This window comes from Anastrepha obliqua, chromosome 4 (genome assembly GCF_027943255.1).
Source record: "Anastrepha obliqua isolate idAnaObli1 chromosome 4, idAnaObli1_1.0, whole genome shotgun sequence".
In the NCBI taxonomy this organism is placed as follows: domain Eukaryota; kingdom Metazoa; phylum Arthropoda; class Insecta; order Diptera; family Tephritidae; genus Anastrepha; species Anastrepha obliqua.
Window position 1 is genome coordinate 107,741,126 of NC_072895.1, and position 144,179 is coordinate 107,885,304.

General features: G+C 37.1%; 6 protein-coding genes across 16 annotated transcripts; 2 read left to right on the plus strand and 4 right to left on the minus strand.

Moving 5' to 3' along the window:
• Positions 1 to 32,334: 32,334 nt before the first annotated feature.
• LOC129243926 (nucleolar pre-ribosomal-associated protein 1) lies at positions 32,335 to 39,464 on the minus strand. Its single transcript, XM_054881383.1, has 5 exons — positions 39,364 to 39,464; positions 38,899 to 39,301; positions 37,923 to 38,834; positions 36,856 to 37,862; positions 32,335 to 36,745 (listed from the first exon to the last, which is right to left on the minus strand). The coding sequence occupies exons 2-5, from the start codon at positions 39,296 to 39,298 to the stop codon at positions 32,711 to 32,713; spliced, it is 6,354 nt and encodes a 2,117-aa protein (XP_054737358.1). The 5' UTR covers positions 39,299 to 39,301; positions 39,364 to 39,464; the 3' UTR covers positions 32,335 to 32,710.
• A 4,309-nt stretch (positions 39,465 to 43,773) lies between these two features.
• LOC129244946 (uncharacterized) lies at positions 43,774 to 44,901 on the minus strand. Its single transcript, XM_054882870.1, has one exon. The coding sequence runs from the start codon at positions 44,798 to 44,800 to the stop codon at positions 44,198 to 44,200; it is 603 nt and encodes a 200-aa protein (XP_054738845.1). The 5' UTR covers positions 44,801 to 44,901; the 3' UTR covers positions 43,774 to 44,197.
• Positions 44,902 to 47,237: 2,336 nt separating this feature from the next.
• LOC129243732 (macoilin-1) lies at positions 47,238 to 70,199 on the minus strand. Of its 11 annotated transcripts, none has more exons than XM_054880978.1 (11): positions 70,108 to 70,199; positions 60,056 to 61,077; positions 54,712 to 54,856; positions 53,048 to 53,174; positions 52,728 to 52,854; positions 51,731 to 52,656; positions 49,814 to 50,077; positions 49,615 to 49,743; positions 48,740 to 49,533; positions 48,478 to 48,670; positions 47,238 to 48,413 (listed from the first exon to the last, which is right to left on the minus strand). In XM_054880978.1, the coding sequence occupies exons 2-11, from the start codon at positions 60,133 to 60,135 to the stop codon at positions 47,713 to 47,715; spliced, it is 3,486 nt and encodes a 1,161-aa protein (XP_054736953.1). In that variant the 5' UTR covers positions 60,136 to 61,077; positions 70,108 to 70,199; the 3' UTR covers positions 47,238 to 47,712. The 11 variants fall into 11 exon arrangements, with proteins under 11 accessions (XP_054736953.1, XP_054736957.1, XP_054736952.1 ...); XM_054880982.1 differs by having other exon boundaries at positions 70,040 to 70,169; XM_054880977.1 differs by having other exon boundaries at positions 69,987 to 70,169.
• A 4,319-nt stretch (positions 70,200 to 74,518) lies between these two features.
• On the plus strand, positions 74,519 to 75,494 carry LOC129245855 (probable elongation factor 1-beta). The gene is made up of 2 exons (XM_054884278.1): positions 74,519 to 74,700; positions 74,815 to 75,494. Exons 1-2 carry the CDS (start codon positions 74,621 to 74,623, stop codon positions 75,407 to 75,409), a joined length of 675 nt encoding a protein of 224 aa, XP_054740253.1. The 5' UTR covers positions 74,519 to 74,620; the 3' UTR covers positions 75,410 to 75,494.
• Positions 75,495 to 75,944: 450 nt separating this feature from the next.
• On the plus strand, positions 75,945 to 104,960 carry LOC129245368 (invertebrate-type lysozyme 3-like). The gene is made up of 3 exons (XM_054883480.1): positions 75,945 to 76,201; positions 104,258 to 104,428; positions 104,549 to 104,960. The coding sequence occupies exons 1-3, from the start codon at positions 76,123 to 76,125 to the stop codon at positions 104,758 to 104,760; spliced, it is 462 nt and encodes a 153-aa protein (XP_054739455.1). The 5' UTR covers positions 75,945 to 76,122; the 3' UTR covers positions 104,761 to 104,960.
• Positions 104,961 to 120,623: 15,663 nt separating this feature from the next.
• On the minus strand, positions 120,624 to 134,115 carry LOC129244332 (uncharacterized). The gene is made up of 5 exons (XM_054881952.1): positions 134,101 to 134,115; positions 130,491 to 131,491; positions 129,959 to 130,440; positions 125,292 to 125,623; positions 120,624 to 121,115 (listed from the first exon to the last, which is right to left on the minus strand). Exons 1-5 carry the CDS (start codon positions 134,113 to 134,115, stop codon positions 120,990 to 120,992), a joined length of 1,956 nt encoding a protein of 651 aa, XP_054737927.1. The 3' UTR covers positions 120,624 to 120,989.
• Positions 134,116 to 144,179: the final 10,064 nt, after the last annotated feature.

Consider the following 144,179-nt stretch of genomic DNA (forward strand, 5'->3'; position numbering starts at 1 on the left):
TGCTTTCCTTAAAATTGTCTCAAACATAAGTACTTTACATATCTATAAGGGCACACCCCTATCATTTTCAATATTCTCGCTAGTTCATCGGCCCTAGAGTTACCCTCAATCTCACAATGGCCAGCAACCCATGTTAACTGTAGATAAAATGTCTTATCCATCTCGTTAAAGGATCTGCGGCATTTCATGGCTACCTTGGTGGTCGTTTATATGGCTCAAAATCACCAAGGTTCCGAATTTCAAAATTGGTTTTATGACAAAAAAAATTTCAAGCTATAATGATGACTATTAGTTTATACTGTTGCTTAATTTGTATATTTTTAAGCCTTTACATGGCAACGCACAGAATTCTTTATTTTTTTAGTAATATTGCTTAGTAGTAAATATCTTGCAGAAAACCATCAATTCGGGAACGTTTTCCTAAGTTTCATAAAATCCGCAAAAACCAAAAAAAGCGCATAATTTGAGCTTTGTTTAAAAACATGGGTATATTATGTATCTATATTGAATAAGCAATAATGAAATCAATACATTCAAAATTTTCTACAAGCAAAATACATACGTCAAAAAATTAAAGAAGTTGCTATTATTGCGCATACAATTTAAGAAAATTCAAAATATTTAAAACTCTTATAATCGAATTAACGTAATATGTACAGAACAAAAGTTCTGTAATGCAATAAATATATATATAATATTGAATAACTCCATGTATGCGTATTTTATTGAAATATTGTAATGTTCCCGAAAATGATCAACCGTTGCCGGAATGGCAAAAATGTTCTCGAAGTGATGATATTGATATAATTAGGTAGAAATAAGGAAATATTTAAGTTATAAACAGCGGTTTAAATAACTAAATTGTTTATTTATTTATTTTTTTACAAAACTTATTATTTTTCGAAAACATCAATATCATTATCAAAATAATAATATCGTTGACTTTTTTCTTTTTTTAGCGTTGGTGTTGGAATAATACTGATTACTTGCTCAAAATCAATATATGATATATCCTTAGGTTCCAGCTCAAATTTTCTAATATTGTTACCCACAGATCTCAAAAAGGTTACTAAAATTTCTCGATCATCGTCATCGACACATGCCTGGCAGGTAGCAACATATCTGAAGCAAACGTTTGGCTTCTCAGTAGGAACTTTAACAAGCAAGAATGTTCCAGGGGATACGAGATTTGGATGTATATTTTCTTTGCCATAAGACGTATTTGCTTCAACAATCAATCCGTTTAACTTTAATCTGCTGACGACGAGATATTGTCTCTAAATCTTCATTGTCCGAGGAAGATGACCAGTATACAGATTTATAATTGCTTACTCTATTTTTAAATCTCAAATCGTTATCTGTGATCATGGGCTCTTCGGCAACAGTAGATTCAATTGCAGGCATAAAAAATTCCTCAGGTTCAACTGCACTCATATTACAAAGGCTAGAAAGCTTCGATAGTTTAAGCTCTTTATGAAAATGGTCGTATCGATATAATTGTATTAAAACGTCTAGTCCTTTTTGCCAGTACCCTTTTGTGATGTCCATTATACCTTGAATAGCATCCAGAGACTTTGGAACGCGGTTTTTCTCCTCAATCACGTTGTCTTCTGAGATTACTTTTACTTCGATAGCAGCATTTTTGAACAAATCGGCGAATTCTGAGGCTGTTCTTACATCATTACCCATCAATACATGTCTGTTAGCTGTTCTTTTTAGGTATCCTCCTACACCATCCATTGGGCTTTCACCATGACCAGCCTCGCCTTTTTTGTCTATAATATTCTCTGTCCTTAGCCCGTTTAATTTCTTTCTGCTCTTCAGTCATCTTATCCAAAACTTTCTTCTTCTAGCATCCGCCTTTTCTGTTTGGCGCAAATAAACTGCACTATCCTTTTTAAACTGTTTTTGAAATTTTTTTTATTTTTTTCTTTATCACGAGTTTCCATTATGTTGTAATTATAAAGAAACAAAATTTTAACCCTTAACTACAGACGTCAAATTATATGAACGTTAGTACAGACCACCGGTAATTTTTACCGGTTATATTAAATTTATAAAATTTTTGCAAAGCAATTGAAAAATTAATTTAATATATATCTGATATATATTTCTAGCATATAAATATCTAGGAAAAGTTGTAAAACTGTTTAAAACTTTAATAAAACCGCACAAATTTCTTAAGAAACATATATTTAGTTACCGTTTTTAAAAATTTTTTTAAGGTTGTACAAAAAACGACAATAAAAAACATTTAAACAAAACACGAATTCATATTATTACAGAAACTTAAAATATAACGTATTCAAATACAAAATATAACAATAAAACAGAAAAATATGCATTTAAAAAAAAAACTGCAAGAGGTAAATTTGGTCAAAAATTCCAGTCCCACATTCCTTACAAATTCTATCGGTGCATTGCAAACATATTGGTATGTTACATATTACGCATATATGTGTTTTTTTCCTTTCTTTGCTAGCTGGATATCTCCTGCAGGTTGTTCTTTTCGCATTGCTTGACTGAAATACTTTATGGTGTGGATTTTCCATTTTTAGTATACGTTGCAAGGAAAGTCTTAATTTCACGTGGAAGGTGAATATTTTGAAATCTGCGTTTCATTTCTGTTTGTACCAACCATCATTCATAGCAGCCATCATTGCTAATTGTTTAGAAAAATCATAGCGCTCCATTTTCTTATTATCTCGATAAGATTGATGCGCAATAAATGAGTTCACAGATGCTATATCTAGGTTCCAAACTTCCTCAGGATCTGCAGCATGTGCCGTGTGACTTCTAACGCCTGGGCACTTCACAACAATGTTATGTTGCAATGTTCTGGTATGCTTAGGTACTGCAGGCTCTTTTGACCATTTAAACCGATTTTTACCATAGAAACAGCTAATATTTTCACATACATCAGTAGTTGGATTATCAGTGTCCACATCTTTTGCTTCTATTTCTGATTCAGTGTCATGGCCGCTTTCCACATAATCAGAATCTGAATCTAAATCACTTCTTCTTCTTCTTAATTGGCGCGATAACCGCTTACGCGATTTTGGCCGAGATTAACAAAGCGCGCCAGTCGTTTCTTTCTCGTGCTAACCGGCGCCAATTGGACACACCAAGTGAAGCCAAGTCCTTCTCCACCTGATCTTTCCAACGCAGAGGAGGTCTCCCTCTTCCTCTGCTACCACCAGCTGGTACCGCATCGAATACTTTCAAAGCCGGAGCGTTTGTATCCATTCGAACGACATGACCCAGCCAACGAAGCCGCTGGATCTTTATTCGCTGCGCTATGTCTATGTCGTCGTAAAGCTCATACAGCTCAACGTTCCATCGTCTGCGATATTCGCCGTTGCCAACGTGCAAAGGTCCAAAAATCTTACGCAGAATCTTTCTCTCGAACACTCCAAGCGTCGGGCATGATGAGAGTCTTGTAGAGTGTTAGTTTTGTTCGTCGAGAGAGGACTTTACTGCTCAGTTGCCTACTTAGTCCAAAGTAGCACTTGTTGGCAAGAGAGATTCTACGTTGGATTTCAAGGCTGACATTGTTATCGGTGTTAATGCTTTTTCCTAAATACACAAAGTCTTTTACAACCTCAAAATTATAACTGTCAACAGTGACGTGGGTGCCGATACGCGAGTGCGCCGACTGTTTGTTTGAAGACAGGAGGTACTTCGTTTTGTCCTCGTTCACCACCAAACCCATTCGCTTTGCCTCTTTATCCAATTTGGAGAAGGCAGAACTAATAGCGCGGTTGTTAAGGCCGATGATGTCAATATCATCGGCATACGCCAACAATTGTACGCTCTTATAAAAAATTGTGCCTGAGCGATTAAGTTCTGCGGCTCGTACGATGCTCTCCAACATCAGGTTAAAGAAGTCACACGACAGCGAGTCACCCTGTCTGAAACCTCGTTTGGTATCAAACGGCTCGGAGAGGTCCTTCCCAATTCTGACGGCGCTGCTGGTGTTGAGCAACGTCATCTTACATAGCCGTATTAGTTTTGCGGGGATACCAAATTCAGACATAGCGGCATACAGGTAACTCCTTTCCGTACTGTCGAATGCAGCTTTGAAGTCGACGAAAAGATGGTGTGTGTCGATTCTCCTTTCATGGGTCTTTTCCAAGATTTGGCGTATTGTGAAAAGTTGGTCGATGGTAGACTTTCCAGATCTGAAGCCACACTGATAAGGTCCAATCAGTTGATTGACGGTGGGCTTCAGCCTTTCACACAATACGCTCGCTAGAACCTTATAGGCGATATTTAGAAGACTAATCCCGCGGTAATTGGCACAAATTGCAGGATCGCCCTTCTTATGGATTGGGCAGAGCACACTTAAATTCCAATCGGCAGGCATGCTTTCATCCGACCATATTCTGCTGAGCTGGCACCTTACCAGTTCCTCGCCGCCATGTTTGAATAGCTCAGCCGGCAGTCCGTCGGCGCCCGCGGCTTTGTTGTTCTTTAGCCGTGATATTGCTATTCTCACCTGGTCATGGTCGGGTAACGGAACGACAATTCCGTCGTCAACGATTGGGGTATCGGGATCTTCACATTCTCTATGACATGCGCAGCTGTCACCGTTTGGTTCGAGAAGTGTTCCCTCCATAATTTAAGATTGCTCTGTACGTCAGTCACCAGATCGCCGTCTTTGTTCTTACAGGACAACGCCCCGGTCTTAAAACCTTCTGTGAGCCGCCGAACTTTCTGGTAAAATTTTCGGGCCTTGTTCCTATTGGCCAGCATCTCAAGCTCCTCGCACTCACGTATTTCGGCCTCTCGTTTCTTCTGTCGGATAATACGTCTCTCTTCCTTTTTTAGCTCTCTGTAGCGATCCCACATGGCTCGCGTTGCGCCCGATCGCAGTGTGGCTCTATAGGCGGCATCTTTTCTTTCGACGGCAGCATGACATTCCTCGTCGTACCAATTGTTTTTTCGGGCTCGCCGGAATCCGATTTCTTCTTCGGCGGCGGTACGTAGGGAACGAGAAATGTTGCTCCATTGATCGCGCATGCCGGTGTGTTGGGCAGTGCTCTCCGAGAGCAGGAGTAAGAGTCGAGTGGCGAATCTTCTGGCTGTCTGTTGTGATTGCAGCTTTTCGATGTATGTATGTATAGTTGTACGTTTTTTGCTGCACAGAGGCGTGTGCGCAGTTTGGCTGCAACAAGGTAATGATCCGAGTCGATGTTGGGTCCTCGGATCGTACGTACATCTAATACACTAGAAGCGTGTCTTCCATCTATCACAACATGATCGATCTGGTTTCGCGTTTTTCGATCTGGAGACAGCCAGGTAGCTTGGTGAATCTTCTTATGCTGGAATCTGGTGCTACAGACTACCATGTTTCGGGCCCCGGCGAAGTCGATCAGCCTCTGTCCGTTACCGGATGTTTCGTTGTGCAGGCTGAATTTTCCGACTGTGGGACCAAAAATTCCCTCCTTGCCCACCCTGGCGTTGAAGTCGCCAAGCACGATTTTTATGTCGTGGCGGGGGCAGCGCTCATAGGAACGTTCCAAGCGCTCATAGAAAGAATCCTTGGTCGCATCGTCCTTCTCTTCCGTCGGGGCGTGGGCGCAAATTAGCGAGATGTTAAAAAATCGCGCTTTGATGCGGATTGTTGCGAGACGCTCGTCCACCGGAGTGAACGACAGTACTTGGCGACGAAGTCTCTCTCCCACAACAAATCCGACACCGAATTTGCGCTCCTTTACATGGCAGCTGTAGTAGACGTCGCAAGGTCCTATGTTTTTCTTACCTTGCCCCGTCCATCGCATCTCTTGGATGGCAGTGATGTCAGCCTTTACTCTCACGAGGACATCAACCAGCCGGGCAGAGGCACCTTCCCCATTAAGGGACCGGACATTCCAGGTGCATGCCCTCAAATCGTATTCCTTATTTCGTTTGCAGGGGTCGTCATCAGTGTAGGAAGTTCTCATCCGAGGCTTTGTTGCTGTTTTCATTGGTGGGGGTGCTTTTTAAGTGGCGGGTCCCAAACCCAGCGCACAACCAGCTATGCTGGGATGCATCGCCTTCTCACTTTAGCTCACAACGGGTGTTCGGAAGCTAACCAGAGGATACTTGGGCTAATCCCGGACGTTGTGAGCTGCTTGAACCATATGTAGAAGAATCGTCCTGGCCACTCCCAAGTGAATGGCGATCAGTAACTTTCCCCACTTGCGTGGACTTCTACACATGGAACCATCCTCCTAATCACTTACATCAGAATTAATTTCTTCCAGCCATCTTTCCACAGCTTCTTCAAAATTTTCTTTTCCTATTTTAACCCTCTTTGAAGGGCCTGGACTACTTCTTCTTCTACAACTGATACTTCAGCAAGCAATGTTATACTAAGTCCCGAAAAGGTACATAAACGTATAAATGCGTAACTAAAAGAGATCCCACTAAATTGAAGAATTTAAACTGCTTACCGGTAAAAAATACCGGCCGTCTGTAGTTAAGGGTTAAAATAAATTTATTAAAAAATTGCAAATGATTCGCCCTTAGAAATATTAATCATCATTCCGAGAACGCAACAGTCATTTCGGGAACGTGTCATCATGTGCGGTAACGTTTCCGAAATGACCGTTCACGAAATGACGATTTCAAATAAGCGCGCGCTTTGATTAGACGGCGGCCATCTTAAATGCGATCTGGGTTTGTCAATAGGAAAATATGTGAGTTTACTTTGTTATTTCGTGTCATAAAAAAGAATTTCATCAAGAATTAAATGTAATAATTACGTTCACGAATTGACGGACTATTGATGTACGCTCTACGAATTGAAAGGTACTTACCATTTAGATTTATTTTATTTGTTTTCTTCCTCGACTGACGTTAGACACCGAATGGCTGCATTCACTTAAAATTATGTTTGATCTATTATCGATACGTTCACTGAAATGACTTGTGCGGTATCGGACAAATTATATTGGACATTTTTATAGTTCAAAATAAATAATCTTTTAGTATCCTTTCTAAAATGAAATTTTGTATAAAAAATACGGTGTATTAAGTAATGAAATGTGAAACTTACCTTAAATTTGTATATTAAATTTTGGACTTGTTGCTGAAGATTGTACATTAGGACGCGTTCCCGAAATGATTATCCATGCATGTATATTGATTTTATTTAAAATTTGCTTTATTAATTAGTGATATTGTTTGATGTACACACAAAACAGGTTAGTTGAAGTAATGTATTAATTTTTTTTCTCAAATAAGTCAAGCTTTAAGACTTTAAATTGCTAGCAAAGCTAATTCTGCACCTTGGTGATTTTGAGCCATATACATATATATATAATATATATTTTTTTTTTTTAGAGATTTTAACGCCGTCTAGCTATCAGTGAAAATGTATTTATGTAGATATCATCTCCAATAGTTCTGCCTAAAAGACACTACAGTAATCGTGCAGCCGACTAGGCGTATTGTTTTTTAAATTACTTAAAATTATTTAAAAAACTACATCAAATAAACACTAAAATAAAATGAATCATTCAACTTCTTTGACAATTGTGCATACAATTTGTCCCAAAGGACCTCAGTGGTAACCACTGGCGGCATCTAGAAGTATTAGAAAGTGTTTGTATGTACGCGTATGTGTTTATATAAACGGGAAAGTGAAAGAATTGCCACCTTCATGTCGCAACTAATCAAAAAGTACAAAACTGAAAGTTAACGGGAAAATGAAAATGAAAATGAAAATGAAAATGAAAACCGAAACGCAGGATGTGAGCGCAACAAACTGGAAAGCGTTTCCGACAAACACCCGAGGCGACGAGAAAGAAAAAGTTACAGAATGACAGTCAACAAAAGACGAAGCACAAAGAAAGAGGCATAGAAGTATTTATAAAATGTTGCATATGTGTGTGAACATATGTTTATGAGTATATATGTAGTTGTGTATCATTTGGCAAAATGATGTTTGTTAAGCAAACAAACAAGTGATATAATAACCACGCATACACAGACCTACCATTTCCGCTGGGCTTGATTTGGGTGTTGAGAATATGGTGCTTAATATTTTACAAAATACATACATATTTCTTATATTTATATGTAGTTATACTATATTACTATGCCGAGCTGGTTTGTTTGCCGGGTAAAGTTTCCGTTTTCTTTTTCATATTTCGCTATTTTTTTCTGTTTTTAGTTTTTCTTTTTTTTTTTTTTTTTGTCCAGACGTGCCTGTCATGGCTTATTTTCACCAACCGGAAGATCATTGGCGGTTCCGTCTGGGAAACCGCAATATACTCTCGTATAAAGGTCACCCTTAGGCTAAACGTCCTTTTTAGAAAAGCTATGCGCAAAAAATGAAGGCGCACAGCAAGTAAGCCATATATTATATTTCTTTATTCATTTAATAATCTGAGAAATGTAGATAAATAAAAATAAATATTATATTTGTTGAATATCACAGTGCAACAACCAGCAGAATATCCGAATAAATATCCGACTATAAATCTATACTAATATTATAAAGAGGAAAACTTTGTTTGTTTGTTTGTTACGAATAGGCTCAAAAACTACTGGACCGATTTTAAAAATTCTTTCACCATTCGAAAGCTACATTATCCACGAGTAACATGGATTATATTTTATTTTGGAAATAGGGCTCGAGATATAGGTCAAAACGTGGACCCGGGTAACCTTCGGACGTGTATGTACAATATGGGTATCAAATGAAAGCTGTTGGTGAATGCTTTAGTACAGAGTATTTTTCATGCCGCTCCGTGACTGGGGTCTCGAGATATAGGTCAAAACGTGGACCCGGGTAACCTTCGGATGTGTATGTACAATATGGGTATCAAATTGAAGCTGTTGGTGAATGCTTTAGTACAGAGTATTTTTCATGCCACTCCGTGACTGGGGTCTCGAGATATAGGTCAAAAGGTGGACCCGGGTAACCTTTGGTTGTGTATGTACAATATGGGTATCAAATGAAAGCTGTTGATAAGTGCTTTAATATGGGGTAATTTTCATACCTATTGATGACTAGGGTCTGGAAATATATGCCAAAACGTGGACCCGCCGTCTCTTTGCACCGAATTAAACCAAACTTACACACATTGTTAAGGAGGTATTGAAGATGGTTTCCGTATAGTTTGGATACCTATTGGTAGATAGGGTCTCGAGATATAATAAATATGCTTGCAACAATATATTTCACTTGAAAAAATAGCATTTAGCAGCAGAAATATCGTATTTGAGTAAAGCAAGCAAATTTTAGATTTTTAAGCTAAACAAATTTTAGATTTTTTTTTTAATTTCATTTTTTTAAATAGCTTACTTGTTCAGAAAGTAAATAGTTAGAGCAGCAAGAAACGAAAAGTGTCTGCTAAGGCACTAAAAACAAAAATTACCAACACGCTTAGCAGCTGTGAAAGAAATACTCTCAATAAAAAGTTTTGCATATCTTAAGGGAGCTGTGGAACTATGCATTTGCTATTTTAGTTTCTGTAGACTTTTACTCTCTTTTCATACAGATTTTGTTTGAGAAAGCCACTAGTGAAATTTTCCCAGGAATAATTACCCAGAATATTTTAACCCTCTAATGACCTGCCAAATCGCATTTTATTAAGACTTTCCAAAATAGGGATCTAAAGGGCCTTTTCGTGAGAGAGCTAATGGATTAATATATACCACAAAAATATTCCTTGTGAATTCTACTATATGTGTCTAAACTAGGTATTGCGCTCAGTTAAGTATTTGAACCGTTTTTTATACTTTTTCGAAAAGCGTTGAGGTAAATAACTTAAAAATTAATTGGGCTATAAAACAAACTCTAACTGAGAATGCAAAAAGCTTTGGCCCTATTGATTTTATTCCGCCACCAGACAATAACTCTAAAATTGTTGAAGCATTGCATTTTAGATCGAAAAATGGGTAAGAGCGATATACATTATTATATACAAGCCTCGACATAACGAATTTTTCTTTAAGGGGGGAGCCTGGTTTATGAGGTCTAAAAATTGCATCTCTTTGCGATTTTTTTTTTTTAAGGAAAAAATTAATTAAGCACTGCAAATTTTTTTCTATCTTTTAATGAACATTTAAAAAGTATAAAAAATTTTTGTACTGGTTAAAATAAGTTGAAAAAAATGTTTAACATAGAAATTAGTAGAGCGCTGCAACGCTGGAGTTTCCAACTGGCGTACAAGATACAGCTCGTAATTATTATCTAAAGCAAAAAGTTTAAATGATTTTTTATTCTAGATGAACTAAGAAAACTGAGAGAAATTCCAAAATTTCAACTTTTTGGAGGTTTTAAAGAAAAAAAGAAAAAAAAAATGGTATAAAAATCTTGAAAAATTTTTTTTTATCTACTTTGTTAGTTCAAATAGAAGAGAATTTAATACTCATTTCAAAAGGTTAATTAGTTTTTTTATTCATGTACGCCAATTCAAAGAAATCATAAAAATGAAAAGTCGAGAAAAGAAGATAAAGTTTGTACTAAAGCTGTCCGGTCACAGCGTAACTACCTAACGCTCGCCTACCTTTGGCTTTGTATCTACGGAAATATTGAGAATTAGGCTCTGTACATTTGTGTGAATATTCTGAAATATATTAGGAATCGCTTAAAACGAAAAAAAAAAATTTGTTTTTTGACCTTATAAACCAGACTCCCCCCTTAAGTCCCTTGAAAAAACCTCGCTTTTACGAAGTTTTTCATACAAAAATGCTCTATAGTTATAACGAAGAATTTCTGAGTCTGAAAGCCTCTATATAGCGAAGCAATTTTTCGAACACCTCTATACAACGAAAATAAAATAAGGCAAAATCAAATTTGTGGCAAGCCGTTAAAGTTCCGTTATCCCAAACCTCAGCATAACAAAGTGAGAACAAAGCAAAATAAGCAAAAGTCCCGTAATTACGTTACGTGTACACAAAAATATGTGAAATTGTAGTTACTCGTGCCTTGACTTTTGCCAAAGTGAGTTCATTAAAACTTAATTCAATTTCTATTCGCGAGAAAAAATTAATAATTGATGCCGTTGATCAAGCAGATAAATCGAAGCAAGAAATTGCTAAACAATTTAATATCCGCCGAGCACTCTTTCAACAATTTAAAAAAATAGGGAGATTATTTGCAACACCGAGGCACGAAAGATGAAAAGAATGCGGGCTGCTGAATATGGAGATATTGAGCACTGTTGGTTTAAATAGTTTTCACAATGTCGGACTCAAAACATTCCTTTAGGAGATTCGTTAATTAAAGCCAAGGCTCAAGAATTCGCTGTACGTATGGGGCACAAGGAATTTAAGGCTAGCAGCGGTTGGCTTGAAAATTTTAAAAAGCGCTATGATATCGGATTTCGAAAAGTGAGTGGGGAAAGTGCCAGTGTAAGTGACCAAGTTTGTTCTGACTGGAAAACGTGTATACCATGTCTGTTGGCAGAATATCAGCCCCACAATATTTTTAATGCAGACGAAACTGGGCTATTTTTTAAATGCGCACCAGATCGAACAATGGCACTTAAATCTGAAAAATGGCTCGGCGAAAAACATAGCAAGGAAAGACTCTCAATTTTATTTACGGTAAATAGTTCTGGCACTGAGCAGAGAAAATTGCTTGTAATCGGAAAATCGGCTAATCCAAGATGCTTTAAAAATATTAAAAGCTTACCAGTGGACTACTTTGCGAACAAAAAAGCTTGGATGACTACTGAAATACTACTGTGGGTAAAACGTAAGGTGAATTTATTTGTCAAACTTCGCGGGATTAAAATTTCGTTCTAGTTATTTTTTTCATGAGTTGGCAGCACTGTTAGTAACATCTGGGCCAACTTTCATGTGAATGTCATTATCAGTAATATATTTATGCTTGTGTTTACCAAACGACCAAGAGTGCATTTTTCGATTTTTACAATGTCTGATTTAATTGAGCAGAGAAGTGCCATCAAATTTTGTTTGCGGAATGAAATTTCGGCTGCGGAAACGTTTAGCATGTTGCAGAAGGCATTTGGTGATTCGACCATATCGCAGAAAAATGTTTAAAAGTGGTACAAAGACTTCAAAGAGGGTCGAGAATTTGTTGATGACTTGGAGCGCTCCGGACGACCATCGACGTCAACAGATGACCAACACGTCAATAAAGTGAAGGAGTTGAAGGAGGAATAGTGCTCAAAAATCGTCGGTTGACTGTTAAGGACCTTACTGATATGATCGGAATATCAGAAGGATCTGTGAAAACCATTTTAAAAGACCATTTGGGCCTACGAAAAGTCAAATCTTCTTGGTACCGAAAACTCTCAATTTCTTGGAAAAAAGTCGTCGCGTTGATGTGTATGAAACAATGCTTTCAGACTATCAGGACAAGCTCAAATGCATCACTACGGGAGATGAGACTTGGATTTATGCTCACGACCCTGAAACAACCGACCAATCAAGCGAATATCGTGCTAAAGGCGAGGCCAGACCGAAAAGAGCACGTCAAAGTCGTTCAAAAATAAAGGTCATGATGACAGTTTTTTTCGATTTTCGTGGTGTGGTGCACTATGAATCCCTTCCACCTGGCCAAACTCTTAATAAGGAATATTATTTGAGCGTTATTCGTCGTTTACGTGAAGCAATTCGTCTAAAAAGACCAGAATTATGGGCCAACAACTCTTAGTTTTTGCATCACGATAATGCACCGTCTCACACTGCACTCGTTCTTCGTGACCATTTCGCCAAAAATTCCACGCATATTGTTCCGCAACCACCGTATTCGCCTGATTTGGCTCCGTGTGACTTCTGGCTATTCCCAAAACTCAAGAGACCACTCTGGGGAACGCGTTTCGAGTCGATTGAGGAGATAAAAGCTGAATCGAAGAAGGTGCTGATGGCTATACCGGAAATGGACTATTTGGCATGTTTCGGGGATTGGAAAAAACGTTGGCATAAGTGTATTTCATCGAGAGGGGATGAAGTTGATTTATAAGAATAAATAAAGATTTTTCATTTTACAACCAAATTCCCCTTACTTTTTGCCCACAGTAGTATGGTTGAATTACTTAGAAAAATTTGACAACGAAATGACTAAGGCTAATCGCAAAGTGTTATTGGTCGTTGATAACCGCATGGCTACATCACTGAAATCTATTAAATTACAATTTCTGCCGCCAAACGCAACATCGAAACTACAACCTCTAGATGTGGGAATAATTAAAAATTTCAAGCAATTCTATCGCAAAGAGGTGGTCAAAATTTTTGATAGTGTTTTGAACAGAAATACAGTCGACATTGTTGAGGAGGATGAAGAGGATGAAGAGGTCGAGAAAGTTATCACTGCCAAAGAAGCTAAACAAATGGTTGAAAAGCTCCAAACTTTTCTTGTGGCACAGGAAGCTATACCAAAAAGAACATTCGATAGTTTAGCATCTGTTGAGCGAAGTATTGATTCGAAACTTGTTTATTTTTTATATCCACCCCACTTCAGTGCAGTTTTATCATTATTTTGATATAAACAGGTAAAAACAGTATTCATAACGAATTTTCTTTCAGATTTCTTTAAATTTCGTTTTACCAAGGTTTTACCAATAAGTACCTATAGCGAATAAATAGATAAAACGAAAAATTTTCTGCTTCCCTTCAAATTCGTTATATCGAGGTTTCACTGTAATTCAATAATCAGCAGTTGCCTAGCCACGTTACTGCGTAAGTGAGTGAAAACTTATATTTTTTTGAAAAAATCTAGCAAATTTTTTGTGAAAATATTTATATCCATATCAGGATGAGTAATAAAGTAAGTTTTCTTTTATTTTGTACCCGATCAGTTCCCCAAAATATTTCGTCGATACTCGAACATCATTTAACAGGGCATCACTCCGTGAAAGGCCAAAACAATCAAGCAGAGTTAGGTTTGGAACTTTTATTTTATATCTCTTAAAGTATACCAGGTGCGAGAATTAAGTTCCAGGAACTTGTCATTGAAGGCTCAAATGAAATAAGTAATGCAAGAAATTTCACAATTGACTTTCACAATGGCCTTCCTCTAGCTCTAGCTCTCCTCTCCAAGACTCCTAGAGCAAAGCAATACCATATCCTGCCTCTAGCATACGCTCACCTTCTTCTTATTCTTCTTTAACAAAGCCAGCCGTTTCTTCCTCGTGCTAACCAAGGGAGGTCAAGGCCTTCTTTAACTGATCTTTCCAACACAAAAGAAGTCTTCCTCTTCCTATGCTACCACCAGTTTTTAATCGCATCGAATACTTTCAGAGCTGGAGCATTTGTATGTATTCAGACGACAAACCTAGCCAATGGAGCCGCTGGATCTATTTTCATTAGATCATTGTTCCATCGCCTATAATACTCGCTATCGCCAACGTGCAGATGTCCAAAAATCTTCCACAGAATCTTTATCTCAAACACTCCAAGAGACGCCTCATCGAATATTGCTATCGTCCAAACTTAAGACGGACATTATAAGAGCCTTATAAAATGTTAGTTTTGTTCATCAAGAGACTACTTACCATAGTCCAAAGTAGCAATTTTTGGCAAGAGAGACACTCACCTACCTCACACATTACGGCTAAGGCCTTTGGCAGTTCGATTGAAATTTCTGGAGTATCACTGTCTGTACTCCTCTCAAGTAAGCCCTTACGGTCTCGCGGTTACAGCCTGCTCAACTTCATGTACGCCACTATTATGAGTTTTCTTGAGATTCAATTTAATTTTAGGGAATGAGAAAAAGTCACAGATGACTATATGGATTAAAGTGGTGCACAAGTCGACATATATGTGCTTTCAAGTCATTTGCTAAATGCACACAACAATGCAGTGTTTTGTTCTCAACTAACAGTAACAGGCAATAGCAGCTAGAGAGAAAACCAAATCATGCTTTTGTATGACTTGTTTCTCTCTCAGCATTATCACAACACACATATTTCGGCAAGATAGCAAGAAAAGCAATGACACTGAAAGGCAATGAAAAACAATTCAATTCAATCAAGTGAATTGTGTCAAATGTGGATTATTTACTTACATGAATTCCTGATATTTTAAAATCAAATAGGCAGTTAATGTTTGGTATGATGGTTTTGTAGAATAAAAATTAAATTCTGATTAATATTTGAATGTAACTTACACTTTGCCTGCTAATATACACTACGTACATACATACATATGACACCAATTCACACATTGTACTTGATGTCTTTCGGCAAAGCTTGTATGAGAATGTTTTTCTACCATTGCCATGCAAGCATATAAGCAGCGTCGTGCAATTCGTGCACTGTCGATAGAGCCGAAGTAGTATTGCTTGTTGAAGACAGTTTTTCTTCGTTGCTGTTCAAGTTGTGTGCCTACATTGCTTTTTGTCTTCACAAACAGTGTCACATGCAATGTGTGACTTGTTGCTTTGTAATAAGCAAGTCATTTGTGCACCACTTTAATATGGATGCTTTGTGGCTACAGCAACGTTGGCATACCTTTTTTGGCCCAACAACTTGTGCACAAAAACGAGGAATTAGCCAGCGCATTGTTGGGGTGCAAGAATCAGTCCTCCATGGAAAATGCGTTCCAACAACCGCTAGATGACGCCAACATAGAACTGTTTAGTTCCGTTCTGTCCACGATGGGTGTCATGATGGTTGATTAATAGAACAAAAATCAAATAGAACAAAAATCAATATTCTCTTTAGTCGTGACTTAAACACACTCGCTTAAGTTAACCATTCACTGTCCTCTTCCACTCACTTCTAACTTGCTTTAAGTGCCTCGAAGTCATACTACACAACTCATAGTGACTACAAAATTATCTAATATTTGTCATAGCTGTGAATGCGGTTTCAACAAATACTCGTAGATCGATTTTCGTTTGTGTTTCTGGTCACGGAATGCTCATTATTATGACGCCATTAAAACATTTCTTTGCGAAAAACATTCATAAGCCCCAAACTAAATTTCCTATCGATTTCAGACTTCGATTTGAATTAAAGGAAGGTTCTGTACTTTCAGGAAATGCAGTATCGTTCCGACTATAAGTAAATTATCAGACTTCCATTTATGGAAAACGTCTACATTCATATAGCGCATCTTGCAAACCAAATTTTCAAAGACCGCGCTGAGAGTTCTCAAACAATTCAAGAGAGCTGACACAAATTGAATAGCCGTATGATTTAGAGCTATCATTAAGAAATTGGAATTATGAAATTTCGCTGAGTTATTGTTAGAATAAAACCTGCTTTACTGCTAAATCTGCGTGAAAGTCGGAGCTCCATATTACTCCGAATACATTCGACTCTTGGCGGCCGCATGCCTGAAATCGTATTCAAATATTAAGTCCTTATAATTATTTATCAAATAAAGCCAATTTCTTGGATACTAAGAAATATGCCCATTTAAACTTCTACGCTTCTAAAAAAGCACCCGCATTTCATTATAGAAAATATCATTTGTTCGCATAGACATCCCAAAAATCCATGCCGCGAGCAAGGATTCTGTTTGCAAGGATATCATCACAAGGCAAATGAACAAAAAAGATACTAAACTGCATATACGCGTGGGTGTAAGCTGCCATGTACGAGTATGGATGTGTGTGAGTATAGGAATATCTTAATAAGAATCGTAATTTTCACACCTTAACTTTGGGGCATAAATTGGGCATACACTTCGCGTAACTGAAGTCTAAGAATACATTTGAAAGCTTAACATATTTCTTATATTTTAAAATGTATATACATACGTATGTGTGTATGGATAACTACCTTTGAATGTCTGCAAATACGAACTTTTAAGATCTTTGGTTGAAATTTAGCTTGTATATATTTTGGGTATGTACATTAGGGTGAGCCAATTTGTATGGAAAGATTTTTCTTAACATCTTTTCTAGCAGATGCAGATTCTACGAGAAGTTCTAAGAAAAAATTCGGTAGAGCATTGCACGGAACTCAATTTTGAGCACCACAAAAACTTATTAATACGAAAATTGAGAGGGAGTTATGCAAAAAAGAAGAAGAACTAAGTTAGGGCAATGAAGAAAAAGTAGCAAAAATACACCTACTTTTGAAAGTAAAAAGAATCTAAAAGAAAAATGATTGTAAAAACATTGTTAATTGGAAAAAAAAATTATGATTGGAAACAAATTTTAAAAACTATTTTTTGAATATATAATAAAACTAACTAAACAAAAAATAGAATAGATATGGTTTAGAACAGAAAAGATATGGTTTTCATATTATTTATTTCTTTATTCTTTATTCAAGCGCTTTGGCATAAACAATATTTTTTGTTTTTCTATTTGTTTTTGAGTAAATATAAAATATAAATTGAAAATCAGGAAAAAAGATTGTTTTTAAAGTTCAAATCAACGCAAATGAATAACTAAGAAACAATCGTCTTTTTTCCTGATCATCCATGAATTTTTCGTTTCAATTTATATGTTTTATTAAGCATTGGAGCTTTTTTAACCATTATCCATTTATATTTTTCAAAAACAAAAACGAAAAAAATTTTTTTTCCACGAACACATAATTTCATTTGAACATTCGGATTTCACATTAAATTCTCAAATTTCGTAAGAAATTATTCACTGTTCCAAAATCCCCTCCAAAAAAATTCACAAAAAATGTTTACACTTTGCACTTACGTCTTCTCCTTACGGCATCCAAATCAGAAAGAAATATTGACACATTGTAATTCACACTGTCCATTTAACAGTTCAGTTCCGCCCCAAGCGTTAAAAAAGTAAACGATATTATGGCTGGTTCAAAAGAACGCTGTACGCATTGCCAGTGTTCCGAATTACAACCAAATTTTACGAAACCCATTTTTAATACTTACTTAACAATGTGTGTAAGTTTGGTTTAATTCGGTGCAAAGATACGGCGAGTCCACGTTTTGGCATATACAGGGTGGCTGATGAAAGCCGCTACCAAAAAAAAATTGAATAACTTTTTTTCTTTTTAAGTTATCTGCTCCATTTTTGTTTTAATTTGCAGATTGATCTTTAAAATTTATTAAAATGGATAACTGGGACACGCAAACAAGAATTTGGATAGTCCGCAGCTATCACGCACTGGAGTCCGTAGTTTTGGTACAGAGAGAGTACAGGCGGATGTTTGGCGGCGATCCCCCGAGCAGATGGACCATAATGAGACTGGTGAATAATTTTGCTGAGCAAGGAACAGTCGCAAGAAGGCCTTATCATCGAAACCCACCAGTTCGGACGGAGGAAACGATCGCTGCTGTAGCTGCAGCTATACAAAGCAATCCAAGGGTTTCAACAAGAAGCTTATCTGCTCAACTTGGTGTCAGCCGACAGTCTTTGCAAACAATAATGCACAAAGATTTAGACTTATTTCCCTACAAAATTCAAATGGTTAACAAACTGAATGCAGCAGACTTGCCGATTCGCTTGGAATTTTGCCAGAAGATCCTGCAAATGGTGGAAGAAGACTAAAACATGTTAAACTGCCTTTTCATGTCTGATGAGGCCCATTTCGATTTAAACGGCAATGTGAACAAACAAAATTGTCGAATATGGATACTTCTAACCCACAGATACTCCACGAGACGGAATTGCATCCTCTTCGCGTGACAGTGTGGTGTGCGGTTTCTTCACGCTGTATTGTCGGGCCTTATTTTTTTGAAGAAAATGGTCACACCGTTACGGTTACTGGAGACCGTTATTTGAAAATGCTGAAAGAATTTTTCTATCCAGAACTACGCCGAAAGAGAATTCCTTTCAACTCTGTGTGGTTTCAACAAGATGGGGCAACGTCTCACATAGCCCAGACTGTTATGACAGAGTTGCGACGAAAATTTCCCAATAAACTGATTTCAAGAAACTCCGAATTTCGTTGGCCCCCCAGGTCGCCTGACCTTACTGCACCTGACTTTTTCTTGTGGGGTTTATGTAAACAAGAAGTTTATAAAACAAAGCCAACAAATTTGGATGAACTAAAACAATCCATTTGGGCAACAATTGCGGCTATTCCTGTCGAAACTCTCAAAGCACAATGAACAACTTTTTACTAAGATGCCGCACTTGTGTCAACGAGCATGGGGGACATTTAAATTCAATTATTTTTAAAACTAGTTAAGCTACATTTAATAAAATTTAATGACCTTCAACCTGGAAAAAAATAAATGAATTCCATACACTAAAAAAAAGTTATTTGAGTTTCTTAATTTAGCAAAATTCATCAGCCACCCTGTATTTCGAGACCCCAGTAACGGAGCGGCATGAAAAATACTCTGTACTAAAGCATTCACCAACAGCTTCAATTTGATACCCATATTGTAAATACATATCCGAAGGTTACTCGGGTTCACGTTTTGACCTATATCTCGAACCCTATCCACCAATAGGTATCCAAACTATACGGAAACCATCTTCGAAAATAGAAATCAAAAATAAACCGTATTAATAAAAAATAAAATTCAAAATAAAGGGTGGTTAAATTTTAAAGGCCGATATTGAATGTAAACCACACCTAAACGTCAAGCTCTTTTCTGCATTTCATTTGACATTTTTCAATTTCAGATTAACTCAATTTGAACCATGGAAAGATACACAATCGAGCAACGCGTTAAAATTATTCAGGCTTATTATGAAAACGGTCGTTCAAATCAAAATGCATTTCGCGCACTTCGTGAAGAAAATCATCTTCAGTGATGAGGCACATTTTCACCTTAGTGGAATCGTCAATAAGTAGAATTGCCGCATTTGCGCGAATGATAATCCAAGAGTGAATGCCGAAAAACCAATGCACCCACAACGAATGACTATTTGGTGCGGTTTATGGACCGGCGGCATCATTGGGCCGTATTTTTTCCAAAATGAGGCCGGTCAGGCAGTTACTGTGAATAGTGTTCGCTACCATGATATGATAACGAACTTTTTATGGCCCTAATTGGAAGATATGGCTATTTTGCGCGAAAAATTTGATGGCCGAATAATCTCTTGTCGCGGCGATGTCAATTGGCCACCAAGATCATGTGATTTGACACCGTTGGACTTCTTTCTTTGGGGTTATTTGAAAGAAAAGGTGTATGTCGATAAGCCAGCAACAATTCAAGAGCTAAAAGATGAGATGATTCGGCACATTAACGGCATAGAACCTCAATTATGCCTCACCGTCATCGAAAATTTGGACCATCGGATGGAGGTGTGCCGCCGAGGCCGCGGCGGCTATTTGGCCGATATTTTGTTCCATACGTAATTGAGCCATACGAGTATTATCATAATAAAGAGAAATGAGAATAATTTCCTAAAAAAATTGTATTTTATTCAAAATCAACACCGGCCCTTAAAACTTAACCACCCTTTACTTTGGTCAATACTAATCTTTAAATATTTGCGGCTCGAATTGACTTTGAGCTATCTACCCTTAGTGGACTGCTAGGAACGATATCGAAAAACATCAACCACCCCTAATGTGCACACATACATATGCATATCTTCATGTACTTATTCTCGACATATTTCCAGCTGTGAAATGAGAATTTAATTGTATGGTTTAGGTGTGGTTGTATGTATGGGAAAGATATCACACACTCATAACCTCAACTTCCCACCGCTCTCTACCACGCCGCCTAGCCCACTGAATGTAAATATATTTATATGTATGATACGTACATTTGTATTTCTTCTACGCATAAGCCTCATATCGCGCACTAATTGCGCGCAGATGAGTCGCTAATGACTGTTTAATATCACTTTAATCGCTGACAAATCGGCACCTAACAAGTTTTTGTAAAATATTTAAGGCAGGAGATGATAGGTAAGGGAACTTAAGGAGACTTGCGCATATGTTACGATTCGTTTTAAGCGACTTTAAAAATATAAGTTTTTCGCTTAACGGTTTGGCAGTTAAAGCTATTAGTTGCGGGCGTTGGAAGGCCTCTGGCTATTACCTTGTCCAAGACATGCAAGATAAACCAATCCATATATGATAACCTGGAACACGGATGGCTCAGTAACTGCTAAATGTATCACCACTGGTTTATTTACGTACAGGCTAAGGTACACTGAAACCAGATGGCCATCTTTTGATTCAGAAATATATCCAATAGCTATGAAAAGTGGTGTATGCAACTCGCTCAGAGGGTATTTTTTGGTCGCTGACCTTCAAAATACTTCCACCACTACCAATCCCCTTACGATTGGGATTACGTCAAATAGTCTTACGGCTATAGAAAGATGTTAGGTCTTCAGTAGCAAGCGCAACTACCGCAGTAGAAATATATTACAATCTTGTCCGAGTACCAAGCGATTATTATATTCAGGCTCTCACATCTCATCAGGTAAACTGTGAACTTGTCATTACAAGTCGTAATGAGCTGGACGCACTTGGCACGACCATCCAATTTTCTATTCTCTGCCCAGTGGGATCTCATTAGCATTAAAAGAAAGGAAGCTGCTGACAAAATAATAAAAAAGCAACAAAAAAAAGCAACAACTCTTTTAATAAGTTCAGAGCCTTTGTGTGACGTAGACAAGTTAGAATTATCCATCCTTATAAATAATGGGAATTAAACTCGTAGGAAATTACAGGGTTCGGCACTCAAAGTGTATGATTTGCCAATTAAAAAGGCCATAAATTTAGTTTGGAAAATTACTTTTATTCAATTCAAAGTAAAAAATGAGTGAAAATAATTCAAAATTAAGAATCAATTTACTTTTACTCGATACGACCGTCTTTTGCCTTGACTATGGTCTTGAGATGGTCCAGAAATGAATCGCAAGCTACCCGAATGTGACTTGCAGGTATTTTGGCCCACACGCGGATAAAGGCTTTTTTCAGCACCTCGAGACTGGTGAATCTTTTAGTTCAGGCCTTCCTCTCCAAAACAGCCCAAAGGGAATAATCCATCGGATTCGCGTTTGGTGAATTTGAGAGCCATTGTGTGTACGTTATGAAATTCGCAACGTTGGTTTTTAGCCATTCTGGGTTTACTCGAGCTTTGTGAGACTGTTTTTCTGCCCACGGCTTCAAAGCAATCCCCATAATGCTTTCCCGATAATATTTCTCATTTACGTCAGACTCGATGAAAACGATTGCAGAACGCCCATCTGCGGTTACAGCGGCCCAAACCATTACCTGTGGAGGGTGCAGCCTCCTGGTGGCCAATTGATGACTCAAATTCTCGTATGAACGATAGGGCAAATAAACCCTATCGTTTTGGGAGTTTACGAATTGCTCAGTTTGAAATATTTTCTATTCAGAAAGCACAATGTTCGGAAATTGTTCGCTTTCGGCCAAGCGAAGCAACTCCTTCCCTCTCTCAAGTCTAACTTGTTGCTGCTTTTGTGGATCTTGTAAGGCTTGGCTTTGAGATCATTCTTCAGTATGCGGCGGATGCCACGGCCAGATAGTTTCAGTTCTTCCGCCATTTGATTGACGCTTCGTCGGGGTTTTCGCTCAAGTTGCTTCCTCTCTTTTTGAACCATTTCACGTGACGTTGCAGTCTTTTGTTGACCACCTCCATAAGGTTTCGCGATGCTACCGTTATCATTGTAACGAATCATGGTGCGATAAACAAAATCTTTATTTACTTTAAGGTGCTCGAGCTCACGAACAATCGCTGGTTGTGATTTTCCAGCCAAATACAATGCTATCACACTATTACGTTTGAGATCCATTACTGATGTTCTTTTTTCGCGTTTACTCTCCTCAAAATGATTCCGTGCGCGTGTAACAATACTCTGGACTGTTATTTAGTCCACTAACAGACTGCTGATGCCCGTGCATCAGCTGCGCGAGCGGTCTGAAGTAGGTTACACTTCGAGTGCCAAACCCTGTATATTATATCAACCTAGGTTTAGAGCGCTCCATAGCACCTTTGGCCTAGGATTTAGCTAGAGAGAGTTCGCTGATCAGCCTTCTGAAGAAACGGACTTAGTAGAAGTGAAATAGATCAATCTTTTGTCTTATCATCCACGACAATGTGTTCAAAAATCCTTCAGCCTATTAGTAAAACCCAAATAGAGGTTGTTTTTTAACGAGAGGTAGCATCAAAAGCCTTTACCACGTCAGCTTTGGCTTTCAACCCCAACGAACTCTTCTACCGTCAACTTACAGATCCTCTCCCGATACTACCGTTGAGTAAATCGTCGGGTGGCTTAAAGGCTCTACATCAGTTATTCCTCACATGCAGTCCGTCAAAAACAGTCACAATTCTGTTTGTTTTCGAAACCACCCTAGTTGGGTCTGTCCACCTCCTCCCACCATGCTTGTCTCCCATCGATATAAGAGTACGTTTCTGTGTCAAGTATCGTCTGTTTAGCTGCCGCTGATCTCGTAATCGTCTGCGTGCTTTAATGCATGTTTCATGTCACTGATTACTAACGAAATCTTATCCCACGCATACTTGGAAGTCATCAAGATATCGATTATGTTTTTTGGTACTATCGGATCTTCTGAAATCACGCCTGCTAGTCGCAAATCGTGTGCATACAAAAAACATATGTATGCCTTGCATCTTCGTCTTCATAGCATACTGCGCATAAAGGGGACTCACGTACCTTAAAGCGATATATCTGGTGGTTCTTGTAGCAAACATGAGCTGACAGGAATTGTGCTAGCAGAAAGTTAAGCCCATCATAGGTTCGATGTAACCACCTTACTTTTGTTGAGTTTTCCCATTTACTTTTTCTATAATCGCTGATATGTTAGTGTGGCACTGTTCTTTTTGCACGTACACTTTCGCTCCTTTTTCTGCCAATAAATCAATGGGCGTTTCATGCCTCCGATGACCACTGCAACTGCGTCCGGAGTGGTTTTGTATGCGCTTATCACCCTCAGTGCGCTAAATCTGTAAAAGGTCTCGATGGTATTTTATATGCTTTTACCTCAAAGGATTTCGCCCATACTGGAGCTGCATACAATAGAGTGGACGTGATAACGCAAGTTCGTAGCCAGCATTTGCTGCTTCTCGGCCCACACACATTCGGAAACATTCTAGAGAGCGCACCTGGTATTTATGAGAACTGTTTCCGTTTTCTGCGCTGTAATCTCCGCAATGGATAAGCCTACACTATCTGGACAGTTTTTACGGTTGCAATAACAGTGTTTCCTTTGCATTCAATATCGCACATCAGTTTGGCTTCTATTACCAGATGTATACCAGGTATATACCTATGAAATGGGACTTTCAGCTATTAGTCCATACATGTTGCTAGGAATATTTTTAAACCTTCCCAAATGTCTTGTTTTTTTTGTCTGCTTTCTGTCAACAATATTCATTGTTTTTTACGTTTCATACAACAATGCATTTTTGTCGCTCTTAAAAATATCGAATTTCATGCCTTCAAACTACGATTTGCGGACATTCTTGATTTTCTGTTATCAATTGAAGAAAAATGCGTCTCAAGCTCTCTAAATGCTTATAGAAGGTGTGGTTGACATGCTCTAAGTAAGCACAGTGCTTCAGGTGGTTTGAAAAATTCCGAAGTGGTGATTTTAGTGTGAAGAACGAGGACTGTGGCCGGCCACCGAAAAAGTTTGAGAACGTCGAATTGCAAGCATTGTTGGATGAAAATGATGGTCAAACGCAAGAAATGTTGGCAGAGCAGTTGGGAGTGACCCAAAAAACCATTTCCAAACGTTTGAAAGACATGGCCATGATTTTAAAGGTCGGAAGATGGGTGCCGCGTGAACTGACAATGAGATAGTTCACACTCGCCACATCGAACAAGAGCGACCCGGGAATTGGTGGACACGTACGATTGGGAACCGCTGGTGCATGCGGCTTACTCACTAGACTTGGCGCCTTCCGATTATCATTTGTTTGCATCGATGGGCCACGCGCTTTCCGAGCAGCGCTTCAGATCTCACGAAAAAGCCAAAAAATGGCTCGATGTTTGGTTTGCGGCCAAAGACGGCCAATTTTTTTGGCGCGACATCCACAAATTGCCTGAGAGATGGGGAAAATGTGTCGCTAGCGATGGCTATTATCATCCACAAACCCAATGATGTGTACAAGAGTCAGGAATGAGAGACGAAACACTTCATCGTACATAATTTCCACAACGTGGGGCTTAGCACTAAGCTCTGCGGTAGAAAAAGTAGAAATGTGGCTTGAGAAAATTTGTGTGCAAATTCTACAGGATCTATAGCACTAGCAAATTTGTAGATCGACGTCTGATTATTACTGGACTACTAGTGAACTACCACCTCAAAACAGTCTAGTATCACTAAGTATCAGGTCAGTCCATAAGTTCGTGCGTTTTTTAAAGGTGGTTTTAAAATTAATAAAAAATATGTTTAAAGTATTTATTAATCAATAATATATTTTGCTTCATTATTTACAATGTCTTCCCAAAGGCAACTTTTTAATTCACTGCTCAAAAATTTGTTGTCCTTGGAGTCAAAATACGCTTCAATATCCCTTTTGATAGCTTCTTTTGAAGAGTAGTTCTTGTTACTCATATGGGATCGAAGTCCACGGAAAAGGTGATAATCACAAGGTGCAATATCCGAGAGTATGGTGGATGCGGCAATAGCTCCCATCCGAGCTCGTTCAGCTTGCCTAATGTTTGCCTTGCGGTATGAGGTCTTGCGTTGTCGTGGTGAAACAAAACTTTGCGTCTATTCACTAAAGACGGTCGATTTTGTTTAAGTGCCTCATTCAGGTTTGACAGCTGATGGGAATAATAATCAGCAGTTATTGTCTGGTTTGGTTCCAGAAGTTCATAATAAACAATACCTTCCATATCCCACCAAATGGACAGGAGAATCTTCTTGGGGTGAAGGCCATCTCTAGGGGTCGGTTCTGGTGTTTCATCTTTATCTAACCATTGGCGTTTGCGAACATGATTATTGTAAAGGACCCATTTTTCATCACCAGTAACGATACGGTTCAAAAAACTTTCATTTTCAAGCCGTTGCAGCAGCTGAGAACACACATTCACTCTCTGCTGAAGGGTGGCGACAGAAAGTCTATGCGGAACCCATTTTCCCAGCTTTAAAACCTTTCCTAACTGAACCAGGTGACTGTGAACTGTTCCATGCGATGAATTTAACCTCTGAGCTATCATATCGACTGTCAAATTTGGCTCAGCTTCCACGAGTTCGAGCAAGGCGTTGGAGTTAAAGACTTCAGGACGACCAGCGGGGCATCCTCCACGGCGCAGTTACCACTTTGGAATTTTGAAAACCACTTTTGCGCAGTCCTTACACTCACGGTATTCTCTCCGTGAACAGTGTTTATTTCTGCAGCAGCAGTTGTTGCATTTTTACGTGCTTCTATCCGCGATTAAAATCACTTCTTGAATGCACAATATATCAAAGAAAATATAAATACAGGGTCCGCCATATAACTTAACGGAGTTAAAAATGCTATAAAAAAGAAACTACTCAATATTTTTCCAAACTGATTTTTTTATTCTGCCTCGGCTAGCCATGCACCATCCCATACGATCGGTCCAATTTTTCCACACATTTTCGATTGTATGCGGCTGTATTTCAGCTATGACATCGCGTATGTTGGTCTTCAGTGCATCAATTGTTGCTGGTTTGTTGGCATAACACTGGTCTTTGACGGCACCCCAAAGATAATAATCCAACGGCGTCAAATCGCAGCTCCGAGGCGGCCAAACGATATCAGAATTTCGGCTGATAATGCGATCTTCGAAGACAGTGCGCAAAAGATTGCACATTCTGCAACATTACCATGATTTTCAAAGTAATGTCGCAATATTTCCCAGCGTTCTTTGAGCGTATACACAACCATTTTCGTTCAGCGGAAGAATAAAACTAATTTTCTGTCAAATCAGATGACAGCTAAGTGTTACCATTCTTCAAATAATACCTAGTTCAAATCCGTAACGATAGATGGCGGACCCTATAGTTCCGTTATATTCCGCGAATAATTTGTTGTATGCAAAAATCGTACAAAAGTGAAATTATGGGTAAAATACGCACGAACTTATGGACTGACCTGATAGGAACGTATTTAGTCTTCAGCGCATACATAACACTTATGCATTCTTGATTTGCCTCATTTCATAATAACGCGGGCAATTTTGATCAGCTGCTTTCCATCTCAGTTTAAAAAAAATGTTTGTGCCACCTTAAATCTTCAATTATTACGAAAATTTAGGAGTTTCGGCCATTGTACAGGCCCCCTTGGTATGAGTTTGAGAGGCAGTCAAGTGTGTGATGGTTTGATTGCTTGGTATTTTACTTGAGTGTATTGGGGTGGTTGCAATGCCAAATTAGAATTTTTATGGTAACATTAAAAAAAACAGAATATCGAAAAAAATAGAAAATAATATCTTTGACTTGGAAAATTTACAATAACAAATATTCTTAATATATTTCTTCGCTATAATTTTACTTTTTACTGAGAATTATTTTTATCAGTAATTTTACATCATTTTTTAGACTTTCTGATACGATTTTCTATGAAATTCAATCATTTTTTATGCGTTTCGGAATCAAGTGATCTCAGCTGTGGGCATTTTTTAACAACCAGCTGAGCGTGTTTTTACTTATGGATCTGTACAATGATTTTCGCAATGAAGGCAGAAAGAAATGTTTGTGTCACCTTCAACCTGAGTAGATAAATAGGGAAAAGTGCATGATTACTTATGTATCTACATCCATACATTCATGTATCTTGAGTAGTACACACATACAAATATGCCTTTGAATTTTCGTTGGTATGTGCGCTTCAATCAGCCAACAGCTACTACTCACGTTGCGCGCTACTAAGCCTCGTCAATTCTGCAAATATTCGCGCGCGTGAAATACTTTTTATTTGAATTTCGAAATTATATGCATTCTTTTTATTTATTTCATTCAAACACACACCTATGGGCACGTGTGCGTGTGTGGCAGTCTCTGTTCTCATTTTCACATTTTGCCTTAACTAAAGCCGCTGCGGGTTTGTTTGTGCAACGTGCCGAGCGGTTTTCTCACGCACTAGAATTGTTTTCACAAAGTAGCCATGTTTTTTTTCCTATTTTTTGCACTTTGACAAAAGGAGCTTTAAAATATCTAAAGCATATAACTTTAGAGGCACTTCTTATCTTAGGAAAGTGAAGTGTTTGAGCAAAAAATAAAAAAACGAAATGGCGACAAATTCCTTCTGCGACCCAAGTTTTTTGTTTCATACACTAAATTTTTTAAAAATTTCCGGCTTTGAAAATCTTTGGTTTGATATTTCAAAAATAAAGATTTTCAAAATATTATTTTTTAATTGTGATTTTGAAAAAACTGATTTTCAATTTTTTTTATTTTAGAAAAATTGCGATTTTGAATATTCACAATTTCTAGTTTTGAAAATCGTCGAATTGATATTTCAAAAATACTGATTTTCAAAATATTTCTTTGAATAGATATTTCAAAAATACTGATTTTCAAAATATTTTTATATTAGAAAAATTGCGATTTTGAATTATTTTGCGTATTCAAAATTTCGAGTTTTAGAAATCTTAAAACTAATATTTCAAAAATACTGAGTTCGAAATAGTTTTATTTTGGAAACATTTTGATTTTGAATTATTTTGAGTGTTCAAAAACTTCACGCTTAAAAATATACGAATTGATATTTCAAAAATACTGATTTTCGAAATATTTTTATTTTTGAAAAAAATTGATTTTGAATTATTTTGACTTTTCAAAAATTTGAGTTTTGAAAATCTTCAAATTGATATCTCATAAATACTGATTTTCAAAAATTTTCGAAATATTTCGTTTTTGGAAAATTGTGATTTTGAATTATTTTAGCACTCAAAAATTTCCAGCTTTGAAAATCTTCGTATTGATATTTCAAAAATAAAGATTTTCAAAATATTATTTTTAATTGCGATTTTGAACTAATATTTCGAAAAAACTGATTTTCAATTTTTTTTTTATTTTGAAAAATTGTGGATTTGAATTATTTGGGTATCCAAAAATTTCGAGTTATGAAAACCTTCGTATTAAAATTTCAAAAGTATTGATTTTCAAAATATTTTTATTTTGAGAAATTGTAGTTTTGAGTTATTTTAGTACTCAAAATTTCGAGTATTGAAAGTTTTCGAATAAATACTTCAAAAATACTGATTTTTGCAAATTGAATTTTTGAATTTTTGAAAATTGAAAGAAAATGTTGGCTTTTGAAAAATGCGATCATTTAAATACTCGTATTTGAATTTAAACAAAACTCTTTTGATTTCTGAAAAATTTCGAGTTTGGAAAATTTAACGAGATTCGAAAATACAGCGCACGCTCGATAACGTGAGCGCTCTAAAGCGTGAACACCCCAAAACGTGAACAGAGATTTTTGTGCATTGACTACTCTAAAACGTGAACAAACCCAAAAAGATCTATAACATAAACAATAAACGTTACAATTATTTGAATGTAGTTTGCATTGATCTCAAGTAATTCTGAAATTGGGGAATCCCCTAATTATAAAACAGGCATTTAATTCGTAATTGCATGTAAGGAGTAAAATATTTCAGTCGCAGTTTTGGTTTTGCAAAGAGTGTTTCGTCTTATGTTTTCTGGTGAAAATGAGTTCTAAAAAACCTTGACATTAAAACAAAGGGCCAAAATTCTCGGCTTTTTAAAAAAGGCTATTTGTGACGATTTTAGCAAATAAATATAATGTTGCTAAATCAACAACTTGTAACATTAAAGCGAAAAAGCAAGTGATTTTAAAATGCGTAAACAACACGTGGACCTGGAAATAGAAAAACACTGCCTTCTTCAGAGTTGCCCAAAATGGAGAGAGCTCTTTATCGTTGATTAATCCGAATGCGAGATAAAAACTGGCCAGTAAGTGCTCTAATGTTAAAAGAAAAGTCAAAAACATTGCATGCAAAATGTAAAGAAAATGAAGCAAACTTCTTCGCTAGTGATGGATGGCTCCAAGGATTCAAGAAGGGGTACGGTATTCGTCTTCTTAAAATATCAGGCGAAAAACGGCCTTCGCAACCTCAGCTAGTGGATCCGTTTAAAGAAAAACTTAAAGCTAAAATGGCCGAACTGGAGTTGTGCAACAATCAGTTATATAATGTTGATGAGTCGGGGTTATTCTGGGGACTTTTTCCAGAGAAAACGTACGCGTCAGTTTGGAAAAGAGAGCCTCAGGGGTGAAGTCCGAGAAGCAGCGAATCACGGCTGTGTTCGTAAATGCGACATGACTTGCAGCATAAGCATCAGTGACAACACTGCAAGTTTGACTTTTGATACTTCTTATACAATTTATGACAATTTGCAAATACGTTTGATTGCAATTTTGAACGCGTATAATACTAAAATGGAAATTTTGCTCATTTCTTTAAATTTAAGAAAAAGAAGGCTATTGAAGTCAAAGAGAAAAATGTTTAGGTACAAATGTTTGTCTTTAAAAAGAAAAATACCTAAAAACAAATCGTTTATTAAAACAATAAAGTCATTTCCCGAGAACATTTTCTATTCCCATTACCGAATGAATTGGGCCACTTTTAAAGTAAGGTTTTATAAGTTTTATGAAAATTAATAATTTATAGTTTCACTTTAATTGGGCTTTGGAAAGACGTCGCTCGAGGACGAGTGGCTCTCTGACAGCAGTCAGTCGGTGGAGAATCTGGTGGCTGCTGCTGTTGTTGTGGCTCGTTATTCAAAGTCGTTCGAGTACTGGCGGCCGTTTCAGTGGTAGTCGGTGCAGAATTTGGCGACTCATTATTTATTTCACTTGGACGACGTTGACAGTACCAAATCCAAAGAGGCTTGCAAATTTGCTGTTGGAGGAGTCATTGAGTGCATTGTACCATAAACTTCGTCGAAGTCCTCAAAATACCTCCAGGATGTAGCTTCTCTACCGGAGGAATTATTTCTTTTCTTAATGCGCTTGTACGTTACCAAGAGATTTAAGAATTTTCTCTGCGCTGTGGTGCTGTCCAGTCTTATATTGGGATTTACATTTTTAACTTCGGTCACAACTTTCTTCCACAATACATTTTTTTCCTTCTACCCGATTTAAACTCGTGCTCCATATTCAACCGTACTCTCAGCAATAACTGTGTCTCCGCATTACTGAGATTTTCACAAAAAATTTAAAAATAATAATTTATACAATTATTATTAACCAACAAACCAGCAACAATTCATGCACTGAAGACCAACGTACGCGATGTCATAGCTGAAATACAGCCGCATACAATCGAAAATGTGTGGAAAAATTGGACCGATCGTATGGGATGGTGCATGGCTAGCCGAGGCAGAATAAAAAAATCAGTTTGGAAAAATATTGAGTAGTTTCTTTTTTATAGCATTTTTAACTCCGTAAAGTTATATGGCGGACCCTGTATTTATATTTTCTTTGATATATTGTGCATTCAAGAAGTGATTTTAATCGCGGATAGAAGCACGTAAAAATGCAACAACTGCTGCTGCAGAAATAAACACTGTTCACGGAGAGAATACCGTGAGTGTAAGGACTGCGCAAAAGTGGTTTTCAAAATTCCAAAGTGGTAACTGCGCCGTGGAGGATGCCCCGCTGGTCGTCCTGAAGTCTTTAACTCCGACGCCTTGCTCGAACTCGTGGAAGCTGAGCCAAATTTGACAGTCGATATGATAGCTCAGAGGTTAAATTCGTCACATGGAACAGTTCACAGGCACCTGGTTCAGTTGGGAAAGGTTTCAAAGCTGGGAAAATGGGTTCTGCATAGACTTTCCGTCGCCAACCTTCAGCAGAGAGTGAATGTGTGTTCTCAGCTGCTGCAACGGCTTGAAAATGAAAGTTTTTTGAACCGTATCGTTACTGGTGATGAAAAATGGGTCCTTTACAATAATCATGTTCGCAAACGCCAATGGTTAGATAAAGATGAAACACCAGAACCGACCCCTAGAGATGGCCTTTACCCCAACAAGATTCTCCTGTTTATTTGGTGGGATATGGCCGGTATTGTTTATTACGAACTTCTGGAACCAAACCAGACAATAACTGCTGATTATTATTCCCATCAGCTGTCAAACCTGAATGAGGCTTTTAACAAAAATCGACCGTCTTTAGTGAATAGACGTAAAGTTTTGTTTCACCACGACAACGCAAGACCTCATACCGCAAGGCAAACATTAGGCAAGCTGAACGAGCTCGGATGGGAGCTATTGCCGCATCCACCATACTCTCCAGATATTGCACCTTGTGATTATCACCTTTTCCGTGGACTTCGATTCCATATGAGTAAGAAGCACTGCTCCACAAAAGAAGCTATAAAAAGGGATATCGAAGCGTATTTTGATTTTTTTTTGCAGGGAATTAAAAATTTGCATAAACGTTGGGAAGACATTGTAAATAATGAAGGAAAATATATTATTGATTAATAAATACTTTAAAAATCTTTTTTATTAATTTTAAAACCACCTTTAAAAAGCACACGAACTTATGGACTGACCTGATATTATGATATAAAAAGAAATATTTTGATTTTTTAAAGAATTTCGAGTTTTGAAAATTCTAAAGCATTTTTTATTTTTATTTATTTATTTTCACACTACTAAGGAGATTTGTTTCCGATATAATCAACCCTTTTGACAAAAGTATCTTCCTTCCGCACATCTCTCTGCACTCTGCACCTTTCTCGCTTACAAATAACGCATTGAAAAAAATGGATTCGTACATAAAAACTGCATACTTTTACATTATTTATATTGGCATTTAGAAAGCGTACAAAAATACCTGGCTTCTTCAAACACTTTTCATTCCAGCAGTCGCCATTACATGAAATATAATAATTAAAATTTGAATTGAAAACTTAATGCTAAACAAGTTTTAAATCTACTCAACAATAACTCGTTTAATCGGCCGCCGTTTCATTTAGATCAGCAGTCGCCAATTCGCCACTCTCTACTTCTTGCGCGTGCCTGCTCTGCCACCAATCGATCGTATAGGCGCGCAGACTCGACAAAGCCATAATGGCGTCTACACCTTCGCCAGCCTCGTGCAATTCCCGACAATAATCCTCAAGTGCAGCCGCGCCAGCGCCACCGAACGCCTTGATGCCCTCGATGTTTTGAATCAGCGTCGGATAGTGTTTGCCGGCACACTCAATCAAGTTCGCTAGCTGCGTTTCCGACATAGCGCGGTGCTGTCCGCATGAAGTCTTTTGGAGGATATTCATCAGACGCGCAAAGTTATGCGGCGAAATGCGCGCAGACAAGTGCGGCAGCAGGCGCAATACGAGCTGATGCAGTTCTAGTGTAATGTGCGCGAAGTTATGGAACTCGCTGGCAAATGATTTGACTGAATACCACAGGTTGCTGAGCGTGCTGATTAGACCCTCAATGATGTCAAATTGGTAGAACTCTACAGTGCTCATGACCGAGTTGAGCCAGGGCAGCAAGCCGACATGTTCGATCATTACTTTCGAGGAGGCGGGTATTTTGGCGCAAGTCGAGAAGACAGAGAGTATGAGCAAATTCATATCCAGTGTAGACATGGCGCTGCCATAGAAGCCCTGCAGCACTTTGAAGGTGTTGGTGGTGACGAGCAAAAAGAGATCCGAGCCGGATTTGATACCATTGCGTATGACCTCCACAATGAATTGGCGGAAGGCTTGGTGTTCGATTTCGGGCGAGTAGAAGAGCACATTGAACTCGGGCACACATTGGAAATTAAAGGTGCTCTTCAACCGCAAATACATGGTGAGCTGTTTGTACAGCAAATGCGTGGGATCGGCGGTTAAATTGAAGGTTTTAGCCACAAATAGACCAGAAATAAATGGCACACGCGGAGTGCCGCTGTTCTTCTTATGCTTCACCCACGAATCGCGCAGCTCACTAAGACCTGCCTGTATGTTGTCGTATGCCTGCAACCAGAGTGGACGCTCGAAAAATTTGTTCGCCTCGAAGTGCGCGCGATAACGTAGCTGCACGCAACCGGCTGCCAAACGCATATCGCGATCCTGCGATGACAGCGCCGCAAAGACCAAAGCTAACAGTCCATTTTGTACGGGACGCGCAGGGTGCGAGTACGCTTCGGGCGCAAAGCACATATTCATCAGTGGCACGAAGAAAGCAGGATCATAGCATTGCGTGTAGACGCGCGCGCGCACGGGAAACAAACGTAATTCAGCCTCCTCGAATTGCGTACAGCCACGCTCAATACGTCGCTCCAACTCATTGCTGCCAAATTCGAACGCTTTCGTTGTCGGATCGCAGAACTCGACAGTGGGCAGCTGTTGCGCGCTATTCAATTTGCGCCATATAGGGAAATTATCGATTGTATAATCGCACAATTGTCGGTCGATGAGCGACATCACTTGGGCGATTGAGGTCTCCTGCTGCGTCAGTTTGGCGCGTTCCTCATCGGCGGCGCGCAGCGCATAGAATGCTATTGCGCTTTCACCCCAAATGAAGGGGCGATACTGTTCCAAGCCGCAGTCATGAACTTCGTACAGTTGCAGCAACGCCAAAGCGTAGCGGTCAGCATCGGACAGTTTCGCTTGATACGCGCCCAGTATAACGGGTATTTGCGCATCGCTAAGCGCTGCAGGATTCTTTAACGCAAGCGTATAGAGTAGGTGGAGCACTTGCGTTTTCACTTGGGTTTCGCGTGGCGACAAAACTATATCAAAGAATTTGGAATGCGTGCAAATCATGTCGAAAAGTTGCGCAGGCTCTGCCAGTGGCGGTGCAGCGCGCGCATCGGCCGAGTAGTCAACGTAGAGCTGCTGGCAAAGGTAGGCGAGCAGTTTTAGCAATAACGCATTGGCAGCATCCAATTGCTGTGGCGCGGCATCATCGCCCGTGACATGTTGCATGCCCAGCTTGAGGCAAAATTTGCAGAAATTGATCCATTGCTGATTTTGCAGAAGCTTCGAGAAGTCGGGCGTGATCATGGCTCCTTCAGCCATGGCAGCGTCCTCCTGTTGCATATCCTCATTCTCTACATCAGCGCTTGCTGCGGTGGCATTTTTCTTCTTCTTCCCAGCGCCTTTCTTTGCAGCTACAACAGGCACAGAGGCGCACTTTGTGTGTGCGTTCTGCCACCAATCGTACAGCAGGAACCCGGTGAACTCCAACTTCTCTGCATCCAATTGCTGCTTTCTGAGTTCTATGCTTAGCAGTTGTATGAGAACGCTTACGAAATTCACAAATATGGAAGCGCGCTGCTGGTCGTTACTCAGCGCATCTCCCGCTGCGCCATAAGCTTTCTTGTAAATCGCGTGTATCACGCGGAGCTGATACACCTCGAAGCCATCAAACTTGAACGACTTATTGCAGAAGTCCACACACTCCGAACGCGGCATGCAGCGCTCAATCAAAGCAATGGAGGTGCCCGCGTGCTCCTTGTAGATAACACCCGCTTTCTGCGGCTTCTCAATGGTCTTCATGAAGCCACTCTTAAATGACTGATAGATATTCTGCAAGAGCGCCGGCTCGAGTGTGCATTGCTTGTGGAACGCAATATCCAGTAGTGGGTAAATGAGTTCCTTCTTATTCATATTATCCGGCAACAGCTGCACGAATACAGCGTCCAAGCGCTCATCACGTTTGAGCAGCAGGCCAGCTAACTTAATTGTGGGTTTGGCGAGGCGGCGTTCCGTGAAGAAAGCGCCGAAAAACTTGGCGCCCAGCTGCGGTATATACTGATGCGCGACGCATAGGAAATCATGCAGCGCTTCCTCCAGCTGTTCAAAGCTCATCTCGGCACCAAAGCGCTTAACAAAGTTCACGTACAGCTTTTTAAACTTTCGCACAAAATTATCGCATTGCACTGCCTGTCGCAGCGCAGCCAAACGTTGCAGCACGCACACTAACAACTCATAGTAGATGCTTTTCTGCAGCGTATCCGCCAACACGAAATCGTCGCACTTTAGCTGTGTTACGAGCGTGTCTAACACCTCAATGCATTCACTGGCGCGCAATTGTAGTGCGCGCACCAAGCGCACCGCATCTGTCAACTGTTCGCTGGCCGCCTTTATCTCATCCACTGTCTGCATGGAGATGGCAATCGCCTTCACCACCTTGAGGCGGCAGTTCAATGCATGCGTTTCGTAAAAAGTGTGCGCGTTGCAGCGCTCCGTGAGCAGGCGCAAGAAGTGCAGGTAGCTGAGCTGCGACTCGCTGTGCGCGCTAAAGAGCGCAGTGCTTTGTATGCGCGTTAAACGCAAATTGAAAATATATTTAAACAAGTCATCTAGGAAATTACCATCCTGCTCATCCTTTGTTGTGTCCGCTTGCTCATCCCCCACCAGCGCACTCACTAATTCAAGACAATCGCCCAGGAAATTGGCCGCTGCCTCGGCTTGCTTGCGTGTCAAGCGCTGTTTCTCCACCAGTTGCGCCACCACGAAGAGCACCTGCTGCACGTATATCATCACTAGACGCTCGCTTTTCAGCTCGGCGCTGAGTGCAACTGCTTCGCCGCCTAGCGTTACTTCGAGAGGCTGCTCCTCAGCTCTGGATTTGGCGAATATTTTCGCAAGTTTTGCATCACCCTGCACTAACGCATCATGCAGCCGCCCTAAGGTGTGTAATTCCGCAGGCATTTTGGCGCTGGAGAGCGGCAATTCCTTATCGCTGGCAGGCAGCCAACTGCGCATATATTTTTCAAATGTCTTGAATTGTTGCTTGTACAGTTGGAGTACTTGCTCCGGATTTGGGTAGTAGTGGTAGAGCAGCAGACAGACAGTTTCTAGGTATTTATTCAGCGGTGCGCTGATTTCCACGCCCTTGAAAATGAGCGGCATGAGCTTGCTAATAGAAATACTTTCCACGTACGCCTGTACAGATAGGCCGTTTTCGATGTTCTCAAAGAGCTTTTGCAGATTTTGTTCATTCAGTATGGACTCGGTTGTTTTAGGCATCTCCACGTCTACTTTGGTGACCTGGCGATAGGAAATAAGAAAAAATTGAATGTTAATGATGAGCTCAATAAACTTAAAAGAAACTCAATAAACTTAAAAGAAACTCAATTAACTGGAAAGAAAAAACCCACCTGCAGCGATGCGATGAAAACCTGCGTCACAACATCCACAGTTTGTGCATCGAAGAACCTCAGCGCTTCCAGCCACAAATCCACTTCCCAAACGCCAGAATCAAAGAGACCAGTATTCAAGAAAATCTTTCGCAGTAATGCGCCGCACTCAACGCGCACCTCTGCACTTCCATACACAAAAGCTTTGATGAATGACCTCAAAACACTGCTGAATAACTTCTCATTCGGTTCCAACGCTTTCGGCAACAACAATAGTATAGTTTTTATTGCCTTCAACTCCAATTTTATATTGCTTGCATCGGCGCCAATGTCGGCAGTTTCTTCACCAGCGTATAATGGGCGCAACAGCTCCAAATAATCCAAAATAGTATTGGTTTTGTTTACAAACGAGCGATGTTCCTTACAAATAACCAAAACCAAATCCAATGACACATCCAAATGCTCCAATACATTGACTTCCGCGGTACCCTGATCTTTTATGGACATATACAACGAGAAGAGTATCTCCTCGACTGTTGGAAAATTCACCAAAATATGATTCAATATTTCCAAACGGAATCGATGCAAAGAATTTGCATTTCCACGCGCTTCCTCGCGTTTCGCTATGGCCGTGATATAGGCAGAATATTGCCAGAACATAGTATACAATAGACGGTTTGCGGCCAATCGAAATCGGAAGTCTTTATGTCGTAAAAATTTGGCACCTGTCACTAGCGCGAGCGTCTCGATGGGCAAGCACACATCCTTGATGAAGTAAGTGCAATCGGTGAGTGTAATTTTATCCAATGCAGCGCTTAGTAGTTGTGGTTGCACAGTAGCTATGATTTTAGCTAGAAAATTACAACCAGAAACCCAATCACGCACGGGTGTGCGCATGGGATTTATAACACCGGCAAAGTGGCGTACAGTATGGCGCGCAAGTTCAGGACAGGCGGTAAGAATGCGTATAATCAATTCGGTTTTACGTTCATCGCACCATGGCTTATAGAGTTGGCCGACAAGCTTGCCTGAGGTAAAAAAATATGGTAACAATAATTTCACAAAAACAAACAAACCTCTTCACTTACCCTGTATGGCATTGTGTTTCTCTTTGTAATGTGTAACCGCATCAAAACAGATGCCGTATTTTCGCGAGGTCAGTAGCAACAGCATAAATTCATGTACAACCTTTGCGACTGCAGCGCGCTCCTCTGCATTCACCAACGCCTCTATTTGTTCCATCCGCAGCTGTGTCTGTGCACCGTTTTTACCCGAATTTTTGGCCGCAAACACTTTCGGGCCGAACCAATCGTAGAGGCGCAGGAAATGCCTACAGCATTCCGCATCGAAGACATGTATCTTTTTGGTCTTCGAAATCTCGGCGCACTCCAGCACATACTTGCGCAACGTGCTCACCACCACGGACACGGTAACATGATCATCATACTGCAATCCCGAAGCGAGCGCACGTATCAGTGCGCCACGATCCAGTATGTTGCGTATGAGCAGCGTATTGCCATCCACCAAATAGGCGAGTACGAAGTGTATGAAACACTTGCGCACCGTATCCGTTTCGCGCAACTCTAAATGTGAATGCGAAAGCATGTTTTCAATAGTCTTTACATTGGAAAGTATGTCGTAAGAGGCGAGTAGTTGACGCCCCAATTGCGGATCTACGCACACTATGGTGGTGAGTAGTTTGAGTGCGATGCGTCGGTGTTGCAATTGCGCCGATTTAAGTAATTGATCGATTACGTTGCCGTGGGATTTGAGAAAGTAGCGTGCAGCATACACTGCAGACTCCATGTGTTCCTTTTGGTTGGAGACAATCTCCATTAATACCAGTTGCAGCGCCTGGCAAAGGTAACCGATGTGTAGGACATTGGATTTGTCGACACGTTCCAGCGCTTCTGCTAATTCTAGCGGTTTGCCACGCTTCTCAATGTATTTAGCTACCCATTTGGGCTGTGTTTGGACCATGTGTAGAAAGTGGCGGAGTTCTGAAAAAGCAAATTTATACATTCAGCCGCTAATTTTTTTAAGTATAAAGCAAGTTAAAGCAACCTGTTATGAAGTTATCGCTGCGCAACTTTGTGCGAAAATGTAGCATTTTAAAATCTTTAGAAAACTTTAGCTCCTTCTCTTCGTAGCCGGAGTCGTGTTCCTGCAGTGGATTTTCCGGATTGGTGCTTTGCCAATCACTTGCTTTTTCTCGCTCTTCATTCACATCATTAGAATCGCCTTCTGCAGCACTAGCTTCACCATTTTCCGCTTGAGCCTGTTGCTCTTCATCCGTGGGCTGCTGTTTCTTATTATTTTTATGTTTTGTACTGTCCTTCGCTTGTTTTATCTTCTTGGCCAATTTCTTCGGCACCTCCACTTCACCCTCATCTTGAGCCTCTCCGCCATCGGGCTGTGTACTCTGGTGCTTACGTTTCCTTTTATTCTTTGCTTCGATGGCCATTCTCTGCAAGTTTATAATTGCGATATATTTTCCTTTATTTATTACTAACGTTACAAGAAATTTACAGTTTTTTAATTTTTCTCGGGGTAGATTAAACGCATGCAGCCAACTTCGCACGTGTAATATATTTTCCCCAGTTTTGACGTTTGCTATTGGTTCTTTGTTTTTCTTACAATTTTTAAAGTTTTCTGCATACGGTAGGCGCACAGCTGATTTTGACAGCAACTGGCGTCATTTAGAGACTCGACATTCAAATGCATTAACCCTTAGTTCAACGGCAACCGAAAAAAATATTTAAACCTAACAACAAATTTCGTTCAAAAAATTTCACTATATTACTTAGAAAATTTAAGTCTAATGTTGTTGTTGTTTTAGCAACATAAACATTCCCCATACATGTACGGGGAGGCATAGATGACTAGATGTGAAACGCTGAAAAATGTGCATTTTTTATAACATTTTCCAATATTGCCACACCGGTATAAACACGAATTGGGTATTTTTTTAAACAAAAATTGGGAATTTTTTGTTTCCACACCACCATTGAGGTTAGTATTTAGTGTGCGGTTACCCAATTGCCTTATATCACTCGTAAACACCTACATATACTAAAAATAAGCACAATCCGTATGAAATATGTAAATAAATGAAATTATTTAAAACTGATATACAAAAGTAATTTAATAATAATAAAGTAATGAACCCGAAAAACATAAGTTAGAATTAAAAACATGACATATTGCAATTTTTTAATATAACACAGAAAGTGGGTAGCAAAAAAAAATTCTCAAATAACGAACAGAATAAGTTAAAGCAGATTACCTTTAATTTTCGTAAAATATCTCAAACTAAAATTCAATTCCCGCACGGAATCCCTTACCGCATGCCCTTACCGTGCACAAAAACTTACCCCCGAGAACAACTGCGTTCTTTTAATTACATATTTACACAATACATCGGTTTCTGTGTGTATGTGTTTGGTTGTATCTACACAATGTTGCCATTGATATTTTTGCTTACACACTTTTTCACACATCCGCGTTATCAGTCACAATTTTTCATTGTTTAATAAACCAAAGCCAAAAACCAACAAATGCAAAAAGTTCATTTATCTATAATTAACATTATTCAACAGTATTTTTAAGCTATTTTAACAAAAATTATCATTTTTCTAAGTTTATTTTGTAAATGATTTCGAAATGTACTGCTTGGCAACACTGTGTGGTGAGAGAGCAATCAGCTGGGTCGGAATTACGGAATTTTTTTAATAATCGTGAAATAAAATCTACGGTACTACGATACGGAAGGAAGGAACTTTTCGTTTACATGGAGTTCTCATTAGTTTGATCGAAACAGCTGAGTCGGAATTGCGTTTACGGGCTTCACTGTTTTCAGCATAAGCGGGGAGGTTCTGATAATGTAGAACTGGCTTTTCGTCAGAATGATTTAGCCCTAGTCATATATTTTGCTGGTTCTAATTATATTTATAATGAACTATTGCATCCTCACTGGTCTTGTTTATATTGTTCTTTTGATCATGATTGGTATGATTGCTGAAGTGCTGAGTTTTTTAGGCAACATTCAAAGGTTTTATCGATAATTAGCGCAAATTGTCTACAAAATCCAATGAATGCAAAAATAACCTGGTATCGCAAAACATTCAAATTGAGAAAGGGTATTTTGAAAGTACTGCATGCTAAGCACATCACGGGATCGGGAACTTATACGAGCAGTACAAAACCAAATGTATTCGGTATAAAACTTTGAACAACCTAAGTCCCGCCGATCAAAATTACGTCAACCCTGTACGAAGTTAAAGAAAAAAAATTGGTTGAAAGTAAATGGAAAAGGCAAAAACAGGCATATCTTCAGACTTATCTCTTGATTTCCTAGTCTACGTTAAGCTGAAAGGCATTGACATTGAAAAACCAAAATCTATATATCTGACATTTGAATATGTTCAATCATCTAAAAAATTGACCACTTCGAATAACGATCAAAACAGTAACGCTGAAAGCGATAACGAAAATACCGATTATCAATTTAAAAACATTGTCTAGCCTCAAAGCATTTTTTCATTTCATTCCATTTTTTTAATTATTATGGACTAATAGCATGCAAAATCATTTTCAATGATGACGTCGTTTGCCAAGGCGAATTGAGTACTGGGGTCTTCCCAAAACAGTTACTTTATTTTTCGCGATTCGGATAAGTCTGACGTCACATCCTTTCGCAATACAAAGCAAATGAACAAAATAAACAAAAGGAAGAGAAAGTACATGTTTGCGAAAAGTCATGGAATGGCTTGTTAATATTGTGATTTATGAGATCCCCGGAATCTCCTCTCAAAAAAGACGTTTTGCGGTGGCCACTATATCTCTGAACTGAATCCTCTGAAATTTTAAAAACCAAACAGATTTCGTGAAAGTAATGTTAAATATAGTAATTAATCGAAAAAATAAGCAAAATATTTTTTTTTTTCGACAAAATGAAGGTTCCTCAAAAAACAATCGATTTTTTACCTAAATTTCGCTCTTAAATTGTTTATAAAAAAACAAAGTTATCGGTGAGAAAAAATGTTCGACTAATTACTAAATAATATACATATTTAAGAAGCTAGTTCAAGTAATGTTGGTCACCGACTTTGAAAACACCATTTTGAGAAAACACCTTTTCAAATTTGCGTGTAACTTCGAAAATATTCACCGGAACGGTATTAAATTTTCTGTGTGTATTCTCAAATATATGTAAATTAAGAAAAAAAAATAAAAAAAATAATTTTTTTGATAATTGTAACTATATATAACCGCTTAACCCTCTCATACCCGATGTTGCATATACGCAACATTGCGTTTCCGAGCCTCTAACTCCCGTTATTTTCTAGTTATTGTTTTGAATTTTCTTTTAAATTATAGCTTACTGTGTTGAGAAAGCAAACAGCAAGTTGTTTGGCTGTCAGCTGTACACGCTTTCAGTCTGTAGCTATATTTGTGAGCGAGAAGTTGAAAAATTGATTTTGCGAAAAAACAGTGAAACATGAAAATATTATTTAGTTTGTCTGTAATAATTTTGTTATTTTCGTGTTGCGTATATGCAACATTAGTCTATTGTGGTAATTTTCGAAAAATATAATTTATTTCAGTATACATTTTCTAAGATGCGCCCAAAAGGTCTGACTTAAGCTGAGATTAAAAGAATTGCCAACTTTGATTGGGATGATTTGGCTGACGATGAAATTGAAGAAGAAGAAGATCAAAATATGGAGGAAATTATAGAGGAAACATTGAAAAATTTAGGTAACAGAGCGGGAAATGTGGAAGTTGGTTTGATTGACCAAATTATTGGAAGCAAAAATGTTAAAGATTTGAATGAAAATGAAATCGTTGCACAGGAGGTAATAGAAAAAATTGATTTTAATAGTTTGAAGTGGAATAGTGCTCAGTTTATGTAATGTGAGACCACCTGGAAAAGTAAATTATGCAGCAATGCGGTGAATTTTCGTACTTTCTTTGCGGATGAACTGTGGCTGAAAATATGTGAGGGAACGAATTTATATGCCATCAATCAAAGGGAATACAACTGAAATGCACTGTGCCTGAAGTGAAAAGGTTTTTTGGCATACTTCTTTATCTTGCTGTTGTGAAAGTACCAACCTATCGAACGGCGTGGGCGTCCAGTTTCAAATTAGCGGCCGTTGGAAATGCATTGGCAAGAAACAGATTTGAAAAAATAAAACAATTTTTCCATTTGAATGATAATTAACCTGTTTAACCTCAGAAAGGAACGCCCAACTATGAAAAGTTGTATAAAGTTCGGCCTATGTTGGACGTCATAAAAAAACAATTCAATGATATTTCACAGGAAGAATATCAAAGTATAGATGAGCAAATGATTGCATATAAAGGTAACTTATCGTATGTAATACGTTTCTGAATAAAATTCTTTTTTAAGTCAACATAATTTGAAGCAGTATGCCGATTGAAAAATTGTGATCTAAGCAGTGAGAAAATCTTTCAAAAGCGAGGACGTGGATCAAGCGATTTCAAATATGAAGGAACGCATCACCAGCTCCATCATCACCAGCTGCTTCTACAGGCTCTGAATCGAATCCCTATAAAAGAGCTTATGTTGAAGACCCACCAAAATCACTACGATTTGATGGTTATAATCATTGGCCGGAATGGGGAACAAGAGGCAGATGTAGAGTATGCACCACTGGGTTTCCAAGCTGTAAATGCAGCAAATGTAATGTGCACTTGTGTTCCAATCCCCAAAAAAACTGTTTCGCGTCTTATCATACATAAAATATAAATTAACGGCATTTGTAAAAGAAATAAACTTGTTTTTAAATGTATCCCACCATTGCCCAATGTTGCATATACGCAACATCCTGTAGCTCTTGAACCAAGACACCTAAGACCTTGAAATTTTGAACGGTTAATATTGATATCAACCCTATCTTATATATGTACTCAAAAAAATTTTATCCTCGCCCATTTTTATTCCGGCATGAGAGGGTTAAGTAAATATTTCGTATTGCATGCCTGTAAATAGAACCACAGGCAACTTTGTTAATACAACTTCTGGGACCAATCAATTTTTATATACAAACCAAGTGTTTATAATTAATTTATTTGCTTTTTATAACTAAGGAACCAATGGCACTTGAATTTAATGAATAATTAAATTATAATATAGCACTCATCTGATTTCGTTCGTCTGCTACTCAACTATGTAAAAAAAATATAGTTAATTTCTCTTCAATTCATATTCAAACATTAACAATTTTTAATACAATAACTTATGACTAGAACAGTATAAAATCGATTAATCTAAGAGTTGTTTAAATGAAGTCCACACCTCATTGCCTTATGCATTTAACTACGTCGATTCGTGTTACTATCCGCCCGTCAAACCTGCCATGTAAATATTTAGGACATCTGGATTTGCATGCACAAATTTTCTTCGCTTGGGTATAGGCTGTATATTTGGTAGTCGTGTGCCATTCAATGCATTCGGACTGGGCACATAGTCCTCATCATCACCATCTGTGCCGTCATCGGCCACCACATGTCTACGTTTTCGAGCAGCTGCAGCTGCAGCTGCCGCACTAGTAGAAGGGCCTTCATCAAGTGTTGATTGTGAGGTATTTTGTTGTTCTTCACTGCTTCCTGCTGTTGGCGTCGTTGTTGCGCTCTTGCTCGCCGCATGAAGTGCTCGCCTTTGTCGACTTGTATAAGTTTCATCTGCATCTGTAACTGATGAGGACAATTCTAAAGATCTTTGAGCTCTCTTTAATTCGTCTGCTCGCTTGAGTTTCTCTAAATAAATATTCCTTAGCTCCTCTGCACATTTTTTGCACACTGGTTCTTCAGCGCGGAAATCAATGCGTCGTTTGCGCACAAATTCTATGAGTCTTGGATCCTTAATGGTGGTGCTCGGTTGTCGCAATTTGTGATTATCATGAGCCACCGCACACTTGATTCCACGTATTCTCACCATTTGTGTTCAGGTATTTAGTGCAAGTAAAATACATTAAAATGTAGGTAATTTCAAAATATAACTTTGACTGCCATTCATTAGAGACGGGCGAAAGTTATATCGATAGGTAAACAACAGAAAGCAGTGTTGCCAATTAATGTTTTTTTTTATAATTTCAATAGATTCTTTGTTGTAGGTATTGTTGGGAAATGAACATAAAGTTAAAGTTAATATAGGGTTATTCAATAGGTGCGCTTCAACTTTTTTCCGATAGGGAGGGCGAACGACGCAATATTTTTTATTTTTCGCTTGTTATTTGTAAACTTCATTAGTATACATTTCATCATGGAACGCTACACACTTGAGCAACGATTGCAAATCGTGCAAATTTTTTATGAAAGAACGATTACTGTTGCTGCTACTTTAAGAGCATTACGGGCATTTTACGGTCCATTTAACAAGCCGTCCCGTTTTGGGGTTATCTGAAGTCATTGGTCTACAGCAGTGATTCCCAAAATGGTCTATATCGACCCCTGGGGGTCTATGACAACCTGCAAGGGGTCTGCGTCAGCGAAAAAAAAATTTGGGGGTCAATGAAATGAAAATGGGGGTCGGCGATAGTGGATCTCAACACATACACTGATAGTACCTATTTACTTACATCATACTATCTTATAATATCAAAATATATATTCATTATATATAAAAGCACCTATGAAGTAAAAAATTTATTATATATTATAAAAATAAAAAAAAATAAATAATTGGCGCGTACACTTCTGTTAGGTGTTTGGCCGAGCTCCTCCTCCTATTTGTGGTGTGCGTCTTGGTGTTGTTATATATTATAGAATGTAATAAATGACGTTGGCAATATTTTAATGGTCAAAATATTGCCAACGTCAATTAATAGAAACGTCAAGTGTAAGAACGGATATCAGCAATTCTGGCTGCAAAACAACATACCCGTTACTTATCCCGTATTATGGAATATAGCGAGGAAATTTTTAATTTCCTTTCCATCGTCATACCTACTGGAAAGGGGGCTCAGCGCTGTTACCAATCTCCTAACGAGAAAAAGAAACCCTTACCCTAAGATTAACCCTTACAAAATTGACGCCAAATGTTGATAATTTATTATTAAAGCATCAGGTTCATCCTTCTCACTAAAAATATTGACTTATTGCTTATGTTATTTTATTTATAGTTTATTTTCTGTTACGTATATTTTACATAACAGATACAAAATTTTATTTTGAGTAGTTTTAATTTAAATTCAATTAATATTCAATTAATAAATGTATAAATTAACATGTTTTAGCACTAAACTTCACTACAGTTAGAAATTTACAGGAAATCAATATCAGGTAAGTAGGGGGTCTACCCAACACGGAAAAACATGGCAAGGGGTCTACGACACAAAAAAGTTTGGGGAACTCTGGTCTACAGTAACAAGCCGGCGACGATTTGTGAGCTCAGAGCCAATATTGAACGCGAAATTGCTAGAATTTCGGCCGATTTATGCAAAAGAGTGGTCGAAAATTGGGTTCAACGATTGGACTTCGTAAAACGTGCACGCGGTGGTCATGCAAAAGAAATCGAATTTCATACTTAAATGTATATGTTCAAACTCGATAATAAAAAAAACAATTAGTTAAAAAAGTCAAACCGTTTGTGTTTTATTCAAAAAAATTCAAAAGTTGAAGCGCTCTTACTGAAAACCCCTTTATAAAAAATGACTTTTGAGAGTAATTTTCGAATTGTTATACTTTTTATAATTTCAATAGTAATTTCAACCTCAATTTCTATTCATTTTACAACGCGCTTAGTTTGAGTTAACAAACAAAATCCTAGGCTGCTTAAATCACATGCTTCCGTTATTTTGAATGAAAAATACGAAATTAAAAATGGAAAAATCGCTGTTTGTTCGGTTACGTTCCCCAACGTAAAAATCTTTTTACCGTGGAATTTACTCACTCCATTCCGACTTTTGTTGAATTTATATATGAAGTTTATTTTATCGGGTTTCGATATGTTATCGACTTTTAAATGAATGCTGTATTTCAAATTTGCTATATTTCATACGACAACGTAATTTTTACTGACCACTTCAATAAAAGGTTATGCTACTGTTTCCAAAACAACAGGTTTAACGATTCTCGCATTTTCATACCATGAGATGATATTTAGAGTTTTGGTTCAACGGCTTCACCCTCATAAGATTGACATGATTGCATGAAAATTGTACGAAAAAAGGGTCAACTCTCTATCTTTATCCAGAGTAGATCTCGTCATATTCAACTTGTGAACTCCATCTGAAAATTTGTCCAATTCCACTACCCATTTCTTTGGATGCTCTCTTAAACTCGAATCACCTAACTCTTCTTTCAATTTGGCTCGCACCTGCAACAGCTAAGTTACTTCTATAATCGCTCTAATTAGAAGAAATCAAAAGCAGTAATTAGTTTCTTTCATTTTTCTTTTAATTTGTGTTCTCTTTTGTTTTGTTTTCTTTTCTTTTTCAATAAGATAATATCATGTTCATTTGCATTTTCATGTCCATGTTCATGTTGGTTGTTGTTGTTGCTGAGTGTTTATCATTTGCTCTGTTAATAATTCTTTTTTGTTTTTTGTTTTTGTTTATCAATTTTTTCATCTGCAGTGATTTGCACTTGCTCTGACCGCAGCTATTGGCTGGCAAGCTGATGCCCGCCTCAAACGTTCACCGGTCAACCAAATTACCGCCAGCACACGCTTTAAATGTTTTTTAAAATATCTTGCAAATAGTTCTATTAATATTAGATGTTTTTGCTGCGGATGTTTTTGTTTATCTTGCAGTGTCTATTGAGGATGCATCAATAACTTAAATAATAATCTCAATCTCAAACGTTACGTCGCATCAAATGGCTAACGGTGCCTGCGGATGCAGGGTGTTGTCAGGCATCACCAGCGCCACCCACCGACACACCAACACCAACACCACCGCTACCCGGTGCACCTGGCCCACCTTTCGGCGTATATACAGTCGCATTAGGGTCGAGGCTAGAGCCGCTGCTACCACCACCACCGCTGCCGCCTGGAGAAGACGCCGACACAAACACAGCCGTGGCCACTGAAACGGGCACTTGCTGTTGCTGTTGTTGCTGCTGCTGCTGCTGCTGGTGTTGTTGATGCTGATGCTGTTGATGTTGGTGTTGCTGCTGTTGTTGCTGATGCAGTTGTTGTTGCTGCTGCTGATGCTGTTGGTGTTGCTGCTGCTGTTGATGGAGCTGCTGCTGATGCTGTTGGTGCTGATGTTGAGCCGTTACGTAATCGGACGGCGCTTGCTGCACACCATAATCGGCCACTGAATTCTGTGCACCGACGCGTGCCGACAGCGGATGTCCGGCCACTGCTGCTGCTGCTGCTGCCGCCGCCGCAACTTGTTGCGCCGCTGCTGCAGCACTGAGACTGCTGAGCATCGGCGAAGCTGGTCCGGGACCTGTTTGCAGCGGTGGCGTATCATTCATGCGTAACATCGAACTAGCGCTGGCCGAACCGCAAGCAGGTAGCAGTTGATCTGTGGGCATGACGCAGAGCAATTGAGCTATTTTCGCCTTTAAATCAAGCACTTCATCCTCCTTGGCGCGACGGCGACCTAGCAAATAAAGGCATACATTGACTTAAAAAATACTTTCATACAGTCGATATTTGCAACTCACTTTCCGATATCTCCAGTTGCCGCTTGGCGTCGCCCAGAGCTGAGAATAAGTCCAGCTTAACTCTCGTCTCGGCTGAAAGATTCTTTTCGAGCGTACAGTTTTTGTCCTGTATCGCGGCCAATGCATTCATCAGCATCTCTGTGCCAGGCTGCGCTGAGTCCCGATTACGTATCTCAGCCTCGAACATGCGCAACTGTAAAATTTAATCAAGAAAAATTCGGTTTTAAATTGAATGTATTTTTCACACCATACAACAACCTACCTCCTGCTCCCATTTGCGACCATGCTGTTCGGCCATCTGTTTCGCCTCCTCGGCTAATTTCAGATCGCGCCGCAGCTGCTTGATCTCTTCGTCCATTTGCTGCTTACGTTGCTTGCATTGCGTACTACATTCCGGCCGAGCGGCCTTCTCTTCGGCAATTTTGCGGGCTTTCTTCTCGTTATTCAATTGTGCGTCTAGCGACTGCTTTTGGCGACGCTCCTCCGCCAAGCGTCGCTCGATTGTCTGCAGCTGCAGCATATCGGCGTGCCGGCCATTCGTGAGCTCCTGTATGCGTTTCTCCAACTCGTCGCACTCTTTCTGTTTGGCCTGCAAACAGGATTTCGTAGTCAAATTCGACTCGAGCTTCTGACGCAGTTCATTTTCGATTTGCTTCATGTGACTCAATTCCGCGCGGTACTTCTTAACGTCCGCTTCGAGTTTGAGACATGATTCACAGATTTTTGAGACCACTTTTGAGGCTATATGCGAGATGGTGGACGAGGCTGAAGCCGACGCTCCGGACGATGATGAAGATGATGTGGAACTGGCTGATGAGGTGGATGAAGATACCGATGAGGCATCGGAGTTGTTGTGATTACTAGTACCATTATGGTTTTGAGTTGTTGTAGCATCTTTGCTGTTGCCGCTGCTGCTGCTAGTAGTGTTGTTGTTGCTTTGTTGATGATGATTCTGCGAGTGAGAATTGGAGTTGTTCGCATTGCTGCTGTTATTATGCGAATTGTTGTGATGATTGTCCTTGGAAGCATTATCCTTGCGTGCACGGTTGCGACGTCCTACAGGGGCACAGAAATAACAAGCATATTTTGTTTTATTGTGAAGCAGGGAATAACGGTATACGCTGTTTTAAATCAAACCTTTAGTGCGTTCGACTGGCTCCACTACAACATCATCGACGTCATACTGCAAAACATTGCCATTTGCCGTTGGCGACGTCGCACCGGAAGTGCTATGTGAATTGGTTTTCTTCGACGTCCGGTGATCATCTGCAAGATCGAAAAGCAAAAAAGACGCATATCAGTTTTATCCATTCATACTGCCACGGTAGCCGCTCACCACTTTTCTCTTTTGTTTGCTGTTGATGCGTCGGATGCACCTGACAATTACTGCCCGTCTCCCAATCGCTACGGTCTTTTCCGGGATTGTTGTTGCTGCCATTGACGCTATCCGCAGCCGCTTGAAAGCTATTGTTGTTGTTGTTGGTCTTGTTATGTTTGGAATCTGCATCACCCCCACCGCCACCGCCGCTGCCCCTGCCCTTATTTTCTTTATCCATGCTGCGACGGTGGCTTTTGCCGCCAATATGACCATTAGATGTGGCTGGAAAAAGAAAGGAGGAGCTAATGAATTTTTTATGGACGCGCAAAAATACAGGTTATAATTAGTTAATAAAATTCAAAAGCTACTTTTTTACAGTATTTCAGTATCTAGAAAAGTGTTGGTCGGTGAGGAAATCTGCATATTAATATTGAAAACGTGTCGTAATTCGCATTTCATAAAGTTTTGTTATTGCATAAGCATTTGTACATTTTTATTGTATTTACATAATTAAGAATTTTTAAGAAGTAATTTTGGTGGACCAATAAATGTTTAATATTTTAAAGTACAATTTCGAAAATATGCAAAAGCAAGAAAATAAGCTGCTTAAAAACTTAAAACTACTTCTTGAAGCTTTAACTGGCAAAATAAGAATAACTCAGAAAAGCCTAATGCAGTATTTTAAGAAATTTTGTTTTACTTGATTGCACTAATTTAGAATCTCTTTTTTATAAATTAATTCAAATATTGGATTGTCTACGCTTATAATTTGGAATATTCAAACTAATTGAATTGGAATCTCATCGCAAAGCGGACTTAAGATGGTTCAGTCACAGGATTTTATTACTTTTTCGGCTGTTACATCTGTTTGTCATTTTCATTTTATGTGAAGATATATTATCAATTATAGTTTTCGAAACTTTTCATCATACCAAGTTGAGGTTAGGTTGAGTTGAGTTGTGCTTGCCTAAGTAAGGCTTGAGTGCCGAGAAGAAAAACTTTAGAGTTGCTTAATGATGGATTATGAATTGAAATAAACACCAAAACTCGAAATTAATTAATAAAAAAAAATATTTAAAAAAATATATATAAAAAATTATTAGAAAAAATAAAAAAATATATATAAACAAATATTAAAATACTATATACAAAATTATTTAAAAAAATGTTTTCTTCTTTTTTAATTTTTGCTGAAAAACATCAGCTCGAAATTAATTAATAAAAAAATGTGTTAATTTAAGAAGTATGAAGATATGAGACTGTGGTTTGAGTGAAAAAAAATTCGAATTACAATCGGAGTGATTTCTTAAACAAAAAAAATATATATAAAAAATAATAATAAAAAAAAAAAGAAATAATTAAAAGAATGAATAAAAAATTATTAAAAGAGAATATAAAAAATGATTAAAAAAATCAATATACAAAATTATTAAAAAAAAAATTATTTCTAAAATATATAAAAAAAATATTTTTTTTTAATTTTTGCTAAAAAATCTCAGCAGTAGCAAGCAAGTATATGCAAACGTATGTATATACATACACCGTTATAAACAGAAAATACTGTACCGAATATGTACAGTTCTATGTTAAGTTTTGAAACAAAAATACTTTTTAATTTTACCTATAACAAAATTCTTGAATCCTATCAAATAAAATAGCAATATTTCTAAATAAAAATTAGGCTTTTCATGAGTTATCACGTTTTTCTACAGAAGCAACTGCCGCAAATAAACGCAAGCAATGTGAAAAATTTACAAAACCAGATTGCACGGCGAGCTATCAACAGCTGTATTTGCTGACAGTTGCTGATAATTAGTAACGCATTTTACGATACTACTTCAAATTATGCAATAAAAAAAGATAATACTTGTATGTATGTATGTACGTATGTACAATAGTGTGTTAGCGTAAAAGCTGTATGTAGTTTAACATTACCACCACTACTACCACCACCAAAACCAACATTAGAACCAGCGTTATTGCCATTAGTAATTGCCGCTGCTGCTGTTGCTGCTATGGAAGCGCCGCCGCCACTGTTAATTTGTAAGTAATTCTTATCATCAACAAGCGTTGCGGACGCACCACCTATGCCAGTTGACGCGTTCGCTGCTGCTGCTGCTACATTTGCCAATAAACTGCTAATATTATAATTGCCACCGCCGCCACCCCCACTATTACTACCACTACCACCAATACCACCACTTGCTCCACTACTATTGGCATTACTGTGGTTGTTGTGATGATCGAGCGGTGACGACGTGGATGCCGACACTTGATTGTGATTATTATGATGATGGCTTTGCTGCTGCTGCTGTTGATGATGATTATGATTTTGTTGTTGATGATTATGATGATGATGGTTTTGTGCTTGCGTACTCAAATTCGTACTATTGCTACTACACGTTGCTGCAGCTGCCGCCGCTGCTGCTGCTGTAGCCGCTGCTGTGGCTGCTGCTGCCGCTGATGCGAGCAAACCATTCGCCGTTGCGAGCGCACTACAAGCAGCTGATGTGGTTGAATTTGTGGTGATGGAGCTGTTGGATGCATTTAATGCGTTGCTAATTGCCGCCGTCACTGCTGCTGTCGCATGGGAAGAAGCGGAGGAGATTTGTGCATTTTGTGCCGTTGGCACACTGCTACTACCGGGACCAGCGGTTACCGCCGGCACGGTGGTACCGGTAACAGCAGGCAGTTGTGTCGTCGCTGGATCGTCTGTTGTTTCCTCCGGTGGCAGGGCTTGTTGCAATAATTGCATATAAAATTCATTCTCTTTCGCAACTTCACGTTGTTTACGCTGTCGCATTCGATAGCCTATGTAGCTTTTAAAGCCAAAGCCCAGTGTGACCACCGGGTAGCCAATACTGTGTAGCGGGAGAGAGGGAAAATTAAAGAGTTATGGTGCAAACGGGTTTTCAATATATGTTATTCATACCAATGCGCGGCGAAGGGACGACACAGATCCAAATGCGGCATGTGACGTGCATCCTTCCATCTGATGCCTGCTTCTAGGTAAACGAAGAGCATCCAAAGTATTATTGTAGGCAAGCATATGCCCTTGTCTGTGGTGGGATAAAGAGAAAATTGGTTAGCAATGGTGCAAGATTAAAAAAAATGTAAAATAAATAAAAAATAGTATCGAGTAATAAAAATATTAAAAATGAAGTGAAAAACAACTAATCCAAATAAAGCATTTTATAGCATACACACAAACATATATATGCATGTATGTGCTATATATTCCAATACTAGTACCTGTATGCCATACGTACTGCACCCAGACGTAAGTGCTCGCTGCGAATAGCAACCAGTGCACTGGTATAAAAAACAAACATACCAAATCGGATGTTATTGCAATGCATACGAATAACACAGAAAATGCCTGAAATGAGAAAATGAATTTTTTTACATGGAAATGTTAGAATGGAATAGAAATTTATTTGGTATGGAACACTAAAATAGCAATCAGTTAAAAAATAAAAATATTCGTAGCTTAAAAGATGCTAGAAATTTCTCTACAATGAGAATACCTGAGTGTGCATTGTTTGTTACATCAAATTGAAGATAAAAATCAGCTTTTAACTAATTGGTATGTTAGCTACAGTGAGTGCCACTGAAAATCGTACAAATATTTTTAATGTTTGCAATATTTGCTTTTCTTTTATGTTATTATTGTAGAAAAATATAGGTGATATATTTCCCAAATGGTATAATCATAATTCCAAATTAACAAAAAAAAAAATTACAAAAAAAAAAACACAAAATTTGAGCAAAAATCTATTTAGTTTAGGTTTTTAGCTCATTTTCGTATAATATGGCACAAGTTTGAAGTGAACAGTTTTAGGTTTTTCGCTAAGCATTTTCACAATAGAATGCATTCATCTACATAATTTTAATTCTGTTTCTGTGGGGAAAATGCGCAACACAGCCAACGAAACACATAAAAACTGCTTAAAACTAGTTACTTCAAACTCGTGAGAATGAGTAATATTCGTTCTGTAAAACTGGAGGATATTTACCAAAGAATCTGGAAAATTCTCACAATACTAACTACCTCTGTACCTGTCTCTATTCTTTCCTATCTCTTTCTGTGATACTTTTCTCCTTTCTCCTTTGACTATCTACCCTCTTTCCAAAGTTCCAAATTCAAATAATTCATAATAATTAATAATTTTTAGCCTGAGTGTTTTAGGAGCCACCAAATCTCTTGATGCTCGACCAATTCAAATTTCAATTTCAGTTACTTCACACCTTCATCTTATATAATAATAAAATAAATCTGTTGATTGTTTGGCCGAGCTCCTCCTCCTATTTGTGGCGTGCGTGTTGATGTTGTTCCACAAATGGAGAGGCTTTCAGTTTTAAGCCGACTCCGAACAGCAGGTATTTTTATGAAGAGCTTTTTCATGGGAGAAATACACTCGGAGGTTTGCCATTGTCTGCCCAGGCGCGATAGCTATTAGAAAAAACTTTCTATCATTTTGGTGCTCCATTCCTGAAGATTCAAACCTACGCACTTCCGAACGGTAGTCCTGCACCAACTCATTCGGCTACGGCAGCCGCGAGATCGCCCATAAAAAGTTTCTCTCCCTAAATACCAGATTATAAGGATACTTTTGCCATAACATCTGATTAGTATTTTTGAAATTTTCAGCCAGCTTGTTTTTATTTGGCAGTTGATTTATGTGTATGGTTTTGTTAGAATATTAACTATATTTTCATAATATAATAAATTTATAAAAAAAAAAATACATCACGGTTTACAATTGACACTCACTGTGTATTCTCTTTCTAATTCAATAATGAAACTCGTCTCTGTCTATTATTACTATCTTTTTCACAATCGATTAAATACACTAACTGAACCTTCATTCTGTGGACTGTACTATTTTTTCTTTTTCTTATTTTGATAAACTCACCAATCCTTTATATTTAAATGAGTCATGCACCGATCGTAAAAGTAGCCAAAAAGGCCATAAAAACTCGAAACGAAACATAAACATAAAATCGGCGGTTATCACAATGGCCCAAAGTACAAGGAATTTCATGTACAGGACAGTTGCGCTGAAAAGAGAAGCGACAATATTGAAGATTAATAATAATATTGGAATAAGAAAAAATGTAGAAACTGAAATTATAATGGATTTTATTATTGAATATATTAAATTAACGTATAGTATATTAAGAAATTTTCGAAGCTTTTCATCATCATATCAAATTGAGGTTAGGTGTGCAGGTAGCAGATATCGAAAGATATTAAAATATTTATAGAATTATTTTACATTATAATCGAATTCTGCAATTTAAGATTGTCATCAAAAAGTATCGCAAAAGACTGGCGAGTGCTAGAGAAGAACTGTTCATCGCGTAGAATGTGGCATTTGGTGAAATCTGAAAGGAACTGCAATAAGGGCCAAGAATCCAGTGAGATGCCGCGCAAGTGTTAACAAATGATATAAAGAAGTTACGGGACAGAAAGAGAATGACTGAACTTTCCGCGAACTATTTGCTGCAACAGTCAGTAAAATGTACCGCAGTGACTCGGGTTTTAACCCACTGAGAAGTGTTATTTTAACCATTCCCATAGCAGCCGGTTCTAGGTACCGGAATGACTCGGGTTTTTCTCGACCAACGGCTGCCGCCTCAGTAGACTAGTAAACTGCTACAACAACAACAACAAGTATACTAACCCTGCGCTGAACCTCATTAGCCCTGCTTTTTCAGCGATCGAGGTCGATGATCTGTACTCGCTCCCACTACAGGCGGTTTTACGTTAACGGAACGACTTGGATTTATATCCGGTCAAGCACTGTCACTCCAGCAGCATTCCCCATATATATAGGGTGGGCCATGTAAAATTTGCTTTTTGAATCGGCTACAAAAAAAATTAATTAATATTTTTTCGAACTTTCGAATATCGTTCAAATGACTGCCACGACTGGCTTTACAGTAGGCCATTCGATCAACCCAATTTTTAAGCACATTTTCTACTGTTTGGGCTCCAATTTCATAAATGGCAACTTCGATTTCGTGTTTTAAAGCATCAATCGTCTCTGGATGGTTCGCATAGCATTTGTTCTTAACGGCTCCCCACAAAAAATAGTCTAACGGGCTTAAATCACAGCTCCGAGGCGGCCAATTGATATCGGAATTTCGGCTGATTATTCGGTTTTCAAAAACGGTAGCCAAAAGTTCGAGTGTAACTTTGGCAGTGTGACAAGTTGCACCGTCCTGTTGAAACCACATGTCGTCCATATCATCCTCTTCAATTTTTGGAAACAAAAACTCGTTGAGCATGTCACGGTAACGCTCGCCATTTACTGTAACCGCGGCTCCTCGCTCATTTTCGAAAAAAAAAAATGGCCCGATGATGCCGCCAGACCAAAAACCGCACCAAACGGTGACTCGTTGTGGATGCATTTGCTTCTCTACAGTAACGTGTGGATTTTCTGAGCCCCAAATCCGACAATTTTGCTTATTGACGTAGCCACCGATGTGAAAATGAGCTTCATCAGAAAATAAGAAGAAGACCCACCACTTTGGAAATACTACTGTGTCCAAAAAATAAGGTGACATTTGATTTTAAACTGCGCGCTTTGAAGGATTAGGAGAATTCTTTTTTTTTTTAGGTTGGTAGTACTGTGAGTGACATCTATGTCAAATTTCATGTGAAATATTCATTTACTGTTTGAGATACGCGTCGTTTTGTGAGCTGCTAAAAGTGAGTTTCTCGTTTTTTGCAATGTCGAAATTTGTTGAGCAAAGAATTTGCATTAAATTTTGTTTGCGGAATCAATTTTCGGATACGTTGAGGATGGTGCAGAAAGCCTTTGGTGATGAGGCTATGTCTAAAAAAAATGTTTACAAGTGGTATAGTGAGTTCCAAGCCGGTCGTGAACGTGTCGAAGACGAAGAGCGTCCTGGGCGACCATCAACCTCAACTGACGAAGCTCACGTCCAACAAATCAAAGATTTGGTGTTGAAAAACCGTCGATTAACGATTAGAGACCTTGCTGATGATGTTGGCATATCGAAAGGCTCAGTCAATACCATTTTGAAGGATGTTTTGGGCCTCAAGCGCGTCAAATCTCGACTGGTACCGAAAACATTGAATTTTTTGGACTCGTAATTCGTGATCATTTCATCAAAAACTCAACCCATATCGTTCCGCAACCACCGTATTCACCTGATCTGGCACCGTGCGACTTCTGGCTGTTCAGCAGGCTCAAAAGACCGCTCCGGGGACACCGTTTTGACACGATAGAGGAGATTCAAGCCGCAACGAAGACGGAACTGAAGGCCATCCCGGAAAGTGACTACAACCAGTGTTTCGAAAATTGGAAAAAACGTTGGCATAAGTGCATTGTGTCGGGAGGGGATTACTTTGAAGGGGATGAAATTGATTTGGAAGAATAAATAAAGAATTTTCAAAATAAATACAATGTCACCTTATTTTTTGGACACAGTAGTAGGTTTTCAATATTTCCCAATTTTGTTCAAGCGTATAGCGTCCCATTTCGTAAATGTCAAACCTTTAAGTAAATTATGAACACATTTGACATGTCATTTGTGTTACCATTCTCAAAAAAATAATATAGGTGGTTCAAAAAGCAAACGCTATATGGCCCACCCTGTATGTAGGGGGAATGTAAGTGTTGCTACAACAACAAAAATGATCTGTACTAAGCAGATTTGCAGAATTTTTGTTTACAATCGAAAATAATTTAAAAGTATTTTGAAAGGAACTCATTGCATTGAAAGACAAAGGTTGAGTTTCAGAAAAGCATTGCTGCAGTAACCGGAGTCCCTTCCGATTGTCTTTTTTTTTTCCTCTTATATCAACAACAATAAATAGTTGCAGCCTTATCAATTCTTCATGAATGTTAAACTTGTTATTTTGCGACTTGTGTTTGTTGTTGTAACAGGGTAAGATATTCTGTAATAATTCTTGAGCAATTCTACTGAAGTTACAGTCACTGGCCGGATATAAATTCAAGTTATTCCGGAAAGAGCGCTGCAATGGCATTAATCTGCTCTGATTTCCACGATCTCCACTCTGTGGTAAGAAACAAAAACCATTTTTTTTAATTTATTTTCCATTGTATATACATACATATTTAATTACCAATTAAGGTGGCTTCTAATCGCATAATATCGCAGACCGCAATCCAATTGGTTTGAGCGTCAAATACTAAAAACATATCTGCTTAAACCACACGCGACGCAAATGTGCGTACGTGTGTGTATGCGCAAATATTGTCAAATACGACCACAAATGTGACCACCAACAAGCAATAAAAATCCAACAAACCTAAATAGATTCGTATGGAATGCCACCACCTAGTAGCGCCTATCAGTCAGCTGGAGGCGCGATCATTGGATTGCGCTGCGCTAAATCAATCAAATTCAATTAAGCGCTCTTCGCCAAGAAGACTCATGCACATACATACATACATACCCGTGCACATAAGCGCATATTAACACATTCGATTTGTTTGTTTGCAAAACGCCAAATATATGTGCAAACAAACCGACCAAAATGATATAACAACAAAAATGTACAACGCACAACGTACAACGTCAATAAAGTAGAATTCACAAAAAAAAGTGAAATAAGAAGCCAACCAACAATGCGTTTGTTTGTGTTAAGTGTTTGCGCTTGTACGCGCGCAGTTGTGTATTTGTTTATGATGCCTGCTTGCAGCTGAAGGCTTTTCAAATGCTTTTTGTTGTTAGAATTTCGAGAGTTAAAATGAAGCAACATAATGACTAATAAAATGCTTCAGTGTTGATCGTCGGATTTTAACGACCGCAGATATTCGATATTCAAAATCATATTTTCGAAAATTCTCATGCCCAATCGAAGCAAAGATGGATTACACGCACCAAATGGGCAACGCCGACTCGTGCTCCTCAAGGCAGGCAAACAGTGAGTTTGAAGCTTAGACGAGGAAGAATAACTTAATTATGTAGTCCTGTGATAAATATTCTGGCTACTATGTCAAAGCACAAATGCCACTATGGATTCCTGCTATGAAGACAAAGGCACATATAAAACATTTGAAAGAAGTCAAGCAAATTCCCATTACTTACGACCTAGCCAAGAGTACTTATCTTGCAGTCAGTTTGAAAGTGGCAAGAAGATGTTTATGTCGCTAGAAAAGCAAAGAGTAAGAATTGTTTTTTCCCGCTTTCACGTTAACGAAATGGGCTTGGCACAATAAGTTGGATTAGTGAGGATTTTAATGACGAAATAAGCAGAAATTAAAGTGTTCGTTGGTGTTGTTGTTTTAGCAGTCTACTTAACCCTGCCAGTGTAGTGTAAATCACCGGCCGTCTTCGTCTAACTCATCTAACGGTAGACCCAGAAAGTGTGCTGTTTCGACAGATTGGGTCCAGACTGAGAGGGGTGTTATATGAGTGGGTTTGATGGGCATGTGAAAAGGGTGCCGGGTGCCTGCACAGGCTGGAGATATGTTTAGTATGTCGCGGTCAATTCTGGATAAGTAGGAGTTTAATCTGCTACAGTAATTTTGCCAAGGTTACGGGGCACTCTCGGTGAAGCTGGAGATCTTCGTCAGCAATGGGTGGCGGTTGGACTCCGACAACGACATTCGAGATAAGAGTCTCCCGATTAATGTCGTTTATTGTCTGTCTGTACACAGTCTAGTCCAGTAATTGTCGTTCAGCTAGAACTCAAGCAGGTGACTGCATGGCTGGGATCTATGGTAGCACCCTAACAGAAACTGCTTGCTCGTCTCGCGGCACACCTCCGAGTGTAAATCTGTCACGAAGAAGCATATCTTCAAAACTATGTATTATATTTGCCTGCCATTCGAAGGCGATATGCGAATTCACGCTCTTCATTTAAAGATCAATATCTATCTATACATTTGTGAATCAAATGTGCGCCACTTTAATATGTACTAGCGTAATAATACAACCCTGAAGTTGAGACCAACCAAAATGGCGTTACAAAGGCAGTGGGTTCTACGTTACCGGAACGACCGGGATTTATAGCCGGTCAAGGACTGATACTCCAGCAGCATTCCCCTTGCATGTATGGGTAATGTTTATGCCGCTAAAAAAAAAACAACAATGCCTTCATGCACGCATTGACTCTTAAGCGTCGCTAAGGAAGCACTACACCCAACGAAACTCACCCCAGGTAGTCAAAAATTTCGCTAAACGAAAAAGGAATGCATTTTTAAATGAAAATTTTAACTTAGAAAAAATTAATTGCATATTACTTTATTTACTCACCTGCCATACATGCCTTCTGTAATTTTATTACGCTTTATTGGTCGTCGTAGTTTGCCGCAGTCGGCATTGCGTCGCTTCATCTTGTATTAGCCGTAAAAATCCAAAATTTCTAAACTTCTGCTGCTCGTATTCAATTCAATTTCTTTTCCAAACTTCTATACTAGATTTGTGTTGAGTTGCTTTATACGCGAATTATGGATGCAATAGCATCATCAACAAGCTGTGCCATACATATATACACGAACGCGTACACTAACAAAGAGGGAGGGAAACTATACCGCCAGCCTGTCGAGCGGTGTATGAGGAGAGTGTTGCTTGACTGTCACTCTGCTGCACTGGATTCTATTGCGTGCAATGACGCGCCTTTTTCTCACTGCCTCTGCCAATATCTCTATATTTGCCTTTGACTGCAACTGCTTGCTTCTTTGCTCCGTGGTACTTCAGATATTCAAAATTTACCGAATAAAACACAAAACCAATCTGCTCGTTTTGCGTATTTGGCGAATTCTATACGTTGTTGTCGTCGTCGTCGTCTATTTATAAATGAGTTTACAAATATGTTGCTCGAAATGTTTCTATTGCTGCTGCGCCTATTGACCGCTGATAAAACGTCATTTTCTCTGCAACGACAACGGCTGCTACTACGGTTGATTGACGTTCTTGCCAGTGCGTTACGCGAAATTCCAATGCAACTGACAACTGTCAGAGTTGTGTTCTTCACCTTCTATGACCAAAACAAGCAGCTACCTATGGACGCACGCGTCTGCTATGCCAAGCGTTTTACTCTGAATGCGTACGGATTGGCGGTAGGCAGACAAAAGTCTATTTGGGCGATTTAATTATCTGTACCCTGTGCGTCTCCTTTCACTCTTGATTTCTCTTAGTTTTGTTTTTAACTTTCGCGTTTTCGTTATGCCTTCGCTTTTTTAACTTTTTTGTTTAAACTCTGCTCTGCTCTGTTGCTATTTTCGGTTACAATTCGTATGTTCGTCGATCACATTCAATTTTGTTGTGGCTTCTAGCTATAAAACCAAAATTAGTTCAATTAGTTCTTTTGCGGTTTAGGATTAGAGTAAAATGTATGGAATTTTTCACAAATAGAGTTGATGAAATAGAATAAAAAAAAAACAAATACCACGAACAATACATTTTTGAAAAGCGACAATTTTGAAATTGTGAAAAAAGCAGTTTTCAACTTCCACCGGAAAATTACAAATTTATGCACAGATATACTATGGATATTAAATAACAGATTATTTTCAGCTCAGCAACTCACAAATATATGCATTCAAAGGCATATTATTCCAAATTCATAAATTTACCGTTACGAATTCTAAAAGTCCAGATAAACCTTACATTTTAGAAGTATATTCAAGTATTTTTCCAAGCAGCCTACAAAAAGTCGAACGTCCAGTGAGTCTGAAAGTCTAAAGTGAGGTTAGGTTTTAGCAATAGTCATGTTGATAGTAAACAGAGCCTATTTTGATACCGTGAACCTCTCCATCGGAGTGCAGCATTATTAACACAGCACTGCTTGATTCTCCCCATTTTAGGCATTGTCTGAGAAGTCTTTTCAATCTTCGCCTACGAAAGTGAAGGACTTTTGTGGTGTATCATTATTTACGTTTTTGACTCTCAATTTAATTATATTCCTGGGAGATCAGACATATATGTATACGAAGCTTGGGGCTGATATGCACATCCGAAATTCATTTCTTCTTCTTTCGTATTTGTTTTCGTTTGGACAGACCAATGCGAAAAAACTACATCAAATAAAATCACTGGTCCATTTTAATACAGAGGGGGACTCCCTTGATCTGTCAGACCAGATTCAGACTGAGGAATTTGTACACATTCGGACAAGCTAAACGGCCTCAATAGCTTAAAATTACGTAAATGAAACATTAACTAACCAATTTTGTTTTTAAATAACTTCTTTTCAAGATAAAAAAATGATTTTGAGGGATGGAAATCGTATGGAACCGATAGGCTGATTAATTTTGCTCCACCGAAGTGAAATGGAATACTGACAGGGACGAAGAGTTTCAGCTACCTCGCGAGATCCGCGTAACTTTGGCCCAATTGCGTTCTGGGTATTGTACCGGGTTAAGATCTTACCTGTGCAGAATCGACCAAGACATACATATGTTCAGCATGTGATGCACACCGCACGACACTAACCATCTATTCACATGCCCTATCAAACCTACTCACCTAACACCCCTCTCTCTTGGGACCGAAATCTGTCGAAACAGCACACTTTCTGGGTCTACCGTTAGATGAGTTAGACAAAGACGACAGGTGACTAAATCGCACAATAATAACAATAACAACTGACAGAGCTTGTGGAGTAAGCGCACGTCTAGGCCAAGGGTAAGAAAATCGTTTTGACCCCATACAAAATTAAGTCAGGGAAGATTTTCGACCCAGTAAAATTTCAAATGAATTTCAGTAAGTCCATATATGTCCATATCTAACAAAGCCGATAGATTCGCTGGATAGATACAAGTTGATTATTTACAATTAAACTGGATATTCAGAATTTTTCACTCTTTAAAATGCGTGTATATATGTCCGTGTTGTATTTAGTAACTCCCAAAATCAGAATTAGAATTTCTGTGAGTCATTTCCCTTTTTTTGACATTTTCTTTACCCAAAACACTGGCAAATATTTAATCACAGCTTATTCACAACTTATGTGTATTTTATGGTTCCTTGCCATAAAAAAATTATCGTACTAAAAATGTATTTCGTTGAATTTGTTTTGCGTTTTCTGCTGACGTTAGCGCCACACCACACCCACATCCATGCCAACGGATTGTTTTATAATGATTATAAACATATACATATGCGAACACATTGTTAAACTTTATTTTCCCCCCAATTAAGAAGCCAATGATGACTATGCAACAACTTTTCCGACAACAAATAATAGGAGAGAATCCAACACGCGTACACACACACACACTAAAATGGAAGAAACTTTGACGCCTGAGAAATCTGACTTTGCCTATGCAAATATGCCGTCGTCCACCCACCACCCGCATAGAAGACGACAAAAGCACCATTTACACACACGAGATAAACACTTAACACTAAAGGCTTAGCGACCAAAGTTTTTCCAACGATGGCAACAATTCAGCGCTGATAATTGACTTGATGGCCACCAAAAGCAAAAACAACAAAAAAGAAAGGTAAGAGATGTGTATGAACCATGGAATGAGCAATGAAATGATATAGGCACAAACAACGCCATAAGCTCATGAAAGCGGAAAATTATAACAAATCTGAAAGGTAATAAAAACAACTAACAAAATATATGAAAAAACCGAAACAATCGACTACTTTCGTCTTAGATGCAAAATAGGTGAAAAGCGAAGATAAAATATTGGCAAAAAAAACAAAAATAAGAATACAAACAATTAAATTTTTATTTATAGTGTTTTTGTAAGTTTTACGTTGGCGTTATCTGTACAATTGCGGGCAAAATAACAGTAGTGGCGTAAGTGTAATTGAACTTAAACTTTGATCGAAAAAACTTGTTATAAGAAAAAAAAATTATAATAATAATTGTTTTATTCCAATATGTAACTATATACCTTTAAAGTAAAAAAAAAATACACTTGTGGTCACACAAATAAGTCATTTTATCCTTTTACAATATACGCAATAGTTTTCATGCAAACTATAAAAAAAACCTTATAAATCACAGTTCGAAACTTTGAACAAAATTCATAAATTCAAAAATTCCCAACTCTTTAATAAAATTTTTTTTAAGGTTTGCACTTCGACCTTTTCTGCCCTCTACTCATCACAGTACCTCACCCAGACTAAGTTCCCTTAATAAACTCAGGATAGAGTTGGGTTGGATTCAGCGTATGTGCCTTTGTTCTGGCTATTGTTGGCCAAGATGTCTGGGGTACGGTACACTAAACAGGGCTAGTTTACTGGGGCGGCAGCCCTTGGTTGGGAAAAACCCAAGTCATTCCGGTGGCCTTGGGAATGAGATGTCTGAATCTTCTCCGCACTATAGCACAACATTCTAGGAGAAGGTGCATTGGAGTCTCCTATGAATGGTCTCAGAAACTACAGGAGTCAGTAGACCATATCCCGATCATGTTCAGCTGGCCACACAGTCTGCAGTAGTTTGTGAGAATGCCCATGAGCATTCTCAGCTTATCCTTAGGGAGGGTTACGAGTTTTTAAACCTCTTTTGGTTGTATCCTCTCATTAAGGATTTCGTCTAACGTAGCCCCATAGTTTGGTGCCAGCAAACCCCCTTAGCCACAGCTCTTCACTTATAAGCTTTTCCTTGATGGTGTGTTGTCTCATGGAAAGGAAGGGCGCGGGGCCTATTTAAGACAAGACCGCAACTCTCTCGCCAATACGTCCGCTATTTCGTTCCCAGTTATACCCCTGTGTCCTGGAACTCAAGTTAGCCGGATGCGATTGTGCATTCCTAGTAGATTCAGTTTCTCGATATACGCAAGGACCAGTGAGGACTTGATCTCACAGGAAGATAGGGCCTTGAGTGCCGCCTGACTGTCGCTCAGAATGGCAATTCGCTCATTCCGGAAATTTCTGTCTAAGTTTATCTCTGCACATATACAGATGGCAAACACCTCCGCTACTTAGAAAACTATCCATCGGTACGCTTGCTTCTGTAGCTGCAAATTTCAGCGCTTATGACTTTAGGGGTCTTCAAGTCATCTGTGTACCGGGGCAGGGCACACTACTGGAGTTTTCTCTCAAATGCAGGTCTACTCCAATTTACCTTATGGTCCTGTTCAAATCTGAACTTCTTTTCGCATTTGATTACTTTAGTGATATCATCTCTGGATAAGTGGGAGCTGCAGCTGTAGGACATGTGGGTATAGCCCCCCGTGATGCCCACGCATGCTAGACGGTGCCCGCACTGTTGTGGGAGTGGCTCTCGATGGCCAAGCGTTCGCTCCATATGTTAACATTGAGCTTATTACAATGATGTGCATCCATCTCAGTATTCTTGGGCTACAACCCCAGGATTTTCCTCCTAGACGTTTGCAGATCATGGGAGCCTTTTTGGCTCACAGCTCAAGAGTTTTAAAATCTCGAAAAATCTTAAAGAAAGAGATTTCTCGCTTCAATGCTAATATATTTCGTAAGTACGATCGCGAAAGAGTTCCTCTCGCTCTCTTTTGCTATCCAGTTTTTTCTTGATCAACCGATAATATTATATCGTTTTCTTCATATTGTAATTTTCAATATACGAGTATGTTTAGATTCAGTACAACATTCGTGATTAAAAATAATTTTCCATAAGTCACTGCTATTTTTTCAATCACAATTGTAGATATGTATGAATTAGCGCGCCTGTTGTTTTAATGTTTTTGTTTTCATGAGTTGCTTTCATTTTTGACATTGTTTCTTGTTCTGTCACCGCCACCCGCCACCCACCGCTACTAGCCATTAGCTCCTTACTTACTTTTGTTTTTGTTTAATTTTTTTGGCACAAACAATCCAAAAATTATTCGTGTTGAGTAATTATTATGCAAAGGAAGGCGTGCGCACATACACAAATTTCGTACAACAACAGACTTGCCTAAATATATTTACTTTGTGCGCATGTAAATGAGAAAATGAGGCGGGAGAAAGGGAAAGATGATGTGCTGAGTACTCAGCGGCTTGGGGTGGCCGCATCAAACTGCTTACGGCGAAAGTAAAAATCACAGACATTGAATTAAATTTCTATCAGCCACGCTGATAAGCGCTTATTATTGTAAAAGAATGATGCAGCGTAGATGAGTGAAAGGGGAAAAGTTGTGTGCACGTTTACACCAAAAGCTGACGATAGCAAGCGGCTGCGGGGTCACTGAAGCATCTTCTGCAATCGAACGGAAATTGGTAACTTCGGAACGCGGAAATGAAAATAAGAGTGTACGAGAGAAATGGAGGCATTAGAATACTTGGTGAGCATTGCTGATTTATTCGGCGATGGAGAATATAGTATATGCAGCACATTGCGATGGATAAAAAGAGGAAATATAAACCAGTTGATAAAAATTACAAACCGAAATATACAAAGAAATGAAATAAAGTGGAAAAATATACAAATAAATGGAAAGATATTAAAAAAAAAAATAATAGAGCGTAGCACTAGATTACCGAAAAGACCCGTATTTATATCAGGGCAATGAGTATGAATTCCCCTGACATGCTGCTACGGCGACAACAACAACAGCACAGACTTTATTGCTAGAAACTTTTGAGCTTCGACAGTTTAGGTATAGCGACCAATTTAGTGAACCTGCCGTATTGGGGAGCAGTGGGAATTAATTAATTGAGTCGCATTGTGAACATAAAACGTAAAAAAATTCCAAATGAATTTCGGCCTTGAAAAAAATGTAGAACAAGTTACGCATCATAAATTAGAGAAGATTGTGCGTATGAGGAGAAAGATGACAGATATTCGCTTTACACTAGTATCTTAACGGAGTCTGCGTCGTCAGCTTCGAACTGATATACTTTGATGCTGTGAGACCTTCTCTGAATGCACGGCCGTATCCATTCAGATTCATTGAACTTATGCGGGTGCACTTCCAATTCATCTATGTCGATGAGTGACGTGTTTACCTGTGGAAAGTCAGAGACAAGAACGGATGATGAACCACAACTACAATCCGGACAGACTTTCGTTAGTAACTGATAATGAAAAATATATTTGAAGTGGGAATTGCAAGGACTGTGACTCAAAATTTTAACAATAATAAAAAACCCAATTAGAGAATGACAATAAGAGCAGTCAATTTCGTTGATTGTGAAACAAAATTTATCGACAGTTATCGATTAACTGCACTAATACATATTCGATTCATTTAACATCTTCACTTAGTTTAACAACTATTTTTACACAAATCGAAATGCTATTATTATACAAATTACATTTCATCGAGAGCACAAATACTCCAGGAGAAGCATTGGAGAAAATCGAAGAGGAGAATAACGAAATCACCGTTTAATCACTCAATTGCGTCGAATTATATGTAAATACTGAATAAACGTCGCAACGGAAAGTGCTTTTAATATGAAGCAATAAGTAAAGCATAGCATAAATAATTGAACTAACAAACAATATCGGGAAAACCACCCTTAGCTTTGTATGCCTCCCCTATGAACGAGTCAGCCGCCATTAGCACATGGAAACACAATTCACTCCTATGTCACCCCACCTTTTTAGAGCACACCTTAGCAATCGACTGCAATTAACTGACATAAATTAAACAAAAACAACATTAATGTTGAAAGCAAGGATGTAGACGATGGAGGAAGCACAATAGTGAAAAGGATGAACGCCAAGAGGCAGACATACAAGTGGTTAAGGGAAAATCTCATTCAGACAGTAGTCACAACTGTTGGATGCGCGGTGGAGTGTTGCTGTGGATATGGAAGCTGGGTTGCAGGGAAAAACATACACAACGAATGAAAAAAAGCAGTGCGACATTCCGGCATGTGAAAGTGGAGAGAAAAGAAGGACTCTATACATAGCGTTTCGCTTAGTTTCGTTCTCATGCTGCTATGGCGCTGCTGCTGCCTCAGATAATGACGGTTACGGTGATGATAGTATTAGTGCGCCATTGGAACATCTTTACTCATGTGTTGATATACATACATACATATATGAGTTCAATTCGCCAACTCGGCAAACAGCTATGCATTAAGCTGCTTCTGTCAACGTTGCCGTCGCTGCTTGCTCGGTTGCGCTTCACAACGGAAGCGGAAATAGTAGTAAGGTGGTAAATGAGATGGCTGGAGCATATGAAAGGGAAAAATATGGACCAAAATAGATTTGGAGCTACTGATGTGCGAATATGAAGCGGCAAAGTGGGTAAACGAAGAGCGTAGAATAGAAGAAAGGCAAAAAAAAAACATAGATGGTAATGTAAAATGGATCTCTTTGAAACTCAAAGTTTACCAGCAGGCGCATTATGAGGGTTGGAATGTGGTGAAATAGTTTGAAGTACTTGGATGGTAGACAAAGTGCTGCAAGTACCTACATAACTAACGGAGTTGAAACACAGGTGTTGCATAGGTAGCTATGGCCATACGCATAAATATGGAAAGAAATATAATTAAATAGTAATTAAGCCTAGAATCCAAAATAAATTCCTACACTCAAAATGGATGACCCTTGTGAATGACAAATACAATAGTATTTTTATTTCACGTATGATGAGGACGAAGGCGATTAACGCTAGCCTTAGCCATTTTAAAAATTTGAATTTAATGCATGCCGGTAACTAGAAGAACTTACAAAAACAGAAGTACGAACGAGTATACATTAATGCATAAAATAATTTTTCCCCTAATTAATCTAACCAAAAAATATTTTTAAAAGGAATTTTTAGGTATTTAGATATCACATATTCATGGATTCGATTCCGCCAGCAAAAAAAGCAACTTACTAAAAAAAAAAAATAAACCTTTTGTATTTTAAAATAAACATAAAACTAAGGAAAATAATCTTTTGAAGAAATCATATTGATTTCATTTTAATTCACACAAAACATTGGAAGATAATAACTGCTCAAAGTTGCCAAGGTTGGATTCCGTATACTCATTACTGTGTCAATATTTCTATGCATATCCTACATTAACCGAAATATTACCTTTATATTAACACAATTTGCATACTTTATTTTTGAATTCAGGCGCAAAAATATGAAATACATCAAAAGGTATATTACGAGCATATAGACATAGCGATTTCATATAATATTTCTTTTATTTGCTGAACGTGAAACACGCATTTCGCCACAAAACTCGTTAAATATGCAAATAATCCACAAATAGACGATAACACATGACCGCATTGGAGTTTACAATGCCAAAGGGCTCTTGCTGATATGCCGCCATCAACACCAAAACCATTAACAGCACACAAATATTGTATGTTAAACCATAGGCTAACACGTCACTGCGAAATTAAGCCTGTAGGCAGCCACAAAATACGATGCTTAACAATTTTTTTAGCAATGCAATGTGTATGTATATGCTTTCTTAATTTAGTAAACATTAAAGGAATTATACCCACTAAGAAAGGTGTAGAATTTGAAGTGTGTAAACATCCGAGTTGTTAAAAATTTTGCTAAACGGCTTACCAAACGGACCGGCTGCAACTATAGCAACAAAAAACGTGATGATGAAAAGCAACTGCAAATGGATTTTGCAGCATCCACTTTGACAGTATGTGTCTGTATTTTGGTCCCCCCATATCTGTTAGCAACCCCCCTTTTCCCTTCCGCATAACAACAGACGACTGCATTCGCTCACTCACTCGCTCTAGTAAGCTGAGAGCGGACCATTACGAAGAAAACATACACACAAAAAAAAAAAAAACAAAAAAGAGTACACGAAGGCAGCGAAGGATGCCATCGCCGTCGCAGCAGCAGCAGAATCTTTTACCGTTTTAGATACGGCTTCAGCACTGCGCTGCTGTACGCTGACGCCGTAGCTGCGCGCGTTATTCACGGCTATCTGCTGATCACAGCGGGTGGTAGCAGAACCAACGCAATGTAGTGGAGCACTGGCCCATGCAATACTGCGGCAACGATGGTAATGTGCAACTTTTTCAATGCTTTCCACAAACTCTTGCACTATTCACTGGTTACCACGTCCTACTAGTGTACTTCCGAAGTATACAATTTGCTATTTAGCAGTGGCGTTGTTACTAATTTTATTTTGCCAGCTTGGCTGTTAGTTGTTAAGTACGCTGGAACAACACTCTATTGCAAACGAATATTCACACGAATATGCTAAACATAATTAAAATTTTGCGTAGAGAACAAACATCCACCAAGCTAACGACGACTGAAACGGCTACGTCGCTGTCGTTGTCGCACTAGCAAGGAAACAACAAAAAAAGTAGTTGTGATGGAAAATTTTTCACATTCACCAAAATGCTGCAAAAACCACTGCTTCTTTTTTAACAAATTGCACCGCACATACGCCCGAATGTAAATTAAACTTCTATGTTATAATTACACTTATTTTCTTCACTTCTATGCTTTTTTTACCGTAGTAAAGTAAATTTTTCGAAATTTTCACTCCTTGCTGCCGTTTTTCGATTCGTCGCGACTCGTAGGATGACTTATGATGCTGCCAGATGTGCACAACAAACGAATATGCACAATTCAATTGAGAGGGGCCGATATTAGGCACTTCAGTATCGATTGTTAATGTGCGATTGAGTTAAATACTTTTCACGAGAATGTTAAAATAAATACTATGATATTGTGTACATTTTCTTTTCAGAGAACTATTAATTTTTTCAAAGTTTTTAGCATTGAATTTAATGTTTAGCGAATTTTGTTCGAGAAGAGGCAACATTGAAATTTGAAGAGTTGCTTCGAATATGATAAAATTTGAAGAGAAGAGTGTTCACAGTCGTTTAACAACTTTGGAAATAATTCAATATACCTACCGTGTTGGCTTTCTATTACTACTACGAAAGGTTTGCATATAATGTCCAAGTGTGTGGTCAAAATTTAAAAATTATTACACAAATATAGCCAATATATTAGCTTTCTGATTTATAGTAGCTTTTCTAAATTGGGTTATCATTAAGAATTAATAAGAACATTTAAAATTTAAAATTATTATTTTTTGTATAAACTCGAAAAGATGCCTTATTACACACGCTGATTTTACCGAAATAGCGAAAAGGAATAATATTCACTTATAAACACTCTTTATTCATTTATCATTTGATCTAAAGCTTTTTTTATTAAGGCCTATCACACGCACTTATCTGCTATTTCTTCTCTTTCCGATAGCTTCCAGAATGCCAGTCTATTGGTCCTTGGTGACTTCAACATGGCAAGTAGCTCACCCAGAAATGAATGCACGAGATTGTTATACGACAGCTACTCTACATCCGGATGCAAGCAATGCAATCGTGTATTCAATGAGCAGGGAAACTTACTCGACTTTTGCTTCAGCAACACCAACACAATTCCGTATGGAACTGTTGCTCTGGTTCCTGAGGACAAGTATCACCCGGCCCTAGCCTGTCAGCTTAACTTCCAGCCTAGCTTAACACCGGTCGGTATCCCTAACTATGCTTTCAAGAAGGCGGACTATGCCAGCTTGAATGTCTTTTTTATGAGAACCAATTGGACAGATTTGTACCAGCAAAAATCTGTTGATGATAAACTGCGTTGGCTCTACAACATTATTCAGGAAGGTGTTACCCAATTCGTGCCGGTTTACTTCAGCAAACCCAGTAGATTTCCACCCTGGTTTTCTAGGGAATTAACTGAGAAAATCATCCTGAAAAAAGCAGCGCACGCACAGTATAAAAAACAGAAAACCAGGCGAAACTACATACTCTTTAGTAACCTGAGGCAAGAGTGCAAAAATCTCTGCAACATGTGTTATAATGCGTATGTTGATAGGGTAGAAGGGTCACTGAAAGGTGATACCAAGGCGTTCTGGAATTATATCAAGGATAAGAAGCGAGGAAACAGTGACATTCCAGCATCCATGGTCTGGGATAATCAATCAGCATCAAGTGGCGTAGAGATCAGTAACTTATTTGCACAGTTCTTTAAAAGCATATATGCACCGGTGTCTGACGATAGCGTAACCCTAGCACACTCACACCCTTACACGCAATCGGTAAACCTAAATGACTTTGAGGTTACCTTTGACAATGTCTTCAAGCAACTGAACTCCGTAGATCCTAGAAAAGGTGCGGGACCTGATGGCCTACCGAATGCCTTTCTTAAGAACTGCGCCAATGGCCTCTGTGAACCGCTGACACACATTTTCCAATCGTCTCTGCAGTGTGGTGTTTTTCCTACAGACTGGAAACTCTCGTACATCAGCCCCATTCATAAAGAAGGTCCAAAGAATACAGTCACGAATTATCGGCCAATCTGCATTCAGTCGGCCTTGGCTAAACTTTTTGAAAAGCTGATCCTACCGAAACTCTCTGCTGCTTTTGGTCCAATCATTACCACAAGACAGCATGGTTTTATTAGTAGCCGTTCAACGTCAACTAACCTTTTCGCCTACACCAACTATCTACTGAACTCACTGAATACCAACACCTGTGTTCATAGCATCTATACTGACTTCAGAAAAGCGTTCGATCGAGTTGACCATGACATCTTGCTATACAAGCTCAGGAAATATGGCGTCGGCGGCAAAGCGTTAGACTGGCTTAGGTCATATTTAGCTGGTAGGCACCTGCAGGTCAAAGTGGATGGCCACCTATCCGATGAATATGTGGCTAACTCGGGTGTTCCGCAAGGTTCTCACCTCGGTCCGATTCTTTTCAGCATATTCGTGAATGATATTGGTAACGACTTCAACTCGGAATACCTACTTTTTGCAGACGATCTTAAAGTTTATCGATCAATCACTAGTGTGCTGGATAGTCATCTACTACAATAGGACGTCGATAATCTCTCTGGCTGGTGTGCAAGGAACAAACTGGATCTCAACTTTAAAAAGTGTGCTGTGATGTGCTTCTCGAGATCGCGCACTCCCTTACCTGCAGTGTACACACTCAATGGTGATAAAATAAGGGAGGTGGATGACATCAAAGACCTCGGTGTCACGATTGACACAAAACTAACTTTCTACAAGCATATAGACGGAATAACTCAGAGAGCTTTCAAGATACTCGGTTTTATAACTAGGAATAGCAAGGACTTCAAGAATCCCTGCTCCCTGATTCGTCTTTTCAAAACTCAAGTTCTTCCAATACTGGAGTACGGATCCATAATCTGGTCTCCATACACTGAAGCAGGCATTACTAGACTTGAAAGAGTGCAGCGTAAGCTCTGCAAGACCTTAGCCTTCCGACATTCATCATCAACCGCTTCAGCTACAGAAGATATCTACATTCGGTACAACATCAACAGTCTGCGGGCTCGCCGTCGCATAACTGATCTGGCGTTCTTCTATAAAGTGGTAAATGGTATTATTGATGCCCCGGAAGTACGCAGCTCCTTCGAGCTTGCCCCGGCTGGTCTCACACTTAGGAATAGTCGTCTACTGAAAACAGTCGCTACTTACAAAAGCTACGTCTATCACGGCCCGTGCAATAGAATAGCCATCAGTGTCAACTCACTTCATGGTGTTCTCGACTTCTATGGTGGAACCTACGATACTTTTCTGCGAAATGCCAAAAATATCATCCTATAGATTTTTCTCAAGAACCGTCCGGCCCATTTTCTTTATCATTGTATTACATACCAGCCCTCTATAAGTTCTGTTTCTGTACCCTCTTTTTATTTGTATGTATATTGCCGATTGGCGTTTGTTAAATAAATAAATAAATTAAATAAATAATGCTTCGAATTTTATTACAATTCTATTCTTATAATTTGTAATAATTTGTAATACCGTGCATAATAAATGTGCGCGACGAAGAATAAAGAGAAACAAGAAAAAACTCAGTCAACGCTAATTTCAATTCGTCACTTCTCTAATCGAGATAGCTCGATTAACTTGACGAAAAAATTGCATGTGGAAGCAAAGACAAAGTTATTGAGCAAGTTTCGCCGTTAGCGATTCCTACGAAGAGGCATACTATTTATGTCTGAAAGCAGAATTCTACATATTGATTCAAGGATATGGTCCTGAACGTGTTCGTGGCCCGAAGGCCAATCGACGTCAACGCCCATGCGACGAGCCACACCAGCTTTTAACTTTTTCAGAGATGAAGAACCGCTATTCAAAACTTTTTTCAAAAAATTCAAAATATGCCTTTTTTTACTTACTATGAATTATAAACCATTCATAAATAATAATATATTGTAATACGGTACGAGAACTAGCATGGTTTCGCTGGAAAAAACCAAAAAGGGAGGTTCGATAGAAATTTTTTCTATAAAGTAGATTCTCCGAGTATTCGAACTCAAACACATTACTCTCAAACGAAATGACATGTGCATTTTAAATAGATGTGAAAAAATGCTGCTGGCATGCTGCGCGGTGTTTTCCCGCGTGAACTGAGTACTATTTTGCGTGAGATAAGTACGTAATTTCACGGCAATGCAATTTCTATGGATTTGGCCGCCATTTCGCGTGAAATCCGAACTAGGCTATGCTTTGGAGTGAAATCCGAACTAGGGTATGCTAGGAAGCAGAATGTACTCCATGCCATCACTCACGTTTCACGAAAGAGTGGGAATACTTTAGTGTTAAGTAATATAAACAATTTAGTAAAACGCTTCACCAATTAAACACTTAAGAAAACATTGCGAGAAATAAATAAAAAAAATGAATAATTGACGCGTGCACTTCTGTTAGGTGTTCCGTCGAGTTCTTCCTCCAATTTGTGGCGTGCGTTTGAATATTGCTCCATAAATGGAAGGATCTACCATTCTAAGCGAAGAAGTAACACCACTCAAAAAAAGTACGAAATTTAGCAGCACTGCACTCACAATCAGCTATGTCGCAACCCTGATATGACATTTGCGGTCTACTTCCGTTTGTCAAATTTGTCAAAGCTTGCGGCACAATTCGTACACTGGTGATTTTTTCGTATTAAAATATTTAAAATATACTTAAAAAATGGCTTTCGGTGACGTCACTACCCCACAAGGTCTCAAGGAGTTGGAGAAATTCCTTGCTGACAACAGCTACATTAGCGGGTGAGTTTGTCAGTTGTCTTTGTGAAAGTGACTAGCCGGATCTCTTTGAGTGAGGTTATGTACACCGTCCATGTCACGTCGACACATTTTTACATTCATCAATTACTTTTTCAGATATTCACCCAGCAAAGCCGATACATCAGTGTTCGATGCTTTGGGCAAGGCACCAACAGGCAACTTCCCACATGTACAACGTTGGTACCGCCACATCGCTTCTTACGAGTCTGTCAAGCGTGCCGCCTGGGGCGGTTCCCCACTACCACAGGTAGCTGGTGCCAAGCCCACAGTTGCAGCTCCTGCTGCTGCTGCCGCTGCTGATGATGATGATGATGTAGATCTCTTCGGTTCCGACGACGAAGAGGAAGACGCAGAGGCTGCGCGCATCCGTGAAGAACGCGTTGCCGCATATGCTGCTAAAAAATCAAAGAAACCTGCGCTGATTGCCAAGTCCTCAGTCTTGCTTGATGTCAAGCCATGGGATGATGAGACCGACATGAAAGAATTGGAGAACTGTGTGCGCACCATTGAGATGGACGGCCTTTTGTGGGGTGCCTCCAAGCTGGTGCCAGTCGGCTATGGTATTAACAAATTGCAGATCATGTGCGTTATTGAAGACGAAAAAGTATCAATCGATTTGCTGACTGAAAAGATTCAGGAATTCGAAGAATTCGTTCAGTCCGTTGATATCGCTGCCTTCAATAAGATCTAATCATGGAGATTCTTACCTCTTTACATTTATAAATTCCGTTTTTTAACTTTGGACTAAAAATAAAGTGCACAACAGAGCATAGCAATTTAGTGGGAGCGCTTATTTGTTTGGGGGAAAAATAGTACTGAAACCGTTGCTGATTGCACAACTAATATCAGGCGAACCGGGGCGGGGGGCCATCAACTTCATAATGTTTTTGCAAGAACTAATTAGGTATATTCTTCACTTTTCCTTTTAAGCATCACGAATATCTTGCTTTTGGCAGGCAATTGACATCAACGTTCTCTACTTTTGGTTAGTAATACAGGGTGACACCTAGATTTAAAACGACTCAAACGGAAGCGTTCGTGTCTCAACTCCTCTGTTTTGTTCATGTCGTCAAGCTCGAGCTTTTATTTGAGCCCAATGCGAAAGTCATGAATTCGCCTTGTTTAAGCACCTCACAGCGGCTACTAAGCTTGAACCGCTCAGGCCCGTTCATCTTCGCTGTCTCCCAGCTATCGATAGCCAAACGCTAAAATTTGCAAGCATTTCGTGTTGCTGCTTCAGTTATTTGAAATACGCGAGCGTGTAAAGTGCTCGAAATACAGCTAACGGAGTAGAAAAGTACAATCGCCCAATAATAGCTTAAGTGTAGTGCTCGCACTGTTTGAACACATCCACTTACCTAATTAACAAACGTTTAATAAGTTAGAAAAAAAATTAAGAAAACAATGGCCAACGCGTTCTACGGTAAATTGGTGATCGCTGCGCTGCTTTGTGTGGGCTTTGCGATGCTGATCAACGCTCAGGGTGAGAAGAAATCTTGATTATTGCTTAGAATTATTTATGTTTATATCCATGTACGCCTGAAGTGTGAAACGAAGACAGCTAATAATGTGAATAGGATTGAAACAAATAAACAATAAATCTGAAGCGTTCGTGTCAGAAAAAATATGCAAATTATCTGTGACGATAAAAAATATTGATGGAAAAAATCATGAAGTTGTAGAACAAATAGAGTAAAAAACGAATAGTTGAATCATTATGAAATTATAACTACGCAAGGCGGCTAAAGAAGAGGTCCGGCTTCAGTATATTTGATTCACATTAATTACAGTCGTGGTTTTAGCATTTTTTTATTATTCTTCTGAAATTTTGAACACAACAATTTTTGGTTGACTAAATGCGTTCCATTGTCTAACTAAAATTTTATTTGTTGGCATTCGACTAGAAGGTGTTCTTATTAAATATTAATTTAATTATTGAATGACAAAAGAACAGGAAATGATTAAATTCGAGTATTCAGGGAGCAAGAAAATATGCATACAAAAGTAGATATGTTATAGTTATTAGCCATTATGAAAAATAAAGAAATAAAATTAAAAAAAAATAATATAAAATAAAATAAAATAAAATAAAATAAAATAAAATAAAATAAAATAAAATAAAATAAAATAAAATAAAATAAAATAAAATAAAATAAAATAAAATAAAATAAAATAAAATATAATAAAGTATAATAAAATAAATTTGTCATATTAATTAAAAAAAAAATCATATAAAATAAAAAAAAAATAAAAAAAGAGAAAAAAATGAAAAATAAAAATAAAAATTAAGTAACATAAAATAGATAAAATATAATAAAGTATAATGAAATAAACTTTTTGTATATTTTAAAATATAAAAAAAAAAAATTCAAAAAAATATACTATATATTAAATTAAATAAAAAAAAGAAATAAAAAATAAATAAAATTTAAAATTAAATTAAAATTAAATAACATAAAAAAATAAAATAAAATAAATTTGTTGCATAAATTAAAAAGAAAAAATTAAAAAACAAAAATTTAATTAAATTAAAAAAAAAGATAAGACAATAAAGTATAATAAAAAAAAATTGTTATATATTATAAATTACAAAACAAAAGAAATAACAATGTATAATAAAACATGTAATATAAATTTAAAAAAAGTATAAATCATATAATAATAAATAATAATAAAATAAATTTGTGGTTTAAAATAAAAAATAAAAAAATAAATTAAAAATTAAAAAAAAAAAAAAAATTGCATAAAGAAAGATAAAAAAACTAAAATATTAATAAGTAATAATAAAAATATAACTGCAAAGCTGATGAGCTCGCAAGAGCTGGAGCTGCGCAATCAAATGTTAGTAACTTACCCACAATCCACCATTCCGCTCTCAACATGTAAATTGCTCATTGATCGAGAATTTCACAGCATTGCTGATCGGTGGGGGCGAGTGGAAACTACTTGCGTTACGACCAGACAAATCTGGCCATCCTACAATCTGAAACAGACAAAAACCCTTATAAGTCTTTCGAAACACGAACTAAGGCATATAATATCTCTTATCACCGGCCACTGCCTTTTGGGCACTCACGCACGTCGGCTCGGGGTTCCTCAAAACGACCTGTGCAGATACTGCGAGGACGAAGATGAGGAAGTATCGAGCAGACATTTGCTGTGCAGTTGTCCCGGTCTAGCCAGAAGTCGACTCGCTCTTCTAGGCTCTCCAACAATTGACAATCTTTCAGTACTCTCGAACCTGAAAATCGAATCTCTCATCAAATTCTCGAAACGAATTAATATCTTTGACCAAAATCTACAATAAAAATCTCGGTTAGGTGGGGAAATCATATAACATAATGAGCTCTAGGGCAACACAACGGACCCAACTTGCGGTCTATGTGGCACTCCGATGCGGGGTCACCCTTAAACCAACCAACCAACCAATAATAAAAATAAAATAAATTTTTGGTATAAATTAAAAAATAATAAAAAAAAAGTTAAAAAATTAAAAAAAATTAATTAAATAAAGAAAGATAAAAAAATAAGGTATAATAAAATAAATTTGTTGTATAAATTAAAAGAAGAAAATAAAAATAAAAAAATATATAACATAAAAAAAGATAAAGTATAATAATATAAAATAAATTTGTAATATAAATTTCAAAAAATGATAATAAAATAAAAGTTGTTCTTAAATAATTTATATTCTATTTTTTGTTTTTAAATTTTTTTCACTAAAAGTATACGCATTTATGTATAATAGTACGATAATTTTACAACAGTATTAGGAATTTACTTTAATTATATGTAAGCTCGACATACTCTGAAAATGCGGTTGGTTGTATTTAGAAGCGAAAAAATATAAATTCGAGTGTAGCTCTTGAAGCATAAAAATCCGATTCTGCGATATTTCTTGAGTCTCTATCACTAATTCAATTTGATATCAACATTGTTGTTGTTACTTCATAAAACATTCCCCATTAAATAAACTTTTACTAGATAAAGAACTTCTTCAATCTACAGCTATATTTCGTTGAGAAGCCTATAGTTTACCAAAGGGAATTCGACTCAACGTTGAAGCTATTATTGGTGATGCCACATAGTGAATAAGTGTTCACAATCGATTCATTTAAAGCTTGAGTGGGATGATGCGCAAAGGGGTGATTGGATGGTCCTAGAAAGATAATTCGCCTGGTAGATACCTATCGATGTCACCTTGATTGGTAGCGAGTAAATCCTGAATGATACGCTAAGCGTAAACGGCGATCTCAGGGTTGCTCGCCTGAGATCTCGCGTTTTCTGTAATTTTCCCAGAATAACCGGGAAAGTGCGGATCGGCGAAATCTGTTGTACCTCGGTTTCTTTAATTTAAACCGCAACTTGTGATACGCGTTCAGATGCTCTATGTTACCCGATAGCTCTTAACTACGCGTCTAATAGGGAATTAGCACGGGAACTATCCGTTCGACTACCAGACTATTGCAACGTCTATCAGTCAGCGGTTCTAGCTATAAAAGAAGTGGCTACATATCTAAATATCTCTAAATATTCTCGGATAGCCAAGCGGCCATTAAATCAATGAATGTGGCTATACTAAGATCGAAGGTTGCACAGGAATGCCGGGCAGCCCTAAATGATATTAGTGTCGTATTCAAGGTCAGTCTTATTTCCGGGGCACAGAGATATTGAGGGAAATTGTAAAGCTGATGAGTTAGCCAGAAAAGGTACTGCTCTTCAACTGCTCAGTGATAAAAGTACCATTAGAATAACTTCGGCCACAAGTAAACTAGAAATAAAAAACCACATTAACAAAGAGGCCAATAGGTCATGGAGAGACGAAGATACATGCGTAACAGCCAGGCTACTATGGTCGCAAATAAACAAGAAAAGGACAAATGAATTGCTTAGTCTCTCAAGAGATGATATCTCGAAGGTCGTGGCTCGAGACTAGTAGTTTTCTGCCATGAATATTGCAGAAGTTGCAGAGCTGAGGAAGAGGAAGAAACAGTTGAGCACTTCCTTTGCAATTGCCCAGCCCTAGCTAAAAGCAGAGCAGTTTGTCTAGGTAAATACTTTTTCAATTCTCTTACAGAGCTGTCTGGCGTGGGGTTGGGATCAATTCTACGTTTCATAAGAGCCACAAAATGGTTCCACGAAGGAAAGTAAATGGGGTTATCGATAAGTACAGTGGTATCACAACGGACCTGGAAGGTCTAAGTGAGTTGGCGGTGCAGACCGACTACCACCATAACCTAACCTAACCTTATACCTCGACGAACTTCCTTTCATCAAAACTCATTCTGCCACCATTCTTCGCATCAGCCTCCAACATATAAGGTATGCCGTGTAGCAGCAGTAACCAGAGGGAAAAATCCACCGCTTAAATGAAAACGTATGGGCGGCAAGTGATTTTTACTCCTCCATTGATAAGGAAATCAGACCTTTTGTCGAAATGGAAATCTCCGTAACGCTGCTTTCGGTCTCGGAGGAAAAATATTTATCAGGTAGTGGGAGATTTACTACCTGTCCAGGTATCTGGGTTCAAACGGTTCGCATAGATACGTCTTGCCTACTAAAATAGCATGAAAAACTGTCGTAAAACTCAAATGCATAAAATTTCTTATATCAAACGAAACATTTTCTCAAATTAGCTCAATTATTTTCTAATTACTATTCAAATTGTTTGTTGTAATATTCATGCGACTGATGTGACTTTAAAAAACCATAAAAATAAGAATTAATAAAATGAAATGACGCCACAGAAACTTCCCAAAGCGGGAAATCACTTGTCGTGAGATGCAACTCGCGCACTATAGCGACTCTGATAAGCATCTCTTGCGTGATTTGGTGACAGGTTAAACAAAAAAAAAAAAAAAAAAATACTAAAAAAACTTAAATTTTCCAGCTGTTTTGGGTTTCTCAGAAATGCATAAAAAACCCAATTTTAACTAGCAAAAATACGAGTATGTAAAAAAATTAAACCATTCTATACAAAACAAAACAAAAAAAACCAACGAATTTGAATTAAAAACAAATTGAAAGAATAGCAGAAAAACAGTTACTATTAATGAAATCGACTTATTAATAAGTTTTGATGTCATGATCGTACGCGCCGAGTCATCAAACTGAATGCTAAATAGGTGTATGTTCATATGTTCTAAATAATCCACAACACGTTTTTTTGCGTTTGCTTTTGAAATAAATTTTGTTTTTTTTTTGTTTTGTTTTACATTAAAAAAAAAATATTTCATTTTTTATTTCTATTTACTGTTCGAAAGTATGTTCTATGAGAATTTATGCTTTAAAATGAATGCTTGCAGACGTAAACTAATTGGCATTAATATGTTTGCCCATAAATAACTGCAAACAGTGAAGTCAGTAACCGTTATGCGGACATAAGTTGCCTAATGGTTAACAACCTCTGATATTCTCAGATCTTTTTGCAACATTTTTATGAATGCTTTGGTTGTAGGTGTTGCTGTATCGACATGAAGCAGAAGTAAGAAAACAAAACCTTTTGAGTATTCGTTTTCAAAGAATGTACAGGGTGCACTAACGCACAAGGCAAACCAAGGTATAACTGGGCAGACAAGGCTGTGCCCATATTTCGCCTATTGAAAGCGGATTGCATTGTTTACAAACGTGCAGCTGCATTTTTATTTGAATAGAGGATGAGGCATTAGCTGATTTCTTTTTAAAAATAACAAATTATGTAATAAAAACGCCGTTCAAAGGGTTTCAATGATTTTCGGTTTATTAAGGAGAGTAAAGCTTCCATGTAAATATGAAATATAAACTCATTAAAATAACTTCCATGTGACAGGCGACTTGGGTGACTTCAATCGATGCTTTGCTTTCTTTCCTCTTAGCTTCGTATGCAGTTTAAGGAATGACTGATAGACGCAAGGCGCGTAATAAAGCGAATATTCTGAAAGGTGCAATGAAAAAATGTGCATTCCTATCAGAAATTCTCTCAGAACTCGTGGGCGATGAGTTCGGTTGATTTTTTAGTTGTTTGCCAGCTTGCGTGGAAAAAATCTTGACTTGCGCCTATAAAAACTTAAAAAAAACTTTGTCGAAATGCGATGCCCAGTTGCCTGAGGAATTGCCAATTTCATTGCAATCATTTTTATTGCCGATTTCAAGTCGAAATTAATCACTTTTTCAATGTTTTCTGCAGAAAATCCACTTTTCAGACGATCTAATCTTTAATCGTTACAAAGCATTTCTCTACCCAATTGAAATCAGGCGCCTGATATCCATATTTTAGGATGTATACAAATCGAATATGTTATAAGTTAATTTTTTTACAATAAAAATATTGTGGCAATACCAGCGAAAAATATTTTTTATTAAAATCTGTTTTATTACCTTCCATCTGGTATCCATATTTTAGTACTCAAAGGAAATTTTTTAAGCCTCTATTTTTGCAATTAAAATCATGTGGCAACTCCAGTTAAAAATAATTTTTATTAAAGCTAGTTTCTATTCTATCTATCCATATTTTAGTACTCAACTGAAATGTCTCATAATTTTTTTTTTTGTAATAAAAATCTAGTGGCAACACCAGTGAAAAATATTGTTTTAAAGCCAGTTTAATTATCTTCCATCTGATATCCATATTTTTAATATGCATTCAATGAAACATGCCACAAGTTGAATTTTTGCAATAAAAACCATGTGGCAACTCCAGCAAAAATATTTTTTATTAAAGCCTGTTTAATTATCTTTCATGGGGGGTTCATATTTTAGTATGAATTGAAATGAAATATGTCATAAATTGCTATTTTTCCAATTAAAATCATGTGGCAACACCAGCTATAAATATTTTTTATTAATGCCGGTTTAATTACCTTCCATCTGATATCCATATTTTATTACTCAAAGGAAATTTTTTTAAGCCTCTTTTTTTGCAATTAAAATCATGTGGCAACTCCAGTTAAAAATAATTTTTATTAAAGCTAGTTTCTATTCTATTACCTTCCATCCAACATCCATTAGTATACATTCAAGTAAAATATGTCATAAGTTGCTTTTTTGCCATTAAAATATAGTGGCAACATCAGCGAAAAATATTTTTTATTAAAGCTTGTTAACCATTGAGTGTCCAAATTTTAGTATACATTCAAATGTCATAACTTGCTATTTTTGCAATTGAAATCATGTGGCAACACCAGATAAAATACTTTTAATGCCTGTTTACTTCACCTTCCATCTGGTATCCATATTTTAATGTGCATTCAAGTGAAATATGTCATAAATTGCTATCTTTGCAATTAAAATCATGTGGCAACACTGGATAAAAATATTTTTTTAAAGCCTGTTTAATTACCTTCCATCTGGAATCCATATTTTAGTGTGCATTCAAATAAAATATGTCATAAGTTGCTTTTTTGCAATAAAAAATTAGTGGCAACTCTAGCTAAAAATAATTTTGTTTAAATAACTATTATCAAAGTTTAGTATGCATTCAAATGAAACATGCCATAAGTTGCATTCCTCCAATAAAAATCATGTGGCAACTCCAGAAAACAAATATTTTTTATTTAAGCTTATTTAAACATTTCTGGTTTGATACCTACTTTATATTTGAATAATTTAGTGAAATTTGACATGAGTTTGTGCATATGTAATAAAATTCAGGTGGCAATACTATGAGAAAAAATTATTTTTAGAATAGATTTTTCTTTAGACTAATATTTTCTTTGATACCTGTAAAACTTTTTTTTTTTTAATAAATTATTTTTTAACAAAAACAGATGGCAACATCCATACTGCCCAAAGGCTTTCAAACAGTTTAGAAAATGTTAAAATCGGTCGTAGTTTTTGAGCGATGCTCTATCGAGGAAATTTTCTACGTGTTTTTATTTGTGTAGAAATATGAATAAAGAAACTGGGGAAGTAAGGAAGAAATAAATGCACGCTCCATTATTAATAAACGAACTTTTTGTTGGCTATGAAATAATGGAAAGTTTTTATTGAGCAATTTCTTAAGAGGTGTGGTCTATGCTTTAACACACAAAAGATAATCGTAGATCTCTGTTTGGAACTTACTTTTCGGCCGCAATACCAAACATACTAACAAAGATGAATACATTTATTTACATCCGAATATCTAAGTTATAATAAAACATGGCAATGCTGGTCTAGTGATCGAATTACATTTTCCATTTTTATGAGTTTTTTAATTTTTCAATTCTAAATTGTTATTTAGAAAAAAGTTCGGTTTTTTTAAAATAGAGTTTACACATTTATAAAATATTAAGCTATTCTGTGGCCTAATTTTTGAAAGCAGATTAAAATTTACTTGTAAAAAAATTAGATAATAAAAATAAAATTTAAAAAGTCACACTTTGATTTCTCTTTACACATACTCATACACACACACACTTCGGTGAAATCAAAACTCAATTTGTGTTACAGATTAAAGAGATTTACGTCAACAGTCAGCTTAGCAAAGCAAAAACAAAAAATTAAAAAGTAATAAATATAAAATAAATAAAAAGTACTCGTACATTACTCCAAAACCAAATTGATGCCTGTCACAGGTTTGCCCACAAGCTTGGGGAGGTCAACCTTTTAGAAAATTTAATCAGCTTAATGAATTATGTACTTATGCGTACGTATGTATGTATGTTTATATGATACATAACTATGATTGAGTGTGAAATGTGTGAAATTTTGTTTGAATTTATTTTCTATTTTGTTTGAATTTATTTTCCATTAACTATAGACAAGTTTGGTTAGTTGTTTTTGTAAGACAAGTTCTAAGCACACAGCAAACAACCAGCGCCCGGAGGTTTTGATTTATTTGAGCACAAGTTTAATATATTCGAAAAGCGAGTAGTTTGTTTTAGACAGAGGTCCTACTGTCGAACAAATGCTACATATAATGGTTAGGCTTTAAGCGGCCTAATGATGAGGCTTTACATCTTTTCACCGCCCACAGCGGCTTGAACTGAATGCAAAAGAGTCATATCTGGTCACTTCCAGGTGCATCACAGTTAGCAATTTTCTTTATTTACCTAAAGAACTTCATTCTAGAGAATTCATATTTTTTTGTGCCTAGGCAAGTCTTTTTGATAACTATCTCGCGGAAACTAAATATAAGACACCTCTTTTGCGAGTGTGAAGTATTAGCTAAAAGTAGACTTTACACGCTTGGTAGTGCTTTTTTAACAGATGTAGCGAGTTAGCTGATGAACTGGCTAATGAAGGCTCTGCAAGTATACCACTAAGCCCTGAACCCTTTCTAGGTGTCAATTCTGCATCGATTCAACTATGGACTGACGACTTCATGCGATCTGTCCATAGATGACATTGGTCGGGGTTGAACTTGTGTAGAGTAGCCAAGTGCTTTGTGAAAAAACCAAACAGGAAAATAGCGATATTTCTCCTAAAACTCATCAGAAAGGACCTGAGAGTACTGGCGGGTGTAATCACAGCGCATAATGCCTGTGGTCAGCATATGGCTGTTAATGGAGTCGCCGACAGTGCCTATCCTGTCTTGAGGATGACGACACTACCGAGCATTTTCTCTGTAACTGTGCGATTTTCAGAATCAGGCTTAGGATATTGGTATGCGCTAAACTGAGTGTGGATAATGTTCATACTCTTCCTCTACCAGATCTCTCAAGGTTCATTAATGAATTCAAGAGATTTGTGGAAGAGTCACCCCAAACAAATTTTTCCGTCTTACCACCCCCATTTTATCTTTCCTATCTCTCTATTTTTTCTACTGAAGTCTATCCGGGTGCAGTACAATGGTCTCCTGACTGAGTGCTTGGACTTGTCTAACACCCACAAATATAATCTAATCTAATCTAGCGGATATAGCGCCTCTTAAACTAACGAAGTTAAGCTCGTTTATAAAAGCCACAGGATGGTTTAAAAGGGATTCCATAGTGTAAGGAAGAAGTTCCAGTGGTATCATAATGTGTCATACCTGCCTACCTGGTTCAATCTGGTTATCGAAATTATCATTCTCGACTGAAGTTAACCAAAAATTGTGAGAATGGCGCTTGACGTTTCAGACAATACCAAAGTGACTAAGTCCATCTGAAGTCGTAGTTTTGTTGACCATTTTCTTTGATTGCTGTGATGTAGCTCCCTCTCAATTCCTTTCGCGTACTGAAGCGTTTGAAGAAGAGGCCGGAAATGTGAATAAATAACTCATAGTTTCTTTATCTTAACCCTGCATGGGCTTCCTCATCTCATCTTATTAGCGAATAAGTATTTGAGCGAAAAACAAATTTAGCCCTTTGGGGTCGAATGTCTACTCTCAGTCACCACAACAAGAAATCGTACTAATTTTATACTGTGTTATATATTAGAATTAATAAATCTTGCTTATCCTTCATAATCTTACATGTTATTGTATGTATCACTGCTTTTGCAAATGAAATTCCTAGGTTAGGTTAGGTTAGGTTTGGCAGCCGCATCGCACATAGAGACAACGATGCCACTTAGACCACGAAATGGGTCCGTTGTGAAGCCGCGGGGGCTGAGCTACATTTCCCTCTCCATATTAAACCATCCTGAGCTTTTGACAAAGCGTAAAAGGTTGTTGATACCTAAAATGTATAGATTATCTATATTCGTTAAGAAGTCGGATTTTAAAAATCGGTTCCTGCTTCTGGCTAGAGCTGGGCATGTGCAAAAAAGGTGTTGAATTGTTTCCAACTCCTCCTCATTTCTGCAGCTACGACAGAAATCATGCGTGTAAACGCCTAATCTCTTTACATGATTTCCTATGAGACAATGTCCTGTGAGGGCCCCGACTAAGGTCCTGATTTGAAGTCTATTCAGTTTTATAATGCTCTTGGACAGACGTAAATTTAGCCTTGGCCATGTTTGCCTAGCAATTTCACAGGTGTTAACGCTAATCCATCTCTGATTTGTAGACCTGATTAATGCGTCCTTAATGAGAAGCTTACAAGTTGCGAGAGGTATCTCCATAAGATTACTTATGTCTGGCAAGCAGGTACCTTCTCTTGCAAGTTGGTCTGCCCTACAGTTCCCTGGTATATCTCTGTGGCCTGGAACCCAGCACAAGATTATACGATATTGTTTGGCCATCTCATTTAGAGATTGGCGACAACGTAAGACACTCCTTGATGTTGTTTGGAATGCATCCAGGGCTCGTAGGGCAGCTTGGCTGTCTGATAAAATGCAGATATCCGTTGATGATATTCTGTTTATCTTTAGCCATTTTAAGGCTTCATGAATAGCGTTTATTTCCGCTTGAAAAACACTACAGTGATCCGGTAGTTTAAAGGATTAACTAATAGAAAGCTCTTCGCAAAATAACCCTGATCCTACACCGGTATCCATTTTAGACCCGTCCGTGTAGATCTTAACGGGTGTGTTGGGTGTTGGATCTTCTTCAAACCATTCCAGTCTAGAAGGGATTTTCATTTGGAAATTCCTTTCGAAGCAGAGAATGGGAGGATGATAATCGCAGTCACTGGGTATATCCGTGTAGGAGTCTAAGATGGTCGAATGTCCCTGTGTGACAGTCTTCCATTGTGAGCTCGCTTTGAGCCTTACAGCGGAGCAGGCCGCTAAGTATTTGCAGAAGAGATCTAGGGGTGGCAGATGTAGTATGATATCCAAAGCCATGGATGGCGTGGTTTTCATGACGCCACATATTGCTAATTCCGCTGATCTCTGCACCTTATTCAATAAATTAGAATAGGTTTTTTTCTGCATAGCACACCACCAGACAACATTTCCATATAGAAGGATGGGTCTGACGACAGCAGTGTAAAGCCAATGAGCAACCTTAGGTTTAATTCCCCAGGTCTTACCTAAAGCTCTCTTACAGGCATAAAAAGCTAGGTTCGCTTTCCTGACTCTTTCTAAGATGTTTGACTTCCAAGTTAGTTTCCTATCTATGATTAGTCCCAAGTACTTGGTTTCTTCCGAAATCACAAGAGCTTCCCCCTTGAGCATAATTGGACTTAGTTGAGGGATTTTGTGTTTCCTAGTGAACAATATAAGTTGTGTTTTGTCTGGGTTAACTCCTAGACCACACTTTCCTGCCCACCTAGAAAGTATTTCTAGAGCACTTTGTATTAGGTCTCTTAATGTAGACACAAATTTACCAGAGACAGCAATGACAACATCATCGGCGTAAGCTATCACCTTACAGCCCACCGATTCCAGTATTAACAGAATTTTATTTACAACTGCGTTCCATAGAAACGGTGAGAGGACTCCGCCTTGCGGTTTACCTCTACTTACCGATCTCCTGAGCACTGATTCTCCTAGTTCCGCTTCAATGATTCTGCTATTTAGCATTTTGCCAATGAAGCCTACCAAGCCCGGTTCTACCCCAAGATCAGTGAGTGCTGCAGTAATTGCCCCCCCCTTCGACATTGTTAAAGGCCCCTTCAATATCAAGGAAAGCGGCTAAAGTAAACTCCTGTTTGTGCAGTGAACTCTCTGCCGTGTAAATAAGGTTATGTAGAGCCGTCTCTACCGATTTCCCTTTCGTGTAGGCATGTTGTGACGTAGAGATAAGATTTCTATCTATAGTTAGGCTTCAATGAAATTCTATCAACCTCTCCAAAGTTTTCAATAGGAAGGAAGAAAGAGATATCGGTCTTAAGTCTTTTGGATGGGTATGTGAGTTTTTACCCGCTTTTGGGATGAAAACAATTTTGACTTGTCTCCACTTAAGAGATATATAACCGTAGAGAAAGCAACCTTTGAAGATTGCTAGCAGCCAGTGTGCTAGATATCCGGCGGTCTTTTGCAGTTCCACTGGGTAAATTCCATCTGGACCCGGTGATTTAAAGGGTTTGAAACTTTCAATCGCCCATAAGAGCCGATCCTCAGATATAGCATCTATTCTGACTTCACGACAGTGTACTGTATCTTCCATATCATGCCCAGTAATGTCTGAGCAGCCTGGAAAATGAGTGTCGAGTAAAAGTTCTAAGGACTCTTTACTGGTTGTAGTGAACGTACCATCACTTTTCTGTAGCAGTTCCCAATTTTGAGGACTTCCCGCTAAGATCTTACGAAGGCTGGAGGTCTCAGTTGCCCCCTCGACCTTTTCACAAAAGGATTTCCAAGATTGTCTTTGGGCCTTCCTGATTTCCTTCTTGTAGATTTTCAGAGCATCTTTATAATCTTTCCAATCTTCTGCGAGACGTGTTTTCTTTGCCTTATTAAAAGCACTTCTGCTTGTTTTTTGAAGCATGCTTAGTTCAACCGTCCACCACTTAGGCTTGGGTTTACCCCTCAGTCTTCTTATGGGACAGGCTTCCGCTAAGGCAGCATTCATGTTGTAGGTAATTTTGTGCACCAAGTTTTCTAGTCCTTCTATGCTTTGCGGTACCACTGATGGACATGTTCCTAGGGTAACCCCGATACAATCTATATACCTTTCCCAGTCTGTTTTCCTGATATTTCATCCCTTGAAATTACCTCGAGTTTAGACCCAGGCCATACTTCGCCGATCCTTGAAATCGCTATTTTATATAGATCAGTTGATCTCTGATCGGCACAGGCGATAAGTTTCACGTGGCTCTGATGCCATCCATTATCGCGACAGAAAGGAGCAGGTCCAGGATTCTCCTTCAGGATTTGGAAGAAAACGCTTGAGAGCCTGGCTTCCACTTTCTTCCAGTTGTCAGGCGGAATAGTGCCGTCAGGGTTGCTTTTGTCAACCACCGCCCATAGTTGTTGGCCTCTGACAGCTTCACTGTATGTGGCTGGAGAAGTCTTGGAGTTTCGGGGCTTCTTCGACGTGCTGGGGTTGCTGGGTGGGTCGTCCGACAACTGACGTTTTGGGTTCGGTTCAGAACCCCGAGGGGACTCCTCCGTTACCCTTGTCGCCCAGCTAAAAGAGTGCTTCTGCTTGTCAGACAACTCCCCCTCTGGGATCGTTTTTAGGCGCTCCAGTAGCCTGAAGGCAGCACGTCTCTCCTTGTAGCCATGCCGTGCAGGCTCTGCTACTGCGGAGGTATCAGTCGTTACAGACTCAGTTTTACCACCTTTACCAGGGCTAGTCCCGGTATTGGTGGTACAGGAAGATGACTTCTTGGCCAGAGGTTGGTTGCAAGTGCCGCCACTTCTGCTGTTGCCAGGTTTGTCCTCAGCGCCAGCTTCCGCCGTACGAAATGGGCTAGCCGTGAAGGGCTTGGATGTACTGACACTTCCACTAGGCTTGAGTATCCCAGCTTCCGCCGTACTAGAAAACATCTGGTTTGATCCAGATTCGGGGGTGGAAGCTATAGCTTCCTTTGCATTTAAGGACTGCTTGTCCATAGAGGTTTTTGGTTTGAAGGACTCCATCTGTTTCGTACGATCACCGTCCACCGTGGCAGACATGGTGATCTTGTTTAAAGGAAGGGGAAACATAATGGTCGACCGTGGCAGCGCCCCATACCACGGCAAGGTCATGGTTATACCCCGAGGTGACCCGGTATCGAGGTAGCTCCGTAGAAATACAGTCGGACAGAAAACCCCCTGACTGCAAACCACCCAATAGGCACGGGTCGCATGACACCTTGGGTTAGGGGGGGGGGTCGAGGAGAGGAAATGATGGAATGATGGGAGTTTAGGATTGACAGGGGATCTTCGTCGGTACGGTGATCTTCATATGGGGATTGGATGGCCACCAAATTTTGCCGTAAAGCGGATGGATGACTAGCCAATCCTCATATGAAGCTTCCCTCTTAGTTCGTGTTGGGTTGGTCCCCATGATATGGGGGTCAAACCAGCACTTAAGCCTCATCCCCGCGGCAAGGAGACCAACATGATGAGGATCCATGCCCTAATTTAATACCATTCTAAAAACTATTTATGCATTCAGCCGACACGACCGCGGGTCGATACAGACTATATCTCGAAGACAAATAAATACTTGTTTACGTATAAAAAGCGATTTAAAAGACTAAGAGTTGCACTTTGCGATACTGTTACGAGGTTTTAAAAAATATCCCCTGATGCCGTATAACCTAACTTTTTTTTCAATTTCAAACGTTTATTAACAAAAAATGGTAACAAATTTAATCTTCAAAATAGCCATCGCTAGCGACACATTTTCCCCATCTCTCAGGCAATTTATGAATGCCGCGCCAAAAAAATTGACCGTCTTTGGCCGCAAACCAATCATCATTTTTGGGCTTCTTCGTGAGAATTGAAGCGCTGCTTGGAAAGTGCGTGGCCCATCGATGCTAACAAATGATAATCGGAAGGCGCCAAGTCTGGTGAGTAAGCCGCATGCACCAGCGGTTTCCAATCATACGCCTCCACCAATTCCCGGGTCGCTCTTGTTCGATGTGGAGGTGCATGTGGCGGTGCATTGTCATCAAGAAAAATTACTTTGTGACGCCGATCGGCATATTCTGGGCTTTTTCGGTGTATAGCGCTGTTCAAATCGGCCAATTGTCGTTGGTAGCGTGCACCGTAACCTGTATCACCTGGTTTTAATAGCTCGTACCAAATCATACCACGCTGATCCCAGAAAACACACAGCATTGCCTTGCGGCCGAATCGATTTGGTTTGGCCGTTGTTTTTGGCTTGTGGCCGGGCGGACCATTCGATTGTTGAAGCTTGGGATTGGAGAAATACACCCATTTTTCATCATCCGTACCGATTCGATGTAAAAAAGACTTCCTTTTGAACTGGGAGAGCAGCATTTCACAAGTGGGTTTTCGATGTCCGCAAATCGTAGTTTGAAGGCACGAAATTCGACGTTTTTAAGAGCGACAAAAACGCATTGTTGTATGAAACGTAACATACAATCAACTGTGTATTGTTGACAGATGACAGACGTAAAACACAAGACATTTGGGAAGGTTTAAAAATACTCCTAGCGACATCTATGGACTAATAGCTGAAAGTCTCATTTCATAGGTTTTTCGTTTTTATTTTACATATTTATATATATAAAGCCTGATATGCCGAGAAAATATTCTGGTTCGGATGCGAATTCAACATCACAACAACTATCCAAAAGTGTAGTCTAACTTTCGGTTTTTTGAAGGTCTATCAAATTTTGTTGGTTTGCAAAATTCATACGCTTTTCGGGTACTTTTTGAATAGAAGTATTTTAGACAAATTTTGATGAAATTTTTGACTATGGCCATAGAGGTCAATATAACAAAAAGTGCATCTTTCATAGGTCAATAGGGATTTCTAACTCCAAGATTTTGCAGATTAAAGTGGAAATGAGCGCGTGACTTTGCTGTGATCAAAATGTATTCAGGAAGTGTGTCGGACTCGAATGACGTCCTCTTTTATAGTTATATTTGATTTTTTTATTCTTTTATGGAAGATAGGGCTCCACGTTCTCTTTAGCTTCTGACACAAAAGAGAAAAAAAATTAAAATTTTTTGTCAATGCTTTTTGTCGCTGGGGGTGTCGAAAATAAGCGTTCTTCTTCTTCTTTTTCTTGCTTGGCGCAATAACCGCTTACGCTATTTGGTCCAAAATAAGCTTTCACTTATATAAAGAAATGCTTTCATGCCACTTTTTCAAAAACTCTGAATGATATTTCTTTCTCTTATATTTTCTCATTGTTGTTCTTTCTAAAGTTAAAGAGTTTTCTGATTTAGACCTGACATTTGTCTTTGGTTTTACATTCGAAATTCATGTTAGCCAGATATTGCCGATGACTTATGCTAATTTAGCAATTCTGAGACGCTATGCGAGGGATTTCAAAGACCCCTTTGCCGAAAGAATTTTATGTAACTCCCTAGTTTGCGACTTTGATTTGGAATCCAATTTATGACTCTTATTCAAACAAAAATGAAAGGGTACAACAAAATTGTATGCGATTCGCTCTGCAATCCATTCATCTCTCTCATCTACTATCACCCTGCAGTGCTCTGTGCATGCTAATAAATCTTTTGAAGTTTTTGTTTGATGTTGTTTGTGGTTCTGTTGATTTTCCCGAAGTTCTTGAACAGATTGACTTTAATGTAACCTCACAAAACTCTACGATTTTACTTTCCATTTAACGTGAAACCAGTGAAATCAAATAACTCAGTATATGTCTCACTTTACTAATAATGTCAGGTCGTGACGTAATTACATTTATAAATAGATGAGGTGTATGAGATCACTAACATGAGAGTGTCAAAATAGCAAAGAATTGTGAAGGAAAATGAAAAGTTAGGGTAGGTTATTGTAAATACGAAAGATAAAAGTGAATATAAAGAAAAAAGTTTTTTTTTAAACAAAAAAATCTAAAAAAATGACTAAAAATGACCTTAGCTCAATAACTGATTCTTAATTTACTGTGAAGCCGAGTAGGGGCATCGCAATATGTGCAACAACTCTGTGTACTCTCCCAACAGTGAATTTGTAAGTTTTGATAGTCGTGCGAAATTTTTTGGTAATTAGAAAATTGGAGACTTCTTCTAATTTTTTAAATTTTTTTTAATATTTAAAATTTTTATTTTTAAAATTAAAATTAAAAAAATTTTTGTTTAATATTTGGTTTTAAATTATATTATCATAATGATATGAATAATTTTTATGAATATTTTAAGAATTAATTAATTATTGACGCGTTCTCAACAACACTTTTCTATGGATAAAATTAAAATTTTTTTTTTAATTTTTTTTATATATATTTTTTTAATTTTCTTTTTTAAAAGTCGTGTCAAATTTTTTGGTAATTAGAAAATTAGAAACTGCTTGTTTGAAACAAAAGCATTTTTTAATATTAAAAAAAAAAAATTTTAATTTTATAATTTTTTTTATAGTTTTGTTTTTTAATTTTCTTTTATAATTTTTAAAATTTTTTTTTAATATTTGGTTTTTAATTATCTTATCATAATAATATGAATGGTTTTTATGAATATTTTAAGAATTAATTAATTAACGACGCGTTCTCAACACCACTTTTATATGTAAAAAAATGCGTACAAAGCCTTTTTCAAGTAAAAGAAATATATATATTTTTTTTCAGTAATCATAGACACGTGTTATTTATATTAATAATTTTTTCCTTGCTTTTAAGCGTTTACCAATCACCGGTTTAAGCTTAGCAAAAATTCAAAAATTCAAGTTCAATTCGTATATTTACGTCGCGTTTATTGTTTTATAAATAAACGTATATGTATGCATACACATATTTACCTACATATACTGCTAGTTTCTATGAAATTTATTTATGTTTATTAACAAGCAAGGTGAGTTTGTCTATTTCTCCCCCGTTAAGCTTGACTCATCTTCAAATGCATTTAGCAATAGTTAGTTGTTTCAAATATTTACATATATAAAGCGTTTTTCAATAGGTGCGCTTCAACTTTTTTCCGATAGGGAGGGCGAACGACGCAATATTTTTAATTTTTCGCTTGTCATTTGTAAACTTCATTAGTATACATTTCATCATGGAATGCTACATACTTGAGCAACGCGTTAAAGTTATTCAGGCTTATTATGAAAACGGGCGTTCAAATCAAAATGCATATCGCGCACTTCATCTTCAGTGAGGACGTACATTTTCACCTCAGTGGATTCGTCAATAAGCAGAATTTCCGCGTTTGGGCGGATTGCCGAAAAACCAATGTAACCACAAAGAGTGACTGTTTGGTGCGGTTTACATGCCGGGAGCGCAATTGGTCCATATTTTTTCGTTGACGAGAACGATCGCCACGTTACTGTGAATGGAAATCGATACCGCGGCATGATAAACGATTATTTTTGGCCGCAATTGAATGGTATGGATTAAGACGACATGTGGTTTCAACAGGACGGGGCCACAAGCCACACAGCACACGCTACAATTGATTTGTTGAAGAGTAAGTTCGATGAGCGCATTATTTCCAGAAATGGACCGGTCAAATGGCCGCCGAGCTCGTGTGATTTGACGCCTCTAGACTATTTTCTTTGGGGTTATGTGAAGTTATTGGTCTACAGTAACAAGCCGGCGACGATTTGTGAGCTCAGAGCCAATATTGAACACGAAATTGCTGGAATTTCGGCCGATTTATGCAAAACAGTCGTCGAAAATTGGGTTCAACGATTGGACTTCGTAAAACGTGCACGCGGTGGTTATACAAAAGAAATCGAATTTCATACTTAAATGTATATGTTCAAACTCGATAATAAAAAAAAAAATTAGTTAAAAAAGTCAAACCGTTTGTGTTTTATTTAAAAAAAAAGTGGAAGCGCTCTTACTGAAAAACGCTTTACAAACTTTTTTTTTCATGTGCGCCCAGCAGCTAGTTGGTAGTAAGCAGCTGCAGTGAATACCATTCGTCGCAGCGAAATCTTCACCTTTTCAATGGAGCTCATGTAAAGTTGCTAAACTTGTCTTGTTAGCAAACGAGTTGGCTACTCGACTCAACTTCACTGCTGATATGGTCAATGAGTGTTGTTTTGGCGGCTTGCGGAGGTGGGCGGTTGACACCGAAGAAGTTCATGGACGTGCATGAGCAGCTTGAATGTATAGTTTTTTTTTAATAACTTTATTCTGGTCAACTCAAGTTGCAAGGAAGAGTTTGCCGGCCGTATTCATACTAGTTCTGCATACATTTATGAATATGTGTATGTACGCCCGACTGGAAACTTTCCGTTTGGTAGTTGAATTACATCTTTAAGTTCCGAAAATACATATAAGTAATTCGATGCGACTAATTTACAGATGTTGTACATTTGGTGTTCTCATTATAGTTGGCTGCTTTTCAAATAATTTCTATATTTTCATGGGAAAAATGTATCGATTCACTTCTTTGCACCGCTTTCATGTAAAATAAATTTTATAATTTTTAATTTTAATTGAATATTTAAGCAAAAATATTTTTTACTCAAAAAGTGGACACCCTACTCGAAATTTTTTCTGTACTGAAGTATACCGCTTCGATCTATTTGGATGTCTTTCTTAAAATATCTCACGAATTTAATTGATTTTTGGATAGATGGCAGCCTTATTTCAAAATATTTTTGTTTTCGAGTGCTTGTGTAAATTTTCAGTTTGTAGTATAGTTGACTCCACTAGAAAATTTTTATTTTTGTGAAATTTAAGAAAATTTCGTAGAACTTTTCTTATCAAAGGACAAATCACTAAAAAAATACTTTCCAATTTTTTTTATACACCTTTCTTTTAAAATCCATACTGCAATATTTTACTTAGCTCACATACATATTATATTTAATTCATCCTAATTTTCACAGACGTGGCAATTCTCTTAAAGAATTTGTCCGTGTTAAAGCTTTCTGAAACTCCTTTCATTTGATGCGAATATTTCAAACTGTTATAGAATTATCTACCAAATCTAATTACTTTAACTTGTTTCAGATAGGTGGCAACCCGTTTTAAAATATATTAGTGTTATATGTTATTAAATACCTTTTGTTTGGCGCACATATAGTAATATTTGTATTAACTTGCATATTGAGTTAATTTAAATTTTTACAGGCATGGCAACCCTATCTTAGAATTTGTTCGAAATGAAGCTTTCTCAAACTCTTTTCATTTGATACCAATATATGAAACTACTATAGAATTAAGTACCACATTTAAGTGGTTTAAATTTTTTCAGATAGGTGGCAACCCGTTTCAAAATATATCCCATACATTTTTTTATATGGGTAGCAACTCTATTCAAGGGGTTTGGTGCTGAACGAGGACAAAACGAAGTACCTCCTGTCTTCAAACAAACAGTCGGCGCACTCGCGTATCGGCACCCACGTCACTGTAGACAGTTACATATAATTTCGAGGTTGTAAAAGACTTCGTCTATTTAGGAACCAGCATTAACACCGATAACAATGTCAGCCTTGAAATCCAACGTAGAATCTCTCTTGCCAACAAGTGATACTTTGGACTAAGTAGGCAACTGAGTAGTAAAGTCCTCTCTCGACGAACAAAACTAACACTCTACAAGACTCTCATCATGCCCGCCCTAACGTATGGCGCAGAAGCTTGGACGATGACAACATCCGATGAAGCGACGCTTGAAGTGTTCGAGAGAAAGATTCTGCGTAAGATTTTTGGACCTTTGCACGTTGGCAACGGCGAATATCGCAGACGATGGAACGATGAGCTGTATGAGCTTTACGACGACATAGACATAGCGCAGCGAATAAAGATCCAGCGGCTACGTTGGCTGGGTCATGTCGTCCGAATGGATACAAACGCTCCGGCTTTGAAAGTATTCGATGCGGTACCAGCTGGTGGTAGCAGAGGAAGAGGGCGGCCTCCACTGCGTTGGAAAGATCAGGTGGAGAAGGACTTGGCTTCACTTGGTGTGTCCAACTGGCGCCGGTTAGCACGAGAAAGAAACGACTGGCGCGCTTTGTTAAACTCGGCCAAAATCGCGTAAGCGGTTATAGCGCCAATTAAGAAGAAGAACTCTATTCAAGAAAATTTGCCAGCTTTCTTTAACTTCTTTTATTTAATATCAATATTTTAACTAATTATAAATATATTTACGTGTTACATTTAATTATCTTTCCTTTTCCCGAGAGGTGGCAACCCAGCTAAATCCTTCGGAGTTAAAATGCATTTAAGTAGGTATCATATTTCTAGTTTTATACACATATTGCAATATTTTTAATCCAAAATATACATTCAATCACAAATTGTTAGATAGATGGCAACCCTGTTCACAAAAATATCTGTGTTAAGGACTTCAGAAATGAATTTAATTTGTTACCAACATTATAATGATGGTTACATTTACTGAAAGTGTACCTTTAGAAATTTTATGATTCCAATTTTCGAAAATATTGAAATAATATTTGCGTTCTCGAAATTCCATTTTGCTATAAAAACACGCGCATATTCAAATTCAACATTGTGTTGAAATTTCCAGTCAAACGACTGACTAATTTTTGGGTTTTGTAAGCAGAAACATATGCAGTCTGAATTTTTAATAGAAATATAGGGTTTTCCAATGAGGCCGGGTCGAAATGGAATGCAAGAAACTGGGTGTGAGACTAATGAAATTCTACCCATTTAATTTAATTTTATTTTACGTGAAAGTCTCATGTATGCTCTTATGTAAGGGAAATGGTATCGTTCGAATGTTCGTCGCGGCTTCCAATGGTAGCAGAGATTCGCAGGCCAAATTATCAATGGCACTGCTGCCTAAGTCGAACTGAATTTAAGGAGTGATTTGGATTATGAGGGTATGAATCGATCGCAGCTTATTAGCATTGAGCGGCGAGTTTCAGACAACTTCTCAAGAAAAAGTGTAGATCCTCCTCCGATTTGTGGTGTGCGTCTTAATGTTGCTTTTTACAAAAGGAGGCTTTTTCATGACAGAAATACACTCAGAAGTTGGCCATTGCCTGCCGAGAGGCGACAGCTATTACATTATTAGGGGCGAAACACATTTGGTGCTTCTTGCACGGAGACTCGGGCATGTAAACTTTCGAATGGTAGTCCCTCACCAACTTAAATTTTTTTATTATTGCCTAGAACTTTCCTTACTGCACATCCATTTTCTTCTACTCTTCAATAGCTTCCGTGCATCTCGCTCGAACATCCGCTTAGAGACAGTTTTGCAGTCCCAGCATCGCCTGCGATCTTATACATCCATTTCGGATCAAGTAAATTTGTTGATACGGTAAATATTTCCAATGAGCTAGGTCCTGTTCCGTATGCCTAGAGCAGTCTTCGAAAGAGTAAAACTAGTTTACGTTTAATTTTTAGTTTAATTTTTACCTCCTTTACCTAGCAAAAATGCTTACAATTCGCTCCAAAGTTTTGTTGCTTGCCAACACTTCTAGCGTTGAGTTGTTAATGCCTATTGGTTATCTGTGGCAAAATAACTTATATCAACTATTAAATAATGCATTCACTTTCCAGCTGGGATATCTAAATATGATACAACATAGAATGGAAAAAATTACAACAATGTGGTTTTTATGTCTCTTATGGCTTGCACAGGAAATGGCAACTGCTCGCATGCGCAGTTTCGTTGAACCAGCCATTTGTCCTCAAATTGCACTCAAGATCAAGTTGAAATGAAAGATGAAAAAAACATAAAAGAAAATCATTCAAAATGACACTTAAACGTTCAAAGTCAAGTTTGTAATATAAACAAGTTCGCTTTATAGGTATTTCAGCCACTTTATAAAATGTTAAGCAATTTGCTGATGTTGTGGAAAGTCTTAAATTATATGTAAAAATATTGCATGAGATAATCAATGAATTAAGAAAATAATAAAAACAGCGTAAGCAAAACAAATAAACAAACTTTGCATAAATCAGCGAATTTAATATATGTAAATGAAAATAAAATGTAAATTCTAAATTATTTGCTAAAAATCGGTGCATCAGCTGGATTTTGTAGTTCAAAAACGTAATAACAATAAATTAAATAAATTTATTCCACAGCAGGCTGAAGTCGTCGCAGATCATTTTTTTTATGTGTAAACAGACAGTTCAACGATACACATATACGCATATATATATGTATATATTATATGTCTGTATGTACGGCAGAATACCATACAGGTTATCAATCTCTACTTGGTTCCAGTTAGACTAGATTTGTTTGTGTCACTAAAATACTGCTGATTTCTGATTTCGCGGATTCATTTCGTTTAAATGCTGATACTTTTATTGAACTTTCAGAAAAACGCATATTTTTTAAACGGATACGTAATTAAATGTTGAATGAATTTTTGAAATTATTTGAATTACACGGCCTTAAATATTTTGAATTTTTTTCTGCTTAATTGGTGCATATCCCATGAGACAAATTTCGTGTTTTGAATTGGCATAAGTATGAGTAAAATCACTTTTTTGGTAAATTAGAAAAAAAAATATATAATATAGACATAGAATAGATGAGTGTAGTAGGCGGTGTTTTTTAATCAGCTACCATTTTTTCAAATGAAACTAGAATTTGTATTGAAATTTCAAGAAATGGTGTCTTAATGGGACACTTTATAGATTACATGCCACAAAGTGGTAAAAAATAAAATAACTTACTGAGAACGTATGATGATTTTCGTAACCTTCAGTATTCTCTCAACAGCATTTCCTATCGATAAAATTAAACTTTGAGATGCTTAACCCCAATTCATATTCTAGTACAGTTCTATTAAAAAATTTAATAATTTGAGTTTTATTCAATGTGGAAAATTTTGGTATAGATTTTTTAAAGTGAAATATCTTCGTTTCCTCTAAACATTTCTCATAAATTTATTTTGCTTTTAATTTTTATAATAAAATATGATTTATTTTTATTTTACATACATTTTTCTTTAATTTTTTATGGTAAAATATACTTAATTTAAAAAAAAAATAAAAAAATAAACATATTTCAAAAAATTTTAACAGAATTTTGTTTTGTCCATACAAAATTTTTTAGCCACAAAAATTTGTTTAAAAAAATTAATATAATTTATTACAAAAAATTGATGCAAAAAATAAGTTCCAAAAATACTCAAAAATATATTTCTTTTTATCCAAAAACAAACTTCCATTTAAAAAAAATTTTTTCCAAAAGAAATTTCCGTACAAAAAAAAAGTTTTATCCAAAAAAATATCTATATATCTACATAATATATATATATTCATCCAGATGCTTTTGGAAATTTGGTTTTGGGTACAGAAAATATGTTTCATTTAAACATTTTTTGGATAAATGTTGTGTAAAAATAAATTCTTCTTCTTCTTCTTAATTGGCGCTATAACCGCTTACGCGATTTTGGCCGAGATTAACAAAGCGCGCCAGCCGTTTCTTTCTCGTGCTAACCGGCGCCAATTGGACACACCAAGTGAAGCCAAGTCCTTCTCCACCTGATCTTTCCAACGCAGAGGAGGCCTTCCTCTTCCTCTGCTACCACCAGCTGGTACCGCATCGAATACTTTCAAAGCCGGAGCGTTTGTATCCATTCGGACGACATGACCCAACCAACGAAGCCGCTGGATCTTTATTCGCTGCGCTATGTCTATGTCGTCGTAAATCTTATACAGCTCATCGTTCCATCGCCTGCGATATTCGCTGTTGCCAACGTGCAAAGGTCCAAAAATTTTACGCAGAATCTTTCTCTCGAACACTCCAAGCGTCGCTTCATCGGATGTTGTCATCGTCCAAGCTTCTGCGCCATACGTTAGGACGGGCATGATGAGAGTCTTGTAGAGTGTTAGTTTTGTTCGTCGAGAGAGGACTTTACTGCTCAATTGCCTACTTAGTCCAAAGTAGCACTTGTTGGCAAGAGAGATTCTACGTTGGATTTCAAGGCTGACATTGTTATCGGTGTTAATGCTGGTTCCCAAATACACGAAATCTTTTACAACCTCAAAATTATAACTGTCAACAGTGACGTGGGTGCCGATACGCGAGTGCGCCGACTGTTTGTTTGAAGACAGGAGGTACTTCGTTTTGTCCTCGTTCACCACCAAACCCATTCGCTTTGCCTCTTTATCCAGTTTGGAGAAGGCAGAACTAACAGCGCGGTTGTTAAGGCCGATGATGTCAATATCATCGGCATACGCCAGCAATTGTACGCTCTTATAAAAAATTGTGCCTGAGCGATTAAGTTCTGCGGCTCGTACGATGCTCTCCAACATCAGGTTAAAGAAGTCACACGACAGCGAGTCACCCTGTCTGAAACCTCGTTTGGTATCAAACGGCTCGGAGAGGTCCTTCCCAATTCTGACGGCGCTGCTGGTGTTGAGCAACGTCATCTTACATAGCCGTATTAGTTTTGCGGGGATACCAAATTCAGACATAGCGGCATACAGGTAACTCCTTTCCGTACTGTCGAATGCAGCTTTGAAGTCGACGAAAAGATGGTGTGTGTCGATTCTCCTTTCATGGGTCTTTTCCAAGATTTGGCGTATTGTGAATATTTGGTCGATGGTAGACTTTTCAGGCCTGAAGCCACACTGATAAGGTCCAATCAGTTGGTTGACGGTGGGCTTCAGCCTTTCACACAATACGCTCGCTAGAACCTTATAGGCGATATTTAGAAGACTAATCCCGCGGTAATTGGCACAAATTGCAAATTGTAAAAATAAATTATGTTGGAGAAATTTTGTTTGGGTAAAAATTTGTTTATGGATAATAAAAAAATTGTGTTAAAAATTTTTTCTTACAATTTTTTTTTCAAAGTTTTTAAAAACACCAGAACTCTAGTTTTTTCTCATTATTGTGTAAAAAATAAATTTTTTTGAAGAAAATTTGTTTTGGGGTAATAAAAAAATTGTTGTATTAACATTTTTTTTAGCATTAGTAACAAATAGGCGCAGTAACCCAAAATTAAGAAATGAAGAACTATTAGAGGACAAACTGGGATCAAAGTCAAAGTCAGGTTCAAAATTAGAGCATAAAAAGTCAGAAAATAAATGGGCAGAATTTGCATATTTACTACTCGTATTATAAAAAACATTAGTTGGCACCGTCGAGCAACACTGTTTTTATTTTGTGAAATGCCAAAAGGCAAAAGGGAATGAGACATAACATGATGGAGGATGATAAAACCACAGATTAAAGCTTGTCCATTTGTGGAACAACATCAAGACACACGCCACAAATAGGACGAGGAGCTCGGTCAAATACTCAAAAAGGGTGTATGCGCCAATATTTATAAATATCCTGTGCAATCGTATTGCCTTGACAAAAGACAAGACTGCACAGCTTGCATTGAGATGAAGTGGATTCGAATGAAATCAATAATTTTCCTGTTGCAAATATATTCCGAAATTTCTGCACAAATCGGAAAATTTACTGAAAAAATTTGGCTTCCAACCAATTCCCGGCCTGAAGCAGGGAATAGCCTAGGCTAAAATACATTGTTGTATTAACATTTTTTTTCCAAATTTTTTTCAAAACTTTAAAAACAGCGCAGTTTTAGAATTTTTCTCTAATTATTTTATTTATAACTTAGACTATGCTTAGTTGGTGCGCGACTACCATTGGGAATTCACAGAGAGAGCGTCGGTTCGAATCTCGGCGAAAACACCAAGATTAAGAAAAACATTTTTCTAATAGCGGTCGCCCGTCGGCAGGCAATGGCAAACCTCCGAGTGTATTTCTGTCATGAAAAAGATCCTCACAAAAATATCTACCGTTTGGAGTCGGCTTGAAACTGTAGGTCCTTCCATTTGTGGAACAACATCAGGGCGCACACCACAAATAGGAGGAGGAGCTAGGCCAAACACCCAAAAAGTGTGTACGCGCCAATTATATATATATATATATATATATATATGCTCAGTAATATCTGAAAAGAATTTTATAAAAAAAAAAATTAATTTCTTACAAAAAATTTGCCTAAAAAAATTTTAACACAAAAATAGTTTTTAGTATCCAAAGACAAATTTCCATCTAAAAAAATTGTTTACCCAAAACAAATTTTTAGTAAAAAAAAATGAGTCCAAAAAAATAAATAAATTTATTAAAAGAAATTTGTATAAAAAAAAAATTATCCATAATTTTGGTTAAAAGTTTTTTTTATTTGAACAAATTTTTGTAAGAAATTATTTTTTTCGAAGAAAATGTTTTTTGGCTAAGAAAATTTGTTTTTGGAAAAAACGAAAAATATTTTTGTGTAAGAAAAATTTGTGGGTAAAAACCATGTTTGTATTAAATTTTGTGTAAAAATAGTTTTTTGTTAAAAAATTGTTTGAAAAAATTTTGTGTTTTTAGTAAAAAAACATAAAATTTTTAGCTTTTTTTCTCAATATTTTATTAATAGCTTAGGTTATGATGCTCAGTAATACCTGGAAGTTTCTTTATTGGATTCTCATAATTTTCGAGTTGTATTCAAATACTAATGCAATTATTGCGATTCATCAGCTAACGAAACGACTAGCAAATGAAAATATAACAGCTTCATTGTAGACAGCCGCTTCATCTAATTTACCTTAATATTAATCGCTATATGTAGGCGAGTGAGTATTAAAGTGATTGAGTACTCTGTGCCTGAACTGAGTAGTTACGAAAGTGCGAGTGAAAAGTAAATCTATAGAATTTAGCTGATCCGACTTTTCCCATTGAACTCTGAACCCTTTAATAAAAAAATATTTTTCCAGGTCAGGTTAATAACAAAATATAGAAATACAAAGTATATACAAGGTGGCGCAAAATTAATCACATTTATGGAAGATTTATACATTTTATTATTTTGCGTCGAATGTCATTCATATTTCACACTTGTGAACTACACAGCTGCAGTGTACAAACAGACAAGCAATGCGGTGCGTAAAGATCAACATAAAGATTTCTATCATTCAAAATCATCTTATTTTATTTAGTAAAAAAGTTATTCAATTCAATATGCGATGCTTAATTTTGCGCCGCCTTGTAGACACTTTGTATTTGTATTTAATAATGTATTTCATATTTAATAAAAAAAATTCAAATTATTAGCTCACTCACGACTTGTAGTGAAATAAGAGCCTCGGAAGCAAATTTATTAGGGGATTTTGTTCCGATTTCTTGATCTTTTTCTATTTTCATACAACTTATAACATTCGATTTTAATTCATAATCAGCACAATGCAATTATTTTTAATTTGCTTATCATTTCAAACTTATAAAATATATACATACTTACATATACATACACATATTTAAAGAATAATAAATAATCACATTGTTCCCATTTTGCTTGCAGATAAACCCGTCACAGATATTTGTTTGGGCTGTATTTGTGAAGCGATTAGCGGCTGCAATCGTACAGCCACTTGTACGGGCGGTGTTTGTGGACTCTTTCGCATTACCTGGCCCTACTGGGCTGATGGCGGCAAGTTGACATTGAACGGCGAATCACCGGAATCAGAGACAGGTATGAGTTGAGAATTTTTGTAAAATTATTAACAAAAGAAAATATGAATACCTTGATTTTTTCCACCACCTCGATTTTTTTTTCTCACACCGTCTGTCTATTTCTCTCTCTCTACACCAGCCTATTCCAACTGTGTCAGCGATCCCTACTGCGCTGCCAATACCATACAAAATTACATGGTCAAATATGCACAGGATTGCAATGGTGACGGCCAAGTCGATTGCTATGATTATGCGGCCATACACAAGTTGGGCGGTTTCGGATGCAAGGGCGAATTGGCTTATAATTATCAGAATACACTCGCGAGCTGCCTGAACCTGTTTCAGGGTTAAGTTCGCAAAACGAACAAAAAAAACAAAAGGATGCAGGAGCAAGAAGCAGTTTAAGTGATACGCAGCAAGCCATACATTTTTGCTTGTTTTGGTATACCATTATTTTTATTTTCATTCCACGAGAAAATGTGAATTTTATTATTTTTAAACTAATATTACAAAATAAAATGATAAATAAATTTATTTCGATATAATTAAAAGTGGTTTACAATTATTTATTTTGTCGTTGTTTTGATGAAATAAAAATAAAGCAAAAGGTAGACTTTAGACGCAATACCGTCGAATTCAGTGGATCTTCTGTCTTCAATTCAATGGACCTTCACTCTGATGCCATCCGCCACCTATTAGAAAAACAAGTGAGGCCTAGTTGTTATCCATTTGGTAGGCAGCCTTTCTCATTCTTTGCCACAAGCAGCAGGGATCCTATTGAAAACTTTCTGAGCTAGAAGAATTACAGCCATTCTTACGAAATTACTTAGGCAGAGAGGCTTTTTCATCTTTATTTGCTTCAAAGTTTCTAAGTTGATTTAGTTCCGTTGCTATTTCGTTATTTTCTGTCGCTAAGGCTCAAAAGCAGCAAAAAATTTGGCGTATCTTGCTCTCGAAGCCTCCATTGGCCACTTGGTTGCATGGCTGAGAGAATACAGATAGTTAGGTATATCACGGAGGCGTTACCCGACTCTCAGTGAATTCGAGAGAATGAGTTGCTGTGCTGACGTAATTGCCATTTGGAATCAGTTTAAAACTGTAACTTCCTCTATTTGTAACTTCCGCACACCACAAATAGGGGGAGGAGCTACGGTACGGTACACTAGACATAGGTAGTTTATTTCGAATTTCATTCCGGTAACGTAGAACCGGCTGCCATGGGAATGAACTTCCTCCATTTGTAACTTCCTCACTGTAACAAATAGGAGGAGGAGCTCTGGGACTTTGTTTTATATGTACAACCTGATAGGCATAATTCGAGATTTAGGAAGAGTGATTTTTATTCTTTGAGAGAGCACTTTATTGCTCAGCTTAAATTCTAATCGGAAGTCAACAATTCATACGACCATTTTTTGCTTAAGAGTTAAAGCGAATCAGGCCACGCAGTGAGATATTTGAATGGTTTGGCCAGCAGGCTGTCGGCTTCCACGACTCTTTTACTATTTAGCCACGTTATTGTTACTATTATGATAATTATGTTATGTTTTTAAATATTGAAATTGAATCAGAGTCTTGACGAAAAGCCTTTACAAATTACTTCATGAGACCTAATTTTGTGTGCAATGGAGGCATTCAAACTTGATCAGGCTCCATAACTGGTTTATTTTTGACATTATTTGACAAATTTTTTGTGAACAGTTAAATCTCAGTGCTGTGGAAATCAGGGACCTTCTAAAATTTTTGAGACGAGCACACTGTTTTTAGGAGTCACAATAGGCTATGAGCCTGAGTGCGTCCCACAGTGGGCAACCGTTAGGGTAAGTTAAAATATGCTTCATAGGCTTTACAGAGTTTCATATTTGATGACAAACTAATTTTCACTTTAATGAATTTATCGCGAATGTAACAAAAATCATCCATGCCATTTTTTACACTTTTTGGAAGTCTTTTTAGGCTTCGCGACAAACAAAATACGTTATTCTTTTCAGAAGTGGACGCACACTTTTTCATTGTATTATGCACAAAAGTAAACTTTAGTTGTTATGAATGGAGCTTTTGCTTACTTTTCAATGCAGACAATCAGAAAATATCAATTAAATAACAGACTCGATAAAAATTATTGTTATTCACTTGCGTTATTTGAGTGATTTTGGTGGCATGCAATTGACCAAATATCACGTTCTTTTCAGAAGTTATTTTGAATGTACAACTGAACAATTTAAACGCATTCCTTCGAACAGTGTCACTCAATTTCTTCTATACAAAGTATGTACGACAATTTTTTTATATGGAAGAAACTGACCAGCACCGTCAGAGAATGCCAAAAATCAACTGTATTTTGTGGCTACTTGTAACTTGCATTTTATTATACTGGAATCCAAAGAGCTGTAAAACTGCGTGCCCAAAATTGATCTAAAAATTCTGATTGGGAAATTTGAAATTTTGATGAAAATTTCCGGAATTTTCATATTTTTCGCACAAAAGTTTGAAAAAAAATTGTATCTGTATAGTTTTTATTGTATAAAGATTGCTTAAAAATTAATACAGACTAAGTAAATAAATAGTAAAATAGCCAAATGCTCCATTTGTGGAACAATATCAAGGCGCACGCCACGAATAGGAGGAGGAGCTCGGCTAATTAAAGAAAAAGTACTCCACATATCAATACGTTTTGACTTTTTTATTTTGTAATTTCATTTATTTTTTTTGTTTTTACAAAAATATAGGTTATACTACAACAAAAACTTTATGAAAAAAAGTTTCGAACTTTGTATAAAGTTTGTAATAATTCGTCAAATTTTAATAAAGCTTTTTAACTTTTCAGAACTTTCTAACTCATAATTTTTAGAAAAATCTGTGTACGCAGTTTTATAAATCCCCGAATTTTGGTATAATAAAGTAGAAGTTTCAAGTTTGAACCACAACTGAGTTGATTTTTTTTTTAAGTGAAACTTCTTAGACGTCGATGGGCGAGCCAGAATGGAGAGTAAAATTTCAAGGCCATGCAACGTTTTGGGCGTTTTCGTTCCGCGAGAGAGAAAAAAGATATAACGTAGAGGAAAAGGAGAGTGAGAGCTATACCTTATATATATCTTAGATACACTTTAGGTTATTTTTCCTGAGTTTTTGCTTGTGATTGCTAATTTCTAGTGAGAAATAACGCTGCCTACTTTTTGGCACTTTTTTATTGGTGCAAACTTGAAGGAAATATATTTTTGGTGCCTACTTTTTGGCGTTATATTTCCTTGGTGCTTATTGTTTGGGCGTTTTTTGGTCCCAATTTTTTTGGCGCTTTTTTTTGGTACCTACTTTTTGGCGTTTATTTCCGTTTCGTGGCTAGTTCTTGTGCGTACTATAAAGTGCGATCCATTCCGGCGTCGGATTTATTGGTATTGCCTTGCGGTAATTTGTACCATTGCTGCGGTACTGGAATTGGTGCGTTTGTGCGGGTGATAAACGCTCGGAGTAGTGCGCGTTGTTGCCACGGTTTGTGTCTGGCGTTTACCTACACCGGTCGACCCTTCTCCGTTTTTTGTAAATTTTGTCTATTTGTATTCTCTGCAAATGTTGTGAATTTATTTAGATATATATTCTTTCTCTCTCTCTCTCTCATTCTCTCTCGGGTCTCTTCCTCTTTCTTTGTCTGCCTTGAAAGTTTTACTTCTGTTATGTGTACTACGCAACACACACTTTTTTGTTTTTCCGGCTGGGTGTTTTCTTGCATATAAAATAGGCGTTGAATCTAAATAAATAAATAGCCAACATTTTTCAATTTATGGTGTACACTTTCTTTTGACGTTGAGTGTATATTATATATTATATAATTCATAAAATAACCAAAACTGATCAAACTGTTGCACACCTATTTTATTGTCTATGAGTGTAAATCTGCTTGGACTTCTGCTGCCGCAAGACATTAGTTGATCTGGCAGGGTTGCTATAAACTGTAGGATTGCCCAATGCTTCCAAATTTAATTGACAAAATGTATTTACTTAGTTGAACGTACAAGTATTGTATATTTATGGATTATTAAACAAATGCACATTTTTTTGCAAATTTTTCGGAAATTTTTCCTTTCAAAACTTTTAACTACAGCAATTCAGTACTAAACCTGCTTCCATTTTCACCATTCCACTCAGGAAAATAAAACGAGTTTCCTCTTTTTTTATAACTAAATAACATTTTTATTGATGTACATACATATGGTATGTATGTATGTATCGCATTTAGCATTTAGCATTAGAACATCAAATTCATTGCTTGTCATTTGAATACTCTGAATACTAATGCTGCTGATTTTTCATATACCCGACTCGTATGTTTGTATGTACGAGCATGTTTCATTATATTTTTTAAATACATATTAACTAATTGCTTAAAAATACATATTTTGCTTACTGCTCCTAGATTTAGCTAGCCTTAGCCCGTCAGCGAACTGACTTTTATTGATGTGTTGTTGTTGCGGTTATACTATGTATGTATGTATGTATGTGTGTATTTGCCTTCGATTTCAGACATCTCATAGCCACACGATTAGTGATTAATTCTTTTTAATTCTTTCATATAATTGCAGTAATTGCGAATTGATTTTTTCTTCTTCTTCTTCTTCTTCTTATTTTTATTCTTCTTCCTCGGCTTTTGTTTACCGCTAAACACAATGCATAACTAATAATTACATACAATGTGTGTATATATGTTTTGTATGTTTGTAAATATTGGTATGTATGCATATATGTACATATGTAATTAATTGAATGTGGTATATATGGTATGCACATTAGGGTGGGTCAATTTATTTGGAACTATTTTTTTCGACATCGTTCCTAGCAGATTCGGCTTCTACACGAAATTATGAGATAAAAAGTCTAGAGAAAAGCTCTAAAGCCATTTTCGAGCTCCCCTAATTTCAAGTGAAGATACATTTGTCCTCACATAATTGAGTCACATATTCGCAATATTTTTCGTGCAAAATTTTTTTCGTTAATTTTCGATAAAAATATAGTTCATTGTATGACAAAACCTTATAAATCAAAGTTGCAGAGTTTTTCCAAAATTCATAAGAACTATTAAAAAATTAAAAAAAAAATTTAAACATTTAAATTAGAGTTTCTCTACAAATTTTCTGCAAAATTCATAAAAATTAAACAGGTTTGAAAAAATTTTGAAAAAAAAAATAAAAATTTTTTAATCAACATTTCTCTACAATTCATAAGAACTAAAAAATTAAAAAAAAATTTAAAAATTTTAATTAGAGTTTTTCTACAAATTTTCTACAAAATTCACAAAAATTAAACAAATCTGAAAAAATTCTCACAAAAATTTAAATTTTTTGATTTATTTTCTACTAATTTTCTTCGAAATTCACAAAAATTAATATAATTGGTAAAAATGTTAAATTTTTTTTAAATTTGAATTTTGTAAAATTTTTTTGAAAACTTTTTCAAACTAATTGTTTTTTACTAATTTTCTTCAAAATGGACAAAAATTAATCTAATTGGAAAAAATTAAAAAAATGTAAAACCTTTTCAGTTCACAAAAATTAATAAAATTTGAAAAAAATTTAAAAAGATTAAAAAAAATTTAAAATTTTTTCAAATTTGATTAATTTTTGTGAATTTTGTAGAAAATTAGTAGATAAATGTTCATTAAAAAATGTTAATTTTTTTCAAAATTTTTTGTAAATTGTGTAGAAAAACTCTAATTAAAAAAATTTTTATCAACATCTTTCTAATTGATTTTGATAAAAATTTTTTCGAAACTTTGATTTCCAAGATTTTAATAGGACTATGTTTAAGTTCGTGCGGTTTTACAACAGATGGCGTAACTTGATTATTATTCCATCGATCCACATTTCCAAACATTCATTGGAGTGCTACTGTCGTAAGGCACAAACGTCAGTATAAGTTTTTTATTTGAAGCGTAAACAACAATATTTTTACCACACTTGAAAATGTCGTATTTCGTGCCAAATAATGTGTTTTTGCGGGGAATTTTTTAATATGAAGAAAAAAGCAGCCGAAAGTCATCGTATCTTGGTGGAAGTTTATGGTGAGCATGCTCTAGCTGAGCGAACGTGCCAGAAGTGGTTTGCACGCTTTAAAAGTGGTGATTTTGGCTTGGAAGACGAAGAACGCGAGGGTGCGCCGCCAAAGTTCATGGATACCGAATTGGAGGAATTGCTCGATCAAGATCCGGCTCAAACGCAAGAAGAGGTTGCAAAAACTTTGGGAGTTGATCAATCAACCATTTCCAAACGTTTACAAGCCATGGGAATGATCCGAAAGGTAGGCCATTGGGTGCCGTATGAATTGAAGCCAAGAGACGTTGAACGCCGTTTTATGGCATGCGAACAACTGCTTCAACGGCACAAAAGAAAGGGTTTTTTGCATCGAATTGTGACTGGCGATGAAAAGTGGGTCCATTACGACAATCCAAAACGTCGGGCAACGTATGGATACCCTGGCCATGCTTCAACATCGACGTCGGCGCAGAATATTCATGGCCTGAAGGTTATGCTGTGTATCTGGTGGGACCAGCTGGGTGTTGTGTATTATGAGCTACTGAAACCGAATGAAACGATTACGGGGGATGTCAACCGACGACAATTGATGCGTTTGAGCCGAGCACTGCGAGAAAAACGGCCGCAATTCGCCGATAGACACGACAAAGTTATTTTGCAACATGACAATGCTCGGCCACATGTTGCACAAGTGGTCAAAACATACTTAGAAACGCTCAAATGGGATGTCCTACCCCACCCGCCGTATAGTCCAGACCTTGCGCCATCCGATTACTATCTCTTCCGATCGATGCAACATGGCCTGGCTGACCAGCACTTCCGTAATTACGATGAAGTCAAAAAATGGATCGATTCGTGGATTGCGGCAAAACCGACCGAATTTTTCACAAAGGGAATCCGTGAATTGCCAGAAAGATGGGAAAAAGTAGTAGTAAGCGATGGACAATACTTTGAATATTAAATTTGTAACCATTTTACGTCAATAAAGTTTCAAATTTCGAAAAAAAACCGCACGAACTTAAACATAGTCCTAGTTATACAACGATTATATTTAAATTTTTTTAAATTTTTTTGAAAATTTTTTCAAACTAATTTTTTCTACTAATTTTCTTCAAAATTCACAAAAATTAATCTAATTGGAAAAAATGTTGAGATTTTTTTAAATTTAGAATTTTTTAAAATTTTTTTTAAAACTTTATTAAACTAATTTTCTTCAGAATTCACAAAAATTAATCTAATTGGAAAAAATTAGAAAAATGTAAAATTTTTCAGTTCACAAAAATTAATCAAATTTGAAAGAATTTTCAAAAAAATTAAAATAAATTAAAAAAATTTCAAATTTGATTAATTTTTGAGAAGTTTGTAGAAAATTACTAGAGAAATGTTGATTAAATTTTTTGTGAATTTTGTAGAAAAACAAAGTTCGAAACTTTATTTTCTAAGATTTTAGTTATACAACGATTATATTAAAATTTTTTTAAATTTTTTTGAAATTTTTTTCAAGTTTTATTAATTTTTGTGAATTTCCTAGAAAAATAGTATATTAGAAAAATTTTGATTAAAGAATTTAAATTTTTGCGCAAATTTTTTAAAATTTTCAAAAAAATTTCAAGCAGAATTTTTAGAAAACTTCTGGGTATACAGTTTTATAGCTCATCTAATTTCAGTATCAAAGTTTGAAGTTGCTTAAAAGTCGCGTTTATTTTTCCCAATTTTTTAATAGGATCTTGAGTATTTTTTCCCATGGTCGGAAGTGTTACATATGCAAGAAAATACATACAAAACAAATAAATTTTTGTTATCTATATTTTTTAATTAAAATTAAAAAGCAAATAACATATATTTTTTGAATAGTGTAATAGGAAAAATAACTCGTTATCATCACCAGCCGTTTGCGTCCAATGTTGAACAAAGGCCTCCTTTATTTTTAATATAAATTTTTTTGAACAATTTTTCTGGTGCTTTTTATCCAATTGGTCGTTTTTAATATCATGGCTCTATATTGTGGGCTGCCTTCCAATTTTCCTCTTGCCATCTCGTGACCGCCATTCTAAGACTCTCTCCATATTAAATTCGCATTAATTGAAGATAGCTTATTTCACAATTTTCGATAGTCGAAAAGTACTTTGGAGCTTTGCTCTAGTAGGGTCACTCTCATAATTTAACGTATAATCCAATTCTGCTAGGCACGATTTCGAAAAAAAATGACCCATCCTAATGTACATACTTAATATACTAATATATGTATACTGTATGTAAATATGCTTAGTAAATTGCATTAACCCTTTTATCGGCAAATCACTTTGTTGCATAATGCAATTAAAAAAAAGGTTTTTTTTGTTCAATTAAATCTCTTCTTTTTTCTTTTTATTTTATAATTTTTACTCTCACTTGCGTTTATTTGCTCAAATTTGCTTGTCACTTTAATTATGAAAACTACTTAACATTTTCCATTTTCGAACTATTTACTGAGTACAAATGCCAAATGATTTCTACAGTATATGCAATAAGTTTACTTACTAAATGGTACAATATATATTTTTTTAGTAAAAATCTAATATAGAAATCTTCCATTTGAAGTTGGATTTTTTTCGGTAACTTTATTTCTAATAAACTTTTTAATATAAAATATACTTTTGCAACACTTTTCTTTGAAAATATGGTACTAGATATTTATGCTACTACAGTAAAAATGAAGTTATAGAATTTTTTCCAGTATACACGTATTAATTTGTATCGATTTTATGCTAGTAAGAAGAATACGAATTTTAGAATATGCTTGCAATTTGTTTAACTACTTTCTCGGATTTTTTTTTTCAATTTTGCTTTTGAATAAAAACTCACACGGGTAAGTTAGAAAATGAATACAAGTAAATGTACGAAATAATGCAACAACCATTTTTTAGTATTTATTAAATTACGAGTGAAATCTTGTTTTTGTTTTTTTTTGTAATTTTTAAAGAGGAATGGAATGTGTTTTACGAAAAAAATTATTTACGAAAAAAAAATTTAATTATTGAAAGTCAAAAAAAACGGCAATTAGTTTTAATAATCTAAGAAAACTGAGAGCGAAAAAAAATTGTAATATATTTAAAAATAGTCAGAAACAAAATTAGTAAAATTAAAATAAATAGAATTTTTTGTCAATTAAAATTCCCTGAAATTCGATATAAATTTTCAGAAAAGCAATGGAGTTTAAAAAATAAGCAGTTCTTTAAAAAAGCATAAAAGAATCATATATGTATCAAAAATTTAATTGGAAAAACGAATTTTCTTTCAAGGTAGCTCTTAAAAAAATATTCTTATTTTTAATATAAAAAATTAACAAACATAAAAAGTTCATTTACATATATGCATTTTTAAGGTCTCTTCTAAACTAGAAATTTTGAGAAAAAAAGAAATTGTTTTAATTTAAATTTAAGATAAATATTTAAAATTTAAGATGCATTTTTTATTTTTTAATTAATAATAAATTTTTTATTTCTTAAATAATAATTTTTTTTAATTAATACATTTTTTTCATTTTGTATTTTTTTAATTAAAAGAAATATAAATACTTCAAGTATTTTTGTATTTCTTCCATTTTCCAGGCATTATTTGAATCCCAAGTATGTAACCAAATCTTGTGAAGTTACCCACGATTGAACCCATATTTTTTAGCAGTCAGCAAAAATGAAGATCAGTTCCACATTCTATCTTACGAAAGACCCAAGCGATATTCATACTAGTGCTTTGATTATGTCTGGCTTGTTCACATAACCTCGACCTGTATCAAAGAATTCTAAGGTATACAAATCGTGACCCCACGGTAGCTAAATAAGTTTGTCTAGACGACCGATTATTTGGTAGATTGTGTGGCATGACGCGCCATTATACTGAAATCAATCAAAGCTCAGGACCACAAAAATTGGTTGTGAGAGCTATGCAGCGCTTGCCATAGACCGAAAAGGAGTTTCCAGCAGCTTTTTTGAAATGAAGAGCCAATGAGTTCAACACTCAAAAATTTAGACCAAACTGCCACTCTCTCTATTCTGTAAATGCATTGGCCTCTAGACAATCACGCGCGTATTTTTTAATCTCCAGATACTGAATTTTTTTTTTTAACAAAGACGACGAAAGAGAAAAGCGTTTCGTCAGAAAAGAGAATTTTTCGGTCAAGTTCGACGTTCAATTCGAGTTGCTCTAAGCTTAAAACTGGTAAGCAATGCAAAAGCTGCTGGCCATTTGCCTCACATTGCTAAGCTAATTGGTCTTTTTAAAAGAGTATTTCGAAATATTTGCATACAAATTTCTGCAGCTGTGTTTCTTGAGATCAAAGGGGGTGTCGGTGTTTCGGAACTTAGTTGCATACGCTCGAAGTTGATAACTGAATTCGAGCATTCATTGAGGAAAAAATTTGTAATAACAGGTGGCGCAAAATTAATCAATTATCGAAAGATTTATAATATTTGCAAATATCGTCCTACGGCAATCATATTTGACACTTGTGAGCTAGACAGCTGCAGCATGCAAACAGACAAGCAATGGAGCACGTAAGGGTCAAAATAAAGATTTCCGTGATTCAAAATAATTTTTTTTTTTAGTAAAAAGTTGAATGGTTAATTTTGCGCCACCCGATTAATTTTGCGCCACCCTTTATATCTCAAGGTTGCTTAAATGCTAGCCAGTATTATTAGCCAATATTTTGGGCGTGAAAGAGCTGTCAGTGTCAACAATAACTATGTCTCATAAAAAAGATTGAAAATTTAGGTTCAGATCTGCAAACATATGTATTTGGACACTTCAGACTGACATTTTATTGAGGTGAGGTTCAGGAAGGAGCAACGTTTGGAAATTTTTAGTTTACTTGAAATTTGCCGGTCGCAACTTTAAAAACGCTAACTCTGTTCAAAACCATTCTTATTAAAGTCGGTTCGGGATAATTCGCAAGCTCGATAAGTTGAAAATCGCCATAATTCATAACAAAGTTCGGTTCAATGGATAACTCGTACAAAATGTCTGTTCGATATGTCGTATTTTTTTTGCAGCCGAACGACTTCGTTCATTTTTTCTAGCCACTCGTATCTGACCAAAATACTCTATAACTCGTAATGGCAAAAATAGTAAATGGAAATATTAAAAAATTGCAAATCCACTTTAACGTAGTCTCAGTTGCTAAAGTCCTGTAACTCGTGATTCCGCTAACTCGAAAATCGCGATTACCCGCATTATTTTGGCAGCCCCTTTGATAGTGAATTATTGCGATTGCACATTCATTGAAAAATTCTCACTCTAAATTGTCGCCTAAAGTGCTGGCCTACGCCCTTACAATATTAAATTATCTCTATGATAAAATCCTCTCGATCAATCGCTATGGATCGAACCGGTATATGCGGTACTGCAAGTCAACCAGTTCAACCTAAATCCTCTCGATCATTGGTATCTCAAAACTTCATAGAGGAAAACTGTGAACTTTTCCAACGGCTAAGTGTGAAAGTGACGGAATTTTAGCGCAACTGAATCGGTATGAAGTTCCATACATAAATTTAACAAGTCTTCTTTATCAGGAACAAATTTTAGTCTAATACCTACCCGATAATATAAAAGTAGTCATTGGGATCACTTGCAGACTTGCTGACAATGAAGGTGGCTGTACCTGAGCCTCATGAAAAAAGCTTAGGCAAAGTTGTCCGTCGTTAATTGCAAAACTCAATTTAAATAAAATTCATTTTAAGTTTCTAAAAAATAAAAAAAATAAAAATTATCAACAATTTAATTTGCAAAACGAATGGCTGTATCAAAATTTCTACTTGATTGAAGATTAAAAAAATGCATTATTGAGCTTCCTTTTACATGAGAAATTAAACAAGAAATTTCAACCAAGAATTTACTTCAGTTTGTTTTACTCAAAAAAGTATTTAAATTTGTGTGCGATTTTAAGGCCTCTTCTCAACTTTGAACTCTGCAACTGAAGTCAGAGTGTTGTAAAAGGAGAAACTATCAGAAAAACATATGCACATACACATACTTGCTTATGCACTTATAAGTATATTCGTATGTAATGGCTAGATTTAAAATATATGCAGATATGGTTGATTATACAATTGATTTATGTACATAGTAAGTATGTATGAATATAGATATTATTTGGCACTCCATGGTAAGGCTTTGGGACAACTTTTTTTCTTTTTCTTCTCCTTTAACGTGGCAGCTGTGCTTTTTGGCTTGGTTTCTAATGTTATTAAATCCTTTTATTGCACAGAGTACATATGTTTGAGAATATACTATATGTATATGAATTGTACACAAAAAAAGTGTGTGAAAACCTACTCGTTTATAGCTTCCGTTGGAAGCATTAAAGGGGTGTCAAATAGTGCTGAGAGTGTGAGAGAGAAGAAAGTTATTGAATATAGCAGAGGGAAAATATTCATTAAATGAAATAATGAGTAAGGAGAACTGACAAAAATTATTTAGTAAAATGAAAATAAAATTTTATTCTTATTTATAGAAAAATAAATAAATAATTGGCGCGTACAATTCTGTTAGGTGTTTGACCGAGTTCTTCCTCTTATTCTTTCTATCATTTTGCTGTTTCATGCACGGAGATTCGAAACTACGTGCTCCCGAATGGTAGTCTTATTTCGGCGTCCGCCGGATTATTATTTATACTTTACATAAAAATAGACTACAAAAAAATACTAAATCATAAAACGAATTTTTAATTTATAAATAAAATAAAAATCCTTCAAGAACCGAAATTTAAAATCAAATGTTAAAATTACGTTCTCCGAAAATTCTTGCAAATTTTTCGTTTGGATGGGCTTCAAGTTTCCAAAGCAAAAATAACAATAAGACCAATACCTGCATGGTGGGCGAAAACAAGAGAACTCAGGTCTCATTGAGAAAAAATGTAAGTGTATCTTTTCCAAAAAAAAGAAAATAAAAACTGCAGTTGAAAGAATGCATTTGATGAAGTTATATCTCTTCGAAGCTATTCGAAATTATCTGAAATAGCCAGAGAGCCCTACGACTTCGACGAAGTTCGTTGTTACAACAATCGACTCAGCGTGTGAGCAATATGTATGCTGCTATAACAGCAACAATAACCGCGACGAAGTGAATCTCTAATAAACTTCTAAATTGAAACTATAGGATCTACGAACTCTCACAGGGTACTACTCGGAATACTGTTGCCGCTGGTGTCTTAACACCTCAGTAAGACTAATAACCCTGCTTAAGCATAAACTGAGAACGCTGAGGGAACTCTCACAGGCCACTGCACACTATGTAATCATCTGCACATGATCGGGACCTGATTACCTTCTTTTTGAATGTAGTTCTATAGCGCATTGACAGCCAAGCTGCGCTCATGGCCTTAGACAGCCCCCCAACCACATCAGGGGTAGTCGAGTCCTGTAAATCTAGGCTGAACTATGTCCGTAGACATAACAGCCTGATGCTAACATAGGTCCCGGGACACGTGGCTATCGTGGGAAACGAGACCTCTGACTCCTTAGCTAAGATGGGCTCTGAAGCCAACTTCTTTGGCCCAGAGCCCGTTTTGCCACTCCATTCTGCGACCATCAAAGCCACGGTTAGCAAATGGGTTACTACAACCCACCAGCGAGCTTGGCAGGCTGAGAAAGGCTGCAGATGGACGAAACTGATGTTACCTGTCATGTCCGATCGACTGTCGCAAATCCTCCTGTCATTAAGCAGAAGGGAGTGCAGTGCGAAGCACATGGGAAAGGTGGGCATCTCAGACAGTGTACTCTGTCCAGCTTGCGAAGAGAAGGATGAGACGGCGGACCACTTCTTGTGCGTCTGCCCCGCCTTCGCTCGAATCAGGTTTGAGGTCTTTGGCACTGAAAATTAAAAGGGAATCCAAGTGTAGTACAAGGGACTTAATTAATGTCTGAGTGCTGCACTTGCTAGTTGTCCCTACAAAAAAAAAACCCTATAGCGTCGAGAAGGTGCAGACATCTCGACCAACTGCAATCTAAAGAAAGGCACGTAAGCTCAATCCAACCCAGCTCTTTCCTGAGTTTAATAAGGAAACTGGGTCTGGATGAGGTACTGTGATGAGTAGAGTGCATAAAAGACCAGGAGGTCGAAGTGCAAATTTCAGCGAATAGGTTTTATTAATAATCTGTAAGTTCAGTAAACTCTGTGAAGTAAGTGATCTAGTGTGAGCTCAAAGCCACAAATTTTGTTCTACAGTTTCGGCTTTCTTTTCACCTAACCTCAACTAACTCCGCTAACCACGACGAACTACTGCGTAGGTGTGAGCTCAAAACCCCAAGTTTTGTTCTTAAGATCCGGGTTTCTTTTCTCCTAACCACAACTAACTCCGATAACCTCGTTAAGTGAGCAGGTAAGAGCTTAAAGACACAAATTTTGTTCTAAATTTCCGTCTTTTTTTTTGTCCTAACCTCAACTAACTCCCATAACCTCGCTGAGGTAGTGTGAGCTTAGACTCCAAAATTTTGTTATAAAGATCCGGCTTTCCTTTGTCTTAACTTCAACTAAGCAGGTATGAGCTCAAAGCCCCAAATTTTGGGTTAAAGACTCGGCTTTCCTGTGTCCGAACGTCAACTTTTTTTCTAACTTAAGTTGGCATCTCGTACTTTTCATTTCGTCTCAAACAAGATATTCAATATTATATAACGGAACTGCCATGAGTAAAGGTCTGACCCTACCGATGGGTTTCAACATCCTGAATTCTTAGGAAATTCTCTCACAACTGATGCTTACTCAGAAGTTTTTTTATTAAACTAACTTTAAATAAGTTTGCAAAAGAGTGAAATCACCGGAACGCTTTACAACAAATTAAAATATATTAATTTAAAAAATATTTTCACTTTAAATACAAATTTTCTCAATGTATGTATGTAGGTATTTATGTGTGTGCTGGTTTGCTGTTAGTCAAATTGGCATTTACGGGAGGAACTACTTGAATTAAAATCCAATTTTTTTATGCTCCTAAAAATACGAGTACAGTTAATTTTAATTAAAAATTCTGGCAAACATTATTAAAAATTAATCAACTTTTACAATTGCGCCCGTTTACTATAATTACGTAAGTATTGGGGCGTATATTTTAGAGAGTCCTTACAAGAGTAGTTATATATGAAAAATTTATATTTTAACTGCTATATTTGTGGTCTTAGAAAGTACTAAGTAGTAGTAGTTACTTTGTTACTTAGAATTTGGTTGTTGTAATTTAGAAAATTCTCTTTGTATGTATTGTAGCCCTTTTCCGAACAGTCATGTTGAAGTTTTCTTCCATTTATTACTATAAGGTGATTTTTATGGTTATTATATCGAATTTTTTAGTACTTTTTTGCAAATAGTACTTGTACGTCGCAATTTGGTAATTTTTGTGTATGACTTAGTACTTTTAGTACATATTTTAGAACTTTTACTACGCAATTAAGTACTTCTGGGGGTGAGTCAATGTTTTAGTACTAAATTTAGTACTCTAAGTATTTCATTTAGCACCAATCATACGCAATTCAGCGGTTTTGGTCTGTTAAATTGTTAAATTTTAGTACTTTTCATTTGTAATTAGTACTTTTGCCGCGTGCATTAACTTTCTGAATGTGAATTAGTGTTTTTAGTACTACAGCACAACGTAGTACTTTTGGAATATGCCAAAGTACCTTGCATATGAAATTGAGCATCTCGTGTACGCATTTTAGTACTATTAAATGTGAGTTACTACTTTAAGTACTAAATTTAGTACTTTTCGCTTATAATTAGCACTTCTGTTGCGTATCTTAGTACCTCTTGAGCGTGAACGGTGTTTTTAGTATGTGAATTAATACTTTTAGTACTTTTCGGACCTAATTTAGTACTTCTACTCTACAACGCAGTAGCTTTGAAATGTGATCTAGTACTTTGCATATGAAATGCGCATCTCATATATGCACTTTAGTACTACAAAATGAGAGTTAGTACTTTTAGTACTGAATTAAATACTTTTCGTTTGTAATTAGCACTTATGCTATGTAGTTTCGTACTTTTTGAACATGAAGTCGTATTTTTAGTATGGGAATTTATATTTTTAGTATATGAACTAGTACTCTTAGTACAAAATTTAGTACTTTTATTTTGTAATTAGCACTTATACTACGTCACTTCGTACTTTTTGGAAAGAGAACTTTTAGTATGTAAACTCACATACTAAATTTAAATATGTTTAGTGCATGATTTAGTACTTTTAGTACTAAATTTGGTACTTTAAGCAAGTAACTTAACGCTTTATGTATGCAATTTAGCACTTATATTACCTAATTTAGTACTTTATGAATGTAATTTAGTACTTTTGGTCTGTAATTTAGTACTTAATGAATACGATCTAGTACTTTTGGGGTGTGAAATAGTACATTTTGTCAGTAATTTAGTACTCCTACTACGCGAAGTAGTTTAGTTTAGTTCTTTTAGTAGTGAATTTGTTGCTAGCATATATGTACATATAATTGGCTTTGTTTTTGTAAGTTGTAGTATACATCTGCTCCTTTTTCTATGACGCATCCGCTGTTGTTCCCTGCTACAAGCAGCCCCCATTTTCCATACCCCTTACTTCTTACTGTTCCCATCATTCGCGATGAGTAGCTCCTTGGCTTCCTTTTTACCTTTCTTTTTTTCCTCCTTAGCAATTAACTTCGCCAGACGATCTTCTTCTTTGGCGAGACGCTTCTCCTCCTGTAAAAGTTGTGTTGGTAGAAAGTTAGATTATTGTTTCAGTTAGTGAAGTAGGCAAGCAGTTATATGAACTAGAATTACATAATTATCTACTTGAAAGTAGTAACTGGAACGCTTAGAACCTCTGTGTAATGAATACAGTGACAAAAATTACTGTTGTTCTAGCTATTAACTGTAAGAGTATATGGTATACAAGTTAAAATATAATTTTTCTGATCAAAATTCATCTGACAACGAACTGTGATAATACACAAAAACTGCCTAATTTCTAGTTATTATATTTATAAGTAGAAAAATATGTATTACTATACTATGTATGTATGTAGAATATCAAAACTTTGTTTTTGTTATTAGTTGTTGTTGCTAAAAGTTTTCCATTGTTTATGGTGTATGGGCCAATTTGCAATCGTTCATTCAGCTATCCATTCATTCATTCATTCATTCATTTATTCATTCATTCACTCATAGAAGAGAAGTCGTTCAAATGCATGCGACATGCTACAGCAAACTTTTGAATACCAAATAAAAACAACCCTGTATGCATACTGGCTCGTATGGCTTCATCTACACGCTTTTTCACTCATTCATACTCAGGCACACTTCCCGTTCGGGTTATGCATTTAGTTTTTGTGGCATATTTTGTGGCGGTTGTTGTCGGGAACAAAAGAAAATATGTAGAACAGAAACACATTTAAAGCGAGCACTACATAGAAACAAATAACTATTGCGGAACATAAAACAACAATAAGAAAGCATACAATTTGAGCAAACAAAATCCAACAACAAACGACGCAAGAGTGTATAGCACCTACAGTCGTCACATTTAATACGAAGGAGCAATTACAATAGTCCAACACAACAATGCTAAAGGAAACAAAAGAAGAGGAGAGAGAGGAAGCTAGTTAGTGGAAAAGAGGAGAAAGAAAGCACAAGGAAAATGAAATTATGTAGAAAGAAGGTTGGTGAGCGTAAGGAAAAGAAGGAAGAGTGGCGTATGGAAAAATGAGCGAATTAAAATATTTAAACGGGTATTTAAAATTTGTTTTTAGTGCTATATATTTATGTAATTACTCTCAGTTTTGTGTATGTACGACAAAACTAGCAAAACAGAAAAGGAAGAGAATCGGAAGGATATAGTTTTACACTAGACTACAAAAAAAAAAATGTATAGAAGAAATAAAAAGATAAACCAAAAATAATAATGAGAGTTAGTTTTCTTAAACGGATAAATAAAAAATACCCCAAAAATATACCTCAAAAGCCTAAATAGAAAACTGAAATATATTGACAACCAGCTTAGAGGTTAAGTGAACTACTCCCAGTGCGTGTAGGGCAGCCTATTATAGGGAGGCCAAGTGAGAAGGTATTAATAAAAGATGTAGTGAGTTATTTTCACCTGTTTGCTAGAATTTATCTGTTTAGTGTTGATGCAGTAAAAAGTATTAATTTGTGCTTATTAGCCTCATTGCACTCGTTTTACCGGCGAGCAGCTGGTTTACTACCTGTTACCCTGATTTAACCCAGTGGTAATCGCTCATTTTATTACCCGCGCATGATTGTACGTCACGTCGCCAGTTAGAAGAGAATGAGCATCGTATGGGTTATAAATACACACTCTCACGTTTCGCTACACTGATGAGAATTATAGGTAAGAGGGTAGGATAATGAAATAATAGCGCATTTTACGGCTAACTGTCAGTTAATAAAAAAATGGTTTAAAATTTCGACTAGGGTATTCATAGGAAAGAGTATTTTCAGTATTTTGTCAATTGCTACTGGCTAATTAGTACTTACAGAATGTGAATTACTAGCTTTAGTACTACTTCAATATAATTTAGTGCTTATACTGCGCAATTTAGTAATTTACGGAATAATAGTTTTGGTATGTATGTAAAATTAGTACTTTAGTACTAAATTTAGAACTTTTCGCATGTAATTTAGCGCTTCTAGTGCACAAATTAGTACTTTGTGATTTAGTAGTTTTAGTATGTAAAGGAGTTCGTACTTTAGTATTAAATTTAGTACTTTTAATATGCCATTTTATGCATTACGTATGTAATTTAGTACTTGTACTTACAATTTAGTACCCTGTGAGTGTGAATTAGTACTTTTCGCATGCAACTTAGTACTTATACTGCGCAATTTAGTACTTTGCCAATTTCATATTTGTGGTATGTACGTGAATTAGTACTTTCGAACTAAATTTAGTACTCTTCACATGTAAAGTGCTTGTACTGCACAACTTTGTACTTTGGGATTCAGCATTTTTTATGTATACCAGTTAGTAGTTTAGTACAAAATTTAGTACTTTTAGTAGGCTATTTTATGCTTGAAGTATGCAATTTAGCACTTACACTCACAACTTAGTATCCTCTGAATGTGAATTAGTACTTTTGGTAAGTGATTTAGTACTCCTCGTAAGCGATTTAGACGTTTTGCAATGTGAAATAGTACGTTTGGTTTGTAATTTGTCACTTCTGTTGCGTAATTAAGTATTGTTGGCATGTAAATTAGTACTTTTCGTACTCATTTTAGTATTTTTAGTGTTTACTTTACGCTTGAAGTACGTAATTTAGCACGTATACTTATTGCCTAATCTAGTTTCTCGGAATGTAAATTAGTACTAGGGATTTAGTACTCATTCTACATGATTTAATACTTTTGATGTGTAACTTTGTAATTCTAATGAGCAGTTTAGTACTTTTGGATTGTCGATTCGTACTTTTGGTGTGCGATTTAGTACTTCTACTAAGCAATTTAGTACTTTTGAAATGTGATATAGTGCATTTGCCCACTAAGCGTAGAGTGTAAATCTTTTAAATACACTAGAATCTTCCAGTATTTAGGAAAAAATGCTGCTTAATCGCCTAAAATTCCGACGAGGTTGTGATCTGCATTCGCTTAAGTTCAACAGAAGAAATATAAAGTAATGGTGAAAGGCTTTTGCTAGGAAACATCTGTTAGTGGAGTATGTAAAGAAGAATAGAAAAAAATTGTGAAATAGTACATAGGAAACCAATTTAACAGATAAGAGACAGAGATTTCTTCTAAGAGACCCTCTGGTAGTTATATATATATGTATATAATTGATGCGTACACCCTTTTTGGGTGTTTGGTCGAGCTCCTCCTCCTATTTGTGGTGTGCGTCTTGATGTTGTTACACAAATGGAGGGACCTACAATTTCAAGCCGACTTCGAATGGCAGATATTTTTATGAGAAGCTTTTTCAAGGCAGAAATACTCTCGGAGGTTTGCCATTGCCTGCCGTTACTTAAAAGAAAAATTTGTCAAATCAGGTCTGCGCCATATTCTAGCCAAAGTTGGTCTCACATTTACTAAGTCATTGGGGTACCTTTCCTTGGGTGTCTTTGGTAAAATTAATTTCCTTATTTATCTGCACGGGGAGCTTCTTGCTAGGTTTCTGTGGATTAGAGGAGCTCCTCTATAAAGAGTTTACCGGCATACAAAAAGAGGAAATAAGAATTTTTCAAAATGTGTATGATTTGAAGCAGCAAAAAAAAAATCTTTTTAGTACGAGCCAGAATAATTTAACTTAGACGCTTTGCTGTACAAAGACCAAAATTGTGTCGGAGAAGGCAGAATTATGCCAATTCTACCGCAACTTATGTTTAAACCCTTCCATCGTTGAATACTAAAAAAGAAAGAGAAAGTTTTGAATGGAGTTTGCTTCTCCCTATCTCTACTTGTACAACTGACAAAGACAGTTTTGAAGGGATAAGAATCGGATCACCATGGTTTCCTGGCTCTGTTTCCTTATGGCATATTTTTATATGGTATTGCTTTTCAGTAAATTGTTCAACAAGTATTGGCAAAAGTGGGTTATAGCCTACAATTTGAACTATCAAGAACCATCCTCATTGCTACAAAACATTACTATTGGGGAATCCTGAATATTCCGATATCTTAAGCGCTGAGTTAGTCTAATTATTAGATATCATAACAAAATTAATATATCATATCATCAAACCAAAACGATTCAAAATATAACAAAGGGATTTCAAGAAAACTGCCATTAGTAAAAACAAACAAAAAAAAGTAACACATTAAAGTCAAAGACGGGCCAAGCGCGGAAGAAGAAAACACAAAAACGGAAGTAAAAAAAAACAAAATCAACTCAACAGTGAATATGCATTTCGAGTGTGATAGACCAATTACCGACATCACTTTCCAGGCAGCCAAACCACCATACAAGCATAATAACCCACCACCGACACCACCACCACCATCAATTCGACCACCGCCACTAAGACCACCTTCGTCGTTAGGAGCATCATTATTATCATCATCATTATCATTTTTAATATTTTTTTGTTTATCATTTCTGCTGTGTTCGTCCTTATTACAAACACTGTTAGTATGTGTTGTAGTCGTAGCGTCACGTTGACGTGCACCCACCTTTCTCGCTTCCTTTTCCGCTTTCAGTTTAAGTTTTTCCTCCTTCTTTTTGCGTTCCATAGTTTCATTCTTCTTATTGTCGGATTTCTCCTCTGCGCAAATTTAAAACAAAAGAGAGCAAACAGAGTGCATTCATTGTATTGTATATAGATTGTATGAGAACAAATTGCGTTGTGTGTGTATGTATGTGTGTGTTTGCATGCGGAAATTATGCAAATTATCTATCATCATATGTAATTACAGGCGGTGATGGAAATTACTCCACTACTTACAAGCTTCCTACTGGGCTATTGTGGGCAACTTTCAGTTGGGAGTGGGAAGCTGTGAAAGTTGGCTAAACTGTTTTAAGAGCGCTTTGGGAAAGGAATAGTGACCAGAGGTGGGAAAGTGGGACGAGAACACTTCACTTTTCTTTTAGGATTTCTATTTAACTTTCTATTTCAACTTTTCTCACAAGAGGTCCTTAGTTTTAGCTATAATCACAGGGAGCGTATTGCTAATTGGATGATGTTGAAGAGGCCATTAAATTGGTGGAGAGAGGCTTGCTGCACTTCTTTTGCATACCAACCAAACACCTTTAATTTTATTTCCTGAAGGCTCTGGAAAAGTTGATAGGAAGCCTATTCTCTCTTACAAGATCAAAATTTGATCAGAGTAACGCGGATCTCCTAAGACCGGTCGCCCTCTTTGCCTGCCAAAGGTAGCATGTGCAGAAATAATAAAATATATATTAATAATTTAGTATCTATAGTCTTCCCAGTGGCCGATACTATGACCTAAAAATCTGTTTTGTCTCAATACAGGAGCATTCTTGATTTCTTTCGGAACCATTTGATTTCGATCAAAGATTTCCAATGTGAGTTTTTGTGAGATGGCAATTTAGGTAAATTAAGGGGTTACATGGGTTTCGTTGGTTCAAAAAATCGATTTATTTTTTTTGGCTTATTAATTTCTACAATATCTCAGGAATATTATCCTAAATTTTCAAGTCGATCCGTATAATAAATTTGGAGATACAGCCTTTGGAATGTGTGCGTTCCAAGCCACTTCTATTGTTATTCAAAACTTTAAACGCGTTTTTCTCGGAACTGTGTTTTCGAAGTCGGTTGTCAAATGTCCTCGAAAACTACTCAACCGATCTTGATGAAATTTTACACAGGTTTTCGAAATACAATTTACTCGAGCTTGAACTACGGATTTTGTTTTTTTTTTCAATTACAACTATTTAAAAAAAACAAAATGTCAAGTAAATTTCACCGAAATTTTCATTTTTTTGCAAAAATGTCTACCAAAATTCCAATTTTTACTTTTTTTTTCTTGCTTTCGTTCAAGCACAAGTTTATGGTCTTAACTAAAGCACTTATTTTTGTTTTTTCATTTTTGATGAGCCTGTCAGGAGTTATGCTGACAACGCGGACGCACCTTTTTTTCGAGGGGTCACCGGAAATGACGTCACAATGGAGGAGATTTAATTTTTTTTTTGAAAATTTCAGAAATTATTCTTAAGAATAAGATAAGACAGAAAAAAAATTTTGAAAATAGGCCTTTTTTCCCGACGAAACCCATGTAACCCCTTAAGTAAAAAACCTACTACTTTACGCATGTTTTAAAATTGGAAAATGTTTTATAAGTCTTTTGGCTTGACGGAATTCTTGAGTGACTCCCCAATGGGTAATCTTTGAGTATTTTCTCACTATTTACCCTGCATTTAGCTTCTGCTCGGTTGATATCGCAGTATGGTTCTGGACCGTGAAAATCGGCTGTCCACCGCGTCCTAGTGAGTTCATCAGCAATTTCAGTACCTTTTATTTCGGAGTGACTCGGAACCCTCGAGCAAAGTACAATTTCATTTGTTGCACTGAGTTGGTTAAGGTTGTAAAGGCATTCGGACACTAGTTTCGATTCCACGGAATGTGAAGAAGGTGTTTTTAAAACAGTTTGTCCGAGTAAATAACTACGTGTGCACCTTTGCTGCCCCTGATGTATTTGATGTGTGCCAAACGGTTTTGCTAATCTTTAATTTGCTTGCAAGTTATTGCTTATCAAATTTTTGAGTAATACTTTTTCCAGGGATTATTCTTCGAAATTTTCTGAAGCTACACACAAATTTTGTTATGGCTAAATTTAATAAAAACAAATTCAAATAATAATTAGTTGTTGTTGTCTTGTTCCGCTAAGCGAATAATCGAAAGTTTTAAAAACATATTTTTATTAAAGCTGGAAGCACCCCATGAAAACAATATCAAAAAACATGATTTTCTGGTGAAATAAAGTTTTGAATTTTTGGCTATATGATTCGCTCAATATGGCTTGGTGGGTAATGCCCACAAGCTCATGAAACTTTTCTACAAAACTAATTCTAAAAAACTAAAAAGTGGATGTGCAACCATTATTGAGCTTTTAGTTGTTTTTGTTTTTGTAAAACACTAAACAACGCGTGGATAATGCTACCTAAGTAAAAGTTCTTCGCGGAATCTAAACTGCACTGTAGCACTTAAGCTGCTGCTGCTCTGAGTATGCTTTGCTTGAGCTGCATTGTTGATGAGCCGCCTTAATAATACAAATTGAGATGAAAACTGGAACTAAAGGATGCTGATAGACTCTTCTCATTGAAAGTTAGATTGTATCCTATCTTTGATACAGCTTTTACTAGGGGAAAAAATTCAAGTGATACTCTTTCCGGTATATCTACACAAATATAGCTGCCTTCATAACTTCTATATTCTTCATAAGTCAGCAGGGAAGATTAAAAGAAAGATAGTTAGCAGTTTGGTAACCTAGAGCTTGGACCGAGATATTCGAATAAAGGCTAAAAAAAGATAATTCAGTAAGTGTGGGTTAATTATTATTATTATTACGAGAGGATTTAGCACTGGGAGCGAGCCTGAATTGGAGGAGGATTTTGATGAAGCTATGGTCCACCACAGACTCTGAAGCTAAGAGAGAGAGAGAGAGAGAGAGGATTTAGCACTGCATACTGAAAGATCTATTGTGTCCTCGTTATGGATTCAGAGAATTTCTCTGAGCCCAACTTCCTTAATAAATTTTAAAATTTGTCCTTTTTTATGGACTTTTATTTCTTCTTCTGGTAAAATATGTTTACCTAGGTCCCGCTTATACATGAGTAGGCTGTTTCATCTTCCTTCCAACAGAATATGCAAGTTCCATTGAAGTATATTCCTAGGTTGGCAAGATCATGATTCAATCTACCATGTATTGTTACAAGTTATTCCTATTTGATTTTATACAATCTTTAAATCGGCTCAGGTTAAAGCTACATATCATTGATATGTATTGACCGGTAAACCCGGTGGATTGTCCCAGTATGATCTTATTCGCCTTTCCCTACTTCTTGAACAAGAAGGGAGAAGTTACTCTTTCCTAGGCTACAAAATGGTTCTGAGGCTAATTTATCTGTCATTTCACTCCCATCAATTTCTATTCGCCTGAGCCAGCTTTTTTTATTTTTAGGACAGCACTTCTCTCTTGTGAGAAGGACTTGGCTTCAGGTGTTCAATTGGCGCCGGTTAGCACGAGGAAGAAACGACTGGGGCGCATTGTTGAACTCGACCAAAATTGCGTAAGCGGTTATCGTGTCAATTAAGAAGAAGCTCCTCGCTTGTGATAATAAGAGTAATAATTATGCACCAGGTAATAAAAGAGGTAATAATGCTTGACGCTTTCAGTTTCTTCGTCCTAAAAAGCAAGCGTGGTAGCTGATGATAAATCTAGTCACTTGGCGAAGGAGACAGATTTCTCAAGTGAGTGAGAGAACCAAATTCGTCCATCCCCTACAAGTGAGTTCTGCCGATCATCTCTGGCTTGCCTTTGTATGGAAGTGTGACCTACGCCTGAGTTTGCAAAGAAGCCAGCAGTACTTTCGCAATATCGGAGGTATTGATGTTAGAGAGGGAGGTTCATCACAAATTCATCTCCTATGCATTTCACCAGTCTACCTCTATGGGTGCCAACCCAAAATATGCGTGTCGCTTGATAACTGTTCTTGAACGCAAGAAGACGTAGTGACTGCGATAGGAGAAAAAGCTGGGTTGTCTAAGGCGAAAATTTTCATATATCGACTGGTAATCACAACTCGCGTTTGACTGTGTATGCGCACCAATCCAAACAATGATGAATGACAAGGGCAATCAAAGTTTTTTTCCAGCTTTAGAATAAGTAGGGAAGATGTTTGTGGATACTTAAAAGCTTCACTCTTTCAGCTCTAGGAGAAGAATCTCCGTTGTAAGAAGAACCTCCAGTCCACTTTGAGGAATTCGGCTTAATCGGGTTGAAGTTGAGGAGTGTTTAAAGGAAGGTGAAAAGTTTGCTACATTTTTGAAACCTGGAAATAGTGGACGGTCTTCCATAGATAATTTGTGTTTGACTTATGGATTTAATTGTGTTTTGGGGTAAATTCTCTAACTTACTGTGATTGCTATTGCTGTTGGAGAATAGTGGAAAACTTCGGCTGGAAGAGTTCGAGCGTGAAGTTGGCGCCGAATACGCCTTATTGTTACTATTTTGAGTCCCCGCTGAAGATTTCGCTATTGAAGTCGCCGCTGATGAAATGGTATTACCGTTAGCATCATGTGTCGCTTTCTTATTATTGCCACCACCTAATGTTGTGCCCGTAAGTTTTCCATTCGCCTTCTGGACATTGCAGCTGCTATTTCCAACACCTTTCTTATCTTTGTTGCCCAAAGTATAGGCATTCTTCGGTAGCGAGTTCTTGGCTACCATAGGACTAATTTTGGCACTCCCGCCAGCCTTGAGCGGTGGTGGACCCAAGCCATTGGTTGACTCTGAACCCACTAGTATGTTCATGGGTCGTTTGGGTGGTGAAGGCGGTTCCCGTAGCAGTGGCGCAATTTCATGCGCGCTTGATGAGGATTTGGTGTAAGAGGCATACCTGAAAATATTGTTGAGTAACCGTAATTGCTAAAAAAACAAAAAACTCACCGAAAGCGCGGATTGCTGATGTGCACCGGCGAGGGATGTGGCACTTTGGCTGGACTGCGGAACTCTTTTATTGGTGGCAGTCGATTTTGTAGGTCCGTCAGTCGTCCCTTGGTATGCCTTCGCCCGGGATAGGTGTGCGTCGCTGGTGGAAAACTGCTGCAGCTGCTAATGCTCGAACCACTCGACGATGAGTTACTCAACGAATTGAGCGGCTTGCGTGGTATGGCACCCGAACAGCCTGCTGGACAACCACCCGAATGTGAATGTGAATGATGGTGGTCATCGCGTGGCGACAGCGAGCCCGATACGGATGAGCCTGACGCCGAACCGGAAGGCGATAGTGAAAGTGTGCCATGCGCGGTGGTGGCACCTGGTGGCGCTAAATGATTATTCAGCACCGGTGTTTGCGTATACGCTGACATGGCTGATGGTGATATGGGTGAGGCGGGTGAGCAGAGACCACTCGAAATGGAAGACGTCTTAGAGTAGGCGGACATATGCGAAACGCCCGACAGCGACGATGAACCAGTCGAACTCATCGAGTACAAGCTATCCGATTGTGCGACACGACCGCCCCCATTCGGACTGCGTGGATAGCGTCCGTGTAGTGCAGGATGTGGGTGGAAGGCTTGGTGACCGCTATGTGCATCGCCCATCGAATAGGAACTGGCCGAAGCGTGCACACCGCCAGCATCAACACCAGCGGAAGCCCAGCTTTTGGCACCCATGGAATAGCTGCTAGCCGATTCCTGTATGCGCCATGTGCCCGAGCTGGAGGTGAGTCGATTCACACGTGCACGACATATGACACAGCGCAAAGGCAGCAATCGTTGAGCGACGGCACTTTGTATTGTCTTGACAAAGCAGCGTCGACAGACGACGCGATGACCGCAAGGCGATGTTTGCATGGTAGCGCGCGCATTAATGCAGATGACACACTCATCCTCCTGTGAAGTGGGTGGATCCGGTTCGCTTTCCTCGAGCTTGCTCAGTAGCTTGTCCTAGAAGGAAGACAGAGAAAGAGAGAAAAATGAGATTGTTGCAAAAATAAAGGCTAGTAAGTAAAGATTTATTGTTAATGAGCATTTAAATTCGGTGGCGTAATAAGCGTAGTGCCTAAATGTAGGCAATGTTTACATTGCAATGAAAAGCTATTGAGAAATATTTACAAAACGCGTTGATGTCTCTCTTCACTTAAGAGTTTGTTTGTATATTTGTATTAATTTTACATATTTCTTCCATTTCTTGTGACTAATGGCAGTGTATTTAGATTAATTTTTATTAATAGTTCGTTGGCGCTGGCTAATTAAAAATCTGATGTAGAAGAGTTGTGAGTGATTAAAATTTGTTAGAGATTAGTGGAGCTTTAATATATAAGACAGAGTTTTTTTAGAGCGTTTATTAAAAAAAAATTGTAAATGTAAACAGGTACGTTTTACGTACGAACTGTTTTGATACTATAAATCTAGCTTAGAAAGAAACTTGCCCACGACTAGAGGCCACACATGAATACTTGTATAAGCTAACGCAATACTTCACACACCTCAACCAAAATATGATGGTAACCCAACGCTCCACATGCGCAACGCTTTTGAGGAAATACCAGAGCAACGATTGGCGTTCCCGTGGGAAACGCCTATTCAGCAAAGTATTGGTCACGTTGCAAGCACACGGGCTTAGCTTTAGTATTAGAATTAAAATACTTTTAAGTCAGTTGTAAAATAAGATTCAACCAATAAAGACCGGTCTCCGGAATAAAATTGTTTTTTTTATAAACAACCACGACCGAGTAGTTTAACTTATACACACACGAATTTCTCTCTGTATGTTACTTAAATGGAAATATTTTTTGCTTATGTCCCACTGCGGGTCCAATCCGTAGCTGAATATTAATGCGGATGGGATGCCTATCAACTTATCAATTTTTAAATATTTTAATTAGTATGGGCATCTTGTAAGTTTTTTCTGCAGAGGAATAATTAAAACAAATTCAATAAATAGAAAGTGGAAGAAGCAAAATTGTAATATTTGTTGTTTGCTTGTAAAATTTTTAAATTTTTATAAATAAAACAATGTTTTTAACAATAATTTTTTTACCAAAAAATTTTTTTTTGTGGTGAAAATACGTTCTTTACCTTTAATGCCAATATTTTTTAGACTGTTTGTGCTAACGATAAATCAGTGTTTTTTTTTATTAAACATTGTATTTAATTTTTTGCGTAAAAGAAGTTGATTTCTTAAATAAAGTCACTAATGAAAAAAAAAAATAAAAAAATAATAAATAAAAATAAAAAGTTCATTATTTTGGTCCAAAATTAATTGTAAAACTTTAACGGCTACGCAAACTCAAAAAGGGTTAGATGCAATGTAGATAATGAAAAATACCTTTAAGGTTTATTGAAGTGCTGAATTCAACTCAATGGTCAAAGGAGATAAATAAAAAATTGCAGTATAGTGAATATTTCTCTTAATTCATTATTTGTTCCTGAGAGCGTGAACTTTGGGGGTTTCGAGTTTGTATTCTATTACTAGGGTATCAGAAGATCTCGGTTTGATCAAATTATCAGACTTTATGGATTTTTAAGAACAAAAAGCTCGAAATTTGTATTATTTGCAACTATTAAAAAATTATAATGTTACTTATTTTTATTTTTGTTTTAATTATTTTTTTGTTTTGAGAGTAATTTTCCAGAAGATTCGAAAAAAGAAGCTAAAGTAGGAAGCAATGCACCCTGATTTGATCCAGTAAAGAACATTTTTATAGTTGGAATATTCATATACTCGTATGGTACAGAGTCATTAAAGGGTTAGGTTAGGTTAGCCTGGTTGGCAACCTAAAGTAGACATCATGTAGGATTTCAGCGCTTTTGGCGAATCTAAGCAGCGCTGGGAGATCTTCTTTTGAGTCGTCCTCCAGACCATCAAACAATGGGGCTCCCAGGCATTTTAAACGCGTTTTTGATAATGCCGGACAAACGCACAGAAGGTGCTCTGGAGTTTCCTCAACATCCTCTCTGCATTTCTTGCATATGTCCGTGTTAGCAATCCCTATCTTGTACGCATGTGCAGCCAATAGATTATGACCAGTTAGCATACCTATGATAGTTCTGCAGTCCTTTCGCGAGAGCGTAAGTACGAATTGAGTCAGTTTTTTGTCGCTAGTTCTACACATGACTTTTGCTGTTTTGCATGTGGTTAGATTAGTCCACCTATCTCGCCTTTTCATGTAGTCGCCCATTTCATTGTATATTGTATTTAGCGCTTTTGGTGTGTCGTTCTCTTGTTCAAAAGGTACTCTACAGCACTTTTTGCTATCTCATCTACTATTTCGCCCATAATGCCTTTGTGACCAGGCACCCAATAGATATGCAGCCTACTATTTGGGGCTAGTCTTTCTATGGCCTCCCTGCTCCGTCGAACATTTTTGGACTTAATACAATATGAGCTTATTGCTTTTATTGCTGATTGACTGTCCACGTATATATTAATTGTTGAGTTCTTTCTTGTTCTAGTGCGGCTTTCCCCACAGTAAAAACTTCCGCTTGGAAAATACTGCTGTGGTCTGGCAGCTTGATACGCTGCCTTATCCCTAGTTTTGAGCAGTAAATACCCGCTCCCATTCCATATGAAGTTTTAGAGCCGTTTGTATAGATGTGAAAAGTTCTATGGCCAGGTTTCATGCATTTGTGCCATCCCTCCTTTTCAATTGTAGTGCGAAACCTTCTCTCCCAACTAAAGTACGGAGTCATGTAGTTTGTGCAACCTGAGCTCCACTTTCCTATTGAGCTGTGACCGAAGGTTCTGCAGGTGAATACTCCAGCAGCCACCAACCTCCTCGCGGATTTCGCTGCCAGGTTTTCCGCCATAAGGTCAATGGGTGGCATGCTGAGAATCATTTCCAGCGCCGCCGTTGGAGTGGTTTCCATCGCTCCTATTATGTACAGAGCAGCGAGTCGTTGAATCCTTTCCAGTGGCATTAAGTATGTCAGTTTTCTTGTCGCAGTCCACCATACTAAGGTCCCATACCAATATCACCAATGCATCAAAGAGGGTGATAGACCCCAAGTAACGTCCAGCATTCTTTTATATGCATACTGGCCTTTTTTACCCTCTCCTCAACATTGCGCTTCCACAGCAATTTACTGTCTAGTATTACTCCGAGGTACCTTGCATGATCTTTGAGAAGTAGTTCGTTCTTGCCTAGCTTCGGGAGGTTCCACGTTGGGACCTTGTACTTCCTGGTAAAAAGTCCCATGCCCGTTTTTCCGGCGTCTATCCCTAGCACTGCACGAAATGTCTATTGGTGTACCATTTTAAGGGTTAAAGGGTTAAAAGTCTGAGTAAAATAAATGGGTTCTATCTGTTTAGTTCTGAATAACGATTTAAAATTTCAAAAAATTTCCACACATCGTTTTGTTGCGTTTTTTTGTTAACGTTATAATTTATTGCATTGAAGAAAACTAATTTTTTATAATAAGTTTTAATTACAATAGAAATTATTTTATTTTATTATTAGTTCATCATTTTATTATTTTAATATAAATAAGTTATTTTTAAGAACACAAAATTAGTTTTAGTTGGTAAAAAAATAAAATAATGGGTTTCTAATAGGTCTATGAATAAGTTCGTGCGGTTTTTTTTCGAAATTTGAATTTCGGATCATTCCCATGGCTTTTAAACGTTTGGAAATGGTTGATTGAACAACTCCCAAAGTTTTTGCAACCTCTTCTTGCGTTTGAGCCGGATCTTGATCGAGCAATTCCTCCAATTCGGTATCCATGAACTTTGGCGGCGCGGCCAAAATCACCACTTTTAAAGCGTGCAAACCACTTCTGGCACGTTCGCTCAGCTAGAGCATGCTCACCATAAACTTCCACCAAGATACGATGACTTTCGGCTGCTTTTTTCTTCATATTAAAAAATTCCCCGCAAAAACACATTATTTGGCACGAAATTCGACATTTTCAAGTGTGGTAAAAATATTGTTGTTTACGCTTCAAATAAAAAACTTATACTGACGTTTGTGCCTTACGACAGTAGCTCTCCAATGAATGTTTGGAAATGTGGATCGATGGAATAATAATCAAGTTACGCCATCTGTTGTAAAACCGCACGAAATTATTCATAGAAACCCATTATTTTATTTTTTTACCAACTAAAACTAATTTTGTGTTCTTAAAAATAACTTATTATATTATATTAGTTAGTTTTTTATTTGTTTAGACAAAAGTTAAAACTTTCATATAATAATTTTATTGATATGTAAGCTTTAATAAAATAAAATAAAATAAATTAGTATAATAATAATAATGTTATACGTAAATTATTTATATGGTCAATCTTTAAAAACAAGTAAACACCAGTAATGGAAAAGTCGGCAAAACTGATCTTACGGAAGCATATCGCGTTGAAACGTGTCCGAAACACGGTTTTTGGCAAGCCGCGCGAGCCGCCGTTTGTGTTCGTGCGCGTCCGCGTAAGTCGAAGCGCGCATTCTGGCACAAAAAAATTAATTGTAATTAATCCTTTTTGAATTGCACGCATTTTTTTCCATACATAAATGCACAGATGTTCATTACGTTAGTATCCTTAAAAAATTTTCATCCCAGAGGCGCAGAAATTAGTTAAATTTCTAATTTAAAAAAAAAAAATAATTATTTACAACAACAAAACATCAAGTTTCGGAACAAAATTAACGTTTTTGGAAAATATAATCCTTTATCAGTCTGCAGTTGAAAAATCATTGTAATCGGATACTTACTTTACGAGAAATGTGATAATTATTCAAGCGCTGCAAAAAACTTCGATAGTTAATAAAAAAAAAAAACTATTTAGAATTTTACAACAAAATTTTCTGAGTGTGCTTCTGGATGATAGAACTCAGTCCTGGCTGAATTTCATCGCAAAATATTCACTTTGGTAATTTTGTGGCCCACTTGAGAAAGCCTTACCCTATGTAAGCTTTAATAAAATAAAATAAATAAGTATAGTAATATTTTCTTCCCTTTTTGGTGTTTAGATAAGAGTTTTCGGGAATTATGGCATTCCTTTATTGTATTATTTTAATATAAAAGCAAAATAGTTTTGTGGATATGAAAAAAAATATTAAAATTTTAAAAATAAAAAATTTTAAATTTTTAAAATTAAAAAAAAATAATAGTTCCTTTTTTTAGATAAGATTTAGCTGTGGGTAAATATTTTTGTTAAAATAAAAAATTTCAAAGTAAGAAAAAACTTCTGCTTTCCTTTATTTTATTATTTTAATACAAAAAAATATATATTTTTTATGAACACAAAAGTAATTTTCATTCGTAAGCAAAAAAATAATGAGAAAAATTTAATTAAAATTTATTTTTTGTTTTGTTTAGATAAGAGTTTTCGGGAATTATGGCATTCCTTTATTTTATCATTTTAATATAAAAACCAAATAGTTTTGTGGATATGAAAAAAAATTAATTTTCAGAGTAAAAAAATAATAATATCAATTTCTTTTTGTTTAAATAAGATCTATCTGTGGGTAAATTTTTTTTTGTTAAAATAAAAATTTTCAAATTAAATAAAAAATGCTCTCCTTTATTTTAATAAAAAAAAAAATATATATATATTTATTATGAACACAAAATTAATTTTCATTCGTAAGCAAATAAAATAAAAAAAAATTTAATTAAAATTAATCTTTTGATTTGTTTAGATAAGTGTTTTCGAGATTTTTTGCATTCTTTTATTTTATTCTTTTAATATAAAAAAAAAATAGTTTTGTGGATACGAAAAAAAAAAAATTAAAATTTTAAAAATAAAAGAGTTAAAATTTTTAAAATTAAAAAAAATAATAGTTCCTTTTTTTAGATAAGATTTTGCTGTGGGTAAATTTTTTTGTTAAGGGGTTATATACCTTGTGGTCCGGTGAAATTAGCGAAAGTTGGGTTTTTTTTAAAGATATGTAGCAATAATTTTATTGTATAAAAGTTTTTATTATTGGATATTACAATGTTTAAAGAAAAAAAAGGCTTTGTTTGTGTAAAAATATTTAAAAATGGCGGAGTTATGGCGTTTTCCCCCAAGACCCTTTTTTTGGAAGAGGCTTGCGGTGGACGCGATTCAAGTCCACCAAGTCAACTGAAATCAAAAAATCGAAAAGATTTCATTAGTATAGGGTTATATCTTCTTAGTGAACGATCAATATATTAAATATTTTGATTTTTGTGAAAATAGGAACATGTTTTTAAAAAACTCCACTTCTACAGTCCTAAAATTGGCATTAAAAAATTCATATCTGCAAAATAAAAATTTATACATAAAAAGTTGATCGTTCACTAAGAGGCGACATCAATTACGAACAATTTAAAAAAAAAATTATAAAAATCGGTTGAATACTTTTTTTGCAATCGCGTCCACCGCAAAAGCATTTTTGGAAAAACACGTTTTTGAGATAATCGCGTTTAAAGTTTCAAGCGCCGCATGAGGCCGTACGCTCAGGACGTGACGACGCACAATTTAAAACGCTGTAACTTTCGATCTATTGCTCAGATCTCTATGAAATTTTTGGAAAATGTTCTCAAGGGATTGTACTTTACGATAAAGAAATAAAATTTATTTTGATTTTTTTGAAAAACACAAGGTATATAACCCCTTAAGATAAAAATTGTAAAATTAAAAGTAATATATATATTTATGCATCAATCTTATTTGAGTGTGAAAAACATATGGTATGTTTGAAAATCATAAAAAATAAAGAAAATGACGAATTACAGAGAAAGCTGTATTGGGCGGACGCTCACCGTGGGTCAACTTAGGCCAACTCAATCTGCTTTGGAAAGCGTAATTTGTTCTAATACCTATAACTTAGTATAGGAAAAATGTGCATACAAGGAAAGTGTCTATTGAATAGAGATGCCCGCTAGGTGAGGTTACACTCTACAAAATATGGAGACTTTTTTTATGTCGCAGCTTTGCTATTGATTTAGGTTTTTGTTCTTAGGAAAAAGTATAAGTTTAGGTTCAATATTTTTTTAGATTTTTTCTCACATTTTTTTTTCACTTGTGTTCCAAAATTTGGAGGATGGTTCCATGTGTAGAAGTCCACGCAAGTGGGGAAAGTTACTGATCGCCATTCACTTGGGAATGGCCAGGACGATTCTTCTGCATATGGTTCAAGCAGCTCACAACGGCCGGGATTAGCCCACGTATCCTCTGGGTAGCTTCCGAACATCCGTTCGGGAGTGAGCTAACGTGAGAAGGCGAAACATTCCAGGATAGCTGGTTGTGCGTTGGGTTTGGGACCCGCCACTTAAAAATCGCCCCCAATGAAAAGTTTTAAAAAGCCTCGGATGAGACCTCCCTATACTGATGACGACCCCTGCAAACGAACTAAGGATTATGATTTGAGGGCATGCACCTGGAATGTCCGGTCCCTTAATGGGGAAGGTGCCTCTGCCCGGCTGGTTGATGTCCTCGTGAGAGTAAAGGCTGACATCACTGCCATCCAAGAGATGCGATGGACGGGGCAAGGAAAGAAAACCATGGGACCTTGCGACGTCTACTACAGCTGCCATGTAAAGGAGCGCAAATTCGGTGTCGGATTTGTTGTGGGAGAGAGACTTCGTCGCCAAGTACTGTCGTTCACTCCGGTGGACGAGCGTCTCGCAACAATCCGCATCAAAGCCCGTTTCTTCAACATATCGCTAATTTGCGCCCACGCCCCGACGGAAGAGAAGGACGATGCGACCAAAGATTCCTTCTATGAGCGCCTGGAACGTTCCTATGAGCGCTGCCCCCGCCACGACATAAAAATCGTGCTTGGCGACTTCAACGCCAGGGTGGGCAAGGAGGGAATTTTTGGTCCCACAGTCGGAAAATTCAGCCTGCACAACGAAACATCCGGTAACGGACAGAGGCTGATCGACTTCGCCGGGGCCCGAAACATGGTAGTCTGCAGCACCAGATTCCAGCATAAGAAGATTCACCAAGCCACCTGGCTGTCTCCTGATCGAAAAACGCGAAACCAGATCGATCATGTTGTGATAGATGGAAGACACGCTTCTAGTGTATTAGATGTACGTACGATCCGAGGACCCAACATCGACTCGGATCATTACCTTGTTGCAGCCAAACTGCGCACCCGCCTCTGTGCAGCAAAAAACGTACATCTACCTACGCAAAGAATGTTCGACATCGAAAAGCTGCAATCACAACAGACAGCCAGAAGATTCGCCACTCGACTCTCACTCCTGCTCTCGGAGAGCACTGCCCAACAACCCGGCATGCGCGAGCAATGGAGCAACATTTCTCGTTCCCTACGTACCGCCGCCGAAGAAGAAATCGGATTCCGGCGAGCCCGAAAAAACAATTGGTACGACGAGGAATGTCATGCTGCCGCAGAAAGAAAGGATGCCGCCTATAGAGCCACGCTGCGATCGGGCGCAACGCGAGCCATGTGGGATCGCTACAGAGAGCTGAAAAAGGAAGAGAGACGTATTATCCGAAAGAAGAAACGAGAGGCCGAAATACGTGAGTGCGAAGAGCTTGAGATGCTGGCCAACAGGAACAACGCCCGAAAATTCTACCAGAAAGTTCGGCGGCTTACAGAAGGTTTCAAGACCGGGGCGTTTTCCTGTAAGAACAAAGACGGCGAACTGGTGACTGACGTACAGAGCAATCTTAGATTATGGAGGGAACACTTCTCGAACCTATTAAACAGTGACAGCTGCGCATGTCACCGAGAAAGTGAAGATCCCGATACCCCAATCGTTGACGACGGAATTGTCGTTCCGCTACCCGATCATGACGAGGTGAGAATAGCGATAACGCGGCTAAAGAACAACAAAGCCGCGGGCGCCGACGGACTGCCGGCTGAGCTATTCAAACATGGCGGCGAGGAGCTGGTAAGGTGCATGCATCAGCTCCTATGCAAAATATGGTCGGATGAAAGCATGCCTGCCGATTGGAATTTAAGTGTGCTCTGCCCAATCCATAAGAAGGGCGATCCTGCAATTTGTGCCAATTACCGCGGGATTAGTCTTCTAAATATCGCCTATAAGGTTCTAGCGAGCGTATTGTGTGAAAGGCTGAAGCCCACCGTCAACCAACTGATTGGACCTTATCAGTGTGGCTTCAGACCTGGAAAGTCTACCATCGACCAAATATTCACAATACGCCAAATCTTGGAAAAGACCCATGAAAGAAGAATCGACACGCACCATCTTTTCGTCGACTTCAAAGCTGCATTCGACAGTACGGAAAGGAGTTACCTGTATGCCGCGATGTCTGAATTTGGTATCCCCGCAAAACTAATACGGCTATGTAGGATGACGTTGCTCAACACCAGCAGCGCCGTCAGAATTGGGAAGGACCTCTCCGAGCCGTTTGATACCAAACGAGGTTTCAGACAGGGTGACTCGCTGTCGTGTGACTTCTTTAACCTGATGTTGGAGAGCATCGTACGAGCCGCAGAACTTAATCGCTCAGGCACAATTTTTTATAAGAGCGTACAATTGTTGGCGTATGCCGATGATATTGACATCATCGGCCTTAACAACCGCGCTGTTAGTTCTGCCTTCTCCAAACTGGATAAAGAGGCAAAGCGAATGGGTTTGGTGGTGAACGAGGACAAAACGAAGTACCTCCTGTCTTCAAACAAACAGTCGGCGCACTCGCGTATCGGCACCCACGTCACTGTAGACAGTTATAATTTCGAGGTTGTAAAAGACTTCGTCTATTTAGGAACCAGCATTAACACCGATAACAATGTCAGCCTTGAAATCCAACGTAGAATCTCTCTTGCCAACAAGTGCTACTTTGGACTAAGTAGGCAACTGAGCAGTAAAGTCCTCTCTCGTCGAACAAAACTAACACTCTACAAGACTCTCATCATGCCCGTCCTTACGTATGGCGCAGAAGCTTGGACGATGACAACATCCGATGAAGCGACGCTTGGAGTGTTTGAGAGAAAGATTCTGCGCAAGATTTTTGGACCTTTGCACGTTGGCAACGGCGAATATCGCAGACGATGGAACGATGAGCTGTATGAGCTTTACGACGACATAGACATAGCACAGCGAATAAAGATCCAGCGGCTACGTTGGCTGGGTCATGTCGTCCGAATGGATACAAACGCTCCGGCACTGAAAGTATTCGATGCGGTACCAGCTGGTGGTAGTAGAGGAAGAGGAAGGCCTCCTCTGCGTTGGAAAGATCAGGTGGAGAAGGACTTGGCTTCACTTGGTGTGTCCAATTGGCGCCGGTTAGCACGAGAAAGAAACGACTGGCGCGCTTTGTTAAACTCGGCCAAAATCGCGTAAGCGGTTATAGCGCCAATTAAGAAGAAGAAGTTCCAAAATTTCTCTTATACATGTTTTTAACGAAAAAAAAAAGTTTTTACAAATGAAAAAAATTAAATTTACTAAAAGATTCCATATATTTATTTACACAACACTTGGTTTTTTTTTAATTAGTTGCTATTACAAAATAAAAAATTAAGAAAATTATCTTAGAGACACAAAATTTCTTACGAGGCACCAAATACCAAAATTACCTTTCAAATTGACAACGTCACGTTTTCCTAAAATATTTCCAATTTTTTTTAACTTATTAATATTTTTATAATTTTAATTTTTAATATTGTTTAGGATAAAATATTTATATAAAGAAAAATATAAATTTAAAAAAATATTGAATAATTAATTAATTAAAAAAAATATACTTAAATAAAATAATATTTAAAAAAATTTATATTTTTGGAAAATAATTTTTTTGTAATTTTAATTTTTTTTTATTAATAGTTCTTGTTCATACCATGTATAGGTTTTGTATATATATATATATGTATGTAAAATTGGCGCTTACACCCATTTTGGGTGCTTGGCTGAGCTTCTCCTCATATTTGTGGCGTTCGTCTTGATATTGTTCCGCAAATGGAGGGACCTAAAGTTTTAAGCTGTTAATAAGAAAAAATCTCAGCGAGGAGTGTTTTCCTAAAATGACAAAAAGCAATTTCTTTCCCCAAAATTTTCTTAACAAACGATTTGCCAAAATAAAATTTTTTCCGCAAAAACATTTTTTAAAAAGGATATTTTACCCTAAAATATAGCATAAAGTATAAAAATGTTAAGAAAAGGCGAAGATATTTCACTTTAAAAATTTCTGTACCAAAATTTTCAACATCGCATTAATCCCAAATTTGTTTCAGTTCACTTCTCTTATACTCAAGTCTACAAATGAACCAAATTTCAAAAGGATTGACGACAATGTGCAAAATATCACTGGAATCATAAATGGAGCACTTCAAATGGAGTCGCTCACTAGACTTGCTAAAAGCCTCCCAGACAGTCGTAAGCTTCCGTTCCCTGGCAATCTCAATTCTTTATCTGATTGAATACTTAAGATTTGTCAATAATAATAATACCACGAACAACGCTCATTCTTCAATAATTCCTCTTCCAACACCCATCCCCAACGAATTGCAATCAGTCATATTCAACTCATGCGATATGGAAACTCAGTTCAATAAAATTGGCACAACCAAATGCATTCATAATTCACATAATTGAATGTGTGTGTGTTAACCAAATGAATAATGTATGTATGTATGTCGAACCACGAAACCACATGAAATGCTCACTTGAGTGCGGCGAATTGAGTGAGAAGTGGAAAAAGGAATTCACGCGAAAATATTTAAAATTTTTTTGTAAAGATTTTATAAATTTACTTTAAGCATTACTGCGCCCTTGGACTTGCAAAAATATATAGCTAGTAAGAAGAATAAAAATAAAACAAAAAATAAAAATAAAATAAAAAGAAGTCGAAGCCACTTTAACCGCAAGCCGAATCAAGCAAGGCGGCAAAGTTAGCGCAAATTAAGCAGAAAGAGAGGAGCGGCTGCAGGAGTGAAGTCATTTTGCAGCGACCAAATAAGCGAGGAGTGAATAAAAAGTTTTCAATGAAATTATTTTGTAGTGAAGCTTTTGTACATGAAAATAAAACCAAAGTTTGTATGTAGTGCTGTTGTAGAGGTGTTGTCAGAACTCGAAAGGAAGTTCGAATTAAAATGTGGAAGAAAAATTGGGCGTAACTGAGCACTTGACATTTCTTAGGTGAGGCTATTGAGACAGGTTTTGTTTCGTTTAATTCTTGTTTGCATTAAACCAGAAGGCTTATATTACAACAAGTTTACAATGGAAATATAAACAGTGCTAGGGTATTGAATGAATATGCAGTGCGAAATAAAGTGAGTAAATGTCATTTATACCCAAAGGTGCGCTAAAGCTGAACTTGACTGCGGGTAGAGAAATATTTTTGGGCCAACTGGCTGACCTTCATATTGGCAAATCGTTTAAAAATAATTTCGGAATATTCATGCTAAGGTACGAGTAGTTAGGGGCACCAGAAAATGAATTGATGGTAAGTAGATTTATTTCGGCCAAGAATTGTCACAACAGCAGCATTTCTCAAAAGTGGTTAGGGTGGGTTTAGAGTTGTCAAAACAAAAAAATTGCAGATTGTAGCACAAAAAAAAAAAAAATAAATAATAGTTAAATTAAAAAAAATAATAAATAATACAAAAAAATTAAATTAAAAATTCTATTTCAGAATTTTTTTTTTTATTTTTTTGAGAATCATGCTACCCTTTTTTCATCTCTAGCTAAATAAGAATTACATTACAAAGGCAAATGCAAGTGACCAACAGCTGACCTT

Coding starts and splice junctions, on each gene's coding strand:
- LOC129245368 (XM_054883480.1), top strand. CDS start 76,123: ATGGCCAACGCGTTCTACGGTAAATTGGTGATCGCTGCGCTGCTTTGT. Junction 76,202..104,257: donor GATGCTGATCAACGCTCAGG/GTGAGAAGAAAT, acceptor TTTTGCTTGCAG/ATAAACCCGTCACAGATATT. Junction 104,429..104,548: donor ATCACCGGAATCAGAGACAG/GTATGAGTTGAG, acceptor TCTCTACACCAG/CCTATTCCAACTGTGTCAGC.
- LOC129243926 (XM_054881383.1), bottom strand. CDS start 39,298: ATGGCCATCGAAGCAAAGAATAAAAGGAAACGTAAGCACCAGAGTACA. Junction 37,863..37,922: donor GAAACACAATGCCATACAGG/GTAAGTGAAGAG, acceptor TTTTTACCTCAG/GCAAGCTTGTCGGCCAACTC. Junction 36,746..36,855: donor TTTTCATCGCATCGCTGCAG/GTGGGTTTTTTC, acceptor TCCTATCGCCAG/GTCACCAAAGTAGACGTGGA.
- LOC129245855 (XM_054884278.1), top strand. CDS start 74,621: ATGGCTTTCGGTGACGTCACTACCCCACAAGGTCTCAAGGAGTTGGAG. Junction 74,701..74,814: donor GACAACAGCTACATTAGCGG/GTGAGTTTGTCA, acceptor TTACTTTTTCAG/ATATTCACCCAGCAAAGCCG.
- LOC129243732 (XM_054880978.1), bottom strand. CDS start 60,135: ATGAAGCGACGCAATGCCGACTGCGGCAAACTACGACGACCAATAAAG. Junction 49,534..49,614: donor GCCAGTCGAACGCACTAAAG/GTTTGATTTAAA, acceptor GTGCCCCTGTAG/GACGTCGCAACCGTGCACGC. Junction 48,671..48,739: donor GTCGCAAATGGGAGCAGGAG/GTAGGTTGTTGT, acceptor TAAATTTTACAG/TTGCGCATGTTCGAGGCTGA.
- LOC129244946 (XM_054882870.1), bottom strand. CDS start 44,800: ATGGTGAGAATACGTGGAATCAAGTGTGCGGTGGCTCATGATAATCAC.
- LOC129244332 (XM_054881952.1), bottom strand. Junction 130,441..130,490: donor ATCAGCAATCCGCGCTTTCG/GTGAGTTTTTTG, acceptor CAATATTTTCAG/GTATGCCTCTTACACCAAAT. Junction 121,116..125,291: donor CTGCCTGGAAAGTGATGTCG/GTAATTGGTCTA, acceptor CAACTTTTACAG/GAGGAGAAGCGTCTCGCCAA.